Source organism: Poecilia formosa, unplaced genomic scaffold (genome assembly GCF_000485575.1).
Source record: "Poecilia formosa unplaced genomic scaffold, Poecilia_formosa-5.1.2 Scaffold88, whole genome shotgun sequence".
In the NCBI taxonomy this organism is placed as follows: domain Eukaryota; kingdom Metazoa; phylum Chordata; class Actinopteri; order Cyprinodontiformes; family Poeciliidae; genus Poecilia; species Poecilia formosa.
In genome coordinates, this window is record NW_006800027.1 from 994,651 (window position 1) to 1,131,907 (window position 137,257).

The 137,257-nt window shown below is 40.2% G+C and overlaps 16 protein-coding genes across 28 annotated transcripts in view; 6 read left to right on the plus strand and 10 right to left on the minus strand.

Moving 5' to 3' along the window:
• Window positions 1-916: 916 nt before the first annotated feature.
• LOC103141647 (hydroxyacylglutathione hydrolase, mitochondrial-like) lies at window positions 917-5,131 on the minus strand. Of its 2 annotated transcripts, none has more exons than XM_016673983.1 (9): window positions 5,052-5,131; window positions 4,366-4,550; window positions 3,147-3,211; window positions 2,895-3,012; window positions 2,683-2,791; window positions 2,497-2,600; window positions 1,984-2,085; window positions 1,787-1,866; window positions 917-1,663 (listed from the first exon to the last, which is right to left on the minus strand). In XM_016673983.1, the coding sequence occupies exons 2-9, from the start codon at window positions 4,468-4,470 to the stop codon at window positions 1,564-1,566; spliced, it is 783 nt and encodes a 260-aa protein (XP_016529469.1). In that variant the 5' UTR covers window positions 4,471-4,550; window positions 5,052-5,131; the 3' UTR covers window positions 917-1,563. The 2 variants fall into 2 exon arrangements, with proteins under 2 accessions (XP_016529469.1, XP_007557439.1); XM_007557377.2 differs by having other exon boundaries at window positions 4,950-5,106.
• An 849-nt stretch (window positions 5,132-5,980) lies between these two features.
• LOC103141648 (acylpyruvase FAHD1, mitochondrial-like) lies at window positions 5,981-10,274 on the plus strand. 3 transcript variants are annotated; one of them, XM_016673987.1, is made up of 3 exons: window positions 5,981-8,597; window positions 8,693-9,037; window positions 9,830-10,274. In XM_016673987.1, the coding sequence occupies exon 1, from the start codon at window positions 6,225-6,227 to the stop codon at window positions 6,885-6,887; it is 663 nt and encodes a 220-aa protein (XP_016529473.1). In that variant the 5' UTR covers window positions 5,981-6,224; the 3' UTR covers window positions 6,888-8,597; window positions 8,693-9,037; window positions 9,830-10,274. The 3 variants fall into 3 exon arrangements, with proteins under 3 accessions (XP_016529473.1, XP_016529472.1, XP_016529474.1); XM_016673986.1 differs by having other exon boundaries at window positions 5,981-9,037; XM_016673988.1 differs by having other exon boundaries at window positions 5,981-8,802.
• A 6,384-nt stretch (window positions 10,275-16,658) lies between these two features.
• LOC103141649 (heparan sulfate glucosamine 3-O-sulfotransferase 6) lies at window positions 16,659-30,691 on the minus strand. Its single transcript, XM_016673940.1, has 3 exons — window positions 30,566-30,691; window positions 29,782-30,484; window positions 16,659-17,896 (listed from the first exon to the last, which is right to left on the minus strand). Exons 2-3 carry the CDS (start codon window positions 30,303-30,305, stop codon window positions 17,278-17,280), a joined length of 1,143 nt encoding a protein of 380 aa, XP_016529426.1. The 5' UTR covers window positions 30,306-30,484; window positions 30,566-30,691; the 3' UTR covers window positions 16,659-17,277.
• Window positions 30,692-46,464: 15,773 nt separating this feature from the next.
• On the minus strand, window positions 46,465-49,106 carry LOC103141650 (methionine-R-sulfoxide reductase B1-A). Its single transcript, XM_007557381.2, has 4 exons — window positions 48,965-49,106; window positions 47,277-47,419; window positions 47,048-47,162; window positions 46,465-46,912 (listed from the first exon to the last, which is right to left on the minus strand). The coding sequence occupies exons 1-4, from the start codon at window positions 49,017-49,019 to the stop codon at window positions 46,893-46,895; spliced, it is 333 nt and encodes a 110-aa protein (XP_007557443.2). The 5' UTR covers window positions 49,020-49,106; the 3' UTR covers window positions 46,465-46,892.
• A 469-nt stretch (window positions 49,107-49,575) lies between these two features.
• LOC103141651 (testis-expressed sequence 2 protein-like) lies at window positions 49,576-60,484 on the plus strand. Its single transcript, XM_007557382.2, has 12 exons — window positions 49,576-50,301; window positions 53,509-54,780; window positions 55,493-55,693; window positions 56,050-56,329; window positions 56,439-56,623; window positions 57,120-57,320; window positions 57,881-57,980; window positions 58,932-59,064; window positions 59,179-59,316; window positions 59,420-59,629; window positions 59,747-59,867; window positions 59,962-60,484. The coding sequence occupies exons 2-12, from the start codon at window positions 53,581-53,583 to the stop codon at window positions 60,106-60,108; spliced, it is 2,916 nt and encodes a 971-aa protein (XP_007557444.1). The 5' UTR covers window positions 49,576-50,301; window positions 53,509-53,580; the 3' UTR covers window positions 60,109-60,484.
• A 115-nt stretch (window positions 60,485-60,599) lies between these two features.
• LOC103141652 (60S ribosomal protein L3) lies at window positions 60,600-64,834 on the minus strand. The gene is made up of 10 exons (XM_007557383.2): window positions 64,623-64,834; window positions 63,974-64,166; window positions 62,639-62,807; window positions 62,407-62,542; window positions 61,779-61,965; window positions 61,529-61,689; window positions 61,335-61,436; window positions 61,094-61,189; window positions 60,847-60,966; window positions 60,600-60,714 (listed from the first exon to the last, which is right to left on the minus strand). The coding sequence occupies exons 1-10, from the start codon at window positions 64,623-64,625 to the stop codon at window positions 60,655-60,657; spliced, it is 1,227 nt and encodes a 408-aa protein (XP_007557445.1). The 5' UTR covers window positions 64,626-64,834; the 3' UTR covers window positions 60,600-60,654.
• A 1,564-nt stretch (window positions 64,835-66,398) lies between these two features.
• Window positions 66,399-68,153, plus strand: ndufb10 (NADH:ubiquinone oxidoreductase subunit B10). The gene is made up of 4 exons (XM_007557384.2): window positions 66,399-66,634; window positions 66,740-66,878; window positions 67,581-67,720; window positions 68,011-68,153. Exons 1-4 carry the CDS (start codon window positions 66,487-66,489, stop codon window positions 68,097-68,099), a joined length of 516 nt encoding a protein of 171 aa, XP_007557446.1. The 5' UTR covers window positions 66,399-66,486; the 3' UTR covers window positions 68,100-68,153.
• A 1,015-nt stretch (window positions 68,154-69,168) lies between these two features.
• rps2 (ribosomal protein S2) lies at window positions 69,169-71,307 on the minus strand. The gene is made up of 7 exons (XM_007557385.2): window positions 71,248-71,307; window positions 70,829-70,966; window positions 70,660-70,749; window positions 70,133-70,240; window positions 69,721-70,054; window positions 69,403-69,494; window positions 69,169-69,298 (listed from the first exon to the last, which is right to left on the minus strand). The coding sequence occupies exons 2-7, from the start codon at window positions 70,961-70,963 to the stop codon at window positions 69,218-69,220; spliced, it is 840 nt and encodes a 279-aa protein (XP_007557447.1). The 5' UTR covers window positions 70,964-70,966; window positions 71,248-71,307; the 3' UTR covers window positions 69,169-69,217.
• Window positions 71,308-71,867: 560 nt separating this feature from the next.
• On the minus strand, window positions 71,868-74,094 carry rnf151 (ring finger protein 151). The gene is made up of 4 exons (XM_007557386.2): window positions 73,642-74,094; window positions 72,953-73,122; window positions 72,759-72,855; window positions 71,868-72,452 (listed from the first exon to the last, which is right to left on the minus strand). Exons 1-4 carry the CDS (start codon window positions 73,642-73,644, stop codon window positions 71,985-71,987), a joined length of 738 nt encoding a protein of 245 aa, XP_007557448.1. The 5' UTR covers window positions 73,645-74,094; the 3' UTR covers window positions 71,868-71,984.
• Window positions 74,095-74,555: 461 nt separating this feature from the next.
• tbl3 (transducin beta like 3) lies at window positions 74,556-84,956 on the plus strand. Its single transcript, XM_007557387.2, has 23 exons — window positions 74,556-74,775; window positions 74,886-74,937; window positions 75,033-75,128; window positions 75,457-75,504; window positions 75,589-75,730; window positions 75,834-75,918; window positions 76,602-76,772; window positions 76,869-76,944; window positions 77,022-77,118; window positions 77,194-77,411; window positions 78,138-78,279; window positions 78,744-78,802; window positions 78,917-79,023; window positions 79,156-79,285; window positions 80,506-80,745; window positions 80,845-80,915; window positions 81,359-81,515; window positions 81,645-81,703; window positions 82,253-82,356; window positions 82,814-82,885; window positions 83,073-83,231; window positions 83,734-83,827; window positions 84,130-84,956. The coding sequence occupies exons 1-23, from the start codon at window positions 74,744-74,746 to the stop codon at window positions 84,482-84,484; spliced, it is 2,766 nt and encodes a 921-aa protein (XP_007557449.1). The 5' UTR covers window positions 74,556-74,743; the 3' UTR covers window positions 84,485-84,956.
• drc3 (dynein regulatory complex subunit 3) lies at window positions 79,882-100,234 on the minus strand. Of its 3 annotated transcripts, XR_001662772.1 has the most exons (13): window positions 100,019-100,234; window positions 99,725-99,896; window positions 99,505-99,621; window positions 98,493-98,659; window positions 98,236-98,382; window positions 97,999-98,079; window positions 97,807-97,901; window positions 97,553-97,727; window positions 97,286-97,417; window positions 97,115-97,153; window positions 96,049-96,162; window positions 95,807-95,961; window positions 79,882-79,892 (listed from the first exon to the last, which is right to left on the minus strand). XR_001662772.1 is itself a non-coding variant. In XM_016673996.1 (12 exons), the coding sequence occupies exons 2-12, from the start codon at window positions 99,876-99,878 to the stop codon at window positions 95,866-95,868; spliced, it is 1,317 nt and encodes a 438-aa protein (XP_016529482.1). In that variant the 5' UTR covers window positions 99,879-99,896; window positions 100,019-100,234; the 3' UTR covers window positions 95,708-95,865. The 3 variants fall into 3 exon arrangements, 2 of the variants coding, with proteins under 2 accessions (XP_016529482.1, XP_016529483.1); XM_016673996.1 differs by lacking the exon at window positions 79,882-79,892 and having other exon boundaries at window positions 95,708-95,961; XM_016673997.1 differs by lacking the exons at window positions 79,882-79,892; window positions 97,999-98,079 and having other exon boundaries at window positions 95,708-95,961.
• On the minus strand, window positions 84,787-91,278 carry noxo1a (NADPH oxidase organizer 1a). 2 transcript variants are annotated; one of them, XM_007557389.2, is made up of 8 exons: window positions 89,264-91,278; window positions 89,100-89,180; window positions 88,947-89,019; window positions 88,682-88,865; window positions 87,731-87,921; window positions 87,542-87,655; window positions 87,339-87,456; window positions 84,787-86,823 (listed from the first exon to the last, which is right to left on the minus strand). In XM_007557389.2, the coding sequence occupies exons 1-8, from the start codon at window positions 89,327-89,329 to the stop codon at window positions 86,100-86,102; spliced, it is 1,551 nt and encodes a 516-aa protein (XP_007557451.1). In that variant the 5' UTR covers window positions 89,330-91,278; the 3' UTR covers window positions 84,787-86,099. The 2 variants fall into 2 exon arrangements, with proteins under 2 accessions (XP_007557451.1, XP_016529479.1); XM_016673993.1 differs by having other exon boundaries at window positions 87,542-87,921.
• gid4 (GID complex subunit 4 homolog) lies at window positions 91,383-95,078 on the minus strand. 3 transcript variants are annotated; one of them, XM_016673999.1, is made up of 6 exons: window positions 94,640-95,078; window positions 94,208-94,267; window positions 92,968-93,075; window positions 92,589-92,690; window positions 92,382-92,506; window positions 91,383-92,279 (listed from the first exon to the last, which is right to left on the minus strand). In XM_016673999.1, the coding sequence occupies exons 1-6, from the start codon at window positions 94,862-94,864 to the stop codon at window positions 92,216-92,218; spliced, it is 684 nt and encodes a 227-aa protein (XP_016529485.1). In that variant the 5' UTR covers window positions 94,865-95,078; the 3' UTR covers window positions 91,383-92,215. The 3 variants fall into 3 exon arrangements, with proteins under 3 accessions (XP_016529485.1, XP_007557452.1, XP_016529486.1); XM_007557390.2 differs by having other exon boundaries at window positions 92,382-92,512; window positions 94,640-95,070; XM_016674000.1 differs by lacking the exon at window positions 94,208-94,267 and having other exon boundaries at window positions 92,382-92,512; window positions 94,640-95,076.
• On the plus strand, window positions 99,836-118,452 carry tom1l2a (target of myb1 like 2 membrane trafficking protein a). Of its 5 annotated transcripts, none has more exons than XM_016673995.1 (16): window positions 99,836-99,913; window positions 106,699-106,783; window positions 107,909-107,987; window positions 108,704-108,853; window positions 109,730-109,864; window positions 109,939-110,082; window positions 110,215-110,331; window positions 111,372-111,505; window positions 111,637-111,679; window positions 112,223-112,394; window positions 112,631-112,742; window positions 113,149-113,224; window positions 113,953-114,027; window positions 116,235-116,294; window positions 116,705-116,741; window positions 116,991-118,452. In XM_016673995.1, exons 2-16 carry the CDS (start codon window positions 106,746-106,748, stop codon window positions 117,134-117,136), a joined length of 1,518 nt encoding a protein of 505 aa, XP_016529481.1. In that variant the 5' UTR covers window positions 99,836-99,913; window positions 106,699-106,745; the 3' UTR covers window positions 117,137-118,452. The 5 variants fall into 5 exon arrangements, with proteins under 5 accessions (XP_016529481.1, XP_007557453.1, XP_016529480.1 ...); XM_007557391.2 differs by lacking the exon at window positions 99,836-99,913 and adding an exon at window positions 100,585-100,702; XM_016673994.1 differs by lacking the exons at window positions 99,836-99,913; window positions 116,235-116,294 and adding an exon at window positions 100,585-100,702.
• A 4,076-nt stretch (window positions 118,453-122,528) lies between these two features.
• On the plus strand, window positions 122,529-135,737 carry srebf1 (sterol regulatory element binding transcription factor 1). The gene is made up of 19 exons (XM_007557394.2): window positions 122,529-122,631; window positions 124,461-125,036; window positions 126,934-127,109; window positions 127,204-127,344; window positions 127,426-127,644; window positions 127,796-127,910; window positions 128,054-128,211; window positions 128,343-128,559; window positions 128,651-128,835; window positions 128,914-129,175; window positions 129,325-129,491; window positions 129,597-129,765; window positions 129,872-129,980; window positions 130,182-130,291; window positions 131,651-131,783; window positions 131,894-132,059; window positions 132,717-132,932; window positions 133,861-133,972; window positions 135,040-135,737. Exons 1-19 carry the CDS (start codon window positions 122,529-122,531, stop codon window positions 135,258-135,260), a joined length of 3,555 nt encoding a protein of 1,184 aa, XP_007557456.1. The 3' UTR covers window positions 135,261-135,737.
• Window positions 135,738-137,086: 1,349 nt separating this feature from the next.
• rai1 (retinoic acid induced 1) overlaps window positions 137,087-137,257 on the minus strand; it is a 12,825-nt gene continuing 12,654 nt past the window's right edge. Inside the window, exon 4 of the mRNA XM_007557396.2 lies at window positions 137,087-137,257. This exon is cut by the window's right edge and continues 1,435 nt beyond it. The gene's annotated coding sequence lies outside the window, so the exon portion shown is untranslated.

The window sequence follows — 137,257 nt, forward strand, 5'->3', positions numbered from 1 at the left end:
ATTCACTGCATATCAGCTTGAATTATTGCCGAGTGTTTATTTTGGGCTTTAATAAGTAGTATAATTTCTATTCACATGATGTCAGTCAGAGCTTAAGGCTGTATGAGGCCCAAATCATCATAAGCCACCTCAGTTTAACAAAAATTGATGAAAAATAAATGCATTAAAAAGCATAACATCTCTGTTTTTACAAATGGGAAGATCAGCCGCACAACATATCTTAGTAGTTTAACTTAGAATTAGGTATGCATTGCTTGAATCATATTTAGTTTACAAGTTTATCAAGTTACGTGTAATAAAATAGAATCACACAGGTAAACACCTATTGGGATTTATTCAGTACTAGATCTTGATTTTAAATTTACAAAAAACAAACAAAATAAACATTTATGCTCTTGGAATCAGTTAGTATATTTCACCCTCCTTTTATGTTGTGGGTCAAATTCACCTGTTTTAAAGTTATTTTTTTTTTAGAACAGTTGAAGGTTTTTTTTTTGCATGAAACTTTTTCTATTTGTCTTAATAGACAAGGTCTACCTATAAATTGAAAATTGTTCATTACACATTTATGTTAATATGTTTGATTAACTTAATTACATAAAATTTATCGTAAACTTCTGAGAAATAAAACACACAAAATGAAACTTCTACAGGTCTGACGGATTCATAAGAAATCTGCTGAGTAAGCAGTATGTGACGTAACATCGGTATGCTGAATTGACGGGTAAGCCAGATTTTCAGAACACCTGCAATCAAGTTGAAGACTAAAAAGGGTGAAAAAAAAAAGTTCAATTCTATTTGTTTCCTTGCAACTATGAGACATTTCTCACCACACAGATACATGCACACAAGATACCAAAGAAGTACCTTGTCTCATAAAAAAAAGATTTCTGACGCATCAAAAAACATCCTTCCATTGACTTTCTTCCAACAGATGTGTTTTATTGCTTTTTCCAAAGAACATCATGCCGTGCTCTTTTTAGATTGTGCTTTACAAACATCCAGGATAGCTAATCGGTAATGCTGACAACACCAACCACTCATAATAAAACGAGAAATTAAGTATAAGTTCTGCTGCATTTTACGCAAATGAGACTTTAAGCAAATGTAGAACCAACACAAAGGCAATCAGAGTAAAACAATGTTGATCTTAAATGAGATTATTACTTAATATGATATCCACTTACAGAAACCATGTACACATATGGCTGATTGTTCCTTACATGAAATGGGCAAATTTAAACACTGAATGAAAACTGTTAGTACATCAATATATTAATATCTTTTTAAGCATTTACAAATTACAAAAAATTCATCTCTTAAAGCCATATATTCTTCAAACCAGTCCCATCACTATCAGCCAAACAAACCTCATAAAACAGGATGAGAACATCTAGTTATTTCATACATCTGAGTCTATAGCGGTATAACTGGGTACATTCAGCAAGGGGTAAATGTAAAGGATCTATTTTAAATGACGTTGAGGTTGAGTTGTAGTTATTCTTTAAAATAATGTAGAACTTGCAGTGCTTTAAGGGGGTAAAAACAGGAACACAGTGGACTTCACTCCTTCGGGACGCGGAAGTTGTCTTTTTCTTTCCGAAGGCTTCTCATGGTTTCAATGGGATCGGTCTGCTTCACGTGGTCTTGAACAGATTTCTCTCTAAAACAAAACATCAAAATGAATGAGAGTGAGTTTGGAAAAGAAAAACAAAAAACTCTTTATTTAGTTTTAAATAAACTCCAATCCTCTAATTAAACAAGTGCCCAGTCAGGCTGCACATACTTCACTCTCATAAAGGGATTAAATGTAAATTCATCTGCCAAAGTGGACGGGATCGTTGGCTCTCCATCGCTGCACTTCTCCTGCAAAAACAAAAACAAAAAAAACAAAAAAGCAAACACACAAGCTCTTAATCTTTACAAAGATTTGGATTTATTTTTTAGACATCTGATTGAAGCGATGGCACAAAAGTCCAGTACCTTTGCCCATGCAAGCTTCTTCTGAATGACTTCATTTTGCGGTTCAACATGGCGTGCAAATTTCAGATTGCTGACCGTGTACTCATGGCCACAATAAACACGCTGTAAAGAAAAACAGAAGTTAGGTTCCTCCTGTGATAACAACTAGAAACTATCAGGTTATGTTGTAAACACACACACAAAAAAACAACAGATTATGATCTTTTATTGCTTCAATTATTCTACTTTTGAAGATTCTATGGGGGGGGAAAAAAAATCAACAAATTTATGTTTTAAAATACAACAGTGTGCAATTATCATGTATATGCATGATAATTGCAAAAAAACAGATGGGATCTGTTTTTCAGATTCAGATTTGTTTTTGTAATTACAATTTCTAACATAAACTTTTAAAAATAGTGCATTATTTTTTTATTTTAGTTCCACAGTTATGAACAACTACTTTGCGTCAGGTTATCATATAAAATCCCAAGTAAATACACAAATATTTGATTCACATGGTGCTACATTTACCGTTTCGGGAGGAAGACGTCCCAGGATTTCTATCAAGGCTTTGTACATCTGCTCTGCCGTACCCTCGAAGAATTTACCACAGCCGGCCACAAACAACGTGTCACCTGCATGTAGAAAAAAGGAGAGAGATGCAACTTACATTGCATTTAAACAGAACACGTGAGAAGGGTCAGAGCATTTGCAAACCTGTGAAAACAGCAGGTGGCTCAGAGCTGCTTTCTTTAGTCACATAGTAACAGATGTGGCCGGTTGTGTGACAGGGTGTGAACAGGCATTTCACACTGAGTGATCCAAGCTTTTAAAAAAAATAAAAATAAATAAATAAAAAGGTGAGCTCTTTAGCCGGGCAGAGCTTACTGTAGTATTACAATAAGGAAAGAACAATGCTACACTCTTACCTTGAAGGTATTTGAGTGGGAAACTTTCTTCGTTATCGCATCAACTCTGTCATCTCCTCCGTAGACCTTCAGCCCTGGCATCAGCTTCACCATCTTCTCATTTCCACCTGCGTGATCCCTGCAAGAGCAGAAGAAGAGGCGCGCTGCAGGTATAAAACATGTATGGATGGATAAAGCCTGAACTGTGCGAGGCCGGTACATGTTTGCATCTGGGTTAAAGTTGTCAATGCTAAACGTTAATACAAAGCATACCAGTGGTGATGGGTGGTCAGAACGGTTGTGAGTTTAACGCCGTGCTTTCTGACTGCTTCCACAACCTGATGAAGGCAGAAAAAGAACTGATGTTATGTTATGTTAGAGAGTAAGGTTATGTTAGAGGTGCAAAAACGACTGGTGAGAGCTAAAATGGGATTCATTCGTGCTGTGAATCAAGCAAGGAGAGACTGATGGTGGAGGCTTTGCGTGTCAGGTCGAGTCACCTGCTGTGAAGAAGATTTTAAGTAAAAGGAGTTTGTGTCAATAGAGCCTTGAATGTCTTCAAAAATACTGAGAATACGAGGTCTTTACATTACACACTGCATAGACCGGGAATGACCATCTCCAGTCCTAAATATCCAGCATCCCCCTTGTTTAACACATCTAAATAAAAAAGAAAAAAAAACAACTGAAAAATAAGAGACTGAAAATATAAAATCCATACCATATGAATGGTCTATTAACACGCCTCTTCAAAATGTAATAACACACTGAGGTTAATTCAGTCCTTTAAGCAAAAACACATGAAAAAAAAAAAACAGAGTTGAACACTCTCGGCGAAGAAAAACAAAATCTTACTTATTTATCATCAACCAATTTCTACTGCCTCATCTGCTGTAGGGTGGAAGAGGGCTGGGTCTAGAGTCTGTCTGTGTTGTCATAGGGTGAGAGGTGGAGAACGTCACAGGACAAACAGAAAGGCACAAGGCAAACAGCCATGCACACTCGCTTCTTAAGTTAATCTAAAACTAGGTATTAAATCAACATATCTGCAGCTGGTGGTCAGGGTGATTAATGGTTCTCCAAGTTATCTGAAGTTAGTTCAAACTTTCTCTTTGGACTTTGGATGCTTTTCCATTCATTTTCTGTTCATTCTTTTGTCCCCAAAATAAAAGTGTTCCAAGGTCAAATTTAAAATGCGTTTTGAAGCAGATGTGTTCATATCAATGAGTCTGCAGTTGCCGTTTTTACTCCAATCACTTGACTGACTGAGTCATCCACTCAAAATCCCTTCAGTTTCGCAAGTTGCAGAAATTCCCATCTCATGTTTGATTCACCACGAGAGAAGAAGTTCTCGAGTTCCAACAGAAATCTACTAATACTATAAATAAAATGGATTTTCAAAGACAAGGTATGCAAAACCAACATAAAACCAGCTTATGCTGCTATACAAAAACTTTACCTACGCATTTAATTTGCCATCATAAGTACAGACCTTTATTGGCTCCACTGGATCAACAATGGCAGCTTCTTTTGACTCTTCATCGATCAGCAGATACATGTAGTTGTCACTGAGCGCTGGCAGAAGTTCGACCCTCATGTTGGCTTGTTGGACCAGGTGGGATTTCCTCACCGTGCTGTGAAGGAGAGCGGCTGTCTGGGCTTTCACTTCCACAGATGCTTCATGGAAGGACACAAACATGTGTTGATAGAAACACTCTGAGGTTCACTTTATACCTATTATTGTGACCGCAGTTTGCTCATTAAAACGTTTTATGCTATTAAGAGTAAAAGCATACGGACGGCGTGTTGACGACCCTAAAATTAAACGTTAGCTTTAACACAATCGGGTTTTGTTTTTGTTTTGTTTTTTCAGTTAATATTTGAACATCAGTTACAACTTTATTATATCCGATTTTATAAATAAGCATGGTAACAGCAACAATACAAAAACAGGCCAGCTGTATTCACTCGCCTCACTGGGGACACAAACGTAAACACAATACCAACATATAAGTACGTGACATCGAACTTAATCAGGCTAACATGTTAGCCAACTGTAAAACATTTCGGACATACCAAACTTTAACGCTGTAGCTGCTCCTATCAGAGTGCAGGCACTCCCCACAAGTGACTTGATTAACATTACAGTTACTGCAACCTTATCACGGCTGAACTAACCAGAAAAGTTTGGTTTTGGTTCAGTTCCGCCTCCGCCTTCTTATCAACGCCATCCTCCCTAGACATTACCAATCAAATCTTGAAGGCATTTTGTTTAAATAATGGTAATCAGTCAATACGTATGCATTTGATCAACACTTGCCATTTATTTTGTTTACGTGACAAACATTTATGTGACAAACATTTACGTGATAAACAGATCAAACGTGAAAATTAATGGTTTCGATCTCAAGTTTTATTTATTTATAGGTTTCCTCTGGCTTGCCGTAGGTTGATTATCAAGTTCTTTGGCATAGATACAGGCGCGTTAGACGCTGCATAATCTCCTGGCTGAGACGTCGCCGCCATATTGTGAGTGTCAGAGTTAACCCAATAAGTCCTAAACTTATGTTTTTATTATTATGTAATATTTGTGTCAGTGTACTTGTTTTTGTTATATTCAGTTTAATTTGTTCATTTTCATTTCATTGAATCTTTTTTATTTTATCTTACTGATTTATTTATTTATTTATTCTAATCACCTTAAAATTGTTTGTAAATGTACCATAACTCAAAATAACCCTGTATGGATAAAAGGGGGTAGAAAATGATGTAGATATAGATGAATAGACAGAAAAAACCGATTCACAAATATATAAATTGACTGATGCACAGAGAGAATAGATGTGAGGAGAAATGGATGGATAGTGTATTTTCATAAACAAATTATTTTGATTTCCAGATAGTGTGCATATATTATTGAATTTGGGCTGCATGGTTTAACAGCTAGCATCGCTGTCTTGAAACAAGAAGATTTTGGGTTCAAGTCCTGGCCTGTTCTCTATATTCTCTTTGGATAATATGATCCTCTCAGTCCATATATGCGTGTGTCTTGTGTTGACCTGCAATGTACTGGGGACCTTTCCAGTGTGTACCCAACCTTGTACAGACATAGATAACAGATGGGTGGATTATTGAATTTACTGAATGAACTGAAATTCTGTCTTTCAAAGGCAAACATGCCACTGGTAATATGGCGGACGTGCTGAAGCATCGTCTGCTCGGGTAAACGAGGCCAGAGCGGCATCTCATTCCTCTATGTCTATGGCTTTATTTAAGGTCGGTCAAAGTTTCCAGAGCTGACCTGCTCGTAGCGCCACAAACTACACTTACTAAGCTAAAGTTTTGCCCACGATGGCAGTGCGGAATATTTCTCGGTTCTGGGAATGGGGACGGAAGATAATTTGCGTGGGGAGAAACTACGCAGACCACGCAAAAGAGCTTAAAAACGCCATTCCTACAGAGCCTGTCCTGTTCCTGAAACCGCCATCTGCGTATGTGAGAGAGGGCTCCCCCATCCTGGTGCCTCTGTACAGCAGCAACCTGCACCACGAGGTGGAGTTAGGGGTGGTCATCGGCAAAGGGGGTACAGCCATTCCCCAGTCCGCCGCCATGGAGCACGTAGCGGGGTACGCGCTGTGCTTGGACATGACAGCCCGGGACATCCAGGACGAGTGTAAGTCCAAGGGTCTGCCCTGGACCCTGGCCAAGGCCTTCAACACCTCCTGCCCTGTCAGCGACTTCATCCCTAAAGATCGCATCCCCGACCCGGGGAACGTCAAGCTCTGGCTGAAGGTGAACGACCAGCTTCGGCAGAGCGGCTGCACCTCGCAGATGATCTTCTCGGTCCCCTATCTGATCAGCTACATCAGCGAATTCATCAGCCTGGAAGAGGGGGATCTCATCCTGACCGGGACCCCTAAAGGGGTCTCCGCCGTGCAGGAGCACGATGAGCTGCAGGCTGGCATCGAGGACGTAGTTACTATGAATTTCAAAGTGGAGAGACCGGACCACTAGGAGGAAGAAATGCACAAGCTGACTGAGAGAAACCAGCAGATGGCAGCACTGAGCAGCACTAACCCTACCTATGATTATTTTTCCCTAATCGGGATTTGATTGATTTAGAGGTGGCTGCGTGATCAGGGTAATCTAAGCCTGACTCTTATTATTTTCTATTATTTTGTATTGTTAACTGAACCCAAATCTGCGTCATGGATATAAAAATCTTTTAATGGAAGATGTATCAGCAGGGATTTAAAAATGTTGACAAACACTTTGATAAAGTGCTTTAAAGATTAAATATCTGAAATTTAACTATAAGTAAAATTCTTTTTTTTGTACACGTGATTCCTTTTCTGATTCTAAGATTGTTTTTTTTTTTTTTTAATTATATATAACATTAACATATTATATTAACATATATATTACATGTTATATTAACATATAACAATAATATATATTTCTCAAAAAGAGGCCTAGAGATGAAGAGGTTAAAAAATGTTGATTTTTGTGGCATGAAATTATTTTAGGTATTCCTTTAAGTCACTTCGATACATTTCCATTCCTCCAACTAATTTGATGCTACATTTCTAGAAAATATAAAATGTGCTCATTTTTAAAATTAATTAAGACTGACACTCTGTCCAGCTTTCTAATCCTACTATCAGACAAAGATTTTAAGAGAAGTGGCAAAATTCACCTTTAAAGCGACAAAATTGTGGCTAAAGATGTTAGTAAAGTATGGACAGTCTCCAGATTTCATTCTTACAGTACATGCGTAGTGAGAGCTGAGGCTCCGAGGTGCCAAACTGCTGCCAAAACCCATGAAGGATTACAGGATGGATAAAGGAGTGGGCCAAAATTCCTGATGTGTGCAAACCTGGTGACCAACTATAAAAACATCTTACTGCTACGCTTGCCAATTAAAAAAAAAATCCTCAAAGCCAAGTGCTAACCCATGTTTTGTTGGGAATCAATCACCCTCTTTCACTCAGTGGCATGCAAATCAATTTGAACTTCTATGAAATGTACTTTTTTCAGATCTTTGGTTAATCCTTGGTAAATGCTTGTTTTTGTTTCTTTGCAAGTGAGCCAACTAACAAAATCAAACCCTCACTGCATTTCCAGAAATTTCTGTTTGGCTTTCATCTTCATTTTTGTAAAATAGCTGTATCGGTAAAGGATTTTTGTTGTTGTTGTTGTTGTTGTTGTTTTAAGGACACCTGTTAGGAAATTACCCTCTTTGCTTGTGGTTAAGGTTGGAAAAGTTTTTACTGTATTCTGGATTTGCTGAGATCAGCTTTCCTGCAGCGGTTGGATTAAATCACACTCAACCCTCTGCTCAAAGTGAGAAAAACAATGCCAACACGTAACAAATTACCAGCAACGCCTCAGTGCTTAAATAGCAATATTGATGTGTGCCTCTAACATAACATAACCACATTGTTGAGAGGTGCCTTTTAGCAGCTTTCCCAGGTTCGGGCGCTGTTCTCCCACGGGCTTCTCTCTTTTCAACATCAAACAAAGTCTCCATCAACCTGTCCCAGGCTCCTTTGCTGTAACCCGAGTCAGAAAACATCATCATGCCTCACCTGTAGGGCATGTTGTCTGGAAGACCCACCTCGTCGGGGAACACATGTGTCCGTCATTCCAACATTTATCACAAAATTTAATAAGAGCTGGGAGCTGGGAAGCATATCCACAGACGAGTTTCCCCCCCGCCACAGAGTAAGAGTGGAGCTTTGTGTCACTTATGTTCACAGCAGATGTTGTCTTTTATGAGATATGAATCATACAACTCCTCTTCTTTTGTGTGACTGCAGGTATTACCTTCTCCCGGCTATTAACAAAGGCTTCAAAGCCAGAGCCCGGCTCTGATTTAACGCTCACCACATTAACCGGGGATGTTGTCATCAAGCCCCGGCCCAAAAAGGTATATTTGACTCTTCTGAGGGCAGCCTGGATTACACGGAGACCACAGGTTTCCGATCTCACACAAGCCAACGGTGACGTCAGCCTGGAGAAAGCAGAGCCAAACCGTGGCGCTGCCAGGGGAATGAAGACATTAGAGGACATTTTCACACACCTGTCAGCGTAGCTTTGGTACCGTGTCCCTGCATGAGTTATTGTTGAGGATCAAACAATCCCAAAACAGGGTTTTAATAGAGGTAAAAAAATAAATAAATGAATAAAAAGTATTATTTTAATACCTGAAAAAGTATACCTTACATAAAATTAATATTATTAAAATAAAGAAAAAATAAAATAAATATTCCTATGAAGAAACAAATTATAGATATACTACCATAACAATAAATAAATATTAATATAAATACAATCCATAAATATTATGAATATAAATAAACTTATGGCTTAAACTTATGTAAATATAAAACAGTAAATATATAAATATTCCTATAAGTAAATAAAAAATATTTGACGTAAAAAAAAATCTAAGCGAAAGTTAAAGAGGATTTAACTACACATGACTACTACATAGTTATCAACAATGTAACTCTTAAACCGTTTCCCTTCCCTACAATAGATCATAAATAGAGCAATATATCGGGACATGATCTGAAATGATCTGAAACGCGCATTTTATTTACAATGTAAGACGGGGCATCCCCAGAATCAGAACCAATCATTAAGAAGCAGATTTTAGGTTTTATGCTCCAATAATCTGGATCAAACTTCCAGAAAACAGCAAAGTGAGGCCAACAAACACTAAGGCCAAACACGCGTCTGTTTAGAGTCGCCTTCGATTAATAATAAATGGAACATGGATCAAATCTCCTCAAAAGTAAAATGTTCCATTATTCGTCTAATATAAGCTCAAAAACCCTGACAAAGACGCACGACTTAATGTTATTTTGACGAAATTCAATGTTACCTTATGTGAACTTAAACGATTAAAATAAATCCATTAATGACACTTGACACTGTCCGTTCTTTTGCAGAAGAAGGCCTCTCCCCCCACTGGAAGAAAGAATCAAAGTGCTTTGCTGTCTGGCAGTCTGCATCTTGTCTGTCTGCATTTTCGGAATGGCAATTTGTGATGCCTGGCTTTGCGTGCTGCTCCGAATGCCACCAGACGGGTCTGTGGCGTGGCTATTCTGAGGACACAACCACCAACACTCAGAAGTTTAGGAGGCTCTGAGTCAGAGAGGACATGAAACATCACAGGGAATCACGCTCACAGAGTTTAGCAAATTGGCTTAATTTGTTATTTTGCACACACGCAGAAGGGCTATCTTGCATGTCAGGACCGTAAATGTGTTATTGCAGCACGTTAACCACATGCCCACTGTTTTCTTCTAATGTATCCTGAAATTTTGACAGGCTGTAACTGATATTCATGCATAATTACCATGCTTTGCAGAAAATAAAAAAATATAAAAAATATCCACATCCATTGAAATTTTTCACGCTGCGTCATTCCACAAACATAGAAAAAAAAATCCTGGTTGGAAATTAGAACCACTGTTCACTATTCCAACTTCATGTCTGCTAACTTATGTCACTACCTCCTTCAAACATCTGAAGACTGACAGTTTTTGCCCGATGATCCAGTTTATGTTGTGCCTCGCAAAACTATTCATACCCCTTTGAACTTTTTCTTTCCTTTTCATGTTACAGCAGTAAACTTTAATGTGTTTTAGTGTCAGTAAAAGCACTGAAAACTGTGTTTTGCCTTCACATTCAGCCTCTGTGAGTCAGCACTTTGAGGAGCCACATTCTTGCAGCCACATGTCTTTCAGACGAGATTGACCCATCCTTCCCTTTTAAACAGCTCAGGTTCAGGGTGATTAGATGGAGAGCGTTAGTAAACATGAGTTTTCAGGTCTTACCGCTGATGCTTGGTTGGATTTATGTTCGAGCTCTGACTTGATCGCACACGATTTAAGCCATTGCATTTTAGCTCTCGTTGTTTTGGGGTTTGTTGTCCTGCTTTTGCTGTTGTTAAGAAGTTTTCCTCCAGTATTGTCCCACATTCAGCTCCATCTTTCCCTGAACTCTGACTTCCCACATAACAAAAAAAATCAGCTGTGGTTGCCAGAATTTTGCTGGTACCTATCTCCAGCAAATGTTCTGGATGAGAGGCTGGGTACAGCCTGGACAGGTTGCCAGGGCAACACAGAGACAGGATGAACAACCATATACACCAAAGGAGAATTTGGAGAGAGACCAATTCACCTGTGGGAGGAAGCTGGAGTACCTGGATAGAACCCATGCATGCACAGGGAGAACATGCAAACTCCCTACAGAAAGACCCTGGGCTGGGAATTGAACCCAGGACCTTCTTGCTGCAAGGCAACAGTGCTACCAACAGCGCCACTGTGCAGCCCTGTATTTGGTATAGTCCAGTAAATTCTGATAACCACAGTTGCCGGTATTTTACTGTAACTTGGAGAAGTTTTTTTTTCTTTAAAAAAACAAACAAAGTGTGTACTCTTTGATCCTAATGATGCTGCTGGTTCGGTACTGTTCACCAACAAACCCCAGGGGCAAAAAGCTGCATTTCTTCAGATCAAATTGCACAAATTAAGACTTCATTCATTAATTAGGTGACTTCTAAAGATGATCAATTTGATTATTTTGAGGTATTAGTGGAAAGGGTGCGGGGTTATATTAGTATGCCACACTTTTTAGTCTGTTGGTCAAAATCCAAAATAAAACACATTGATGAACATTTTTAAAAAGTGTAAGAAGCAGGAATAGTTTTGAAAGCTGGTGAAGTTATTTCACTAGTCATTAAATACCGTGGTTCTATAATTACACAAATGAGGACTTTGACAAATAAAATAATAAAATAAAAAAATGTATGCATTAAACACTGGTGCATAACTTTTTTGGTTTAGTTAACAGAGATGCAGGTGAGTTATTTTAGGGGAACATGTTATGGTTTTATTGGCTAAATATGAGGCACTTTATTTTGCTCAAATGTGGCCACAGCCAAATGAAAATGAAAGACCTTCCAAAAGCATTTCCACAGATTTTTATTTTTAGTGTGAAAGCTTTCCCTCTACTTGGCAGCAGCGTCTCCATTCATACCTCGTAAACTGACTGGAAGCATGTCTGTGAATTTTCATCCTCCATCTTTTCCTAATCAAGGCCCCAGAAGCAGACAAGAGTTGGCACTTTAAAAGCTAAAAAAAAAAAAAAAAGAAAAAAACTGCGGAGGTCTTTCCAGAAGCAAGTGTGTCCAGAAAAACAATTTTATGAAACGATGCAATAAAATTCTCTAAGCCCATACTTGAGTTCCTGTTTTCGCTGAACTGCTGTGACCAAAAAATCTTTCCAGCTCAAGTCGCTCGCTCGTCAAATAAAGTTGGAGTCCCAGGATTTAACAAGATAGCAGTGGTCCACGATCGTGAAGAAGAAACTAAATCCTAATAGGTCTTACTAAATAAAAGGAGATTATGATGTGCTTTTCTTTCTTGGAAACCTAATATTTTTTTCCTACTTTTAAACTTAATGTGTTTTATTTCTCTGGTTGGCTTTGTAATGCTTTTTCTATCCAATTTCCTGGGTCTATAGCTGGATGAGTAGTAGGGTTTAGAAACCATTCTGAGCTATGAAATCATAATGGATTTATGGGAATCACCTGTATTTTTAAAAAGATTTTTAAAAAAGGAGAGAGAGAGAGAGAGAGACGAACAGCAGTGTGATGGAGCTGCTTGTGAAGAAGCACAGAGTGACTTCATGTAAAAATAAAGGTAAGATTGCATGAAATTGATTTAAGCTTCAAGTAGTTAGGGTAAAACCTGAAGTCTAAATTGGATTATGTATTTGTACATGTGACTCAATAAACCATCTGAATGGGGTTGCCACCGCCCAAACACCCACTGACTACATGACAATGGGCAACACATCAGACTCATTCTTTTCTTACCCAACCACTCAAGCTGCCCACTGACATCATAGCGCTCTGAGCAGTGAGCCATATTGCCTCCATCACAGCAGGCCACTACTTGCCTGTCCTTGAACTCAGCTGAATTTCTCACATAATTAAAAGTGTTTAGTGAAAGCTGTAGATTATCCTAAGTGCCACGATGTTGTGCTGATTTAGGGAAAGCTTACTTCTGGGGATTACCCTTTAAGGACATTAATGTCTTTTCCAGATGGCAAAATGAGTGTATCTGTTCATGCCGGCTGCTGGGCTGGCACAGAACAGCTCTATCAGCACGCTGCGTAATTACTACAGAGTAGCAAAACACTTCAAGAGGGACGTTAGAGTTGGATATTTAAAGTTTTAGTGCGGGTCTTTTAAAAACTAAAGCCTGGAATAGCAACAAAACAGAAATCCTGACTGAAATTTACAGAGGCAGGAGGTGCTGAGCGTGTGACGTGTGTGCGTTTTTATGAAACTCATAAATAAAACACGTCGTTTCATTCGCAACCCAGACATTTCCACACAAAAAAAGAAGCTTAGTCTTTTTTTCTTTTTCTTTTGTTTTGTTCAATCAAAAGCGTGGGGTAGGTTTTGATTTTCCACTGGGCTCCTGTCCCTGGTTGTTTCACCAGTGAAGATGCTTGTTTCTTTTTTAACCTTACAAGCCACTACATCTTGATTGAAAAGAGCTCTGTTGTTAATTCTGAGCCCACAAAGAAAGAAGCAGGGGTTTCTGTGTGAGCTCACATCTTCTGTAATTAAAGGCCACAACACACGCAGGCCTTAAACTGTACATGTGGCCTCCATTGTGGGGGGAATGAAAAGGACCATGTGATTTCTCTTTAATGACGCCACGACAAACAGTTAAAGTTAAGAAATCAATCTGGAACGGAGCAAAATTACACCGTATATAAAACATTAAGTACCTGTTGAATATTTAGCATGCTGGTTTTGCTAAAAACGAATAAATCCAGAATGAGGGAGAGATGTATTCAAACCACAATACCCTTCTCATTATTCAACAGAACTTTAACTTTAAAAAAAACAAAAAACTTTAATTGCATTTTAAAAAGTCACACCATTATAATTGTTAACCAGTTTTTGGTATATTTTCACAGGTGTATTTTTTTTTAACAGTTCATGCTTTTTGTGAGGAGTGGCTGAAAGGCCTTTGCCATCACCTTTAATCTTTAACTCTCTTTACAAATTTTCTCTCAGATTCAAGTGAGGACCGTGGTTGACTCAATTTAGAACGTTTAATTCCTGTTGACAAACGCAACACGTTGTAGCAGATGTGGCTAAAGTTACTTTTTTGGAAAGTAAGTTTTAGCACAAAAAAAACTTTATGAACTTAAAAAAGTGCAGGTGAACTGTGATATGAGAAGAGTGAATACTGCAGAGCTCAAACACTAAAAATGTCAGGCACTCTGCTGCTACTAAAACCCTTTAAGTTGCACATCTTTGGGGGTTTAACAGTGATCATTTGATGCAGTGCTGCTAAAAACAATTGTCCTCTGCGTCCTGTAATTCTCTGACGGATAAAATCTTGACCCGTTACTGAGTGTTTTCCGGTTTTGAGGAGAATTCCGGCATGGTTTCTGGTAAAACAGTCTTGGTTCATTACATCCTGTTATTCCTTTCCTAATGAATGAAAACAGGATCGTTGGTTTCTCTATGGGGACACAGCTGCAGTGCCAGTGCCACATGACTTACCCAGTTCAAGGCTGGGAAAGACCTCCGTACCGAGTCAGACTCGCACACACTAATGAAAACCAGTTCATTTATTTTGATTGGAACGCAGCGAAATTCTGTGCTTCATTTGGACAAATCCCTCCTACTTTCTCCAGAGCATGGCACATTTTGGAGAAGTGCCTGTGCCAATCTTTATCCTTCAAGATATTTCCACAAAACTGGGCTTCCAAAACACAAAAAAACACAAAAACATTCATACCAATGTGCCACACTGTTTAGGACTTTCAGGACCAAATTCAAAACCACTTGCATCTCACCTCACAAGCAAAGAATGTGATTTTGTTTGTATTTGTTTTGTGAAGGACCAAAGCAAAACACACTTGTAAATCAACTCACCATCAACTCCAGCGCTTCAAAACTCGAGGCGAGTATAGACGATGGGCGGATAGATGTATACTTACTTGATCAGTTAATTAACAGCAAATCGATTCTACATGAAGCAAAACTAGCTCAGAATAATGTTGAAATCAGGAAGGAATTGTTTAAATGACTAAAATTTATATTAAGAAAAGTCCAAATCAAAAGATTAGCTTTAATTTTTTTTTTTTTTTTTGCTAAATGTTTAGATAAAAATGTTCTGTGATGTTTGTGTGTGTTTGCTTTCCAACTTGCTGCTCACTGTTCTCACTCAACAGCCTTCAAAGGCAACGTTTTATTTCTCTTCAGGGAGCAAAAAAAAAAAAGTTTTTATACTTTGTTTCACAATCCAGCTGAAGTTACCTTCAGTGTTGGCCTTTTCAGCCTTGTTAGCACCAAACCAGTGGTTTATTTAGCAAAACAGAAGAATGGCAATGAATGAGATTGATGATCAGATATAGTTGGTGGTAAAGCTCATCCGATTGTAGTACGATAAAGAAAAATAGCGAGACTGTAAGTAGCAGTAGTGATGTTGCCTCTCTGAGTCTGTCTTGCGTTTCCTGAACATTTCCCAGACAAACTGTAACTATAGTGCTGGGATTCTGTTATTATAAGTAGAGTTTTTACATTTTAGTTACTGAATTGCCCGTCAGTGTTGAGAAAAGCATTACATCTCTGCATGTTCCCTTTTACCTTATGAAGAATGGGTTTTTCCTCATTTTCACTGGGGAGGAAGCTATGATCGGTGGAAGATAAGGGTGAGAGCAGCTGGGAACAGCTCAGGCCTGTCCTACAGGGAGCAACACAGGTTATTCACAGCGACACCTACACTCAGATCCTCTGCGCACCCATAACCAGACTGCTGACCTCTACTGCACAGAAGGCTGTTAGCATCCTTCTCTGCAGATGACAAAGTTTCACAAGCAATGGTGCGTGTCTGAGATAACGTTTGAAGCAGTAATGAAAGAAATAGAGACTCCTGCAATTGTTCTGGATTTACAGCATTTGGTTACCATGGAGATGAGTGCTCAGGCAACTCCCCTTTGTTGATTGGGTATTTAAAAATATATATGATATGCTGCTCTACTTTCACATTCTTTTCAATCCACTAACATCTGAAAGAAACGAATTCATTATTGTATTTACTGTTTCTGTAAAGAATCTAGTTCAAGTTCACATCTTACGTGTGCCACTACAATTTTGGCAGATTGAGACGTTTGCAGTTGTTGACAGATGTTTGTTTGTTTTTCTTTTTTTTTGTAATAGTTAATGAAGCTAATAGCGGAAATTCAACCTGGAAGACTCCATCCCCTCCGTTCGTCCATCGGCGTCACGCTCATCTCAGACCTCAGTGATGGACCTCACCTGGCGTGTCCAATCATCAATCAAGCTCAGCATAAAAGGATCCACACCCAAGTCGTCGGCCGCTTCCCAGCTGCGTTCAACCCACCACCTCCCCTTCTCCACCCACATCCTTCGGCTCTCCAGGATGGCACCCTTTCCTGACCTCCACCACCAGTGTCGGGCCCCGGGGGAGAGCATCCCTAATCGGTTATCGGGATGTTCATCGAGTTCACATCAAATCTCTGCTCAGATCAGCTGCCGGGGCCCGAGCGCCAAAGAACTGTTATTCATTGCTGTCATTAAATCTTTTAATTGTTCCCTTTTCTTCGTCTGAGTCTTTCCAGATTGAAATGACTTTTATAACCATTTGTGATTAACAGATAAAGCTGGTTCTGTGAAACACATGGCATTTAGAAAAATTGGCAATAAACACCAAAAACAACATTTGTATGTGTAGATTTAATTGAATATTTACATTTGAGGTATAAATTGTATTTCAACTGCAATTGATACAAATTGTTTGCACTGCGTAGCAAATCATCCGATTTTTTGGGTTAAAACGAAAGCAGAACAAAAAAAAATGAAAGTGTCAAAGCGTTGCTGTAGTGTGACATTATTCCCAATGTCCTGTCAGTTAAGCCACTTTACGTCTTTCTTTGCCATGTAATAAACAGTACATGATAATAAATAAAAGGTTTATTTTCTTTTATAAAAACGTATTATTCATATCAACATAAACTATAAATATGATGTCGTCTTATAAACAAAGAACGAGATAAAAAAAAGAAAGAAAGAAAGTGAAACCTTCAAACCAAAAGGAAACATATGAGAGTGGTTTAAAGTCCTCAATCTGTATATGTGCATATTAGCAGCACTGGGTCCATCTCAGCTCCACCTCTACAGCTAAACTGTTGCAGTTTATGAGTGCTGCATGTCAGGTTGCATTTGCAGGCAAAAAGATCTTTGCCTTTCCTTTACCCCTCCCTGAGAATCTTAGATTTATAAAACTTTAAAGAAACATCAAGAGGCTATTCTTAAGGCAGACTTGATCGTCGTTCATCAGTCCCAACCAAAGTCTTGTCCAGTCATCTGATAGAAACGCTGATTGAACGGTCTGTAGAAGTCCCTGAGTCTTTGCAGAGCCTCGGACGGGATCTGGGGGTGAGGTCGGCCCTTCGACTTCCCGAGGCAGCGGGGCCTGCTGCTCCCCTCTGGCTTCTTCAAGCAGGGAAAACCTTTAGTCTGGTTGAAGTAGAAATGTTTGTCTGAAATGACTCTCTTCAGGCCCAGAAAGTCCTGAACGCGTCCCATTTCCCCGGAGGGGTCGGACACGAGTCGCTCACCGCTGACAAACAGAAAGTGAGACAGGGGGAAATACTGGAGCCAGTTCTCCAGATGTTTGGCGTAGAGGCCGATGCGCACAGCGCTCCAAGTGGAGTCCACCGGTCCCGTGGAGGAGTTCTTCAAGGCAAGGCTCTGGAAGGACGGCAGACCCGGGTTCTTGGTGAGCGTCTGGGTGTAGTCGGACACGGCGCGCGTCACCGGGTCCCTCACGACAACGATGAGCTTGGTGTGGCGGTTCATTGTGCAAACACGACTGGGAGCCTCCCTGGTTACAAAGTAGCTCGGTGTCTTCTCCATGGTGATCTGGCCGTCCAGAGTCCGGGGCATCAGGTTTCTAGATGGGGAGAAGAAATTTCCAGTCAGGTATTTTGATCCAAGCCATTCACTCATCAGAACGTTTCTTCAATGAGCCTTACATCCCTCACGCCAAACTTCTTATGCTTTTCTTATTTTGCTGTTTAGATTCCTATGCCATGTCAATAAATGTGGACTTTGACTAGACCATTCTAACACAAAATTATGGCGAAATGTTTCGTCATTAAACTCCCATACTCTTCTCAAATCTTTGACAACTTTTGACAGGTTTGCCACTATTTCCTCATATTTAGCTGCATCATTTTTCACATCAATTCTGACCACCTTTCACGTCTCTGCTAAAAAACAAAGCACGTCCACAGCATGATGCTGCCAACACCGTGTTTCATTGCTAAGACGGTGTGTTCTTGTTGTTAGTCTTGTGACAAATACAGCAATTTGGTCTCATTCAAAAGCACTCCACGCTTTTTCTGATTTATTTATAAAATATTTTTGAATTCTTTTCCTTCCACTTGAGTCTTATAAAACCCCTCATAAATACATTGATGTTTGTGGTTCTCATGTAAAAAAAATAAATAAAAAAGAGAAAAAAAAGTGAAAAGTTCAAAGGGTACGAATGTGTTTTTAACCTCTTATACCTGAAGGAGCGAAGCTACAGCCAAACCTGCCAGTTTAATCACACACTTATTTTAGTAACCCCAATCCTTCTTTCATTAAATCACCTCAATTCACGTATGATTAAAGGTTTGGATCCAAGACCGTGTTATTGTTTGCAGCCCCTTCGAAAACCTCACCCGAAGGTCTGCAGAGCAGGACCATCCGCTCACTTGGGGTCTGATGAGTCTAAAACCACAAAACCTCAAGAACCACTTAACAGCAATTTCCTACAGATTTCCACCCCCTCTTCTTCCTGCAAGAGCAAAGCGCCCACCCTGTTTCATCCTCGCCTCCCCTGCCTGTTCCTGCACGTATTTAAAGAGTCCAATATGTCTGCAGGAAGTGTGACCGGGCAGTCCAGCTGCTGAGCTCAGCTAGTGTGTTAAACATATGGCTGTGAGGGGGTGCAGGCAGGGGTGGGGGTGGGAGGACACTCTGCACAATAGACCAATACAAATACTGTGTGAGCTGGAATATCATGATATGTTCTGAGTTATGTAAAGTAATCTGCGTCCGTAGAACAATAAACCGATTTATCTATTTATTTTTGTTTCATGGGCAGCTCACAAACGGCATATGTGTGGTATCGTTTGAGCACATTGTTTCTTCTTCTGTGGTTTGATTTCTAGTCCATCTATCAAACAGACATTGTGGGCACCACTCAGGTCTCAGATGTGCTCGTGACTGACAGGAGAGCCGCGTGAGCCAGACTTGTGGCAGACTAAGATTTCAGAAGCGAGTCGGTTCGCCTGAGAAACCGGCGATGAGCAATGATTAAAACGGAGGAGGAACTGTCTATTGGCCATTTTGGCTACATACATCTTATTGTGTTACTGGAAGTGGAGAGCATTCATGTGGTTTCCAATAAAATAAACAAGTAACGGAGCATTTGGGCTTCATTTGTTTCACATTGGAAGCCTCAATTGAGTCCAAATGGCCATAATAAGAGGTCGTTCAGAAATGTAGATGCAGTTTTGAGGGGGATTTATTTCCCCTGCGAGACTTTTGACGATCAAAGACCGATTTGATGATTAGTGAAAAGCAAACAAAAGTCTGCATTGCGTTAATACTGCAGCTTCTCTTCATAAGTTTGCATTAGGAAGAGAACTAATTAAACAAATAATCTTTACTTTTTGAGCCCTTGAGAGAAATATCTGTTTCGTTTTAGCACTGGGTGATATCACTTGGACATGTTACTTATGGTTTTTTAAGTTGCTGATAGAAGCAGATGTCTAAAGCTTCAGTTGGGATCATTTAGTCAAAAGCAGCTTAGTCAGGATGAATAATGAGTAGATGAGTGTAACTTCATGAATGTGAAAAGCAAACATCTTGAAAGTCTCAGAAAAGAGGTGGATCAAGCAAATCCACAGACAAATATATGGATTGAGAGTTTCAACTATCGGAGGGAATTCGCTTGATTTTATCACTTTAAATGTGGCATCAAATGAGCTTATCGTTACTTAGAGTGGATTTAGTGAAGACGCTTAAGGACCAGTCCACTCTGACATGGATGCTTTTCTGAAACAGGCTTTTTCTGCCAGGTTGGTATCTCCCATCCACAGGAAAGAGATTTTATGAAGATGTGTTTTGTTGTATCCATATGTAAACAAAAAGCCCCTTAATACATTTTCAAGGTGGCAAAACATGAACGATATAACCGATTTATCAGCACCTAAGAATATCCCTGACATCACGAGACGCGGATCATGTACTGAACCGTTTGAGTACGGAAAGAGCCTGTTAAAACTGTAAACATATGATAAAATATTAACTTTTCTGGTACCTCCACATCATAGTAAAAGTTCCAAGAATGTGTTTGGCTTATTCATTTGAAAAAAAATGTAAAACAATAGTTATGAATCTAAGAGCTTTTAATAAGCGTCCTGTTTAAGTTTCCAATGAAACAACGATTAGACACCATCTACATATGAAGTGGGTTATTTCTGTCCTACCATCGTAAACATAAATATGTGGATTTTAATGAACCCCATCAGAACTGGAACGGGAACTGCATGAGTTGGTCGGATGAGACAAAGATTAAGATTTTCTGCAACCAAAACGGCAGGTTGGTTTGAGTGAAACAAATCAGCCTGCAGTGTTACGTAGAAAAGCTTTATGTATGGTGGAGGATGCGTTATGCTGTGGGCCAGTTTAGAGAAATTGTGCAAAGACGAATAGTCAAAGTTCTCTCTGCCTGCTTGCTGCGACCTTATAACATGTCAGAACAAGAAGACCTGAATAAAAGAGGTCACTAGCAGTAGTACCAGCAAGTTAGTTGAAAAACAATCATTTCTAGTAAATGTTGCATTTATTCCTCACTGATTAAATCTGCTGATACTTTTTGCACATCCTCAAAAGGGGGGTGCCCTCACCTTAATATTCACATTAGTGTACGAGGCGACTTTATCTTCTTTTGCGCAGATGTAAGCTTCAAGACATTTCAGGGGAATTTTACAGGGCACTAAATTTACTTATAGCTTGTAATAAACAGCAACTGATGTAGCTAAAAGAGGGAACACAAATAAAAATTTATGTGGGCTCCAGAGATGGATGAAGGTGAATAAATTCTTGCTAAACAAATAGAATAGAAATAGCCGTTATTGTTCCACAGAGGGCTGGATATCCTGTCTATCCCATCATATTCTGGAGGGAGGAGTTTTTAAAAAAAAAAAGTTTAAAGTCTTTCGTGTTTACTTCAAGGTGAGCCATCTCAGCCCATTACAATGCCCATAATAAAAGACCATTAATTGATCACTATCCAATTGCACGAGGCTATCCTCTGCCTCCTCACTCTGTTTATCTGGGTCTGATCAATACGTCTGTCTCCGTGTGACAGATTGTGCTCGATGCTTGCAATGCGTATGGTTTTCACTGTGCGCTCACACGTGGGCACAGAGGTAATGGTGTTTACTGGTAAGTGAGTTAGCGTCTGCCCTCTGATTCGTCATGCACGGGCTTTGGGTTTGTCCTTCACTCCTTCAGTTGAGTGACACTTTGGATAGCGACCATTAGTTTTCTTTCCATACTCATGCATAGTTAATGAGTTGTGGCTTTTACCCCTCTCCCTCCAAGCGCCTGTCACCCTATTGATCAATCAGTCTCATTAACTGAGAATCAATAAGTAGCAACTCCTGTCATAAATCTGTCTGCATTTGGCGATAAGGAGTACTGTAAATCTGTCAAGGATGATTAATTTAAAATCCTATTTACCAGGTGCAAATAAAAACTCTCGTTTAACCCGCAAAAAAAACTGGCAAGTCTTTGTTTTGTGAATAAACGTGAGACTCGGGAGAACAAATATGTTTTCTATTTAGCCCATCAAAAAAAAAAAAAAAAGCGTTGCTGACAAACTATACGAGTCTGGAACTCCCTGCTGTTAAAAGGATGTAACGCTTTTTTCCTCCCCGAAGTGCCACAGAGCTGATTACAAAGCTGATACGCTGGAAGCAGTCTGGATCACACAATTAGATAAAAAAAAACAAAGAAAAAAAAAAAACCTTTTCTGCGAGGATGTGGCCAACAGACTTCCTGCCCTTCAGATTATGGGCTCTCCCACCGAAGTGCTCCAGCTTACACCCCTGCAGCACCTTAGCGAAAGGCATGCTGCACATCAAGTGTGTGTGATCAGAGAGGAAACAAGACCATTAAAAATCTAAATCTACCATGTCTCTTTCTCAATCAAAAACAGGTTGGTAACTTTAGGGCTTATAATAATGTCACTTACTGGACCATTTACATAAAAACAGTTTTGGGGATTGTCCTAGAGAAGAGTTTTGTTACAATGGGCGTCTTTTCATCCCTGATATTGTTCATAGCAGGGACCCAATTAAAAAAGCTGGCAGAAAATCAAGGCAATAAAACCAAAAGAGCCCAAAAAAAAAAAAAAAAACAATGTGAGGGGGAAACATTTCTCAGCAGAGTTGTTGTTGTGCTCAAAGGGTGACAGAGGAAGCCTTAAGGCCATGGACTGCTGAACAGGATGAGTGGGAACTTCCATAACTGAATGAAATAGTGCTTGTCATCACTTCTGACGATGAAGGAGGAGAGAGGGGGGCATATAAATACTGGGAGTGAAGTGACAGTGTGGTTTCAAAATGAAAAGAAGTGTGACTTTTTTTGTTAAAAATGTGGTTGTTTGTTCCTCTTCTGGGACTTTTGGTGATTCTTCATCCATTCTGGTCACAGTTAGTCACCCATTAGCTTATGTCAGCATTTATTCCAGCATAATGTACTGATTAAAAAAAAACAGCCAGTCAGCTCCTGTTCAAATAATTAAAAACAAAGACTTTTGAAGTACAGAGTTAGCCCACTTCTTTCTTTTACAGTGGCTTGCAAAAGCATTCATAGTTCTGGAGTGTTTTCACAGTTCCAACCACAAACTTCTATGCATTTCATTGGGATTTTATTTGATAGTCAAACAAAAAGTAGCACATCATTGTGAAGTGGAAGGGAGACAAAACACGGTTTTCATTTATTTCCCCCCAAAAAAGAAGAAATTCAAAAGTCTGAAAAGTCTGACATGCATTTTGTATTCGACTCCCTTTAGTTATATTCCTCTAAGTAAAACTTCAATGGCCTGCAGTTAAGAGTCACCTAATTAATAAATAAACTTGATTCACAAAGAGAGTAGACAGGTCAGGGAGAAAGTGGTGGCAAAGTTTAAAGCACAAATAGGTTTCATGAAACAATATAAGATGGTTCTACAAAGTACTGACTAAGGATTGCTAAATACAAAAGCCTGCCACACATTTCAGATGTCACAGTGTAAAAAAAACATTTGAACATCATGTAGAATTTTCCTTCCCTTTCACAATTATAAAATCCACATAAAATACGTTGAAGTTTCTGGCTGTAAAGTGATAGAAACGTTCAAGGAGTATGAATATGTTTACTTTATGCTATAAGCTGAATATGAGTCTCGTTATGGCTCTAAGTGGACGATTACGTCCTGGGACGTTGACGGCGAGTAATAATATTGTCACTAACTCATACCGCAGGCATTAGAGGATGCTTACCCTCACAATTAATAATGCATTAATGGACTAAGTGAAAAGCTGACCTCCAGTTGAGAAAACCTAAGTGCTGAATTTTCACAGAAACTACTTGAAGTGGCCATCTAGAAAGGAAAGGAGTAATGTATGTTGGTACTTTAGGCTTGTTGATGCCTGGGGAAAGACAAGTAGTGTCCATTAAAGTTAGGAGTTTTTAGAAGTCTATGCCTTCCAGAGAAGTTCAATAATGCACATAGCTGTTGCACTCAGAATATGCATGCACCACAATTATGATGAATGATAATGACATCAGTGTAACTTTAAATACTTTTGTGAACGACTGCACTAAAGCTGAGATTTATTTGTTTGCATACAGGCTGATGGTGGGTGGGGAGAACAATGAATCATTTCAGCCTCAGGGCTGCTAAACAAGTTAATAAAACACAAATCTAAATCCATCTAAACAAGTTATTAGAGCACAGATTTAAAGTGGAGTAGTGTGAAAAGTCTAAGAAACAAATCCAGCTAACCCGCATGGTAACACTGACTTTCTAGAGCTTGTAATTTAGCAACGTAGTGAAGAGATGAGGCAGTGATTCACAAATCCACAAGTAAAAGTATTATTTTAAAGCAAAAAGGTTAATTTATTTAAGGCAGAGACAAGCTTTAGAGGTTTAGCAATTATCCAGGAAAATCTGCAAGCAGCGCAGAAAACCTGGCAAATACATCGATGGCCAATCTTTAAACTATAAATATGATAGTATAACTGGGTTTTGCTCTAGACAGAAATACAATTTAATCGATTGCCATTAAGTGTAGATATCCACGGTCCCCCTCAGGTTTAATCAGGATGTTTATTCTCTTGTATTCAATTAAGGGGCATAAAGTTTACCTTGAGCATCCTGCAGTGCTAAGACGTTTATATCCTCTCCAGGGGGAAAATGTAACTTTGGTGAATATTTTTCCTTAATGCGATCATCAAGTTTTGATTACATTTACGCTTTCGTTTCTAGTCAGGTGATTTTGTTTGTAACATAAGTTAGCAAATGCTAGCAAAAATATTCCAAACATAGTAAACTACTGCAGATAAAGGGGAAACTTTGCATTTAGGACGAGTGTATTTATGTAAAAAGTAACTATAATATGCTTATGCATTAAAGCCCTCAGCACTGGCTGGGTTGTCAGATGATTTTCCAATATAGTACACGCAGTCTGAATCAAGGACTATTTTAGCTTGACCGAACCGCTGCCCATCAACACTGAAGTTAACTCGAGTGGTGGTGACGATAAGGGCTGTCGGACGTAAAAATAGCAAAACTGACCAATGCGTCCTCGTTTACTAATGAGAAACCACAAATAAAGTGAGTCTGAGCAATTTCACTAAAATGTCTTGTTTGTGGATCAACAATTAAATGACTCGGTGTGTTAGTACTTAAAAAATAGACCTAGAAGAAGCTTTTTCAGCATGATAAAATGTTAATTTAGGGGTGCACAGATTTATCTGCGCCGATTTCCTTAATTTTGGGAGATCGCTGGTCAGCCAGTACTTACATTATTTCCCTAGCTTTGATTTTTAGATCTTTGATTTTTAAATCATTCACTCTCCTCTTCTGCTCTCCCATAAGAGAAGTTTGGCCGATAGACCAGACCACCAGGTTATTTTTGCAGTTAACAGTAGTCGCTCCTCTGTTGCCAATTCAGCAACTTTGCTATGTTTAGCAACATTTCTGGAAAAAACAAACAAAAAAAAAAAAAAAATTCAGCAGGTCAGGCTTTTTAAAGATCGGCAATTGATGATCCGCCAGAAAACTGCAATCAGTGCACCCCTAGTTAATATAGGTTTCCCATTTCAGGAGAAGACATAAATAGGGTAAGGGCATAAAAGAGTGAAAAAACTGGTTTGACATTGAAACTTGATGTCCAAGTTTACTCTGATACAGGTCTGGTGAAAAAAGTTAGAAGACGATGAAAGTCTTATCTGTACGATTTCTAACCAAGCTACTCTTGACTGTGTCATTGTTTTTAGCTTTTCTCTTGGCCCATGCTAACCTTCGCTGGAAATTGCAGTGCAACCGAGTATGACTACCAAGCATCTGAGGCATCCGCTGGAACAGAACCATCATTTCTTTGACTATTTTTCTCACAGACCTAAAACGACCTAAGTGAAACTATTCCAAAATTTTTACAAGCACCCCAAAATGAACCACAATGTGCCTTAAATTATAATAATTCACCCCATCTGGGGTTTGAGTGTGGGCTTTTCCCCAAACCTTAGAACACCACCTAAACCCAACTACGGCCAAAACCCACCATCATTAAAACACATTACAGCTATACACTGTGGAAGCCACTTCCTGGTCTGCTACGCCAATCAGGGGCACCGAGCCTCCGTCACTAATGGCCTTAGGGCTTAATGTTGAAGGAGTCATTGGTAAAATTGCCCTCACTTGGGAAAATGTTGCCCCATGACCATAAAAGTCCACCTCCAAAACCTCAGCTGTCAAAAATCAAGATTGGCGCGATGATTAGTTGAACTTGGCCTCCTGGATAGAAGAAGGCATGTGAGAGAGACAGACATACAATTTTTGGTTTGGTGTTTTTCAAAGCATGAAAGAAACAACTGATCTTTTTTGTTATAACATGTTCATAATCATATCTTGTGTTGGGTTTTTTTCTATTGGGTTTACCAATTTTTATTTTTAAATAAAATATTTTGATCAAGAAATTTGAAACATAGTTGGAAAAAGAATACAGTATTAGAGTTGGCTTGTACAGCATTTCTGTCAGCCTTCGCATGTCCTGATTTAAATGATTTATCCTACCTTTCAGCAGCAGTCTGAATGGTTACAGTCTTAGATGCTACGCCTGTGGATCATCCATACAGTTGGTCCCATTTTACTGATTTTACTTTGGGGAAAAAACAAGTTTTCCAAATAGCTAAACATTTCCCCTCAAAAATTGAAAGCTGCTTTTAAAAAATGAACTTGGCTTCTTGGTAGATTTTTACCTAACATAAATAAAAAAAACAGCAGCATTGCTATAATAAGAAACACAATTAAAGTATTTCATACGCCAAGACAAAAAAAATAGAACAACAGCCATTGTCTCACGAAAAGCTGTGGGTTTTTGCTGACAAATCCCATATGTGAGCTACACGACATCACAAACTCTTCAAACCTTCGCCTCATTTTAAATGCAATGTTTGTGGGTTTTCTTGTTCCAGTAATGAGTTAAGTGCCCACATGCAAACAAGAGGATGGGATGGAAATACAGACATGTAACACCAAAAAAGATAAAAGCAAGAGCAAGCATTTATGAATGGGTCTGAGACAGTTATTGAATCTATGGTGTGTCTTCACCAGTGCAGCTCACTTTGATACTTTCAACAACTGACATCAAACTTTCACATTGTGACAGCTTACAAATTCCACCCATCTGTTAAACTCATATGTCATTTTAATTATTATTCTTTTTCCATCCAGGACACGTGGTAGCAGACTCTTTGTGCTATCATAAATAAAGTCTATTTGTTTTTATAGATGTTTAAAGGATGGTTCGGTTATAAAACAAATCTTTAGCCTCTCCCAAACCGTCGTATGGGTCATTCAATCCTCAGTGGAAATCTTCAAGAGGCTTTAAAAGATGTGACACTTTAGTTGCAAGTCAGAAAAACAGGATTTTCCAGTTGCTGTATAACGAGGCCAGTTACTGTTAGTAATACAAGCCGATAGCAACGTGTGACTCCAAGTCACAAAATATTTGGAGGTAAAAGCACCCTTCTGATATCATTGGTGGAAAACACTGAAAACTTTTATTGTTATATGCTTTAAACATTGTATCACCCTGTCGCGTAAAATCTCAATTGAAGAAACTGAAGTTTGCGGTTGATACATGACAAAATGTACAAGATTTAAATGGAAGAAAACTTTTTCAAATCACTGTCTGAACGTGCAAAGACCAAACTTGCATAAAAGCAACAAAAAAAGATTTTAAAAATATATGTGTATCCATAATCAAAAATAAAGACCAAAACTGTAATTTATATCTGGGTTCAATTAAGGCTCTGAAGAGGGTTTTAGCTATTTTTAATTTTAGCTATTAATTTATTTTTTATTTTATTTTTCTGAAAGTCTTTGTGAAAAATTTGCTTGTTCAGATAGAAAAGTCATGTTATACTAGCGTGCAAAATTGCACTAATAAACCAAGTTTTCAGTTTTTCCTCCTACTCTACCTCTAATCAAGATCTTACATATGAGTTAAACACACAAAAACACATAATGTAAGCACCAGATCTGCCACAGGTATTCACACATAGGAACTTTGTCAGAGAGGAACACAGTGAAGCGAGGTGGGGTTAGGATGAAGCGCATCGGACAGGGGTGTGTGTGTCGGGGGGGGGCAGAGGGGGTAAAATATGTGAAAAGAATGTGTGAAAGCTGGGATGCAAATGTGGTAATTAGAAACAGGAGGAACCCTGTGTGTAAAAGTGTTGGATACAGGGGGAGGAAATGGCAAAAAATTCATACGGTGCATAGAGAGACAGACAAGGAACAGAAATCTTTCAACATGTTAAAATTATCAGCGGCGAAACTGTTTCCATGTGGCCAAATATGCTCCGTTAAGGCGGAGCGAGGAGTTTATGAAGAATGGCAAGACAGGGTGGAATTACATCTGAGAAACCTCTGAAATCTGTGTCTGATAATGCTCCTCACCCTGTCATAACCTTCGCCTCTCCTCGTGGCACCTTTCGAGCTCAGAGGTCTCACAATGCCATTGTCCTGTCAGCCTGATGAGAGCTCAGCTGGGACCAGGTTCAGAAGCTTGCAGAACATCTGGATATGATCAGGATCAGCTTCGTCCTGAGCTAAAACCCTCTTCAGAGCCTTAATTGAACCCAGATATAAGTTACAGTTTTGGTCAAACAGGTCAATCCATGATCAGCTGCTGCCGCTACAGCAGAAGCTAATTAGACCCCCCCCTCCACGCACCCCCCCAAAATCATGCACTGTAATCAAATCGTCACATCTGCATAAGCTGAAGATAACATCCAACTTAGAGCTTTTGTTGACATTGCAGGGTGATCATAGTTGGTTTCCTATGCGGCGCACAACCAGAGCAAACACAGGATGACAGGTGGAAGTGTGGGTTGTAAATGGTTTATAAATGGGCGTCAAGATGAACAGCTCCTCTGGGGCCCCGGGGACCCTTTGATCTACAGTGCAGCTCACACACGGATCGTACCGTGTGAAGCTGATCCGAGTACATCAGTCTGTCTGTGTTCTGGCTCGTTTATTCACAGTACACATCAGCACATATGCGTGGGGCGCTCAACTTTTAACAGGATGGTGTTCCCTATGTATGGTTTGACGTTTGGTGTTTATTTTCAAACAGGAGGCAGGCAGGTGACAATCAAAGGTTTACATAAAAACAAGTAAAACCAAGAACTAAAATACAGCAGCGAATCCTAATTAAATCAAAAGAAGGAGACCACGAGGAAACAGGCTGGTGGCATAAAAGCAAATATTTAATATTGATTGCCGAGCAAGAAGCAGGAGGCTGATTAGAAATTGTGGTCAGCTGTGAGGGAAAAAGGCAAGTGACAGAAGTTGATGAGAGGAAATAGGAGAAATGTCTGATAGAAAGTACAGGCAATATGGGAAACAAGGAAACCAGAGATTTAACAAACAAACGGGAGAAACTGTCCGTGAATGTTTGTTCGTGGGAAATCAGCCAAAACTGGACTGTATCTTTGAATATCTGGTTCTCAAAAAAAATATTTGAACTAATTTTCAGTTTCTTAGAATCATCTGGTTTGTTGATTGATTGCATAGATTTGGATATTTAATGCTTTATTTTTGTTTCATTAATATTTTCAACCCACTTTGTGTATTGCAATCATAGGTTGGCAGTGTGGCATGTTTTCCTTGTGTTTTTTGAGTAACATAATTTGTAAGACAGTTTATATGAGCAGATGAGACTTCTTCCATTGGAACAAGGTTAATTTCTATCTACTGAGCCTTCTTTATAATTTGGTGAACAAGTAAATACACAGCACACAGGGTACATCCTGTTAGCTATCGTGTACAAAAACTTAATGAGAAAAGCTACGTCTATTGTCCTTCACTTTTTTGTATGTATCTGGTGTGTTGTTTTTAAAACTCTTGGTTTAATTTAAGAGTTTAAAGCAACTTTAACAGTTGTGTTTCCATGAAATTTAGATGTGAACCAACAACCTGTTCATCTGTAAGCAGCCTACCTGTACCACTCCAGCCCTCTGTCGTAGAACCTGTCGAAGAAATGTGGCTCTGCGCCAAACGCCCTCACGTCCGGATGGATGCGCAAAAACTCCAGCAGGGCGCGGGTTCCTCCTTTCTTCACCCCGATGATAATGGCATTTGGGAGCTTTTTAGTCCCGTAGGTGTTGGAAACGGGGATGCTGTTTGTCTCCTTCACGCTGCCCGGCTCGTACTGCTGCTGCTGCCGCTCGGCGTCCACCTGCAGCGCGTCCTGAGAGGCTGTCCGCTTGTGGAGCTGCCGCTGCGCGCCGGGGTGGTGAGGCGGAGGCGGCCGGAGGTCCACCAGCACCTGGCTGCGGTCGTCCAGGTTGTCATAGCCCCCGTCTGCGGCTTGTTGGCTGTATAAAGTCCTCGGAGCCGAATCGCAAAGTCCAGCGAGACAGTAGAAGAAATAAGTGAATATTAGGACCATGGTGAGGAACACGGAGACCTTGGAGAGCACCTTTCCAAAGTTAAGCCTGACTCTGCAGCCGCCACATCCCATGAGTTGATCTCCTGCTGGACGCGAAAGGACCGAAACCTTGACAACATGCTTCTTCCTCCTACATGGATCGGATCTGTATGAAGCAGAACCTGTTGCGCAAATAAGTAGAACTTCCCTCAGCTCGGCAGTCCATTTGGCAGCGATTATTTGTCAGAAGTGAAGTTCACAATGTTTGTCAACTGAAAATGAAACGTACACACAAAACCACTTTTAATTGGAAATCACTTTGTTTTCACGCGAGCTCGTTTTTATGCCCAGACCTGGTAGCGCGCTGGTGCGCTCTGAGGTCTTCGCTCCTCGGCGCTCTTCATTTGCCCCTCGGTTGACACGCCTCGCAAGTCTCCACCCTTCACTCCAGTGGCGGATGGCAGGCCCTTACAGTTCACTGTGTGAACAAGTTTCATATTACAATCTGCCAATGCATCATAACAAGCCCGAAACAGAGTAAAAACACTTAAACCTGAAGCACTCACAGTTCCCAACAGAAGTGTTCACACACCGCTTCAACTTTTCCACATTTTTGTAATGCTACAAATGCCCGCTGCATGAACTAGCACTAAAAAGAAAAATTACACTTCTTTTTCCTTTTTTTTTGAGATTTCTCAAAGAACCTGAAAAGTGCGGCGTGCATTTCTATTCAGCAGAATAGAAATACAGACTGGAATTCTGATACTATAAGTGGGTGAATCCATCCAAAAATATATATATGATATCAATACCAAATTGGTATCAATATGGAGTCTTTTTAAGTCTTTCAAATCAGTTTTCCCATCAGTTCTGAGCATCTTCCCAGTAGGTTATGAAGAATAACATCATGATGCTTAACACCTGTCCTTGCATGTTGGCTGTGTCTCTTACATAGCTTGGGACAAACTTTAAACAGAATTATTATGGGATTCTCTCAACAATTGCTTTCTCGTTTCATTGAACTTTGTGGTTGCAATGTGAGAAAATATGGAAATTTTCCAGACGCAGGAATATTTTTTCAACCCACTTTAGGTTTAGCTTTATGATTACCTACACAGAGGAAAATCCTCATTGCGCTTCGATCGACATGACCCCTTTGAGAGTTCTTGCCTCCGTTTGTGCTCTGGTTGCACCTTGAGACACAACATTAAACCAAAACACAGACGTCTGAAACACACATTTAAAACAGGAGTGCCAAGGAAAGCAGAGGAATAGCCCACTACCTCATACAGTATGACAGCTTGAGAGTGTCACCTTCAGGCTACGTGCAGGAGGGGGGTCAGCGCTGGGATGTTTCTCTGACTTTGTAAAGCAGGTGTAAGGTTTCTTCTGACAGTGAGACGAAGTTCAGACTTTGAACTGACTTTGTGGAATCGGTTTTGAAGGATAAGAGGATAAAAAAAGGAGGGTGGAGTGGCAAAGGGTGGATAATCTGTCTAAGGAAGAGGTGAACAACTCAGCCCTAAAGCGACAAATACTCAGAGAGAAATCATGAATACACTTGGCAGTCTCACTGTAAAGTTGGACTGTTATGTGTTTTAATCCATATTCAAAAGCATTAGCTCATGGTCTTTAAAAAAAAACTGTTTTATGACTTAAGAAGAAGAAAAAACAACAGAAAATGTACTTTGTATGTTTTATAGTGACTAAAGTTAGGGCTGCAGCTCAGACATAATAAAATGAAGCAGTTAAGACAAAGAAAAGAACATGTTATAGAAAAATAAATCTAGAGATTAGCAAGGATTTCTGTTGCATACTGATCTTTATTTATTAAACTTCCAACAAAGCGATGGAGAATGTTGACGAGATACTTCCACAGCTGTTTTCATCCATATATGTTAATTTTCCAGGCATTTCTATTCAGTTCATATGTTTACCAGTTTATTTTAAAGATATTTAACCTTTTCTTTGTTATTCCATTCTGTTTTTTTTTTAGACATGTAATAGTTATTAATGGTGCAGAAGACAGAATTCAGTGGATCAAACTCACAGCTTAGTACTTGAAAAACGACGTCGTCGACCAAGCTCAAACTTTCGAGCTGCTTGGAAATTTGCAGGAGATTCTCTTTAGGGATTATCTCAAAGTGACTGGAAATATGTTATAATCCATCCTCAACAACTATGTTAAAAGTCTGTCTTATAAGAATTAGTAAGGTGAATTTTTTATAATCAAACGCATGAAAACTTCACACTGAAAAAAAACGTTTCAAGTTTTTGAAAATGGTAGAAACCTCATAGATACTAAAGAAATTTTCACAAGCAGACTGTGACATTGTCATGTGGTGGTGAGTTTGTAATGGTGAGAACGAACGCTGAGACCCTGATGATGATGATTTAATAAAGAGAATACTCAAAACAGTCCGGTTCAGGCAGCACGGCCGAAGACTTAGCAACAGCTAAATACAGGCAGCAACTGAAAATACAAGACTGGAAACGAGAGAAGAGTCGACACAGGACTTAACAGTTCTACTGTGAGCGACACGGAACACACAAACATACAAGGATCTGACAAAGAACAGAGACAACAGGTGGACTTAAATACACAGGGAGTAATCAGGGGGACTAGACACACCTGGGAAGCAATTAGGGAGCAGACAGGACAACACAGAGACTCACAATATCACAATAAACACAGAAAAAACCCAAAAACAAACACAGAAAACTCAAATCCTAACAGACATTGGATCAATAAAATTAGACTTATTAAAATGAAATCAGATTAATAAAACTATCTCGGAGACTATCTGATATCTCATGAACCGCCCTTATTTCGAGTGAAAGTACTGTTTTCATTTCAGGCTCTGCACAAACCAAACAAACACGGCATGAGAATGTTAATTAGAGAGCTTTAGAGATCCAGGTAGGTGTATTATGTTACCAGTGGACAGAGCCAGTCTTGCTTCCCCCCCCTCCCCTCCAGTCGTCAGGTGGAGCAGCTCGCTTTTACCATATTGAGAACGGAATCCAGTTCTTTACAAAAATAAAAAAATAAAAAAAATCTTGGCAAAATTTATCTCTTAGAAATGTCAAACTTTTCACTTCAACAACGGAAAAAGTTTTCAAGTTAAACATTAAAGAAGCCGGTGATTGTTGATTCCAACTCAAACATGGAGCTGTGTAAAAACAAAGCAAATATGCAATAATGACATGTTTTGTAATTGCTCTCGCCCAGTCAGCGGAAGCGAGGTCGCAGTCTCGGCCTTGCTTTCATTAGACGTATTAATTTCTATACCCTTTGTGATAATTGCTCCGTCTTGAGCTGCACTGACAGGTTTGGACCTTGGAGTGTAAACAGAGAGATTAAAGAAGCACACAGGCAGGGCTGTGGAAAACAGATATGCAAGCTCTGAGCTGCGCCTGGGTGCACGCAGCAAAACCAAAAGCTGGATCCCGTGTCGGTGAGCTCACACTCATGTGCATGCGTTTATGCGTGCGTGCGTGCGTGCGTGCAATCCAGGCGATATTTCCAGCCGTCCCGCCCGCAGGTTTGTTCTGGTGCTGCATCCCTGTTGCGTGTGCCAGGAGATACAGATTTCCATGGCCAGAGGCCTGCCGATGGCACGTACATGTGTCAGCCATTACAGGCAAATTAGAAATCCTCTGCAGCCACGGGTGAATGTTCCACTCCAATTTTGTAATTTCCAGGATAAAGGAGAAGCTGTCACCTATTTGCAAATCCCTGCAGAACCCTTGGAGCCACTGCAGTCAGTGTTAGAATCGCTACTCGGGAGAAAGTTGTTTAGCAGATCCATGGCTGCCTTTTCCGTCTACGCTATTTACGACGCATTAAACATCTGGGATTCAAAATGAAGACGATTCCCACTGGTTTGCATCAAATATGACCACTAGATACATTATTGTGCTTATTAAAGACTTTATATGCTGCTTTAACTTTTTGCAACGTTACAAACACAAACTCCAATTTGTTTTATTGGAATTTCAAGTGGTAGATAGAAAGTGAAACACATTTGTGTTTACAAAAATATATCTGAAAAGCCTGCCTGACTCAATAGGCTTGAATGGTTTGTAGACCATTCAAGCTAAAATGAAAATTAAGCAGATATATATTTTTAAAGAACCAATGTTACAGCTAAACAAGTTAGTTCCTGTCCTGTTTCTGTGCTTTTAGTGCAATATCTACATTACATATCCACAGCAGAATAACACTTAAGTTGTGAGACATAGTATTATTTTTGTTTGTTTGTTTTGTTTTGTTTTTTTTACCATTTGATTTTAAATCTAATCTTACACTTTTATCATATTAAAAAAAGGACAAAAATATGTTGGTAATTTGTCATATTCAAGGTGAGGTAGCCCTTTTATTTTTGCAGAAATATTTCATAACTTACATATAAGATGGCAGTTTTCTAACCAGGTTCTAGGATAGCTATTCATAATCAAGGACTTATGCTATTATAGCTCTAGACAACTTCTGATTTAGGAGACCAAATACTCTAATATTTGCATAACAGGTGTTTACTGGAAACAATTAATTTGAATCTATTTAGGAATATCTGAGTAAAAGATAAAAAGGGGCTGAATACAAATCCAAACTTTTCACATTTCTTTCTGATATACAGTTATAAAATGTAAAAAAAAAAAAAAAAAAAAAAAAAAAGTCTTCCATTTTACAACTGTTCACTACTACACAGGTGCAGCACGACAAAAGGAGAAAAATGTTCAAAGGGAATAAATATACACTTTAAGGCATTGTAGCTTTTTGTGGATTCCCTCGCCTTTAGCAGGTTATCTAAAGGATGTTAAACACACACACACACACACACACACAAAAAAAATAAATTTCAATCCTCATATTGTTGTGTCTCAGCTTTGACTCTTTGAAGAGAGAACAGATGCCACGTTCTCTCTCAGACATGAAAGATGCTTTAACAGCCAGGCCCTCAGGTAGGGAGGATCTCGGAGTACAAAGCCTCACAACAAAGCAGCTGCAAAGCCCCACCTCCCCAACTTTACCCAACAAACTCGATGATAAAGTCAGATAGAAGAAGGGAGGGAAAAAAAACATCACTCTGATCTCTCCCGGCCACGCACACCAAGCCTCTTCCTGTTCCCTCTCCACACCCTCTGTCGCTCGCGTCCCTGCTGCCTTCACACAGGTGCGTTGAAGGCTTCATCTCCGTGTTGACTTCCAGACTCTCGCTCTTTCGACTCGTGCCCTGCAGCTTCGTGGAGACATCACTGGATGGATCAGTGGAGCTGAGATCAGAGAGGAGACATGTTTGGCGTCTGCGCGGCCTGGAAAGCAGACCCACGTCATGGCTCAGAGTGCAGCCTGGAAGTAATTTATATCTGTGGGAGAGCTTACTGACTGTTAATTCAATTTGTTTGATTACATATTTTTTTTGTATTTGAAAAAAAAAAATTATGTTAGATAAACAAACATACACACACACACACACAAAGAAATATCAACCTTCTCCAGCGGCAAACACCCAGCTGTTGGAAACAGTTTTCGATATGACTTTCATCTTGACAATAAAAACTTAAATACCTTTCCAGAGAGAGCATGTCTACACAGGAGCTTCGGACGGTTTCAAAAGTGTTATTTACTGTTTTGTCTGCGCTTTATCATGGCAGGAGAATCGGGCAAGACGGAATCCAAAGGGAATTAAAGTGAATGACAATCATGTCATCGCATAAGCCGCAGACCGTTCGGGAAATGCCTTCTTTTCTAATCCTCAGCTCTGCGGTGAAAAGTGTGGGATCTGGCGGTTGGCTCCAAAGTGGCTTTGGGTGTGTTAGGAAGGGTGGAGGAGAAGAGGGCAGGGGTTGAGATGGTGGTGGAGGAGGGCGGGGAGGTGGAGCGGAGGCGTGTATATGTGTTTGTGCCTGCATGGTGAGTGAGAGACACAGAGCAGCAAAGTTGAAGAGGAGATGTTCAAGAGGAGGCTCTTGTCATTCGCTAAGTATACAATTTCATGCCCCCGAGCTCAGCTTGGGAGTTTTAATCATGTAGGCCTGACAAAAGGTGCAAAGACGGAGCAGGCGTTACAGACTGAAGCATGCGAATGACTGACATCCAATGTCTCTGGGCCTCACCACGAGAGTTATACACTTTGAACTTTTTCCACTTCACGTCCGCAGACTGCAACGTCTTTTATCGGGAGTTTATGAGACAGACCCACACCGATTAATGCATAACTGTGACATATAAAGAAAATCTCCATAAGTGTGGCATGTATCGACAGTCGGTCCCTTTTTATATCTGACACACCTTGTCAGAATCAGGTGAGGTGGCTCCTTATTTCCATGTGTAAAATAGCTGAAAAGTAATCTAACGGTGTTACGTTGCATGCGAGTAATTAAATGTGCATAATTGGATGCAGTCGCTCTGAAGATCTCAGAGGCTCGTTAGAGAACATTAGCGAACAAGCAGCAGCATGAAGACCAAAGAATAGAGCAGAGCAGACAGGGCAGGGAGAAAAACTGAAGAGACGTTTATGGTAGGTTCATGTCATCAAAGGTCCAAAGCTTTAAACATCTCGCAGAACATTATTCAGTTCATTCTTTAAACTATAGTTTTCCATCGGGACTGAAAGATTCGATCTTGCAGAGAGGGTGTAAATCAGACAAGCAGTTGGTATCTCTGGAGGAGCTGCACAGATCCTCAGCTCAGGTGGGAGAAAATGTTGTCAGGACAGCTACCCACCCACAATTCTGACCTTTCTAGAAGAGTGGTGAGAAGATAGCCATGGTTGAATAAAATACATAAGAAGCCCAATTTTCAGTTTATTTAGAATCAATTCTGTCTGTTAAGACAAAAAAAAATGTTTTTACCCACATTCAATAAGAAAACTAACATGACATGTCCTCCTGAAACCACCATAAAACATGATAGAGGCAGTTTCATATCACATGGATGCTTAGCACTGGCAAGGAAACTGGCCAGCATTCATGGCCAATCCTGGAGGTAAACATGTTAATGCAGAGGTTCACCTTCCAAAAATGAAACAACCCGGAACCTTCAGTCAGAGCTACAATGAGATTGTTTTGGTCAAAGCAAATCCATTTGTAAAAAGTGGTCTAGTCAAAGACCAGACCTACTAAACCCAATCGTGAATCTGTGATAAGACTTGAATGCTGACGTTCACATATGCTTTCATTAAATCTGACTGAGACTGAGCTTCTCCACTGGTAAAACAAACAAACAAAAAAAAAAACGGTCAGTCTCTGGACTTTTAAATCTAGTGAAAATATAAGCCAAAAAGACTTGCAGCTGTATTCGCAGCACAAAAGGTTCTGTGAAGTTTCTACTCAGGGCCACATTCAAATTTCCATCATTATTTAAAAAAAATATATATGATTCATCCCTGGAATTTAGCAACTTTTTCCATGCATGGATGAGACAATTAGCCAGAGTCTAGACTGGAATATTAAATTGATGAAACCAATCATCAAGGCCACGTTGAAAGAAAACAACAAAGTTGGGTTCTTTGAAATGAAAATAAGAAGCAATTAGGAGCAATTTAAAACTTCTGCCCAGTTCTGCACATATATGCATGTGTTACGGAGGCCTATTGTTCCGTTCTATAACTATCTGTGGTACCCGGACCTCTATATGGTTTCTCAGAGAAATGCCTGTGGGTTGCTCCGTGTGGCTTCCCTTCATTGAAACTCCTCGTCGCCTTAAATGTTGATTGCCATGACGTCAGCCGAAAACCTCAGTCCTGCCCTTTATGTGTCGCCGTCACCATCTATTTCCGCCCAGTGAGCGAAAAACAACTTTCTTTCCATTGCAGTGAATCCCTAACGTGAGCCCTCAGATTGAACACTGAGCTTCTGTTACTGGGACCAGAGTCTCCACCCAAATGGGGACGTGTGACAGCTTTCACACCCGCCAAACGTGTAAAACGGCTAAAATGAGCGGCGTTCCGTGTGTGCACGGTTGGCAGAGTGCCGCGTAATTTCGCCGGATCCAAACGTGTTCATTGATGTCAACAAGTCCAGCCTGGTTTCTGTAAATAAAAACACAAACAGCCTTCAGATGGGTGTTAACGGAGCGTAATTACTGGTGCAAAACCACAGCAGTTTGTCTGTCCGCTTCCTGGAGTTTCCCATGTTTTTCGAATTCCAATCTGTCACAGTAACTGTGAGGGGAAAAAAATATAAAGGATCTGTCATCCTTAAAAAGAAGAGAGGAGGAGAGAAAAAATTCTTCGGTTCCTGGGCTCACAGTTGAGTCAGTTCAGCTAAAATAGGATCACCTGTCCTCTTAGATCCTGCAGGCCAGAGGGAGGGATGTGTGTGCGTGCGTGCGTGCGTGCATGCGTGTGTGCGTGTGTGTGTGTTGTGTGTGTGTGTGTGCAGCAGAAACAGGAGATAGGCCTCTACCCTGTGGGACCTTTTACAGGAATGTGAATTTGTGCGAGACACAAACGAGCAAACCAGCAGCTCGGGTGCCGAAGGTTGTTTTGGCCAAGAGGGACAAGAGTGTACCGAAATATGTGGCCCTAGGAGAGGGGAAAAAAACAGACCTGCTGGGAGATAAATGAGGGGTTAAAGTGGGATATTTCTTCTCAGGGATTGACACGTTGATTAGTTTGTGTACGATGAATCAAAGGTGACAGATGATTTAATTGCTTTGACACTCACAAGTCACCGTGAGTGTAACAGCATCTTGCTCTTTCCAAAAGTGTCAACACAGTAAGAAGTGTCAGTATCAGGAAACAGTTTTTTTGTTTGTTTGTTTGTTTTTGCTAAAATAAAAAAAAAAAGTTCTTCCTAACAACTGGAGTGTAGACAGCAGGCACGTTTTATGCTTTATTAGTTGTTGTAAAAAAAAAAAAAGCAGTGACCTTTATGTTTATTTTTTATTGTTTTTATTGAAATGCACCCATCTGACAATACGAAGAAGGCTAGAAGATCACGAAGAACATGTCATGTTCTGATCTGAAGAAATCTGAGAACAAATAAGAAACAGAGTTGATATGCATCAAAAGAAAATAAAAAACATCTGCAGCACCGCATGGCTCACTACCCTCAGTTAAGGTCAGTGTTCCAGATTCAACAAACAAAAACAAAAGTGTGGGAGAGTGACAAAAACAAAAAGTCTGATAAAGAATCTCTTGCCGCTCCCAAAGAGTCCTATAAAACATGCTTCATGGACCCGCAAAACAAAGCGGAATTTTCTGGAAGACGCGTGTCGTTTTCCATCTGACGTAAACTAACAAAGCATTTCAGAATAAAAAAGACCACACCAGGTGTCAAACACGGTGGTGGTCGTGTGATGGTCTGGGATTTAAATCTGAATGAAGTCCTGTGAAATGACGCCTTATAGGTCTATTTATCCTCCAGTGTGGCTAAAAGTAAATCAATTCTGCAAAGAAGAGTGGGCCAAAACTTCCTCCACAGCAATGTAAGGGATACATCCCTACCTGAACTGTATTACATTTGACTGAATCGTCGGGCCTTTTTGCCAGCCAGGCTCCAGATGTAATTTCACAAGTCAGCGCAGGTTCAGCGTGTCTTCAGTTGTGGTAATATGAAGTCACATATCCGTCCTTGGTCTTCAAAGCGTGACCACAAAGCTCATTTTCTCGTTGGCCTGATAATCACAAGAGGTTTGTCAGGGAGCTCCATTCCTGTGGGAACATATCCGGAGTCGTCTTCTTTTTCAACCTCCACGCCAGTGGAAGCGCAGCGCTCAAAAGCTCATAACTCGTCCTCCCCTTCCTGAAGCCCTCATCTGGTCTCACTTTAGGCTTTTGAGGTCTGTGAATTTTAGGGACACGACAGTACTGCTGGTCCACATGAGAGCAGCGAAGTTTTTTTCTGAAGGCGAGCCCAAAACAGATTAGAAGTTAATAAGGATTCACTTCCTGCCGTAATTGTTGCAGATAGGCACTGCAAACCACTAACTTCAATGTGTTTTAATGTTGGCAGTGTTCTCAGCTTGACAAGCAAATAAAGACAGACTTCAGAGTTACTGTGCAATAAGTGACAGGGGAAATTATGGGGTATTTGATTTTTTGGAATGGAAGGATGTATAAAAAAAAGGAAACTGTGATGATTGTTATTTTTGATATGGAGGGAGATGAATGATTTAATGCTGTCGAGTTTCTTTAGACGGCAAATGTTGCACAACGTGAGCGCTGAGGGCCATAAAACTGAAATAAAGGTATGTGGAAATCCCCTGATTTAACAAGGATCCGCGTGCAATATATCACACAAACGAAGCAGCTGACAACTCGGCTTCTGAATTTACCATTTGATAAAATGCTCCCTTAAAGCACAACCTCACTTTCTGCCCTCACGCAGGTTGAGTTGGAAATACTTTCTCCGAAAACTTTGACATCACGTCGAGTGAAAGGCAGAGTCGGAACGCCTCCTTAGCTCTCCTTAAACACTGGGAGTGATGTAGATTATAAGGCAGCGATTGGCTTGTAATCACCGAGCAGCTTAAAGAGCTCAAGCACCTCTAGACAATTTTCTGCACAGGAGTTAGCAATCAGTATAAACCGAAAGAGCAATTTCTACTATCAAGACCACCCATCGGGGGCGGAGGGGGAGGTCTCCGTGTGGATTTGGAGGGGTCACAAGGTCTGATCAGCTCCGTGTGTGTGTGTGTGTGTGTGTGAGTTGCAAGTTTGGATAAGCACTAAGAGGAAAACAAAAGACCAAACAGGGAAGGAACTTTCGCAAACGTCTTTAAAAGGCAATGCTTTCCAAAAGTATTCACACCCATCAATATCATACCAATGCCTCTTCAAAAATAACCCAAATTCAGTTTGACTACTATAAGAGTCTCTACAAACAGAAGTTTTCAAGCCTTTTAACAGATTTATTTCTAGGCTTTGACTGGAACATTTTTACAAATGAATAGTCTTTGTGCCAACTCGTTCTTTAACTTTAGGATGTGTTCGTTTTCAGGTAGAAAGGGAACTTCTAGTCACAAGTTTTCGGCAGCTTTCAGCAGGTTTTCATGCAGTTTCATCTTATTTTCAGCTTCATCTATCAGGAATATTTAGTTTATATACTGCACTCAACCCAGAACAAGAACTAGAACAAACTTAGAATCCTGAGAAACTCCAATTAGTTTATCTAGAGAAACTACTCGTTACCTTATATCAACATTTAGCATTAAATTTTAAGTACTGGAGCAAGACCTAGAGAAACTACAAATCTAGAACAAACTTAGAAAGTACCATCTAGTTTTATCAGAACAAGAATCCAGAGAAACCCTTACTGGTTTCTAAGTTACAAATTACTTCTTTTTAAACATGGAGAACTAATTTCTAGTTTTACACTTTTTTGTTTTCTATTTTTTTCTTTTGTTCTTTGCTCTGGTTTTGTTGTTTTTGCTGTATTTCCTTCTAAATCATGTAAAGCACTTTGAAGTGCCTTGTTGCTGAAAATGTGCTGTATAAATACAATTACCTTGCCTCACCATCAAATTAACCGAGTTGCCGCTGCTGAAGAAAACCATTCCCACAGCATAACACCATCACCACTGTGTTTCTGCATGAGGATGGGAAGAATTTACGTTTATTTTTGAAAAGTGTGAAAAAGTTTAAGGAACGTATATACTTTTTTCTACACCATTGTTCATTTAGCCTGGATTAGATTGAGGGCAACTGCTGTTAAGTTCTGGTGAATTTAGGGGGCTAGTGTGAGAGGCAATCTTTGTCTACCAAAAAGAGATGCAGATGTGTTGTGCATTCATGGGCATGTGCTGACACAAAGCCAGCCTTTTCCACAGAATGTCTTTGGTGTGACTTAAATCCCTCATCGGACAAATCTGCACTCTGTTTGATAGCCATGGTCTCTGACTCGAACTCAAAGCTGGAAAATTATTTCACGGAGGTTCACCTTTGAGGTCTTTCACAGCCCCAGATGGCCTGGTATTAAACATTCGAGACGATCGCTCAACTTCTTTTAACCCATCCCTCACCCTCTGCAGTGTCCAAGCAAAACAAGGACCCCCCTCTCTCTCTCTCTCTCTCTCTGTCAGATGATGATAGAGAACAATAACAGCACCACACACCTCAAGTACTCCTTTGAAGCTCTGAGACAAAACTGTGCCGCCGTCTGCAGGGGCCTATCTGCCTGAAACCGATCAGAGTGCAGATAGTAAATGATGTTTGCAAACAGCTGTATGTCCAAAGGCTGTCTGTGTTATTGAAGCTGCCAGCACTCAGAAGCACGAAGATGACTGCGTGATAAAGCTGACAATACGGAGGGAGAGCTCATTGAATTTTACATTTTGTTTATTTTCTCGCCGGCAACCCCTCGCGCTTTCAGAGTGGGCTTTTTTTCTTTCTTTTTTTTTTTTGGAGAAGGCTTTAGTTTGCGTTCTGCGCTGTCAAGTGATACTTCGCAATACAATTATGAATCTGAAGTTTATTGTTTTTGAGGGTTTTTTTCTTTCTCGTTTCTGTTCAGGGTCAGGGTGCAAAATAAGGCGATTTGCCAGAAAGTGACAACAAAAAACAAATAAATCTGAGATTTATAGGGAATAACTTTTATAGGGAAAATATATATATATATATATATATATATATATATGTGTGTGTGTGTGTGTGTGTGTGTGTGTGTGTGTGCATGTGCCCCAAATTAATTTACATTTTAAGTGACTGGATTTAAGTCCTCTTCAGCAGAGTGTGGTTGTTTTGTAAAACCTTGTTTCCATTTAGAGTTGAGATAGAAATCTTCGCCACTTCGTGACTTCATAATAACTTCAGTTTTATAGTGTAGTGAAAGTATTAAACAGCAACATTATGTTGCCGTTTATTGTTCTAGTTTTCCTCATGATCTATGATCTCTTAAAGTGGAACCTCAGGCTTTTTGCTGTTGATCCCAATGATTTGCTGCAATCTGATCTACAACTTTACTAAGGAGGGTACAAAAGATATGTCAATATGACGACACGTGTCTAGAATAACTTTAAGAAGAGCAAGAATACGGATGTATTTGGCTAACAAATTAACTGAGTGAGGATTAAATGTGTACGTAACGAGTGCAAAGATAAATTGACCTGGGTTTAAAATGTCAAACAAACAGGTTTTAAAAATAAGTTTACAGTTTACAATATAAGGAACTTATGGAAAATGTGTTTATTGGTTATAGAATCTCTGACATGATTAATTTTTTTTTTTTTTTTACTTTCTCTTCATTGAGTTGTTTGATTCTTCTCTTTTTTTTTCTAGTTAGCTTAACTATGTGTGTCGCCATTTTAAAAATGTTAATTTAACACGTAGCGTTGGGATATTTTCTGAGATATTTCTTTGCTTTCATTTTCCACAACAGGTTCACGTAACGTAGCTTTTGTTTTCTGACGACTTCGCTCACACCACATAAACTGAGTAAACTGCACGTTTCAGACTTTTTTTCTGTCTTGACAGAAACAAAACAATGAGCTTTGTGCTCCCAGAAGGTTTCTCTGAAGTCATTCCAGCATCATTTATAAAGCCCTATTTACTCCTCAAGTCCTCAGACAGACGTTTGGTCAGCACATGTACAGTGACGCTGAAACATGTGGAGAGCAGCCCCCTCTGTGTGTGTATGAAGACATCCCATACAGCCTACATATTGGTCTCTGATGAAAGGAGCTTTCTGTATTTTTGCTACAATGTAGCATTAAGGAGCTTTATTCTTCTAACAAAGTAATCACAGCCTTGGTGGAGAGCAGCTCAGCGCTGCAGACAGATGTTTTCTGGACCAACCTGGTTACGATGAGACGGCATGTGGCCCCTCGACGACACGCCATTTTCCGCGGCTGCAAAACAGAAGCAGGTGCAGTTCCTGTAAACATCTAAAATTAAGCAACAGGCTCATATATGCTCCAATTAAAACAAGATGTCCCGCCCATGAGTCAGTGTGCTCGGTCAGGCCTCGAGGCTGTCGGCCAGGGGGAGCGAGGGGAGACTTTGGAGGAGCAGCGGTTTTGATGTAATTAAAGATCCTATTTGGTTAAAAGCAGGATGAGCCCCCAGAGGTCAGGGGGAAGAGCGATGCTATCAGACGATTACCACTTCCTCCTTCCTGTTTGCTTCCTCTCGGCCATACAGCTGTGCTCCGATGCCATGCAGAGAGGCCTGCTCTCAGAGATAGCAGAGGCTAATTTGCGAGCCCACGTCCTCTTCCTCCCTCTTCGTCCTTAAATCTCATGTGGTTTGTCTTGTTCTTCCTTTAGTCTCCCTTTGTGAGGATGTCACTCTTTCCTTTTTCAATCTTTCCCACTCCCAAAGATGCCAACGAAGTAGTGTGTGTGTGTGCGTGTGTGTGCGTGTGTGTGTGTTCCAGCTGGCCATATTTATAGACGACACAACAAAGATGCCCAATCAGTCACATGGAAGTTATTGGTTGATGAATTGAGAGGGGGATGGAGAGCTGGAGATGATGAGGTCAGAAGCAGCATCAGAACAGAAGCTGATAGTTTTGTGGGTTTTGGTTAGGAGAAGGACGCACTTAAAATTAAAAAATAAATAAATAAATAAACGTCATGCTTTTTCCACAAGTGCTGCCTTCAAAGTCAGCTGAGGAGTTTTGATTGCACACCTTACAAGACAAAATCATCCAACATCAAACGGGAGAACCCACCTAAGCGTTGCTCTCCACCAATGTTTGCACTTCCTGTCCTAATCCTGTGGCTGACACCGACGCTTTCATCTCCCGCTCTGATCTTCAGGCCTTTAAAACAAGCAGCTCCACACCTGCTTCTCCCAGACACCTAAAAACTGCATGAAAGCCGCCGAGCGTGCCCCCACATCCCCGCTTTGTTTGAAATTCCTCCACTGCATCAATGAAAGAGCCTCTCTATACGAGGAAAGGATTCCTTCATGTCTGTGACATGAACTCAGAAGAGTTTAACTTGAGGGTGCTTTCCAGAGGTTTTACATCTATAGCTTATCTTAATACAGGATAATGCAGAGAAGTCGCACTGTGCAGTGGAGCTCTACTGCAGAGCAACCATGTGCTTGTAGTTTTTTGGTTTCAAAAGATAAATCAAAGCTTCCGAAAAGGAAAATAAAAACGTAGTGGAAAGCTGCGCTGTATTGAATTCCCGACTTGGGAATATTTACTCAGGTTTCCTTGCTGCCCTTTTAACTGTGAAATTACAAATGGATAAAGGTCAGAAAGTGACGCGGGATTGTACAATTACTCATAGAAAAAGTCTGGTTTGAAAAAAAACTATGGCAAAAAGAGGGAGACAGCATCCAAAAAATCAAGACGTTCCGATGAATTTGATTCTCTGTTTTCAGAAAAACTTACATTGGAATAAGTGAATGATTGGCCAAACTTCTAATATTACACTTTAATACTTGTGATTTAACTTAAAATGTTTTTGAAAAAAAAAAAAAAAAAACAACTAAAGAAGCATTAATGGAAACCTTTTTTTTGTGGCTTTCTAGGTTCTTCAATAAAGCTCCTCAGTCTGCGTCTTGTTGCTTGCAGTGCAAAGGAGATCCATGAGGGTTTGTTGTTCTGAAGCACGTCATCCACCCTGGGACGCAGGAACAAGTTTTACTTCTACACCACACTTTTCTGTTCCCCACTTCATATAGTGGAAAGAGAACATGTTAGAGATTTTGTCAGTATCTTGTCTGAATATATAACACCCACACACACACACACACACACACACCTAAAGACAAATACATGAGGACATTCATACAATTGTACTAATTTGGTTCTCAGTCATTTTCTTTCTATTATGCTTTAAAAGAAAAAGATTTTCTTTTCAATGCGTTTTAAATGTTCAGCCATTTTGCTCATTTTCAGAGGAAAGTTTTAAAAGTTTAAGAGCCCCACAGAGAAAAAAAAACAAAAAAAGTGCAACGTTTTCCTCCAGAACAAAGTCTGGCATGAGACTAAGAGGCAACGTTACATTAACATCCAAATGAAAAGCCGTCTTTGCCTAAAAAAGAAAGAACCAGAACATCTTGGAAGTCTCAGGGATTGCAACAAGCAGCTCTGACACTCACCTGGCTGGAAGTTATTTCTACAAACTTCACCCACAGAAAAAGAGAAATATGACATTTCCCCCATTCAGATGTCAATTACCTAAATCTTACATTAGTTATGCTTCAGTTTGGAAATGAACATTTTGGGAAACTGACCAGTGTCAACAGCTCTGGCTGTCTTGTCTAACGCCTCCACCTAGTGGCAACATTTTGCATTTAAAGCAATGGCAGCTTTTCTCCAGGCTGGTATTAGACTAAACACAAATAAATTTGATTGAATACATTTATTTGACTCTTATTTTAAACACTGTGCACAATTTGCATAAAATGCTCTTCTCATTTGATAAAACTAATAAATATTACATAAAAGTCACATGTTTCTCAACAGTAGATTCATCTCTAAAAATAAACTTGTCCCATTTCTTTCAGATCGACTGATAAAAAGCACAGAGTTGATATAAACAGTCTGTTTGCATAACGATGTGATTGGTGTGATCAATCTTGTAGCTCAATCGGTGATAATTGCATAATCAAAGGGTTTCCACCATCTCTCTCTGTCCTTGCTCTTCAGTGAGGTCATAGTTCATCAGAGTCCTGGGGTTCCCTGATAGGACTTTGTCCCAGAACACTTCATTCATTCACCTGCAGCAGCACAGAGAGGCTTCTGGTCCTTCAGACTCCTGAATCGCAGCTCACCTTACTGTCCATCGACCTTATCTGAGGGTGGGGACAAAAACGAGACATTCAACAACTTCTTCAAATTAGAAAGATGTTTGGCAATGCATTGCTACACAAAGGCTGCTTGGTTTTGTTATAATATGTTGCTAATGGAACGAAGACTAAAGATTTTACCTTTAGGGACGAACTTCAGTGAGTTGCTGAAGATTCAGAAGCGGGAAACGCCCTTGGCTGGACCGTCATTCACAAATTCATGTCCCAGTCCGTTTCCGCACTTCCCACACTTCACCTGGGAAAACGTTACACTAATTATCAAAACAACGTGTAAGTATTGTCTTTTTTTTATAAGGAGAAATCGTTGTTTTTGCAGTATTCTGCTAATAATCTGAAAGCTTGAAGGCACCTTATAAGCCCCAGGCCTCTCCTTAAATTTGGATACACTGTTTTCATGAATGGTCTCCGTGAAGGCCGGCCAAGGGGACGAGTGCTCGAACTTGGAGCGACTGGAGAACAGCTCATGGTCACATTTAGAGCAAACGTAAATCCCTGAGAGAAAAAGGAGAAGGGATCTTAGAAAAGTTGTGGTTTCAATCCATTACAAATGTATTCACACGCCAAGAACTTTTTTTTTTAAACTCAAGTTTCTTGTCATTTTTGGTACTCTGTGTGACAGACGAACACAAAATAATGCAAATCTGACAAGAACGAAGCTGTTGAAAAAAGAAAGTTACGAGAAGTTTGTTGTTTGAAATAGAACCTGTGAAACCTGAGTGCAGTATTCAAGCTATAAAAAGTAATTTTGGCTGCATGATGCTGTGGGGAGCAAAATACAAGGCATTATTTAAAAAAAAAGTGTATTAGAGTAAAAAAAAATTAATTGCTTTGATCAAGTAATTTCAACTTTTATTTATTCACAAATAACACACACTTAGTACAAAGCATGCTTTAAAGGCTTATTTTACTTTTCCACCATGGAACAGGAATGCTGGATGAAATACTTAGAAATGAAAATAAGAAATGCTTTTAAAAGAGTCTTGTTCAATTATTTTATCATATACAGTGTTGCAATTATTTCTGAATCAATATACTAATGCAATGTTAAGTGTGAGCAACTGTTTTTGTAATAAATGGGTTGTTTTACAATGTAGATCCCTGGAAGAGTAGCCATCATCACGGTAATGGCTAATGGGGATCCAAATAAACAAACAAAAAGAAATGCGTATTTAGAAAAATGGCCAACTCAAGGCCTGATCTAAATCCAACTGAGAACCATTAGCAGATTTGATGTGGTTGTGACTGTATTATTTAGAATAGCATAAAGCTTCTAGTATCTCACACCTGAGCATGTGAGTTCTGTTCATATGTAGTTTTTTTCTAAGTATTTAGAGCTTTAATGCTTAGATATTTCCTTATCTTGCTTGCACTCAAACGAGATACATACATATCTGCTAAAAAAAATAGCTAAGGCCGGTTTGGTCACATATAGTCATGAAAATAGATGGGTGTAGTTTTGCAAGTAGATAAAGACAGAGCCCTGTCTGTCTGCTGGGACAGTGATTGATTTCCTGACATATTCTAAAATGAAATGGGGATCAGAATGGTAATAAATGAGGAAAAAAAGAGGTTACAACAGAAAGTCTTCAGAAAATAATGCACAAGCGGATTAGATTATACATGAGATTTAAACTTTATTATGACTATATATTTTTTATTGTTATTTTCTCCTTTTTAACCAGGTAAAACCTCATTAAGATCCATTCAACGAGAAAATTATGTAACCCGTAGTAATAATTATCTTGTTTTGTAAGATTTGTGTAAGAGTTGCGTCATAGTGCAACCAAAAGACGGATTAGAAAACTAGAAAATTAGAAAAATTACAAAATTAGAAAACAGAAGATGCTTTTCTGCAAGCATAATACCAACTCATCCACTATGTTTCGGTCCAAGGCGCATTTAAATTTCATTTACTGGACACACTTTAAAAGTTACATAGCGCGTGACGCAAGCAATAACACAACGGGCAGACAAACAGCTTACGTTGGCCAGAAAGCGTAAAAACGTCATAAGAAGTAAGTGTAGAGAAGAAGATACCTGGTTTAAAGTGGTCTTTAAAGACCTCTCCGCCGAAAAACGAGCAAAACGACATCGCTGTCGGTGAACTTAATCCCTTGCTCTGCCGCACTGAGACAAAACGCAACGAGATTGCGCAACTTCCGGTAACTTCCGGCTCGGTTCGAATTTCAAACTAAAACGTTGCCAAAAAGTTTTGGCCACACGCGGATTTTATTAGGTAGCTTTCCGAATGTTTATTGTCGACACAGAAAACAATTATCATGATTGACTTTTCTTGGACATCATCACTGCAAGAAAACATGCAAAAATAAATTACTGCGCAGTGTGTGAATAGTTTTTGTCATTCCAGTTTTTTTGTATTAAAAAAAGCTGTGCACATAAAGCATAGACAAAACTGATACTTGTTTAATTACAATTTTCAATCTGAAACAAGCTTCTCAGTTGAATAAAAATAACTACACATAAATTTGCCTGTGGTGTGAATATTTGTATGGATTCAAAGATCAGAGACGTTGACTACAATATTACTAAGTGCTTTAAAGTGGCCACCTGGAATACAATAAACATGTTTTGTTCGTTAATTTATACATAATCGGCATTAAGTGTCAATAGAAAAGCGTTACCTCCTCCCACCGCCACGAGGCTGAAGTGCACTTGGAACAAATCCTAAAATAATAATCATTAACACCATTTTTATGCAGTCTTGTTTAAATATTAGGCTTGAGGTCCTTGGTGCAGCCTGGTGGTCATTTAAAGGCACAGGAAAATGTCTGACTGCAGTGGTCTGTGTTAGCAGCGATTTTGTGCTGCCTGGCCAGAATTTTCCAGGTCGTGCACTTACATAAATCTGCGTACAGGACTGCGGTGTTGGAGTTAAACTCACTCCGTGTTTTGACGCTGCTGAGGCAGCAGGGTGGAGGAGGGGGAGGAGGAGGAGGAGGAGGGAAAAAGAGGAGGAGGAGGAGTTGCCACCGCCGCGGCTAGCATCTAATCTGGATTAAAGAGTCCTCTCTGCGGTCAGGATTCCCTGTAATGGTTTTATGATGAACCGAACTGGCCTGACGCTTCATGGAGTCAGCAGCGACGCTTAAACAGCGGCGGGTTGAATGATTGAATGATTTTAATTAAGTTTGAGTGAATTTTCGAGACGAGGAGGACCTCCATAGGGCAGTAAAGTTGCTGGTGCACAGATGGATGGATACCGACGCGTAGCAGCGGTGCAACACACACTGCGCTCTGCAGCAGCAGGCGGGCTGAACACTGCAGACCCACGCTTCATGCACGCTTCTGCATTTAACTATGAGAGCATCGTTACCGAATAAACAACGCCATCTTCTTAAGCATGTCACAATCAGGTGAGTAGGTCCTACTGCTGTTATTGACGAGTGCAAATAATCTGACATTTGCATTGCAGATGGCGGTTTTTCCAAAAGTAGTAGAATTGTGGAGTCAGAAAACATCTCCAATAGCTGATCATTTATTTGTCTTCAAATAAGACTTTTTCTTGATGAAAGTCATACAGTACGAATCGATTCTCAGTTATTAAAGTTTTTTTTTTATTTTTTATAATTACCAAAATGCCTGTGGGAGACATTAGAGGTAGATTCCACTCTGATAGCATTGGGATAAATGTTCTGCCTATTTTTAGTCTGCAATCATTGTGTCATCCCAGAGGCATATCCTCCCATTTCTCATTTCTGCTATGCAAAAACTAATCTTTCATTTTATTTTATTTATTGCATTTTATCCCATTGCAACTCCTAATCCAGGATAGACAGAGTGACACGCTCCTAAATTCACAATGCTGACTTTAGGGTCAGGTCAGTGTGGGATTTTCAGATGGTTTCATTGAGATTTTACCTTATTCGTCTCTGCTTGTATTTACAAATAAGAAGTGAATTAGGCAGATTGGGGGGCGGAGGGGGGTGTAAAAAATGTGGCTTGTGTTGTGCCACCGATAGCCGTTAATCAGTTTTGTTTATGACTCAGTATTACGTTAAAATTGATTATCAGATACCAATCATTCATACCTTCAGCAACTAGTTTTCATTCTGCATCCTGGATTTCTGCTGCCCATACACCTGATGTGTGTGTGTGTGTGGTGTGTGTGGGGGTGTGTGTGTGTGTGTGTGTGTGTGTGCGTGCGTGCGTGCGTGCGTGCGTGCATGCGTGCATGCGTGTGTGTGTAGGTAAACATCTGATTTCTGATAAACATCTGTTTCTCTGATAAAGAAAAGACAGTTAGACTTTATGAAAGACTTTCAAAATTCAGAGATTACACAGTAATTGTCCATTTGGAAGAACCATCTGCGTTCAAGCTTTATTTCTTGGCTAATGTCTTGAGTTGTTGTTTTGGTATTTTTCACATAATGTCCATTACTCATGATAATTATGGTGTGTTTTTAGAGTGCACATGTTCTTCCTGCAGAAAAACATCCACAAAACATGATTCTGCTCCTCCTGTACATCACAGTTGGTATGGTGTCCTCAGACCTTGAAACTTTCTATTTTTCCCCATAGTCATTGTGACCAAACGCTTGAATTGTGGTTTCATCAGACAAGATGAAATATCTCCTTTGTCCCATGAGCGCATTTCCTTTCAATCCATGCCAGTGGTGTGTTTAATCTTTTATACCATTACTTTTGTATAACTTGGCACTTGTAGATATCTGGAAATTGAACTTAAAAAAGATCCAGAATTGTAGAAGTCTTACAATTCACCCATAGTTGTGTCTCCAGTTAACTCAAACATTGGGAATTAACCTGAAGCTCACAAGGCCATGATATTGTCATGTGGCCTTTCCCAAATTATTTAAAGTCATAATAATTTTACTGTTTGTAAGCCTGTTAATGCAAAGAACTTGTTTTTATTCTAGCATTTAGCAATCAGAAATAATTTAACTAATCCTAACTAAATCTATCTAAAACAGTAAATGCTTAGTCAGATTTAATTTGGCACAATGTCATGGGTCTCTTCCACAGTTAGCTGAATAGTCTGGGAACTGCTCTCTAAAACAAATAAAATGATGTCAATCATAAAAAATTGCTTTACTATTGATGTTCAGGTAGGAGTATTTTATTTTCTCCTCTTATTTGAACTGAGAATATTTCAGAGTCCTCCCTGGGAAGCTGCCAGGCCTCTGCTGACTCCACTCAGCAGCAAAGATATTTAAGGTTTTGCTCCTTATGTCAGCAGGAACGTTTCCCAAATTGACTCCTGAGTCAAAATTGATTAACCTGACGCAGGGTCGTCTGCAGCAGCAGCAGCTTAACCATATGCAGAGCGGCACTTCTGGTTAATTAGATTGAAAACGAAAAAGTCCAGGGGGTTTGTGTTCAAATTGATGTCCTGATGATGTTCATGAAGTGGAGGCCTATTGTAGAACCGTACAGTAAGCTGCACAAGTTGCTAATGAATTCCTACTATGATGTATAGGAGCAATATTTTTTTTTCTTTTTTTGCAAAACAATTTAATGTGGTGGATTATCTAAAATCTTTACACTTAGATTTAAAAAAATTGCACAAATGTAATATTTGAATGCACATGAGAAAATAATATTTGCACCATGAGAATCTGTTGATAGAACAAATGAATGATAAAACTCACTTTAATAACATAATTTTTGGTCAGTCTTTTATTAAAAGCTCTTAAGTGCAAAAATATTGACGTTCACAGTTAATCCACTCTTAGGCTGGATCTTATGACATTGTGTACTCTGTCCAGTCTCCCTGACATAATGCATGGCTGTGGTTGTTCACTGTAAACAAACTTTTAAAAGGCTTGCTATAGATCAGCATGCTCTCAAGGGCTTGGTCTAATTGCTGTGCTTTCAAAGCTTTAATGGGCCACAGTTGCTAAAAGCCAGACTTTTTTGTTCTTTGTGTTTGCAACAAAGTAAAGTTTTGGCTCAGCTTTGACATAAGTGGTAATTTTTAATTGGCTCTGTAAATACAAGTCCATCTCACCAAATTAAAATATGATCAAAAGGTTTCTTTTTTTCTATTATTTAAATTAGAAAAAAAATGAACAAGAAGACATTTCAAAAATGTCTTCTTGTTCATTTTAAAAAACATTCTTATGATGATGATCTGAGACATAGTGTGAGAGTGGAGCCCCCTACTGACCATGAGGCTATGAGCAATAGTATGGCTTGCTTATGTCTTGGTTTGGGGCTTATCAATCTATATATATCTTGTTTTACCTGAACGTGACTTTTTGAGTTTAAAGAAACGATGCATGGTGAGGTTCCAAAATGACCAACAGACTAATGTTATTACAAAAAACAAAAAAGTTCTGAGATAAACACTTTGGGAGAACTCAAGGGCTCACAAGGGCCTCTGCTGATCTGGAGGCATTTAAAAAGTGGCTTATTCCACTTTGGCCATCTCTGGTTCCCTGAATGCCTGCAGAGGGATAGCTTAAAATGAAGGAAAGCTACAGAGAGGATTGGAAACAAGGGCAGTGCAACTAAAAGGGAAATTAAAGTGTAAAGTGGATGTCTTGCTGCTGATACATTAGCCACAGTTTAACATCTTGTCCCTGTTTCACTCCATTTCCAAGGTACGCCTGGATAAACTGCAGCTAGACCTACAGTTTCACGTTCATGACATTAACTCCTGGTTTCTATTCATCATGGAGGAGAGCAAGCTTATCTTCAGCTTGGACCACCTTGATGAAGGTCCTTCTGTTGTCTTTTCCAAAGACAAACCGCAAACCCTGGACTGCCAGCATGACCTCAGTCTAAGGATGAATCTAGACCTGAACCAAAGCCACCGCCTCCAGCCTCTCTACCTGCCGCACTCACCTTCATCTCCAGGCTCTTTAACAGATTTAACATCATCCTCAGCAGACCTCCTCATCTCGACTGGCTTGGTCAAATCCTCCTCCACAGACCTGAAGCCAAAGGAGAGCAGCACCCTGAGAGGTAAGCCCCTCCTCAGCCTAGTCAAGTCCCTCAGTACAGAAATCTCCCGCCGGGGTGAGCCTGATAACAATCTATCAAAGTCGGACTCCAAGCTACATCTGCATCCCTGGAAGCAAGTCACTCATCCAAAGATGCCAGAATGCGGGCCTGCATCAGGGGTGTTGAGCGAAAATGAGGACTGGGCATCCTCCCTGTCTGCCGGCATCATGTCTCCCACTGAACCCCGGGGCAGTTCCCTGATTGCTGAACTGGAGGACACCAGGAGGAGGTTTTCAGAGGCTATGCAGGATCCATTAAGCATGCTGAGTAAGATCATGGGGGATGAGAGCTCTGGAAGCCCCAAGCAGGGCAGAGCATCTGGTACAGGAGACTCGTCAGCCTCCCAGGGAAGCTGTGAAAGAGACGGGAGCAGTGAAGATTTGGACCTCAGGTGCAGAAAGAGAGCGGACAGTGAGCACAGAGCTGTGTGTGACGCTCCACTCAAAAGACTCCAGAAAGATCAACCGATGCAATCTTCAGTCTTCCCGAAACAAAACACGCAAAGCCGAGATAAGGATCTCGAAATCTGCACCTATGGGGATGTAATGGAGCTTCAGATGAGATCTGCAGGGAAGTATCCCGAAACAAACCTCCAGTCTCAAGTCTCTTTTTCAGGAACATCGTTGCCTTTTTACTGGCTCATCCCCGTAGGTCTGCTGGCTTACGGACTCTTTGTTCTCCCTCTGCCACCGTACTTCGCCGGTCTGTCCATGGGGATTGCATGTGGCTTTATATTGGGCTTAGTGGTGGTCTTCGTGTTTGCCCCCCGACATGTCCGCGGCAGAAACAAACAGGGGTCTCAAGGCAATTCCACTCCCAGGAACATAGATCTGCTGGATGGAAAGTCCATGGACACAGAAATCATTGAGGTAATTCCTGAGAAACTACTTCTTTTTTGGAATTAGTAATGTTGTTTTGTGTTTATAAATACAAGTTAGACTCTTTAAGACCCAAACTTTTAATCTTGGTCAGTTAAGAGAAGAGGGCCGAGGATTTAGGGAAGTTTTGTAAAGAGGAGTGGTCAGAGATTCCTCTCCAGTGGTGCTGGAGGTTTAAGGTGCATTACTCCCACTTTTTTCTTTTTAGAATTAAATCCCTAAGAAAGTTTAGAAATTATTCCTTTGCTTGATCACCTTAGGAGCTTTCTCTTTGTCATATTACTTATTTGGCTACGTAAAAACAAGCCCGCAGATGTATTATGATTTTGGCATGAGGGAAGGTCTGCGCAGCATCAGATATTTGAGATGCTGTAAAGCATAAGCAGCCCATCATAGATTATTTTTTAGGCTATTTCTGTCTAACAAACTGCCTGCAGGCTCTGCAAGTTCAGCATCTCAGAGAAGGTCATAATGAACACAGAGTTATTGAGATAAACAAAGAGACATTTCAGATACATCCACTGTGGAGTGAGATGGATGCATTCTGCCGGGTCTCATGTTTCCCCTCCTGCTGAGCTGTACTGTTACATTTTGCTCTGTCGCTGAGACTTTATCGCCAACTCACAGGTTATTTATTGCTTCCATTGCAATTTGTGATTTTAGATTTGGAGGTGTATCTTTTTTTTTTTTTTTCTACTTTCAGGGCTGGATGAATGAGGCACACAGCTATGATCCCGACACCTTCCACCCCTCCATAATGCACTCAGTTTATGTGACGCTGGATGGCAGCAGGCTTCACTTGGCAAACCCCCGTGCCAACATCCCCCGGTGGGCAGCTTTTGATGAGCCACTCCACGAAGCCGTGTTTCTGCACAACCGTACTTACCAGTTGGCTAACAGCAAGGTGAATGTTTGATCAAACAAATCTAACCTGTTTAGAACAGAGCACAGACCTTGACGGGGGGGGGGAAGAAGGAGAAAGCAGAGGTGACCTCTGAACTGAACTTTTCACACTGACCTGTCTGCACCCACTTTGTCACCTAACACTGAGGTGACAGACCTACAGGACCAAGTGATGATGCACTGAACAAACTTGACCTCTCTGCACTTAGCAAGCTTGCAAAGCCTTTCAGCTTAATGACAGGAGAAACATTTTGCATGCCGTCCCTTTGACATGCACATTTAAGGCTTATAAGAATGAAGATAAAATGGAAATGACTGCTATTTGTCAGTGGCTGATGCAAATGTTGTTCCTCCCAGGTGTCTCTGGTGCCTCCTGGTTTAGCTCGCAAGAGGGTTTGGAACAAGAAGTACCCCATCTCCATCACTCTGGCTGAGGGGGAGCTGGAGGTAGAGAGTCTATTGGAAGGGCAGGAGGAGGGTGAAACAGCAGAGAAACCCAGCATCCCTAGCCAACGGTCTCCTGCCACTCTGTACCTGTTTGGCCGCACAGGAAGAGAGAAAGAGGAATGGTTTCAGCACCTTCTGTCTGCTTCGAAGGCTGCGCCCCAAAGTGAATCGAACCCAGAGGAGAACACAGGTAATAAGAATGTATTTACCTGGTGAGCAACTTATCTTATTTTGATAAGGCGTTCATGCAGAAAATTGGGGTTTTATCAACCAGCTGTCATCTTCTATCTGTCACACAGAAGCACAGACTGGCGGCGGAGAGGCTGTTAAGGAAGCCCCAGAGGAGTTTGCCGACTTGTCGATGAAAACAAGAACGCTGCTGGAGTACAGCACCTACATGATGCAGCTGATTGGCTCAGACAGAAATAGTCCCGCTCTCAGCCCCAGCTGCAGTGACAAAGGAAGCCCCTCAGCTAGCAAAAAGGTCCACAAGCTACATCTGTACTTAGCTTTAGCTCCAGTATGACTCATGTAGTCCCTTGCATAAAATCCTGAGAATTTTCAAAGTTGCTGACTGTCTTTGGGGATTTATGGGAATCAGTGGGTTTTTATTGGGATAAAAAGAAATAAATCTGGAATTTGAACTGTCAAAGTTTGCCCTTTTAAATATGGTTTGAGAAAATAATAGATATTTTAGCATTAATTTGACAAGCAGATTTCTTGCAAATACAGTTTAGTATAACACAGTTTAGTATAACAATGTTATTTTTCAATGAAATGCACATAGCACACTATTATCTGCCACTTTAACCAGCTTCCTTGTTCATGCTGAAGTTGTGACATGGTAAAATGTGAAAAGTTAAAGTCCTGGGAATTCTGTTGCAAGGCACTGTAATTGGAATTACTGACTAAACAAAGTACCAGATCCAAGCTGCTTATTTTGTCACCCGATAGAATAACTTTCTTTATATTCTCCACAGATTTCCACTGAAGATTGTGTTTCTGGGAGTGAAGCTGGAGGGGACATCGGGGCAGTCACTGAGTCGGGTGGATGCTCCACAGACAGCCAGCCTGCGTGGATAAATTCTCTGGTGGGGAGGATTTTCTGGGACTTTCTCAGAGAAAAATACTGGGCCGATCAAGTGGCTCACAAAATCCAGAAGAAACTCAGTAAGATCAAGGTGAAGCTGACTGATTTGGTGTTCCTGACAGATGTTTTATTTATTTTTTATTTTTTTTTATTTTTAGAAAATATTTGATCCATCAGGGAGTGTTCAAGGACTTGCATGTAACCGACTACATTAAAGCAAAAATGAGACACTCGTTTATTTTTATCACATCGGCAGGGGGCACGTTAACGGTTTAACAATGATAAATTGCATGTCTTTAAGTATTGCTTTGCACAAGATCATAAGACTTTACAACAGTCACACATACTCTTCAGCTCTTTGTTTACATGAGAGCGAGAGCGTTTGCTGACAATGCACTCTCCCAGGTTTCCAAGGCAGGTGGGATACTACAGAAGAGAAATGATGACGCTGCATCACTCATTACTCATTTCCTCTTCTTTTTGCCTCACACCGTCCCTTATAGTCTCCTGCATGCACACACATTCATCCACACTACAGCTAACCCTTCCTGCTTATTGGTTTGAAAGGTAGATCTCTGCCTCTGTGAGGTTTTTCTCTTTGATGTCAATACTCCGTACTTACAGATGAAATTCTCCTCCTGTTTTATACAGTTGCCTTACTTCATGAATGAGTTGACCCTAGCTGATCTGGACATGGGAAGCTGCCTTCCTCAGGTCTTAACTACATCAACACCTGCACTGGATCGCAGAGGTACAGCACGCTTTATGACAGTCTTATTAGTGCCTCTGAACAAAGCCAAAACACTTTGCTAATGAAGACTGAAAGTACTAAACAGACAAGAAAAAATAAACATGGAATTTGTCAGACTGATTAATCCAAACTCGGAAAACTTTGCAAACAACAGTGTGGTGGACTGGTATTGCAGAAAGAGATGAGCTTAAGCAAGGCTGAGGATAGAGTCAGACGATACAGATAAGTAAATTAGAAAGAAAGAACAGCCACAACATAGTGATCTAGAAACCAAAGAAAGGCAAACTAAGGACATCTCCAATGTTAATTTGACATCATACATAATCCTGTCCTCTTTCAACAGTCCCAATGTATGTATGTAAGTTGAAATTGGCCCTAGGAGTTGGTGCATCAGTGCATCATTGTTCATCCCATGTGCCTTTTTGCTTCCTGTGATGGACTAGCGACCTGACCTGACCGTGGTGTACCCCGACTCTCGCTGAAAGAATAATTCAAAATATCTTCTTAGTACCACTAATGGCACCTGTACCCCAGTTTGGGAAATATGGTAATAGATTTTTCCTAAATTTAAAATGATCAAGCTGAACATGAAAATTCCAATTACTCTTAAAAGTAAACCTAACCTAAGTATCCCATTATATTTTTTTATTTCTATCTAGCAAGCAAAACAAGTGTACTCAGATGGTTCAGGTCATAATCTTGTTTGTTGTGTAACAAATAGGATCGCACCCTCTCATTGTCTCACTTAGTGAAGTGATTAGCAATCCTCTTAATCTAGCATTTCCATCCATGACATGTCAAAGCTGGGCCCTACTGATCTCGCATCACTCCGGCCAGATTAGCTTTTGGCTCATGCTCCAAGACAACCTCATGGCTTAGATCAGAGTCCATTAAGAACACTGTTTGTCCGTATCCCCGCTACTTATCTTCCTCCTCCCATTTGACCTCCAGGTTTGTGGCTGGACCTGGAGTTAGTGTACACAGGCTGCCTTCAGATGACCCTGGAGACTAAGATGAACCTGTGTAAGCTGGGCAAAGAGGGAGAGGCCGAAGCTCACAACATTCCTGAGAACCTGCAAATGGGGTGAGGCCCCCTAGGGAACTTTACATGAATATGCTGGGGTTTAATGAAGAAAAAAGTTCAGAGCTCGAGGTTCACAGCAACGTATGCAACTGTGTTTTTTTTTTTTTTTTTTAGCTCCAAGCCCAGGCTGTGTATACTAGCAGATAGCGACGAAGAGTCCTCCAGTGCTGGGTCTTCTGACGAAGAGGAAATACCCCCATTTGATCCACAGAGTTCACAGGGTGATAAGAACACTCCTGCAGGAGCTGATGGGTGAATTTTTGCCACGAACATAATTAAATCACAGAAGCACGACATATCAGCTGTGCAAAGCTACTGATTTACTCGCCAACTTTGCAGTTTTTCGTCTTTGCAGGCACGCAGGTGGTAGTACAGGCAGGAAAATCCTGAGATTCGTGGATAAAATAGCAAAATCCAAATACTTCCAAAAAGCCACCGAAAATGAGTACATCAAGAAGAAAATAGCCGAGGTCTCCAACATGCCCCTGATGCTCAGTGTCGAGGTCCAGGAGCTTTCTGGAACACTCACCATCAACATACCTCCTCCTCCGACTGATAGGATCTGGTACTTACCTTTACCGTCCGGATCGTAATTTCTTTTTAAGATTTTCATATTTACAAGAAACTGCATGTATGTTTTCATCTTCCGTCGTGTTCCTCACTAACTCTTGTTTGGTTTCAGGTATAGTTTCCGAGGCCCTCCCAGGTTAGACCTCCATGTGCGGCCCATGCTTGGAGAGAGGGAGGTCACCTTCACTCACGTGACAGAGTGGATCGAGAAAAAACTCCAGTGCGAGTTCCAGGTCGGTCCGTCAATTCACCGTCTGTGTCGCCTTCATGTGATTTAAAAATCCCTGTATTGATTGGTAAATGTGTTTACTCTCTGTATCTGAACAGAAAATATTCGTCATGCCCAACATGGATGATTTATATCTGCCCCTGATGACATCTGGCCTGGAAAACCCACCTGCATCCAGCCATTCCTCTGTGATTTCAACTTCCCACCAGTCTTCCATGGAGTCTCAGGAATACATGTCAGAATAGCGCCACCCTGTGGCTGCAGAGCATATGTGATGTTGAAGAAAACTAGATGTTGTGCATCTGTTGTGATGACGCTTTGAGAGTGCAGCAGGTTGATGGTCATCCTAAATGACCTTGTAATTAGTGAAGGAAAAATGCTTCCTGCTGAACTCAAACTGTGACCTTGGGACCACCAGAACTGTGGGGACCAGGATAAGCGCCCCCTTCAGGGAGTTTACTCAATTGCATTTATTAACTAACAAATTTCTTCTTTTTTTTAAGTAGTGCAAAACTGATCAGCTGAAACTGCACAACACAAAAAGACTTTCATCATTCCATCCATCCATCATGCATGATATTATTTTATGTTCTTTTCAAATTAAAAATGATTTAAAATTTCTAAATTTGTCATTTTTTCAAGTTTTATGTACAGACCTTGTTCATAATAGAAAAACATGCATCTATTCCTGGTAAGATTCTGAGAAAGACAAACTCAAAAAAACAAAAACACATTGTGAATTAGTAAAACATATTTATTGTTCTGCAAGTAGATTATCAGAAGCCATTCTTTCAGGCCTCCTCTGACAGAGGTTGCGGCATTGTCTTTAGAGGATCTTTTTTCAGTGGCCCCTATGAACAGAGGAGAGGTTAAATTAAAAAAAAAAAAAAAAAAAAACTTCTGATCCTTAAATTGCAAATTCATGATGTGATAAACTTGCTTCTTGCTTTGTACTTATTGAAATTAAGCTTTAACACACTCACCATGAAAGCTCTCTTCTCTTGGGCCGTTTGGAAGCGCCCATGTCCAAATTTGGAAGTGGTGTCGATGAATTTGAGCTCAATGGACTCCTTGGCCCTGCGTGACGTGAGCGTGAGCAAGGACTGCAGGAAGACACGCATACTTAGTTGAATTTCAACTTTAACTTCAGTGTTTAAGTATCTCAAATAAGAAAGGTCTAACATCACACCTGAACGATACGTTTTTCTGTAAAACGTATCGTCTCCCTACCTTTCTGAGTGTGAGGACACGTTTTTTAGCACCAACAACGCAGCCTTTCACCATGACAAAATCATTATTTACTTCACCATAGCGAGGAAAACCCCCCTATGGAGAGAAAATACAGAAAACTGAGCTGACTCCTGAATTGATTTTAAAGATTTTTGCTCATCTTTACAAGGGTGCCAATAAATTTGGAGAGTGCTGTGAATATGAGTGTTATCACAAGCAGTGACATGAGTTCAGATGGTACCATTGGAGTGATGGTTTTCTGGCTGAGGTCGTAGCCGGTGGAGGCATTGTTTCGCACCACCTTTCCGTCCTGGATGTGAACGCCTCTGCCGATACGAAATATCTGAGGACACATTAGGAAGCCTCAGAGGTGAAGGCAGTTATCATCATATTGAACTAGTCATTTATTTATAGTTTTGAGAAAATCAGGTTAACCTTCTTGTTGATCTCAGTGCGGTGCTGATAGCCTTTCTGACCGGCCCGAGCTATAGTGAAGGCCACACGTGCAGGATGCCAGGCACCGATGCAGGCCACCTTTCTCAGCCCCTTGTGGGTCTTTCTGGGAAGCTTCTTCGTGTGCCAGCGACTTGTAACTCCTTAATGTAGGAAGCACAGATCCAATCTGTCTTGTCATGCGTATTATGGACGGTCCTGTTACTGCAACAAGCTACAGCACAGATCCTACCTTTGAAGCCATGACCTTTGGTGACTCCAATGACATCAATCATCTCATCCTGGTAAAACACTGCGGATATGGGCACGGCTTTCTCCAAGTGCTCCTTGGCCCAGTCCACTTTATCTGCGACTCTGCCTCCATTCAGCTGCACCTCCATGATGTGAGCCTTCTTCTGCCTTATGGGCAGCAGTCGCATCTAGAAACAAGACAAAAGAACAAGTAAATCAAACCCTGAAGTCTCGGGCAATTGTGTTGCCGTTAAGTGGGGGATGAAAGACGTCTGGCTTTCAACCAGCTACAATTAGAATTATTAGAAGTCATATTTAAAAATGACTTCTAATAATAAAAATGACTCATGTTGTTATCGGCTCTGTGCAGAAAAAAACAAGGATCCATAAAGCCATTTTAAGATCTGACAACTTTTGCAAGCTTTAAATAATCTGCTTTAGCTGCCAGTATTGACCCTGAAAAAATATTTTTAAACTGATATTTGAAACTGGACTCCTCAGTTCTCCTCCTCAGACTCAGTGTCGTGGCCTGAGCCAACGTGCTAGGGATTTTTACAAGCTGTTCTGTCCGTTGCCTGCTTCTTGTGAAGTGTTGTCGCTACACAGTGGCACAGGTGAATTAAGCCCACCTGAGAGTGAACAATAACCCTGATGACTGAACAGTACTTCTTCATCAGATTCAAATCCTTCTCCAGCTGTTTCTTTCCGGTCTCATCCTGCCACTTCTTGCTGTACTTGGTGAAAGCCTTCTTCTTGCTCTTCGCCCTGAAACACAGACGGCCTCAGTGGAAATGGACGGCTTTTTAGCTGGTCTCTCAATTAAATATTGGCGCTGAAAGATGAACCGCTCATTGTACGCACCAGTTTTTATAAAATCTGCGTCTGCACTCGTCACTGAGGTGCTCGGCAAAGATGGTTTTCAGAGTACGCAAGCCCCGGACCGTATGAATATAACCCACAATCCCCACAACAATGACTGGAGGGGTCTCAATAATGGTAACGGCCTCAACTTCTTCTCGCTTTGATATCTCTGTAATGCAGACAAAAGTGGAAAATGGTTTTATTGTACATACACACAATTTCAGTCGAATGTTGAAATCAGCAGCATAAATCCTATAAATCTTACATTGATTTCTACATGTTAATTTAATTGATTAATTGAGACAGTACAGTATAGTATTCTTAGGTTAAAAACCCAACTTTGATTCCCCCAAATGTATTCTCCATTAATATCTCCATCTTTATCTCGTCTGACTTTAAAACATTTTCCTTAAAGGAATTTTACTTGCCCAAGTGGACAGCTGAAAAATTTGGGCAATCCAGAATGTGTTGATTCAGTGAGGACAGTAACAAGGGTCTTCCAGTGCTGCCACTTTTATTACAACCTTGAGGAGTGAATTTATTGTTTATTTTTTGAAGTTAACTTTTTTTTTTAAAGCTCAGAACCCAATAATTTTAATGGAGATTTTACTTAAATGCAAACTCTGAGCCAGTAAACCAACAAATTTAAATAAACTACAAACTCTGCCAAGATGAGTGGTCAAATTTACAACTAGATTTATGCCAGAAACATGATCAAAATGCAACTTCTCGGGGGACAAACGACTACAAATATTAATCCTGATGTATTTAGAGTTAAAACCAAAGCCATATCCCTGGGAGATTAAAATTTTAAATTATTTTTACTCAACCAAGAAGTTTCTGGAAGTAAATGTGGCAGAAATCTCTCAGATGATATTCAGCTTTCTGCATATTTCCACTGGTATTCTGACAATTTATGTGAGGAAATATTTGAGGTTGGAAGAAATGGAACAGAAGACTGAAATTAATTAGAAAGCCACAGAAAAAAAACTGTTATATTTACTAGAAATAGAAAAGAGATTAACCCTCCCGACCCCACTAAGGGACAAGGGTGTAAATAAAATGGATGGATGGATGGATGGATGGATGGATGGATGGATGGATGGATGGATGGATGGATGGATGGATGGATGGATGGATGGATGGATGNGGATGGATGGATGGATGGATGGATGGATGGATGGATGGATGGATGGATGGATGGATGGATGGATGGATGGATGGAGAAAAGAGATGGTAATTATTAGCATTCAAATAACAGAGAATAGCACTTAGTAACAAAATTTTTGTGACTAGAAGCTGAACAACTTCACTGTTTTTCTAATATGCGCTTACTTAGGCCAGGGCGGTGCACCTCCCTCAGAGTGTGGGTCATGCCAGCTTTATATCCCAGGAAGGCAGTGAGGTGGATGGGGTGGCTGGGATCGTCTTTGGGCCACGTGCGGACCCTGCCCCTGTGCTTCTTGCTGCGCCTGCGGGGCAGGAACCCCATGTGGCCGTGGCGTGGGGCGTGGAACTTGCGATGAGACTGAAAAACACCATAAGCAGCGCTGAAGAGAGGCAGGTGACCGCCTGAACATTCAATTAACATGGGTGAGATTTGCACTGAAACATTAAAACAACCTTTTCCAGTCCTAGTTTTGAACTAATCCACAAACATTCTTCACATTCTGATATTTTTAAATGAAAGTAGAGCTACCTGGGTACTACAGGTCATTTTGTAAGGACTTATTTTAGCTGTAGAAGTCCCACGTGAATTATGTGTCCCAATAAGAACTAGAAATTCACTCTTTACATAACCAGCTACTAACCTAACATAGTGTCCTCAGTGATAACGATTACAATATTTAAATAGTCTATTACTTTTAAATCCACCAGCCAAAAAACACACATGCTTCCATATTAAGGACATAATGGGATACAGCCATGAAAAACTGACGAAAATATAACCCAAATTAACCCAAAACAGTGACCCAATACTGACCATGACTTTGCAGCCGTCCAGGCAAAGGAGAGCAGGAAAAGGGAACTAGTACTGCTGCAAGTGTCACACATAAGATGATACACAGACTAAGCACTCTAATTTGGTGTTTGGCCCCGTCCAAGAGACATATTCTCTTTCAAACAAGGCGATCTTTGCCAAGCCCTGACAGGAGAAGACAGCGACAGGGAAAAGGGTAAAGCGAAAGGTCTGAGGTGGGCTGGGAGGCCCAGCAGACGGCAACTGTACAACCAATAAAGGAGAGAGGGAGGACAACTGGGGCTTCACTGTCATGAAACCAAGGTTTAATTGGACTTTATTTATCCAAGCCAGCAAATTAAAGATTTTACCTTACTCTGATGAGTCTTTACTTTCTGCTCTAATATGAGATGGACTTTGTTTGTTGCTACAACTACCTGCTGTCAGAGTGTAGACAATTCCTTGGGTACACTTGTGTACTTACTCATGTGATCATGGTACCAGCTAAAGATAGACACACTAGAAGATGCAACATGATGCAATAATATCTGAGTCATCTGAGAGAAGACTTGAATCTGATCTGGTCAAATAGTTTAATTGCTTCCCTGTAAACACAGCTCGCTCCTAAAGTTTACTTTGAAACCGAACCTATGGCAGTCATCAGTCCTCAGGGTCTGAATTGTTGCTCAGATAGGTTTTTGTATTTTAATCAGTCCGTCTAGGAGATTTTAATTAGGAGTTCATGGGTTTTTCTTTTTTCCGGGGTATGAATTCAAACATGAAGAATGTAGTTTTTTTTAAGATCTGGTTACTGAACTTGAATATGAATCATGGTTATCTAGCCACCAGTGAGTAGGCTGGAAAGGGAGGTAAAAAGAAAACAGAATGTTGTCAGGAGAAAGCTACAAAATGAGGTCTTTCAGAGACATTTTGACTCACCAAGTCTCGAAAATAATCCATATGCTAGATGGTTCTTTGGCAAGAATGCCAGAAATAAAAAGTTTCTTCTGTCCTACCATTACAAATGTGAAACAATCGTTTGGTAAACAAAGGTGATATTCATAAGAATCAAAGAATATGCAGAAAAGTACCTCAAGTACAGTGAAGGATCTATGATGCTGTGGACTTGATCCAAAAAATCCTAGGATCCTTGTTAAAGATCATTTAAGCACGACTCTTTCAAAATCTGCACTTTTTGAATATTACTATGTTGTCATACCTTACATTTAGCTTTCTATCAAAGGTCAACAGTAGAGCAACAAATAAATAATTTGTCAAAGGAATATGAATGTGTGTGATGGTTGAAATAAAGCTGAATAAATACAATAATTAATTCTGCATAGCACTTTAACTGTAAAACTTTTTTTCTGTTATAGTCTGAGACCTGTTGAGAGAGACTAATTACTTAAGCTAACAAATAAAACAAATTTTGTAAAACTGAAGAATGAGAAACTTAAATCAACACTAAAACAATTATATATACACATTTAACGTTTTAATCAGTGATTATTTGCCTATGTTTTAATCAAATAATTAAAATATGTGTGTTGAATTGTGGAACTTTTGAGCTCTTTCTAGCTCTCTTGCACCTCCTAGTGGATTTAAAAAGCACAACAGTTCAACCTTTATTTTTCGACCTTCGTGTTTTAAATATAATGTTCGAGAAAATTTTCGTTTTATTTATTTTTTTTACATTATTTCTCATCAAAATCCTTTTCCCGTCATAATCACAAAAAACCCGCAGCTGCTAAATTATTTTTTTATTTATATTTTATTGACCTCTAATTCGCCATTGTGGTGTGTCTACTACGCATGCGCCACCTCGAAAGGAACTCTGCCGAGGTCGAACTGTAGGATCTGTATAATTTTGAGCAAAACAAGATACAAAATGCCCAACGACCATGATAAAGCAGTATACCCCGAACCTCCGCGACAAACTCCGGCCGTGGATAAGCAGACGGCGCTGCCAAACCCAGCTCTAATTCTGACTAAACTGTTCTATTACACCGTGGACCTTCCTGTCACCACATTTAGAGGTAAGAGAAGCTAACGGGGCTAACAACAGGACACAGTGCAAGCTAACACGGCCTTCATTTGGTTTTCCTTCCCTCAGCATGCCGCTTGTTTCTCTCTATTTCCAGATACTATCGACAGCATTCGGTCTAAAAATAAGCTGGTCTACTACCACCAGAAGTTTCGCCGTGTTCCCTACCTGACGGAATGCCAGGAGGGAGACTTCACCTGCTACTATGAGGCTGACATGCAGTGGAGGAGAGACTAGTGAGTTGGAACTAATTATATAGAAATAATAAGTGTTTTCAAAAATAAGTCTAAAAGACTTGCATCCCCAAGGTTTCTATGCATTTTCATTCATGCAGTATAAAAATCCCACAACAGAATGACAGTAATGGTATAAATAATCCTATTTTCATTCGGTGAGCTTTGTCATTATTTTTCTCATTAGGCAACAAATCACATTTCTTTTTTTAATTTCACAAATGAGCACTTTTCTTTTCAAGAAAATGCATTCACTCCATTTTTTTGGGGGGGAAGTTTAATATTTTTCTTTGCTCTAAAACCCAAATATATCAAGTCATGTTCTTTGAGCTGGAAAACAAATTTGATATTGTAGATATAAATGAATAAACTACTTTTCTATTGACGAATCATTAAGGCTTTTTGGCTCTAATCTACCTATATAGCTTTACAGTAAGTCCACAGACTGTACTGAGTGGAAGCTAAGATACTACAGGAATGCCATGAAGAGTTTAAATGTAACATTTAATTACATTTTATGGACAGACCAGTGATGCCTCTCACTTACTCTGTTGTTTTCAAGTGCGTCTTGCCATTACCTTGCATACTTCCAAAGTGTTGGGATTTTGTCCAATGTTGAACAGGATCAAGGAAAGGTGTCACTTCTGTTCCTCTGTGGAAAGTGAACTCAGTTACCACTTTGGATTATCGTTTTTCTCGCCACAGTAAGGTGGATCAGGAGATCGTGAAGGTGGTCCAGGAACGAATGAAGGCCTGTCAGCAGAGAGAAGGGCACAGCTACCAGCAGAACTGCACCAAAGAAATCCAGCAGTTCAACGAGGTGACCAAGAACTTCCAGTCACGCTGTAAGTATCTCACCGCTGAAACCTGGACACACTTAGTGCGACATTAAAGCTAAGCCACAGTATTACTGTGCATTACATTTTTACATTGTTATGCATAGCGATGTGTGTTTAATTTTTTTCAAACAGAGCAAAAACTGGAAGAACCTGGACTCTAAAATGACAATTTCTTGCTTGTTTTGAAATTAAAATAAAAACATTGAGTTCAAGAAAATCATGAGACAATGTTTAGATTTGACCTTTTCTCCCAGGGAATCCTTGCACGTTTTAATTGTGGCCTAATTCTTCCTCAGATGGAGACCTTGGTGCCTACGCTAATGCGAAAAAGTGTCTAATGAAGCAAAAAGAACGAATGATGGCAGCTCAGGCCCAAAGTGCTTAAAAACTGTCCTGTTCAGTGTATGAATTGTAAAATAAAGTTTATGTGAGTAAAATGTGTTTGTGTGCCTTTTTTTTTTATCCCTGCCTCCCACCCATATTTGTTTTTCCAACATTAAAGTCAACTGGCTGCTAACTTGACCAGTAAAAAAATCTGAGCGGTTCAGCTGATTTCCTGAACTATTCATTTCTGCTTGGGTTTGTTTTCTCGTGGATGTGTTTTTGTCATTTACTAAAGTATTGTCCTTAAGTTCATTCACGTACAAAATATCCATCTTCATTGCTGAGATTCAAATATATATATTTTTTAAAAATCTGAAAAATACTGTATTTTTATTTGAGTTACACTATTATTTTACACCAAAAATAATCTAAAAATGGTTCATCTGCAATCCAGTTGATCTACCAGTAACTCAAAACAAGTGGATCAATCAGCTGAACAACTTGGGTTGGAATCTGGCAAATGAGGTTTCCCCCAGGAACAGTACAGTACTAAATCTAGAAACCTGGACTTAAACCCATTTATAAATATATACTTATTGCATGGGTTCTTAAAATGAAGATGTGCCAGTTTTTTAGGTCACTTAATGAAATACCCACATTTAAGTGTTTTAAAAAAACTGTCCTTAAAGTGAACTAATGATGCATTAAGATTATAGCCTAAAGTGATCTTTAATCACTTGGTAGAAAGTCTTTTGGGTCCTTATACATGTTTAGCGTGGGTATTTCTCACCTTTCAGGGCTCAACATTTTCTAGATACTAGGTATGTTTAAGTCACAGGTTTGCCCAAAAACTACATGCATGTTCAAAAATACATAAGCATTAGCTTCTCAAAAATTGCCACTTTTCAGTAAGAGCTCCTGAGCAACACCTGGCCATGAAATGCATCAATAAATCCCAACTTATTAAAACAGGTTAAACACAGAATTTGTAACACTATGTTGCCGCCTCCAAGCAGATTCTTTAATCTTAAGATGAAATAAGTAAAAAGTACAAAGACAGCAGCAGCACTACTCTTATTTTTCAGATTGCAAAAGAAACTTGCGCATGAAACAAAACTCATAACAAAACATCAAGTGGTATCTCAGAACGTTTATTCAACGATCTTCTGTACAAAACATTTAGGAGGTAGGAGCTGGCACAGTCTGGCCCCGCTGCACAGACACCCTGGTGTGAGTCTTAGCCAGATGGTCGGTGAACTCCTGAAAAACAAACAAAACAAAAAAAAAAAGATTTTTCCAAAACTGTACCATATACTACTTTTAAAAAAATGAAATAAAATGTAAAAAATATCCATTGCACTGACCTGGTATGGAGACTTTGTGAAAACTGTTTCCTTCCACAGATCAGGGGTCAGATAGCTGTAGGTCTTTGAGATGGCATCAAAGGTGGCCTTAGCTGTAAAAGATGAAGGTAATTAGTGGATGACGCACAAAACAAACACATAAAGCTGTTCAACACAGTAGCTTGGGAACAGAGAAGATGTATAGTATTCGTTCTTTTCCCTCCTGACTATAACGACAGCAACACCATTGCAGAGGTGAAGCTGAGCAGAGCAAAGAAGAAAAACTCAAAGACTCATTTGTTCTGCATTAAACTCCGAAAACCTAAAGAGGAAGCTTACCAAAGTTGCCGAGCGTGGCAGTGCAGCCCCTGGCAGAGGTGTAGCAGTCATCAATACCAGCCATCATGAGCAGCTTCTTGGGCACAGGCGCCGACACAATTCCAGTACCGCGGGGAGCCGGGATGAGACGCACCAGAACCGAGCCACAGCGGCCCGTCACCTTGCAGGGTACGGTGTGGGGTTTGCCGATCTTGTTACCCCAGTAACCTCTCCTGACTGGAACGATTGACAGCTTGGCCAGGATGATGGCTCCACGGATAGCAGTGGCTACCTCCTTGGAGCACTTCACTCCCAGACCAACATGGCCGTTGTAGTCGCCAATGGCAACAAAGGCCTGTAAATGAGGACGGACAAAATTAGAGGGCAACTATTCAACAAAACGAGTAGCAAGACACTCAGATCTGACGTTTACCTTGAACCTTGTGCGCTGACCAGCCCTGGTCTGCTTTTGGACAGGCATGATCTTCAGGACCTCGTCTTTCAGACCAGAACCCAGGAAGAAGTCAATGATCTCAGACTCCTACAAACAGGAACAACATCTCATCATAGCGTAAAAATAATAATATTTTTAAAAAGCTGATATTTTTAGCTTTCCCAAATGTGTTTTAGTACAAATAAGTTACTACCAAAAAGAGGAAGCTGGAGGAAAAGACAATGACAGGGAATAATAGATCTGAGATGCATTGGACAAACTGATAGATGTAAAGATGTAGATGGGAAACGTAGGTGGAAAGATGCAACTGATTTTGTCATGACACAAAAGCAACTGGTTGAACAAATGCAAAGTTGTAGAAAAGATGGAGAGGTAGACAGAAGGATGAGTTTAAAGTGAAAGGGCTTGATAACTTTCTGAAATTGCATTCCAGATGTGCCATATGACCAAAAAAAAAAAAAGTAATATTTACTGCATATTTTATATAAAATGGCTGATGCTTTTACCTTGATGGGCAGAGAGTAGAGATAGATCTCCTCCAGAGTCTTGATCTTCATGTCCTTAACAAGGCGGCCCAGCTTGGTGACGGGAACCCACTAAAGGGAAAGAGCATCACTGTTAATAAGTAACACTTCAAATCAACTGAGTTTAGCTTGATCAAAATAAAAATCCTACCTCCTTGTCTTCGGACTTGCCACCCCGAGCACCGCGGCCCCGTCCACGGCCCCTGCCGCGTCCACGGCCACGACCCCGGCCACCTGCGCCAAAGCCTCCGCGAAAACCTCCTCTACCACCGGCGTCGTCCGCCATTTGCTGTAAATGTTCAAATCAAAGCCAAACGTTGGATTATCTGCTATACCTGGATAAAATACAAGTTTAATCATCACTACAAGACACGAGCATCGCCGCCATATTTAGCGATTTTCTTTCATTTAAAAGAGTATATTTGGTTCCCATTTGCCTTTAAATATCCACAGATAAATAAGAATGGACGTCTATATGTTTGACTGGATGTTAAAATAATGTGTTTCAGTGGACGATGCACTAGATAATTAAAGATTTCAACACAAGAGCTGAAAAGTACATCCACTTACGTGATCAGTATTACAGGAAGAAGAACCATGAGAAGTTCCGCCGGGTTTTGTCTGGATCGTGTCATCGCGATGTTTCCGAGAGGAGAGAATCTGCTCTCTGCTGCCTCTATTGGTAGCTTTTGCAAATGTTATTTCTACCCCACTTAACATTGCATATGTTTAAAAATAAGATATTTTACAAAGATACTATAATATTTCAAATGTAATAAAAAATACTGTAATACATTAAGTGTTGTAGATATGTAATTTTTCCCTTTCCAATGCTCTGCTATGGTTTAAACAATTAAAAGAAAGAAAGAATAACACACACTATTGGGTCTATTATCCACCTTTGTTTTAGGAAACTTGAAATGGAAAATGTTTTAGGTATGTATTATGATTTTTAGTATTATTGTTATCACTATTCACAACGCTACTGATGCTATTATAATTTCTTACTATGCATAATTATTTTTTATGCTATTAATTCATTAGTCTTGCTGAAATTATTCTTCTTGTATTGCTTGGCTCATAAATACTGAAAATACTCATAATTCTAAATCTAAAGTATCTGTTATAATTATCAATCGACCACAAATGAATTCATTCTCTATTCCTAATGCAATAAAATGCACAGACAATTTAATACTGAATAATTTATTAAAGAAATAATTAGGGCTACAGAACAAACAGGCCAAAGAATCACTCATTTTAAGCACATCACCTGAAGAAAACAAACACAAGAGCAATTTTCTCCCTTAACAGTTGCTGTTGGTTGAAGTCCCACTGGAACTGCCGCTGCTCTCTCCAAGGTCCACTTCCTCTTCCACCTCATGTAGGTCATCCATTACCTCCAGGCTCTCACATATTAACCCTATTTGCCTCTTCATGTGGGCCATGGTGCTTTGCATCCTTTTCATCTTCCTATGCAGGGCCGTGGCGATGGCCCGGTGGTTCCTCTGCCTGGCCTCGTACTCCTGCCTCAGCTGTTTGTAGCAGTTGTGCTGAGTCTGGGTGCTGTGAGTGAGTATTGTCCCACAGCCCATGTGGCAGGGCTGCCGCCAGTGCTCACAGTGGCGCGCGTGGGTGTCCATGTCCCTGCGCAGGAGCTGCGCCCTGCAGCCCTGGTACGGGCAGGGGATGAGCTCGTACTGGCAGGTCATGCTGTGACAGTACTGCTCTGAGAGGGAAAAGGTCTCTGCACAGCCACGGATCTCGTTTTTACACTGCGACAGAGATACACACACACAGATCTTTTTTTTTTTTAACAATTACATAATTTAAATTAAGCACACAATATTTGGCAGAGTAACTTAGGAAACAAAGGAATTAACTCATATTGAATTAATGTCAACAAATGTGAAATAAGCATTACATTCCCAACATCAAGTTTGTTTGAGTAGTCAGTCATATAGGGTATAGGGCAAACAAACCCTACAAAATAATCTTAAGCTAATAAGATATTGAAGTGAAATGTCTAATAAAGGATATGACAGTCCACAAACACTCTTAAACTGGTTTGAATTTCCTACCTTTACTTTCAAGCGTCCAATTGATTTGCTCAGCTTGAACATGACAAAGATCAGGCTTGGGTTTACCGGCTTCCTGCAGCAGGGGCAGGTCTCCTGTCTGCACAAGATAAATATCAGCTTGTCGTCGCTTCTCCACTTGAGCAATAAATGAAAGTTCATATTTCAAAACTGATTAGATGTAAAGTGTCGTAGACCTTTTCAGCCACTGTAAGATGCATTTCTTGCAGAAGATATGGTGGCATGCGCTTCTTACTGGACATCTGAGGACGCCCTGACAAATGGTGCAGATCAAATCGTAGTCTGGAGGGTCTACAAACAGCTCCACGTCGTAGCCCCCACTCTGTGCTGAAACGTCTGGGTCGGCCTAGTGCAGTGTCAAATCTTTATTATAGCATAGATTTTGCTGAACAACATTCGGTTATGGAGTAAAAGCAACACAGGAAAACTGAAACAACTGAGAACAATTAGAAATGAAGCAACGTGTTCTCTCTAACATCATGTCCCCACAGCTCCCTACAACAGCTCTTTGGTATAAAGGAAGGGACAACAAAACAGAATTGTTCTGGAAAGTCATATGACCAATCACATGATTACAAAAAAATAAACACTATACAGAGCAATTTTCTTCCCTTTTCGTCATTAATTAATTCCTATTATTTTAACATCATGTTTAGCTTAATTTTTTAATTAATTCAAATATGAACTGTAATAATAAAGAAGCATTTGCTTTTTTAGTTGGAGCAAAATACAAATCTCTCCTTTCTCAGAGATTTTACCATTGCCTATGTTTCTAATTTTTTAAATATAATTTGTTTATGGTATCCATAATAAATAAATATATAAATAAAATACAACTAAAGCAAATAAACCGGTGTTTACTTACCATGATAACTCCTCGTCCCTTATGGTGTTTCCATTCTCGGCGCTGCTTTACTCCATATTATCGATCTCTCACATGTCACACACAGACACACACCCTTGTTATCAATACAACACACACATGAACATTCCTGACAGAACATGAAGAAGAGAGTGCGCCCGGAAAAATGGAGACTTTAGTTTTTACTGTAGGCAGCGTCCTTTCCCTGCTGTTCTAGCATCAAACTCAACTTCCCGTATCTAACGGGGACTTTTAAAACCTGCACCTGCCTATTGTTGTGACTGAGCCCATATAAAATATTTTAAATCTGTCTACAGTAATCTTAGTAACTCTGTTTACTCAGTATAAAAAAAAACATTTCAGAGGTAGGACTGGGATCATGTTTTTTTTCTAGCAAAGGTAACAAACAGGTTGGCACGACAATGAAGCCGCCATATTGGAGAGGGACACCTGAGATCACATATTAAGTCTTTCAACACCCCATCTTCAGTAAACCTCTGGATGGGAGAGGGGTTCATCGTGCATGTTATTCAACTTGCTGAAGTGGCATATTTTTAAACAAAAAGTTTTTCTTCTAATTATTATTATTTTTTATTTCATCAATGCATATATTTATTGATAATAATGTATTCTCATTTACAAATCAATGCCACTGGTAGCTTATCTGACATGGAACATCATCAATGTTTCTCTTGTGCAAATAACATATTTAAATAGTTTATCAAGATTTTATAACTATATCATTGCGGGGTCAACACTGCAACCACTTATTTTCCGTGGTTTCCTGCTTAACTTTCAAGTGTATACGTTATTTTATTTTCTACAACAGAAACATCAGGCATTTCCATGTAAACCTCCTCCACAAACGTGGCGGACGAGTTAGCGTACGTACCTTCTAACAGGACTGTACGTAGTGTTTTACGTGCTGAACTTTTGACCAATCACAGCTCCGCTCACTCAGATGGCGTACAACGCGTGCGACACGGGCAACAACATGCGGGACGGATTGTGGTGGCTATAGTCAACGTGTGAAATGAGAAACCGGTGATTTATATCGTGTTTGTTTATTAAAAATATTCTGCTTTTGGAAGTTCCGGTTATCATTATGGCGAACACAAACCTGCAGTTCAAAACGAAGTAAGTTTATCTTATGTCGCTCTTACCTGAAGACAGCTAGCCCGACCGAAAGTGTATGATAGAAAGCTGTAACCTCTCATTGATGGATTTCCGTCTTAATGTCATTTCAGTTACGCTGTTTCCAGCAAAATTGAGCCGTTTTACAAAGGAGGGAAAGTACAGGTGAGCTCTGAGAAGTTTGTCTAAGCTGAGCTGTGTGTGGTTGGAGGGTGAGTTGTGCTCTAAATGTGAAATTGTCTATGTGTATTTTTTCCCAGATCAGCAAAGATGAGAAGTACATTTTCTGCACATGTGGATCCCGTGTCAATGTTTTGGAGATCAGCACTGGCAAGATCGTCCACTGTGTGGAACATGTAAGTTCATGTCGACTTTGAAGCATAAATATAACAATAAAGTAGTTTGACTTGGTCACATTCAAGCTCAAATTGAAATAAAAAAAATCTCAGCTGAAATTTTTTTTATCAGCTAAATATTGAATCTGTTATGAACTATTTTTGGCAACTTAATTTTTCCCAGACATTTTCCCTTGTGCTTCTTTGTCACAAACACAACGTCTTGTATGTAATCGTTTGCTTTTTGTTCATGTAAATAAACTAGGTGTAGATGCACGCAGTGATAAAAATCATTTTGTGTGTTTTTTTTTTTTCTTCTTTCCTAACTTTGTCCAAATATGCCCCGCAGGATGATCAAGAGGATATCACATCATTTGCAGTGAGCTGTGATGATGAGGTCGGTAGGGAATACTTCCCCTAAGCATCATGGCGTATCAACAGATCAGGTTTTAAAACAAAAACACGTTTCTTTTGTGTCCAGCTACTGGTGACAGCCAGCAGAGCTTTGCTGCTGAAGCAGTGGGACTGGAGGCAGGGTACCTGCACTCGCTCCTGGAAGGCTATTCATACCATCCCTGTGGCCAGCATGACCTTTGACCCCAGCTCCACCCTACTTGCCACAGGTCAGCAATGCCATGATTTGAACACAAATCACCTGATCTCTGCTACATCATCATCATCAAAAAAAAAACAAAAAAACAAAACATATTTGTGTTTGTCCTGCAGGTGGTTGTGATGCTACCATAAAAGTTTGGGATGTGGTTAAGCAGTACTGCACTCACAATCTCAAAGGATCATCTGGTGTAGTACAGTAAGTGTCTGTTACTACGAACGAGGTCCAAGAATGAGGATAAAACAGACAATTTCATGTGTCATCATACCCTTACATCACTTCTGCAAAAGTGTTGCTATTGCCTTGATCTTTTTGTCACAAAACAGCCCCGAACGTCAGTTCATTAAGACTTTATACGGTAAGATGAACACAAAATGGTGCAAAATTGTGAAACGTTAAAAAAAAAAATCATCATCATTTTCTAATAAAGCGGCAAGTCCTTTAAAGTCTTTCTACTGGCTTGACTCATTTAGAGACTGAAAGTTGACCCATTCCTCTTTATAAAGCAGCTCAGATCGGATGGAGTGCCTCTGTGAACATACATCTTCAAGTCTTGCTGGAGATTTTCAACTGGGATTTAGGTTTTGGCCATTCTAACACATATTTGTAACTAAACCTTTGCACCTCTTGTTGGATATCTGAGGTAGTCATCCTGCAGTTCATCTCTGCTTAATAATTTTCTTGCTCGTTCTGTTAGTTTAGGTGGATCTGCATGTCTTGGGTATTATGTGATTGTAATATGACAAAATATGAAAAAAAAATCTGAGGGGTATGAATAGTTTTGCAACACCCTGTGAAGCTTAAACATCATCCAGTCACACAGAATCATGACTTTAATTAGAAAAACAAAACGTTGCGCTTTCGTCTGTGTGTTTGTGCAGCTTGGTCCAGTTCCACCCCGACATCAGCCGACTGCAGCTGTTCTCCTCGTCTGTGGACTGCGGCGTTCGGCTGTGGGACCTGCGCTCCAGCCAGTGTGTGTGCGTCCTGGAGAGCCACTACAGCGCCGTCACCTCTCTGAGCTTCAGCAGAGACGGTCACACCATGGTCAGGTAGGGAGGAATCGGCCAGCGCCTACGCAGTTTGTTTTTAATTACCCGACTGCTTTTCGGATGCAGCTCTGATTCGTCTTGATGTTTTCCTTGTAGTTCTGGGAGGGACAAAATCTGCACTGTCTGGGACCTCAAATCTCGCCAGGCTAAAAGAACCGTTCCTGTTTACGAGGTAAGATGTGAGAAGGCATTCCCATTTTTTTTTTCTGTTTCAGTAAAAATAAACTTAGTGTTTGTTTTTCCCTCCAGGCTGTTGAGGGAGTCGTGCTGCTGCCTGAGAAGACGGACTTATCTCAGATTGGAGTCAAAAGCAAAAGCTTGCATTTCGTCACTGCTGGAAGCAAAGGTTTGATCCACAGCTGTCTTTAAATAAATTTTTTATATCTCTATGCCTCACCTTTACTCTCAACTTTCCCTGCAGGTGTGCTGAGAGTGTGGGAGGCAAGCACTGCTCGCTGTGTTTATACCCAGAGCCTTCCCTCGACCCTCACGCCGTCCTCTGAGGAAGACAAAGAGGACGACAACCCTCGCAGTCTGACGTATCTTTTCCACCTGCCTGCCTCCTCCAGACTGGCCACGGTCACTGCAGAGCACAACATACTCTTCTACCAGCTGCCCAGTCTCACCACACAGCAGCAAGTCAGTACTGGGACTTACTTATTATTGACTGATTACATGCATGACTCATGTTGCATGTGCTGTCTTGTTTAGGAAGCCTGATCTATTATTCTACTATTGCTAAAAAAAACAAAACAATACAATAATAAAAGGAAGGTTATTTATAACAGAAATAATCTAGCTTGTTTAAAACACAATACTGGCACACATTTAATTAAGAATTTTATTAGAGTTGTTCATTGCTGTGGTTATGCTACAATTCTAGTAACCTTTGACTTTATACCTTGAACAACATCTGTTTGGTTGAAACTTGGACACAGATGGGTATTGCAGCAGAAAAGTGACACCATTTTGGAATCGGCAACGCAGGCGGATGATAAACCTTAGAAATATTTACATAACGTTCTTAAAAGTGAAAACATTCACTTTAAATCTGTTCCACCGTTTCTCTGCAGAAGATGGCTCAAATCTTTAGTCCAGATGCTGGTTGATGATTAAAAGAAGCATAAAGTTTATTTGCAACCATCTGGAAAATTAACCCAAATATTGAAGTGGGTGTATATATGAATTTCCTTGTACATACTTGTGTTAATTCAAACTTGTGCACCAGATTCTGGTTTATAAAATTTATCGAAGTTGTATGTCGGATTATTTTATGATTTTTGCTGTATAAAGAAGCTAATAGCTGCTAGATGTTGCAGACATTGGCTATGTTGGAGTTCATGGAAACGTGTCCCTTTCTCGTAGCTCGTGGGTTACAACGACGAGGTGCTGGACGTGAAGTTCCTGGGTAAAGACGACACTCACATCGTGGTGGCCACTAACAGCAGTCAGCTGAAGGTCTTCCAGCTGCTCACCAACAGCTGCCAGATTCTCTACGGACACACAGGTGAGCGACCAGCAGAGGGCAGCATCTGTCCTTTAGCTGGATGAGAATCACATCCACCTGATTCACTGAGTTCTGTCACGATCTTTTGCTTTCTGGCTGTTTACCTCCAAAAACAAGCCAGTAAGTGCAGAAGCACTTACTGGCTTAAACCCTGTTAATGTTCATATGAGCATTAACAGGGTTTTCTAACTTCCCTAATGAGATTATTTGTAAGTTTGTTTGGAGTCAACTTTTCTTATTTTTACGAGCATGCAGCTAACAAATAAAAAAAAACGCCAAACATTTGTCAGAATTTTAAATAATTTACTCTTTCTGCACAAAAGAAAAGCAATAAAATCTGTGTGTGTGTAGCGCCAGAATCTAAACAAATCAGGTCTGTAATAGTCAGGCTTATGACTTGCTGAGCAGGTTAGATGAAGATGTTTATCACTCACTGCTCGGTTTTATTTGCTTGTCTTCCTCAGATACTGTCCTCACTCTGGATGTGTTCAAAAAAGGCTCTCTGTTTGCAAGCTGCGCAAAGGTAAACACAAACCCTGACTTTGGTTAGTCATGTAGCCCATGCGCCTACAGATTTTTGGGAAGCCATATACATTTGCATGCTGTTTTGTGTGTGTGCGTGTGCGTGTGTGCGTAGGACCGGTCAGTGCGTGTCTGGCAGCTGGACAGTGACAGCGGTCAGGTCCGATGTGTCGCTCAGGGATCCAGCCACACTAATGCTGTCGGCTCCATCGGCTGCTCCAGGTAAAGCTGCTCTCTGCTGAGGTTTCTCGTCTCCCTTTACACACACACACACACACACACACACACACACATTGTGACAGCTGCTGATTAATCCAGCTGTTTGAGTGAATTTCCATTTTTGTTGGTGTCCAGGTTGAAATCGTCCTTCGTTGTGACCGGCAGCCAGGACTGCACCGTGAAGGTGTGGGATCTGCCAGCCGAGTTTTCCGGAGAAGAAATCCATCAGCTGAGCCCCCGCAGCACAGAGAAGGCACACGACAAGGTACAAGACAAAAAAAAAACAACAAAAAAAAAAATTAAATCATGGTATTTTTATGGTCTGTTTATTGTATGGTGTTGTATATTTTTGGATATATTTTATGTCTTGTCTGAATTTATCCAGATGCAGAAAGAAAACAGAGAAATACTACTTTACCTTATGATTGATAAAAAAGTAAATAAAAGTAAAACTCAGTAAATCTCGTGAAATCTGAAAATCCAGAAACCAGTCTGGAAAATTAGAAAATCTTGAAATGGAAATTTGTCGGAATCCAAAATGTGAGATTCTGATACTCCATCTTTTTTTTTTTTTTGCACATCTTTACCGAGGGTGCCAATATTATAATAATAGTGCAGTTTTTGTGTTTGTTTTTTTTTTTTAAGAGTGATTGTTAATGTTTCACCATATCAGAAAGTTTTATATATTCATTAATTCTTTGGCCCTTTTATTCTCATCTTTAAAAAATAACGTCTTTGTCTGCGTCTTTGTATCTATGTTTATACGGGACATAGAGAGTCTTGTGTCATTGATTTAATGCATATTCCATCCAACATTTGACCTTAATTACATGTTAAATATTGAGGTTAAGGAAGAAGAAGCTGAGCAGCACCTTCTCTAGATCCACAAACAAGTAAATGTTTGATATGTGTTTTTTTTTATTATTATTATTAACATCAGAAGGTGGATACAGATTTTATTTGTAGAACCAGATCTCGCTCTGTACCCAAAGCAGGCTACAATCCCAAGTCCAGATGTCTGTCGTCATGGAAACTGGTTCATGCTCAGAAGGATCATTTTTGGAGTTTTGCTCACTCCTGGGTTTGTCTCCCATCAGTCTGATACCGTAAAGAAAAAATTCCACATCTCACGGTTTTTCCCGCTACACACACACACACACACACACACACACACACACACACACACACTTTCTGGCATGAGACGAACAAAAGAACAATCAGAGTATTATCTGTGCCAGGTTACCTAACTCTCCTTTTCCTGAGTTGCATTCCTTTTAGCACATTGTGAAAATGTCAAGCCCTATTACCTTGGAAGCGACTCTTGTTTGCACAAATGATAAGAATCTATTTCAGTCAGGAGGAGAAACTTTGAAGCACATCCCCATTTTTTTCACATTTTAATCTTCGGGGCGCTGAACTTTTTTTTTTTTTTTTTGATTCCGTTCCAGCTGATTCCTGTTGTTTTCTTCTTCATTGTTTCTGCAGGACGTAAACAGTGTTTCAGTGTCTCCCAACGACAAACTGCTGGCCTCCGGCTCGCAGGACCGCACAGCCAAACTCTGGTCTCTGTCGGGGGATGGAAACCTGGGACTCCTGGGTGTGTTTCGGGGCCACCGGCGGGGCATTTGGAGTGTGTGTTTCTCTCCCGTGGACCAGATCCTGGCTTCTTCCTCTGCAGACGGCACCACCAAGCTGTGGGGCCTGCAGGACTTCAGCTGCCTCAAGGTGGGACAACGTCAGGGCATCTCACATGTCTGTCATGAAGCATGTTTCGTTTTAAAGCACGATAACTGAGAACTGCTCTTCAAATTACTTCCTGTTAAGACATTTGAGGGCCATGACGCGTCGGTCCTGAAAGTGATCTTTGTGAGCCGTGGCACCCAGCTGCTGACCAGGTATCGACTTCCCTCTGTTCACAATTATTATTGAGTCCTTTTACGAGATCGGCGTCTGACTGCATTGTGGTATCCGTAAAGAATGATTGTGTAAAAAAATAAATAAATAAAGGCCAGCAACACAGAATTTTGCAGAAATATTTAATACTTCTTGAACTTTTTCACATTTCTCTCCAACTTTATTGGGATTTTATGTGACGGATCAGAACAAAATGTAGTGTATAATATCTAACGGAAGAAATCTGGTTTTTAAACATCTGAAAAGTGTGGCTTGCATTTGTATTCAGCCCCAATAACATGACAAAAAGCAGAATTGATATTTAAGTATGCATACTAAGCAGTGAGATTTTCGCTAAAGCTTTTTTTAAAGATACTTTTTTATCTTGTCTTCAACACACACAGCTGCATAAAAACCTTTCTTGATTGAATTTTTCTCCCCTCAGCGGCTCAGACGGTTTAGTGAAGCTGTGGACCATAAAGACCAATGAGTGCGTGAAGACATTGGACGCCCACCAGGACAAAGTGTGGGGTCTCCACGGCAGCCGTAAGGACGACAAGATGGTCACCGGCTCAGCAGACTCAAACATCACAGTGTGGCTGGTGAGTTCAGAGGTCACTGATGGTCAAAAAAGCAGGTCAGAGTGGATTAGGTTCACTAATATACCATATAGTTCTTACTCTCTATAAAACTACTGATTTTCATGCTGGTGTCATTATTTGCATCATTAGGATGTGACTAAAGTGGAGCTGGCAGAGGAACAAGCCAAACAAGAGGAGCAGATACTGAAGTAAGACTTGGACAACAACTTGTTTTTATTTTGTGTCACAGATCAAGCTGCTTTAATTTGGTTTTCGTCCGCCTCTTCTTACTTTAACCAAAACTGCAGACATTCACATTTCCATCGATGTGAAGGACTGCACGATAGCAGGAAAGCTTTATTTGTGATACTATTGTCGTATACTGTAATAGTTTAAATTATGATTAACCCAAAGTTTCCTAAATCTATCAAAAAAATGTTATTGAAAAACAGAATTTGAACGAATGACATTTGTAAATAATCTTATAAAATATCGCGTCCAAATCGTCCTTTGCCTTTACTCTAATACACATATTAATATTGTGATGGAGATTGTGGTATGGTATATTTTACAACGTGAATCTAAATTAAAATATCATCAAAGGACCGATTTATTTCAGAAACTCAGTTCAAAAGGGAAAATCTGGCACATTGATTGATTTCAACTATTTATTTCTGCTCACGTTGATAATTATGGCTTAAGTTAAAGTTTACAAAAACCCAAAATTCAGGCTTTTATTCGCCCCATTGTGTTTAAAGGCAGCAGGAGTTGTCCAACCTGTTGCACGAGAAGAAATACCTGAAGGCCCTGGGTCTCGCCATCTCGCTGGACCAGCCTCACACGGTGCTCACTGTCATCAAAGGTAATCAGGTTGACCTTAACTTGTCTTTTCAACCTTCATTCTGTTTTCCTCCTACGCTAAGTAAACACATAAACAGTCTTTGTTGTATTTGCACTGCGCTGCGTTTATTTTCCGTCTGTCATGAATGGCTTCCCGCTGACTCACTCGTTCATTGAAGCATAAAGGGGATAAACTCTTTCCTAACAATGGCTGTTATTTTGCAAAAGTACCCGAGAATTTGAACAGGAAGTGAAGAAACGTGTTTATGACTTATTGTTCAGTTTTCTGAATGTTGACAGGAGGCAAACCTGCTGCAGAAATCTCCACAGACTATCCTTCTATGAACGGCTTTAAAAAAAAAAAAAATCATGTGTATATTCATCTGATAAAATAAGAAGCCAGTGCGTTTTCTGTGTGCAAAATATTCAGTTTGTTTTAAACCCGGCTGCTAATTGAAGTCTTGCTGTGTTGCTTTTAGCTATTCGTCAGGCGGAGGACGGCAGCGATCTGTTGGAGTCGACGCTGCTGCGGCTGCGAGCAGATCAAAAAGGTAACGAACAAACAAACAAATCTGTGTTGGATTGTTGGAAGGTTCGGAAACAAGACCATAAGTGCAGCTTGATTTATTTGGAATCAATTAATGTCTTAAATATGCTCATTTTCTAATAATAAACAGACACCTAAAACGTTTTTTTTTTTTCCCACCATCTAATGTTTCTGGTTGCTGTCCCACTCAGAGTCGCTCCTGCGCTACTGTGTCGTGTGGAACACCAACGCCAGGAACTGTCTGGACGCCCAGGCGGTCCTCCAGGTGCTGCTGACCCACCTGCCGCCCGAGGAGCTGCTGCAGTTCCAGGGGGCCCGGACGCACCTGGAGGGCCTCATCCCGTACACAGGTCAGCAGGCGGCAAAATGGATACAAAATGGATACAAAGTGTTACATCTAGAGTGAAACACTGGCACTGCAAGCAGCCTGGTATTTAGTGTGTTTAAATATGTAGAGACAGAAAGCAGTTAAAAATGCACAGATTGGGTTTTTCTTAGAGGTGAAAATTGTCTGAGTTCTTAATTTTGATCTGTTTAATGAACATAAAAACATAAAGTTTAGGTATGCAGCATTCTAGCTCCCAATAGCCCAACAGAGACAATCAAGGAAAGATCTGGAAATTTAAATTTAATGGCAGGTGTGCAGACAGAGGGCAGCATGAACTTTATTAGTGGAAAGCTTGACCCTAGTTATTCATTCTCCTTCCTGTTGAAATCATAATAATAAAACAGCCTTTAGCGTAGTTGAAAGTATTTTGTTGTATTTTAATCAGGTACTAGGCATATTGACACCTTAATTTGGTGTATTTTATCTACTAAACAGGTTGTTTATTCATCTTCTTCTTCCCACAGAGAGACACATGGAGAGGATCGGCCGCCTGCAGCAGGCGTCCATGTTTCTCAACTACATGTGGCAGAAAATGCGAGTAGCTGGAGCCTCATCTGGGTGAGCTGTTTCACTCCTCTGTTTGAAATCCTTCTGTACTGACTGCTGGCTTATGTAGAGCTTTCCAATAGCTTTACTTTCTGATGTGTACGTGCAGCTTGCCTCCTACATGAATTACGACACAGACTCTGTGCCAGTGTTTCCTCTTCACGGGGACCAAGGATTCCTAGCTGAGCTGCATTTTTGCAAAGCCATAAATACCTAGCCGAAGGTTTCCCAATCTGGAAATGCTGCAAGTGATTACCTCAAACGTTCTGCAAACTAGATCTTTAATCTAATCAATTTTATTCCATCTCGTCTAGTATGGAGCAGGACGAAGACATGGACACCACTCCTCTCGCGCAGCCCTCGTTTTTCCTCGATAAAGAAAACGCAAGAGGCGGCACCGATGAGAGGGAAGACCGAGGCGACGACGGGGATAGACAGCAAGAAGAGGAGTCTGGTTCTGAGGTGAAAGATGAAGAGGAGGCCGAAGAAATCAGCGCCTCGAAGAAAGCCTCCGCTAACGACGCACGGGAGAAAAAGGGGGAAACCAACGGGCGCCGCCAGTCAGAGAGCGAGGAGAGCTCAGAGGAGGAAGAGGAGGACGATCATGTAGTGCAAGTGATGCGAAATCTCCCCATTTCATCCGCTCCCCGACTCCAAGCTTTAAGCTAACAGGATCAATGAGTTCGCCTCTAGAAGGAAACCTCCCGAGGTTTAACTCTGCAGATCATTAGCTGACTGACTGACTGCGGCTGTCAGGGAAACAAAGGGGGAATTGATGCGAAGCAGATAACAGGTTTCACTGCAACTATTTCTGTGCTGCCTAAGCCCCTAATCAGTTCCTCTATGCAGGTTTTAGACGGGAAACAAAAGGACCAAATCATCCTGATTTCATTTCACGTAACATCAAGGAGGCCTTGGAGAGGAAGAACTGGTTGCATAAGCGTCTAGGCCGTGTGCCAGGGCGATTTTTTTTAAAGCCTATTGTAATTAGAAGGTATGCAACAGTGCATAGCGCCTGTTTACAGGATTGTAAACATGCAGTTTCCTCATGTAACAGTCAAAGGAACAGTCAAACATATTTCTAATGTAGTGGCTCATATGTTTATAAATAAATCTCTCTTTTATGGGCCTATTTTGTAAAGGTTTTGAACTGATAATTGACTTTTTAGCCATTATTTGTCTGATTGTTAAGCAGGAGACTTGTTTTTTTTTTTTTTTGCAAAATCTAACATCAGTCAGGCTTCAATTAAAAAAAACAACAACCAAAAAGCAGTTTTCTGCCTTGAAGTAAAATTATGAGAATTTAGAGAATAAATTGAGATCAACCAATGAAGAAACCACAAAAACAAATCCTGCAGAGAACCAACTTGTTTTTTTAGCTAGATAAAAACTAAAGAGTTGTTGTCTAACAGGATGTTGTTGCTGTTTGTTTTTTGAAGCCTCCAGCATTTCAAAGGATGTCAGTTTTACCCGTCAGAAATGTCTGAAGGAAGCTTTGGGGAAGAAGCAGAAATTCCTATTTAAGTCTCAATTCATCTCTGGGAAACAAAGTCCAGACTCCTCAAGCTCGATCTGTGTAACCAAAGTACTTTGCATACGTTTTCATACCCCTCTGACGTTTGTCACATTTTGTAACATTAGTGTTGCGTATTTCAGAGCGGCATCGGGTTCTGGGATTACTGTCCTTGGCAACTGAGGCGGAGGTTCGCCCTATATCCAGAACACAACTAAAAACATACAGTCGAAGGGTTAATATGGTCCAGTCAAAGTCCAGACCTTAATTAAAAAAAATTGAAAACTGATGTTTACAGAACCTCATTAAGATAATCCAGCCTACTTCACAAAGAACAATGGACAAAAATGAGTCTGCATGTTCAAATCTGGTAGAGAAATAAAGTATAAAAGGAGACTCTTCTCACTGTGATGTTTTCACATGTGAAGACTCCATGTTTTGTACATTTCCTTTCAGGTATGACACAAAAGCATTCAGTATTAAACCCACAAGATCATTTTATTCATTTTCATCTCTACAGTTAACTGAATGTAATGCGTACAGATATCAGATGGGGGGATTATCCGGTATGAGAGTTGATACAAAACTTAAAGCACCTAATCATTCAGACGAAATACATCCAGTTGTTGGTTACTTGTTTATTTTATATATATTAATCAAAGTATTGATTGATACATAAGTGGAAGGATATATCTGTTTGGTTTTTTTGTTTTATGTTCCAAGGCAGTCAAGAAACCAGTGTGCAGCGTTAATGCAAAAGAGCTTTAACTTTCATCGACCCGTCACCTCAGTCGAAGTCGGTGACAGGTTGCTTTTAGTCGCATTCTTACGGGTGACTGTGGAACAGCGGGTGAGAATCTCCTGGGCCCGAGGTCTCGGGGGAACCTTGGGGGGCTGGGGCCCCTTGTAGAGGTTGGGGTCGGAGACGCTGGGCAGCAGAGTTCCCTCTGGGTGGCTCTTTGGGCTGAGGCAGTTGGACGCCGTGGGCTGTGGCGTGCGGCAGAATCGCAGCTGTTGGTCGTTGGCGCCGTAGCTCAGGTTGAGGGATGAGCCGGCGGACAAGGAGAGGGCGTCGTCGTCGCTGAAGCTGTCGCTTTCAAAGCTGTCCACCGACTCTGCTCTGAGGATCCGTCCGCTCTCCTCCTGCTCTTCGTCACTCTGCACCAGGATGACCGGAAGAGGGGATTGCACTGCAGATGTTGGGGAGGTGGGGTGGCTGTTTGCTGGAGCAGGGAGGCTCACTGCAGGCTGAGCGTAAGGCTCCTCGGACAACTGGTTCAGAGACTGAGACCTGTGGAAGCTTTCTGTTGGGATGATGGGCCTGGAGTTAGGATCCTGGGGCAGGTCGCCATAGGAACGCCTGTTGTGTAAGATGGAGGAGGCGGGCAGGAGAGAAGAGGAGTTTTGGACATTATACTGAGACGTCATCTGAACCCGAGGGTATATGTAGGGCTGCAGGTTCAGAGACGGGACGTAGCCCACTTTTCCTTTGTGTCTGTCAAAAGTCAGAGAAGATAAAAGAGGACATACAGATGTTAACTATAACAGAACTGAGCCAACACCAGTCAGAAAAACAAAACATACTACAAGCATGTTTATACAAAACGTTTAAAGCTAGCGTGCATTTACATGAAACCCCCATTTGTCTGATGCCCCTGAATAAAAACTAGTGCACCCAAATTGCCTTCAGAGGTCAATATTTTGTGGGACCACCTTTCCGGCCAATTTTTTTTAAAGTGATACGCAGCGTTTTGCTTATAGGCCCAAAACTAAAACTGTTTGAGATGTCCGAAGCTTTGGATATTGTTTCATAACCTAAACATTCTTTAAACCTGATACAAGTTTATCCCTGACCTGTGAGGTGTGTTTGTTGATCTTCCCAATGCTTTATGTACACTGATGTACTCTGACAAACTTCAAATGCTCCCATAGAGCAATCACAAACATTATAGATTCCATATAACAGTAATTAAGGACATCTCCTTCCCTTGTAGAAGGATTCAATGTTACCTTATGAGCCACCAGCCATTATCCGGGTTCTGCAGGACCTCCACCACTTCACCGATGTTCACGCTTGCTTCATCCTCTATTTTGGAAGTGTAGCTCCTGACAACTGTGTAAAGCATCCCTGTGGGAGGCATAAAGAGCTTTAGGAATAATCACCTCCAACTCATCAACTAATGTTGTCAGGATGTTGGTTTCTGTGCGTGTACCTCTCGATGGTGTACCGAGCACTTCCTCTTCGTCCTCCTCACCGTCTACGTTCTCCAGGTAGGGTGCAGGAAACCAGGCCATCCTCTTCTCCTCGTTCTCTACGAGCCACCACCCTGCACACACATTCACGGGATCCCCCGATTGGATTGGGAATGTTCTAAGCATTGCTCGAGTTGTGCTTTGCTCACCTCCTTTGTCTTTGATGAGAACGTCAAGCGTCTCATTCACAGCTACTTTGAAAGGTTTGTTTTTGGTGTCTTTGGTCTCGTATGGGGCTATACATCTGTAGGTCTCTGTGACGAACGGCTGGGTCACATTGCCGCTGCTGTCCTGTCTCCCGTGGCTCCGGATCTCGTCCTCGGAGGGCATGATGATGATGCTAAGGTGAATACACAAAGCTATTTTTGTATTTTTCTTCTGCAGACGTTGAGTTTGTTGCGCAATCAGAAAGCAAAGCTTTTAAGTTGCCTTTTCATCCGGAAATGGGAATTACGCAACGCGTACTTGTGAACTTCTCTAATCAGATCTAATTACAGTAACTCTCCTTGTCATGTGCTGTAGTGCACACAAAAACACTGAAGGTGAAATTTTTCGACCGTGTTATCTTCCCTTCAAATCAAATCAAGATGTCCCGTCTGTACTTATCAGATCCAGCCACAAGTGCTTTTCCTGAACCTTTGAAATGTCATTGTTTTTATGATGGCACCAAAATGATCTTTTTTGTCTAAATGCCTATGAGTAAATATGAAAGATCTCTGGTAGGAGTGATCTCATTTTGATAACTGGGGGAAGTTCAAAAATCTTCAAAACAATGAAAATTTAGTTGCAATTTTAACAACAACAAAAAATACAGGCTTTTGTTTCTTCTTTAAATGTGTGACAGTGACCTCACAATGCGAAAAGTTCACACGACTTGATTTAATATGAGACGGATTTATAGACATTGATATGGTGTCTCATAGCAAGAACTAAGACAGGATGCACAAACCATGTGAAAATGACACATTTCTGTTGTAATTAAGCCCTGATAACTCATTAATAGAAGTAGCAATATTTTCCTTTACTTGATTTTTTTAAAAGGTTTTCCTACTCTTCTCGTCTCATTGCATGCATCCAACTGCAGCAGAAGAAACTCCTACCTGTTTTTGGTGAACTCTGGTTTTAGCTCGTTCTCATTTGGTTGCAAGAACTTTGCCAGGTCAGCAGACTGTGAGACGTGTTGATCACAGCTCAGGAGTTCATTACAGTATTTCTGCAAATACTTGAGGCGCACCAGTGATTTATTAGGCCCCTTGCCTTGGCTCTTCTGCTTCACTTTGTTGCCTGAACAACAAAAATATATACTTATTTAATTCCAACTGTATCCAGCTAGACATTTATTGTTTATAGTTTAATCTCACCCACTTTGAAATTTAGGGAGGATTCTGTCAGATTTTTTCATTTTACTTCCAGAGGAAAACTTCTTCTTTAGCTGTTTCTATAAGAGAGAGAGAGAGAAGTGAAATAAGTCATATAGCACAAACTCAGGGACTAAATAGTGCAGTTTTTAATACTTACATGCATTTCTCTGAAATCTTCAAAGCTTCTGTAAACTACAATTTCATTCTGATCCGACCAAAGCACAGATGTTATGTACATCTGAAAGAAGATACGCCATATTCTTAAAGCAGAAAATTCCTCAACATTTATTTCCTACAGACAAAGACACCATCGCTCCTTACTTTGCTCTTCTCCTTGTGAAGGACTCCGGTTAGACGGATGCCGACTGGAAAACGCTCAGACCCCATGACAACTGGACGGCTGGACAGGAGATCGTGTGCAATAGCTGCCTCTCAAGTCTCATTCAGGAATGTGCAGGAGGCCGTCGTGCAGGTGAATTTATATTTCCTCCGCCACACACAGGCGTGGTTGGACCGCTCACGCAGTCTCAATCAGTGATCGTCTGCATAAAGGGAATTCCTGCAGTGTTCCAGAGCCAGCATGGCTGACAATGAGAAATGTAAGGAAACAGTCAGGTTGGCTTAGTGGGTTTGGAGGCATCACGGTATGAGAAAATATTTGGCTTTTGTTTACAGTTTTGCTCAGAACGCAGTTTATTTGTCTTAGAACTGAGTTGGATGAAACCAAAAGTAGAAATGATAAAAGAGTGAAGCCTCAGCCATTATAAACACAGAAACACTGTAATTATTCTCCACACCCACATGTGCCCTTACAGGAAGAGAATGGCTGAAATCATTTCCTATGAGATAAACTCTCTAAAAATAGATTTTACTTTATGCCAGTTAGGATGATGAAGAGAGTTTTATTTTCCTGTTTGGCAGCTACATAAACTACACAAAATAGTTGTGCACAGTTCTTATGCAAAATAACCAGTTGTGTCCCACATGTCTCTCTTGTGTCCTTTTAAATAAATGCATTTTAGAATGAATCACTGAGAAAATGAAGCATGTATATAAAAGCCTGGATAAAAATATATTCCTCAGTACATTTAGACAGTAAAATAAATCTCACTTTACTTTTATTGGCACTCGAAACAAACCCTAAAATAAAGTAGCATATCGAATGCAGTGATGTGATCATCACATTTTAATATCAAAGGATAATTTGGTAAATACAAAATAGACTTTTCAAATTATTTAATTTACTAAGGATAAATAGCCATCCAGTCTAAGTTTTATTATGTACAAATTACTTTCCATATTATTTGATTAAATTAAGCCCCTGCTTCTGCTGTCCTCCAAAAAAGTAGAGCTGCCTCATGTTGGGAATTCAACCTGAAAATTTAGGAATAAAATATTTCATATAGCTAGAATATTACAAACCAATGAATAAGTCAAACGAATTCAGAGTATTATGATACCACAACATTCTGGTTCTAGAGCAGGAGCTTCACACCAACTACGAAGGTATTCCTAGCGTGAAACTATTTGCGCCAAGTTCACACCCAACACTTTCCGATTCGTGAATAACAAACTTTGGTTGTTTCTTGATTGACTTTGTGGCTGCTGCCATCTAGCGGCAGAATTTCAGCACCTGAGAGTAAAACTGAATTTTATGAAAACATCCAGAATATATAATAGTTACATTATATAAAAAGCAGGTTTTATGTAAAGGTTCATGGATTTTAAGGAGATGGCATGATTATAAGAACCATTTAGATGATGCCATCAGTGAAAAGGAGTATTGCTGTTACTCTTTACATATTGCAATTATTTTTTAGGATTCATCCATTGGCATTAGAAAATATTCAGAAGATAATAACCCGGGGCTCCCTACAAGAAATAATGGGTCTATTTTTATCTTAGGAAACAGAAGGGCCAACATCTGTAGAAAATAATTTATTCAACTTCAATGTTCACATAGCTCAACATTTTCGTCAAATTAGAAACACTCTTTGAGATACTCTCCTAAACATTTTGCTTGATTACATTGCACAAGTTTTTTTTTTTTTTTTACATGGTTAATAATAAATAAAATTAATTTAAAAAGAAAAAAAGTAACATTTTCTGATTGCGTTTATGCATTTCATTGCACTGCTTTGAAAGAAACTTTAACTTGCTTTAACCCAGCTGTAAAATTGTAAGCTACCAAGGCCAAACGCAATTTGGCCTTTACATCATCCCGGTTCAGGAAAACTTACAGGATCCCAACAAGACGATGAAGAGATATTTTCCAAACATTTGCACTAAATTATCCAGGAAAACTGTATCTTTAAAGAGAAAAGCTTTACAAGTGTAAGGCATTGCACTGCTTTGAAAGAAAATTCTAAGGCAACAGAATTTTGAAAAAATAAGATATTAGATTTTTGTTCCTACTTGTCACTTCCTTACTACCTTCACCGTTTTTTTTTTAAATAAACTCTAAAACTCTCAGAAGTCACCAAACGTTTTCTTGTCCTTACCTCCAAAACCTAGAAAACCCTGGGATTTCAGAAATATTTTATTTACTTGACAAATCATTAACACCTTGTAGTGTAAAATAAAGCAGCAGTCTGAATTATAATAAATTAAAACATTTAAGAGGCAAGGGAAAAACCTTTCCACTCAAGTTCTTTGGCTTGCATAGAAAACCGTGGGAGGAAACCACGATTATCTCCGACCCGTTCTGATCCAGCTGGTACCCATTCAGCTGTTTCACTTCAACTCAACATTCTCTTATCAAAATCATTCGTCATCTTGCATAAAATAAACCCTCTCTGTTATAACCACCAAATAAATCACTATGGGTAATTAAACATATTTTCTATTAAATATAAGATTTTCATTGCTGAACAAAATTAGCCTTTTCCTTTGCAAACCTCCACTAAAAGTGCAACGTGTCTCCATAATCAAGAATCTATTGTGATCTATCGTGATGTTCAATAACACAGAGCGCAAAAAAAAACACTTGATGGCAAAGAATAATAACAATAGTAAAAAAGCCAAACAAGAAACAAATTGACTTTTTTTTTTTTCTCGTCAGCCGTTCAGTCTGGACTGTTCGTGCCTCATCGATCTTTTGTCCAGCTCTTCTTCAATCCGTGCTTTCCTATTTGCAAATCAGGAAATGAGCACCTGGCTACTTGTTAGCTTCCTCCCAGAGAGGAAAACTGGTTATCCATCGGTGTCGTGGCGTCATGTTCCAGTTAGCTCCAGGGCGGCACTAGCCGCCTCTTGACGAAGAGTTTCGTCATATCACCGAAATTCATAAATAGGCATACTATGCTCCTGAACATGATTCAGACTTAGTGATTGGTACCTGTAGAAATGAAATATAAAAACTCACATTTATAACTTTATCCCAAAAAAAAGAAAAAAGAAAATAATACTTTTTTTTTTGAGGGAATTTCACTTTCATTACCACTCTGAGCTCCTGTGGTAATAGTAGCCCTCAATGGTGGCTGTGGACTTCTGGAAGCAGATGTAGTAGAAGCCAGCGAAGGAGGCGCCGCTGATGTCTTTGATCGTGTGGTCTGGAACAAGAAACTGCTCCTGGAAGACCAACAGCAGCTGAAGCCGAAGCATAGTTCGAACAATTTAGAGAAACGGTGACATAAAATCTGCTCACCTTCCACCTCATAAAGATGTAATCACTGTTTTCCAACGCCTTGTAGTCGAAGTTGTCCGAGTTAAAGGTTTTGCCATGCTTGTAAAAAGCCTGAAACTTCCCCTTTTAAGAGAACAGGAAATATGGGGATCAATAACAGGTTCAAATGCATTTTTTAAACCTATACTCTTTAAAAATGTATCATCTGAAACGTAAACGAGACTCCAAAATTCAGGTAAAACACGCCAAATACGAGTACAATAAAAGGCACAAAACAATTCTAATTATCTTTAGGTGAAGTACAATTTTGGTTCAAAAGAATGAAACTGTGGACCAACATTTCATTAGTAAGACCATGAGAGGTGATGCTGAAAACAAAAATAAACCTGGACAGACATACCCAGTGCTTTCTGTCCACATCCTCGTCTGCATCCCACTTCCGAGTTAAAAATGGTCGCCTGCGGCTGATTATTTCACCAACAAAGAATGTTGTGAGAGTGGGGAACTCCTACAAAATATAAGAGACAAGAAAAAATAAAGGTTCATATTGCTAATAAACTGCAGGGTTCAAACACATATTTTTCAGGTTAATAATCCAGACCCTTCTAAAATCATATTTGCATCTTTTTTATTCAAACTTAAAGTATAAATAACAACAACAATGATAACAACAATAATAATAATAATAATAATAATAATAAACCCCAATAAATTTAAGATAGATAGTTGAACAGAGGTCAAGCTTTACATATCTAGTCTAAAAAATCACAGACCGAAAGGAACGGATTAATGACTGTGCAGTAGAATAAGAAATAATATCAGTGAATATCTTTACAAGGTCTTTTGCTTTCGTTCTAAAGTTTATGTGCACATTTTGCACTGAAATATATTCATCTCTGGGACAATGTTTATTACCAACATGCCATCATGAAGACGATACGCTCAACCTTCCAGCCTTCAAGTGAATGAAAAATGAAAGGAGAAATATTTGTTTCCATATAACAAACATTCAAATTTTACCATTATTCATTAACATAACTGCTCGTCTTCCACACACCAACCTTACTTTCTGACCTGTGAACCTTTTATTTAAGTTTATTTGATAGACACACATCGACATAGACTAACTGAACAGAAAAAACATACCCATGTTTGCGTCATAGTGCTTATAGCAACAGCTAATTCGCAGCACTTGTCCCTAAATGGGCTGTTAAACAGTACAACTTAAAACTAGTAAAAACTGAAGTAGTAATCATTTAGCAGAACATAGTGTTGACAACATATACACAGTCATGCATATAAAACTGTGAGACATGAAACATTAAGTATGGACACAGTTCTGTTTTTGACATAACCAGAGGTTGTTGTTTTTTTAACATACTAAAACTGGTTATGGACTTTAGATTGAGAGGAAGTGAGTTCCAAATTGCAGATCCTCTCACAGACAGAGAGCACTTTGAGCAAAGGTGGATCTACATGTTGCATAACTTAACACGTATCGGGCAGAAAATATCTCACTTTGACCAAACTCACCTTCTCTAGATTCAGCCTGTCTGCAGCAAGCATGAACCAGTCGGTGTTCAGCCTTTGGACGCATAAAGGTCAGTCTTACTACACCTGACCTAGTTTGCATAGCTTACCTCAGTCAGGCCTTTGATCTTCAGGTATCCACACAAATATGAGTCGTCCATCGTCACATGCTGTCCAACGCAAACAGATTATGGTACATGATGTCTCAAGGGGTTGACATAAAAAGTGCGAATGCATGATGTAAACATGACAGCATGAGGTACTGAAACAAAGACTTACCCTTTTAAACACAGAATCTAGTACACATTAAGTTATATATTTGAAAATATGCTCTCTTTCCTATTCAATAAGCACCTGCAGGTAGAATATTACAAACATTTTTGGATAGTCTGGTGCACAGAACGTAAACTTTTTAGACAGGAGTCAAACATTTATTTTTAGTCAACATTCAAAATACAAGAATTAAAGAAATGAAAAACATTAATCAAGATAAATTTAGGATAAAAAAATAAATACATATATAAATATATTTATCAAAATACCTGCAGAACAACTTCGACATCATACGAGTTCCCTTTGCTCCTCTGATAACCCCGATACTGAGCGCCGCTGTAGAGCAGAGAGGTGGCCACCCCGGGCTGCTGGGTGTTGATAGGCGCAGGGGGAACAAGACAGGCCGAGGATGGACAGGCCGCGCCGGCTAGACAGTGGCACTCTGCTCGGACAGGCATGACGAGCGCTAAGGAAACACCGTCAGCAACCGTCATGAACGTCAACAAGGAGCACGCCACAACCGGAGACAAAAAACGGGACCGACAGAAGTTTTATCACCGTAAAAATAACAGTGAGGTTGCTCAAAAGTATCAGCTTTCATTAGACTGCCGGACAGAATAAATGTTGCGAGTCCTCCTATAATCGCTCAGCTTTCTTGTATTTTATTGGCTAAAAACCAAACGTCTGGTTGCAGGACGACTCTTATTGGATGATGTGCTAATACGCATTCTGGGAATTGTATTTTAGACGCCTTTTGATTCACAGTAGTTACAAAAAATTAATCTATAAACATTTTAAATCTCCTTACAGAGAAGAAGAGAGCATGTCAGAATAAAGAGGATATAAATGAATACATAGATGAAAATCGCTTTGAACTATTAGGTTGTGTTGTGACTTCTTTTAAATATTTTTTTTTGCTAAATATAAAAAAAAGTCAAATTTTTTTTAAAGGACTAAAATAGGTTTTATTGAAAATTTGAGATTAGTAGTTTTTTGTTGTTTTGAAGAGCAATAATTTATCTACAGTAAATCTTGAATTTTTTTTCTTTTTATGGAACAACTGCACATTTCAATGTAGCTCAAGTGAAATGTTAAAAAAATTTTCTGTGACACACCAACAGTTTTTCAAAATAGAAAAAGTTCGGTCAGATTTGATCAGATACAATTTTAAAGTCTAGCAGCAGGTTCTCAGTTGAATTTAGCTCTGGGCTTTGACTGAGCCCTCCTAACATAAATATGCTTTGATACGAACAATTCAAAATCATGATGTGATTCATTTTCTAATGTTCTCTGACTAACCTTCACAGAACTGGACTGCTACTGCAATTAAATTACACTCAGGTGGAAAGGTATAATTTTATTTAGTTGGATCAGAGTAGGCGCAGGGGGAACTTTGCGCCTACACGTAATACATGGAAAAGTAAATAGATGTATACATATTATTTGCTAAACATTGTAATAGTGTCGACGCTGTCAGTGAAATACAGCAAAAATTTCAATCCATCTCCTCCACGGGTTTCAACAAAAACTCATAATATCGGTAGATGTCTGAGATGCGCACACGGTTCCTCCTTTCCTCTTCTTCCTGAATCTGCAATAGTGCATAAAGATGGTGATTGCGGATGAGTTGTCATTTCAGTTTAACATACACTTGTGTGTTTACTACAAAGTTATTTACTTCTTTGATGAGAGCTTCTTTCGAGTCATTAACTTGTGTATCCATTTGATTTTCTGTGTCACTGATGGTCTCCGAGGCCTCATCTTGACCGGGTGAATCATTGCCTGTAGACAACTACATGTACCGACATATTCAATTTCTTTTTACATTTCAATAATAAGCACGTTTTGGACCACAATCATGGACATCTCTGGTAAACAAGTGAAAAAAACCTCAAAATGAATTTTCAACCATAACAGTTGTACAAAAACAAAGTCTCCGGAGGTACAATTGGTCCCTTTAAAATAAATCTAACTGAGGCAAATGATTCTAATTATACTTTACTTTTCAGGTTGATATGAGGTTTCACAAACTGCTAAGTAGTACTTAGTGACTATCTCTGTGTAGACACAGGACGCAGCTCCATTTTCTTAGCTGCGGGAAAGTGGGCAGTACACTTTGTGTGCTTTTAGTCAGATGAAAGGAGGATCAATATTTTCTGCAAAAAGCAATTTTAGGCTGAGCTGAATGTAAATCAAGGAATAAATATTTGCAATAAGAATCCCACTGTTAAGTAAGATCAAAGATCTATCATGCTGTGGGTCTGTTTCTCTTCCAAAGGCCAACCTAGTTAGAATGCAGAGCATCATGAACTCTTGAAATACCTAAAAAAAAAAAAAATAAAAAAAGTAAAAATCTGGTGCCCTTTCAAAAGAGGTTGCACATGCTGCTCCTCAGACTCTTCTAGAACCAGCACTGACTCTTGTTGGTAGTCTGGCCATAGAAAAATTCCAGACAACCTAAAATTGGTAATATTGGTTCTTTTATCAGGATAATGCTAAAATATGAGGCCAGATCTAAATTACGTGGCCAAATAAACATAGAAATGGTTCTATGTTTCCTCCATGCCCCTCTCACTCTCCTGGTCTAAAAACCTGTAATCACTGTCCTCAATGTGAGTAGAATAATTGCTGCACTTTTGATTTGGTTAAACATCAATATTTTCTAAACGTAGCATAATTCACCTCTTGAGTAACAAAGAAGAAAAGTGTGTATTCACTGCAGATTATCACAAAAAGTTACCCACCATGTCTGAGATGAAGCTGTCTAGCAGCATGACGTTGTCCTAAAATAAAGAGAAACAACAGCACAGATGCAAGGGAAGGATTTCATTTTTAAAAAAAAACAAACAAAAAAAACATGTATTAGATTATCAAGTGATAGAAAAAAATTCAGAAATAATCTCATGAAGACTTACATCCAGATTTTTGACAAACTCAAACTCCAGAGCCAAGAGCTTTTTAAAAAACTTGGCGGTTTCATGTCTTAAGTCCAGGATTTTGAGACGGCACAGATCGGGGTCTTCTATTGCCCTTATATCTTTTAACCTCTAGAACATTTCAAACTTGTTAGACGACAATAATAATAATAAAATAAAAGTCAATATATACAAATATATACAAAGATTTGCTGTAAATTTGTTCAACTTTATTAAGTTAGAGATATCTTTGCCTGCTCTACTTGCCGTTTCGTATTGCTCATGGAAGTCTGCAAGAATCTGTGACGCCCTCTGCTGGTAGTGAGCATCAGTTTCAATCTGGCCAGCGAAGAAAGAGTTCAGCTCTGTCTCCAGTTGTTTGTACTCGTCTGAGTCTGTAGGAAATATTTGTGAGCACAGCTCCGCAAGTTTGCTCTGAGACGTAAATGCAACGTTAAGAAATCTGAGGCATTTTGTTAGTTTCGATGAAACAACACATCAGCAAAGAAAACAGAGGATATATCTGTGCGGGAGGAGCTCCTGGGAGGACGTCTGGGCTCGCTGCCTCTACTTTGTTTGCTGACGTAACTGGCACAGCACTGTCCACAACCGCATCCTGTTATAGGAAAGAGCTTAAATCAGACAACGTAATACAAGAAATAAAATGTACAGGTTTGCAAAGGCTGCCTTTGAAAATATGATCATTCTCATACTTTGTCTATTTTTTCCTGAGCTTGCTGTGACTCAAGCAACTTCTTAAGCTCAAACTTGTACTTGATGGCAGCCTCCTCTCGCTGTAATTGCACAAGACAGAAATGTCTCACTTACAGTGGGAAGCATCAATATGGGACCATGCACCTGGATAAACTGATGCTTTTATTAGAAACGCTATGCAAAACTGATGTAGAAAAGAGACAAATCCAAAAAGATGCGCATGAATATAGACTTACCATCTGTGGGGTAATTAAAATGTTGTCTAAGAGGATCACATTTGGAATAAAGGCAGCAACATAAAGCGACTGATCGTCCTTCTCAGTGAAGGGATTTCCACCGATGGAGAGTTTGAACAGCTTTTTAAATCTCATGAGGTAGTGCACCTTTAATTAAATAAGATGAAGATGAATAAACAAGATGTACACAAAGTTGTGCAGTGCAAGCATTTCGCAATCTTACACAGTATTCGTTTGGATAAAGAAAATAATCTTACACATTCCTTGTCTTCGATTTGGTTTTTTGAAATGAAGAAGTGAGTAAGGTTCTCAAGTGTATCCATGTTCTTTATGACAGAGATGTTGTTGAAGGCCAAATTCAGCAACTCAAGCTTCCGCAGGGAGTCCAAGCCCCCAATGTTCTCGATCTTGTTAAATGACAGATCTGCAAACACATTTGGAAGAAACATCAACAACGTGTGAGCGCGCAGAGCCTTGTGAAAGCCATCATAAACCTTAACAAGTTAAACTCGCAACTTTGAATATATTTTATTTGGGTTTTTCTTTTTCACTGCTTATCACAGACTAACACAAAGCAGTGCATGGTTGTGAAATGAAAGGAAAAAGAATATACGAGTAAACATAATAGTCAGTCAACCAATATGTAAATCAATTTCAATAGCTGAGGACCCGATCAGTGAAGTTCTCAGATGTTTGTTTATGAAGATTAACGAATAAACAGCAACATGGAGACCAAGGAACACACAAGAGGTCAGGTATACCTGCAAAATCCTGGAGAAAAAAATATAGATAATATATAAAAGACTTGGTAATGAACTATAAAGCTATCCAGCAGGAGAACAGCATCCCTAAACATACAAAGTTAAAAAGGAATGGTTACAAAAGCCCATAGTTAAAATATAAATTCAGTTTCTAGTTATGTGAAACTGTTAGAGAAGTGCCCAAAACACTAGCAGCCGTACTGAGCAAAATAATGTACTGTAAAGTACTGACTTAAACGACATAAAATAAATTTGGATTTTTATTTGGGGAAAAACATTTATAGCTTCGCAACCTTCACATTTTTATCATGTTTCTTAATTGTGTTGATATATAAAACCCCCATAAAATACAATTAATGTATACGACTGCAACATGACCAAATGTAAAAAAAAAAAAGTTTAACAGGTATGAATACTTTTAAAAGGCCTAAATTTTTGTTTTGTTGTTGTTGTTTATCCAACACACCATTATAACAGACTAAACATAAATGAAAAAATTGTCTCTTACTAAGCCAGGTCAGATTAGTCAGACGGTCCAGGCCCCAGATCTTCTGTATGACATTGTTATTAAGATCCAACCGTGTCAGAGATGTAAAATCATGTATGAAATCCATTTTAACCATGTCTGGAAACAACAACAATCTGAATCAGTTCACAAAAAAAAAAAAAAATTAGACCGAAAACGTTTGAAAAGGTAGTTTTTCGTGTGTTTGTTTTATCCTTTATACTTTTGAATTCCAGGTGTAAACGGATGTGTTCTCTGTGATCGAGACAGCCAAGATTGTAATTGTGCAGAGCGTATTTTTCTTTTGAAGTGTGTTGCCCGAGTAACATCTCCTGCAAGGAATACTCATCATCCGTCCAGCTAGCTTCAGAATCCATGTTTTAGCAGTTTTCACTCTGTTGAAGGCAACAAGGTAAGTCAGAGATTGTTCTAAACTAAAACTTTGGACCAGTTGAAAAATCTTACGTTTACTATAACCCTAATTTTAACTACCCAAATGTGTAACGTTCCTACTTACCAATGAAAGCGAAAAATAAACGAACTCTTCGTATCAACGTACAGTCTACAAAAACAGCCAAAACATTTGTGTCCCGTTGTTTCGTTTGTTTATACCCTGTTACTTAGCAACAGTTTAACGCCAAAAGTAAATTCATCGAACAAATAATTATTTTAATGTGATGAAATAAATAAAAAAAAAGCAAAATAAAACTCAACAGTAAAGTTGACTGTGAAACGTTACCTTTATGTTAAATCTCTAAAAAAAAAAAAAAAAAAGGGCTGGCGTGTAACGGTCTTTCCTCAAACAACAGGTTGATTTTCAGATGCGTTCAAATGCATTCACGAGCCGTTAAAATGCAAACTTATTTTATTTTAATATATTAAAATATAATGAAAACTCTTAAATATCTCTTATGCTGAAGCTTATCTTGCGTATTGTTTGATTCGTTAGATACTTTTGAGAAATTCGGGACTACGTAGATTTCCCCCTCCCACCCCCAATATATTTACAATGGACACCATTTCAGCCAATCAAATTCAGGGCTTATGTCAGTTCATCCAATAGGATTCAGGAGTGGGCGGGGCTTACCCGTGCAGCAGCCTCTGGGCCTCAGCCTCCGTCATTTCCAAAGCGGATCGTTTGTTGTCAAAATGGAGTTTCTACTTGGAAATCCTTACAGCACGCCTGTGGGCCAGTGTATAGGTAGGTGAAGCTGCGAAGGTGTTTATTAGAGATGTGTTGTCTTGTTGATACACCGAGATATTTAGAAATCACTCTTACGTTGGGAGAATAGAGCGAGCTTTGCTGGCATCTTCCTAGCCAACGTCATCCCCTCGGAATGAGCTCTCTGCTAACGTTAGCCAGAAAATCTGAGTAACTTCTCTTTACTCTCTTTTCTCGTTCTGGTAAATCCCCCTTTATCTGTGAGAGCAGAGACTTGCAGGTTCTAAGGAAGATAAATCACTGAGATTTCGTGACAAGTGATGATATTTGACTGTTTAGATGGCTTGCCGAGATTGACCACAGTGTTTGGTCACTGTCGCTTTTAACGCAAAACATCCAGACCGTCTAATAATGTGTTACTTATTGCAGAGCTGAAGCAGAGAAGGAAGCAGTTTGGTGTACCACACCCCATGTTTGTGCAGTTTTAAATCACACAGGTTCTAGGCCAGTTAATTGTTTTGATTGATCATAGAATAAAACATGTAGGAAGATGAAACGGGTGCAAATAATTATATTCGCTTATTTATTTCAGTAATGTGATTACAATGGTGGAACTAATGTGAGTTATTTTTCTACACGCAGATTATATTTCAAGTATTTATTTCTGGCAGGAGTGATGAATGTAGCTTATAACAAATCAAAACCCTACATTAAGTTTCTTTAAAAATAACAATAGTACACCAAACAAATATTAAACGATTTGTCCAGTTCTTAAAGCACAAATCAGACTCCTGTCACCTGCAGAAATACTCAGATGACCTGGAAACGTCAGGTGTGTCATAGATGGACGAAAAGCTGAGTAAACAAAACAAAGGAGATAATTGTAGATTTCAAAAGAAACTTGCATAAGACAAATGCTATTTCCATCACGGGAGAAGAAGTGGAAGTGGTTGAGGAATATAAATGCGCAACAGTAAAGCCATCTATAAAAAGGGACAGAGCCGACTGTAATCTTGAGGAAGCTTAGGTCCGTCAGTGTTTGCATTGAGATGCTCCATATCTTCTATCGGTCTGTTTGTGGAGAGTGTATTCTCTTCTGCCATCATCATCATCATCATCAAAGTCAGGGACTTGCAGGTCTGAACAACCTGATGAAGAACCACTGGAGATTAGAAAGATTCTTCCTAAAATTAATAAAATTACAGACAACAACCCTGAGCATCCTCTTCACAGAGGTGTCTTCAGTTGGAGGCTTCGTCACAACTGCTGTAATACAGACTGCTACAGGAGATCCTTCCTGCCCACAGCCATCAGTATCTACAATAACTCTTTAAAGAGCCTGGGATAGTATAAGTTACGACAACGTTTAATTTTCCTTTTGTATCAGTAATGTATTCTTCAATTAGAATTTTTAAATCTAATCAAATGTACTCCGCTGCATATGCACACAGCACTTGATCAGCGCTCCTCTTGCATTGATTTTGACCATAAATATAATACATCGCATTTGGATCTTGTGTCATCGACTTGCACACACACACACAAAAAAAACCACAAAATCGTTTTATACATAAAATTTTGAGACGTATGCCATATTTAGCGCTTTTCGTCAATACTTTGCTGCATCACAAAATATTTTTGCTAGAAAGGTCACTCAGATTTCATGACGAGGACCCATGATCATTAAATCTGAACTATTTCCACAGTAGTGTCGAGAAAGCTCAGGTTGTTTAAGCTTTGGCTGGTCTGCATTGTTGGATTGTATGTTTTGCGACCTCCTGTTGGCAGCACTCCATAGATTCTCTAGGCCAGATTTATGGCCATTCCAGCATAACAACAGTTGTTAAAGCAGGGATTTTTTAATTTAATCAAATCTGCTACATTTTTGGAAGTGTAAACAGGGAGCAAGTGCTGCTGGAAAATGAAGTCAGCATCACATTAGTACTTGTTGGCAGAGGGAAACATAAATGACTACAATTTTGCCAACTTTGTACTTCATAAAACACATTAGACCAACACCAACAGATGACATCGTCTCCCTAAATGATCGAAAATTCATACTCGACTTCAATCATCTGACTTGCAGTCCAGATCTTTTTCTTCTCTCTGCTTCACGGTTTTTTCCAAGGCTGTGATTATCCGTGTCACTTGTGCAACATTTTTCCAACACACTTTTTCCTTCCACGAAGCTTCTCGTTATTGTTCTTCAATACTTGTAGAGGGTGTCGATGCCAGTCTTCTGGATAAATGGGAAGTTGTCAGTCACTCCCATCGTTATGATGTAATTAATTAATTAATTAATTTCATCATTTTAAATGTTTTTTTCATTGGACCTAAACTCTTATTTCTTGAGAGGCTGAAAACTTGGAAAACTGATGTAAGTAAATCTAGAAAACAAGTTTCCTCTTTTTGAATTATGTTGCTTAACCTTTTAATGACTTAATTTATTGAAATGCATCTATGTACTCATATCTGTAATCTTCTGAATGCAGTGTTTCAATGTTTTGATTTTATATTGGAGCCAAATATCTACATGCATTCATTTGAGCTGTTTTACAGTTATATTTTTGTTAGTAGTGCCAACTTTGCATTGACTAACTTCGTGACGTTTTAAAAAAAATATGGAATTTGATATTATCGTTTTCCAAGTCTTGACAAATATGGAAAATAGAAGAATATTCCTTATTCCATTGTTTAAAAGTTGCAGTTCAGAATATCATCTGTTTTATTTTTTATTTAGATTGTGTACTTTAATTTCAGATTGCCATATGTAAGTTTAGGTTTTTGTCAAAATCACTATTTTAGTTGCCAGAAGAAGGACAAAGCATTGCCACTCCTATATATATATATATATATATATATATATATATATATATATTAATAAATATGTTGTGGAACTATGTTACATGTCCAACATTCTAATTTCTAAAACAGTCAGACAAATCTGGAGATTTATAGAACTGAGAAATTTGAGAACATTTTTTTTTTTTTTTAAACTAGCTTTGGGTTATTGGTTATTTGTGGTGCTATTATCAGCAAAAAGAATTAACCTTAGAAAACATCTTAAAAAGTTTCATAATAACTTTTTTTTTTTACTCATTGTTTGGTAATTTAATGAACTTAAATAAAAAAGGACGATCATTATTTTGTGTTTTACAGTGCCGTCGTCCCTCTGCTTCGTGCAGTTGTTCACATGGTGTTGCACATCTTGAGTTTCACCATTTCACAGAGCTGTCTGCATCCCCAGACAGACGGCAGATGGGTTGCTGCACCCTGTGCGGCTCTGCAGGGGACAGACAACCGATCATTTTACTTGGCCCAAAGATGGTACAAGAGGACAGATGCATGTCGGGTCTTTTTTTTTTTTTTTTTTAATTATTCTTATTTTTTAATGTTTTGTGGGATTTGCTGAACAACTGGTATTGCTGGCTAGGACAGCAAAGATGAAACATTTGAACAAAACGTGGACAGGGCAAGCAGTTGTAAGGAGAGATGGGCCGGAGAGGAACTTTGCAGCTTTGTTGGCGAGTACGTGGTACAGCTCGTCACCGTCGAGAGACACGTGATCAGCTGGCTTCAGTTTTGCTATCAGTTACTAAGACCTGTGGGGGCTGGGAGGGTTTTGACACTAAACCAATGTGCTTTATTTCATTTACCAAAGCTGCCCTTGTTTAACACCATTGCGACTCTTCTCTCTTGTTTGTTCTTCCTCTTCGTTCCGTCTCGGCCACTCGTGCTCTGTCCCGCCCCGACTCCTCAATCCGTTAGAGGAGCTTAAAGGAAGAGTGTTGTGGTTAATTCCTCCAAACTCTACTTCTAGACGCTCTTAAGATGCAGAAGTTGGACGCAGCGTTCTAAGAGCTTTGGTTAATTTTTTCTACATGACTCCATCTTTTTTTGCAGATGCGATCGCTGACTCAACTTCACATGCGTGTTGCTGTCGGCCAATAAAAAAATTAAAAAAAAGGAGAGAGAGAGAGAGAGGCTGGGAGACGACACCGAATGCAAGCCAGCTTTAAAAAAAACGAAACAAAGACAAAGCTAATTTCTAACTGGAATAAATCATAGCCTAACTAATTACAATAAATAGTGACTAGTAATATGTCAGGCAGCTTGCTAAGATTCTGAACAGAAAAAACACCACCACCCTGAGTTTCAGCTCATCACACTCATCATCCCCTACCTCTATCCAAAAGGTTTTTAAAAGAGAAGAGTGAGTGTGTGTGTGTGTGTGTGTGTGTGTGTGTGTGTGTTGACTTTTCACTTCAAAGGCAGGCGCTTTAAAGTATTTAAAGCCGGTGTGCGGTGTGTGAAAGTTAAACAGGACAAAAGGAGGACATTTCCAGCAGTAAGGACGGATAACAGATGATGTTTACACATGGCCTCTAAAAGAGGCAATATAACTAATGTGATTTTTTTATTATTTGTTTTTTATTTCGATGCCTCGTTCATTGTAATGTCTGTGTTTTGCCGATCTGTAACGGAGCTGGCAAACAAACAGACTCCATCAGCTTGTTTTCATTATTTTCTGCTAAATGTAATTCTATCACTCTATGTAGCTGTTTTTAAATGACAGTGTTTTCTTCAAATGTAGTTGTTGGTTCATGAGTTGTGCACAAAATTAACACAAGACTTTGGTCAGGAACTAACGTTCTTCCTGACCGGAAAGAATACCGTTTTGTTGTGAACATTTGCGTAACATTTCAACCCAGGCATTAGCAACCGCTCTGCTTGACCGCATTGATGAGGGCTTTGTGCTTCAATGTTCAACAATTTAAATGCATAAAAAAAATAACACTAGACTTTTGCAGCAACTTCTCATCTTATGTGGTCTGAACTACTTCCTGTAGCTTGATTTGCTATTAACTGCTCACTGGATTGGTTACAAAGTGTGACTTTTAGAGATGCATCAGTCAGGATTTTACTGATCAGTACCTTTGAGATGTTACCGGTTTTATTTAGATATGAGAATTATTCCCTTTTTTTCCCCCTCATCAGCCCGGATCAGTAACCACCAGGCGAAATGCTGAAAAATCCAAAATCCTTATGATTACATATGATTCAGTAGGATGAGCTGTTGTGGATGTGTCACTGAGAAAGGCACTTAACCCCAAGTTGTCTACTTATCTCTATATCTGTGTATTAATGTGTGTGTTTGTGGATGCAGCTAGGTGAAAAGCGCTTTGAGGGATTAGTGTATTTGTAGATAGTAATTACTTCCAGTCAGTGGATTTAAACCATCACTGTTCCTGTTAAGAATGCATTGATCCATGATTTCAGTAAGCACCTGATCAAATTTAGGGACATTAGCAGAAATGACGCAGAAGTGAACATATTTTTGTAATTCCTTAATAAGGTGTTGGATTTAACGGTGCAACATCTACCTCAGAACATTGGAGCAGATTTTTTTCCCCCTGAACTATTCGAGTCCTCAAGAGGAGAAATGTTACTGAATCGATAGGCACGACCTCAGAGATTCTGGAAATCAATGCCGGACAAGAAAAGTCTAATCCGTACATTTTTAGAATTCATATTTGCTTTTAAGGTATCATGTTTCTACTGAAATTATGGATTAATTAAAAAAAAATTCAATCAAAGACACTTTGAAAGGAAACATGTTCTGCTGATTCCCTTGTAGTTGCTTTGAGTTAAACAGAGAAGCAAAAGATCCTCCTGACTGTCAGCACGTTCGCTCCCAAACTCCCCTGTTTCCCCCCCACCTCCCAAGTACATCCTGCTGTGTTGTGTGAACAGACTTGCAAAAAGTGCTTTAATGCATTTAGTAAATAAAAACAATCTGTAGCTTCTTATTTATTTGACCTGATGATTGTTGGTCAAAGCACATTTGGCTAATTGGTTGGCTGGTGTCGCTGATCTTTAGGTTGTAAACTTAGGGGAGCCATAACACTTATTATATTGGTTAATATAATACTATATTATATTATAAAATTAACATTTTTCTATATGCTTTCATTTTTCATATATGCAGAAAGTCACTAGAAGTCTGGTTGACGTCTCTTGTGTTCTTCCTCCAGAGAGAGCCACAGACGGAGGCCTACAGAGTGAGGACTGGACTCTGAACATGGAGATCTGTGACATCATAAACGAGACAGACGAGGGGTGAGCGACTTTTGTTCGTTAACGGTGTTGTTATTGGTCTTGGGTTCTTATTGCTCTGTGGTCCAAAAACACTTAGACTCCCACGGCAGCTTGCGACAAAGCTTTCACCGTCTTATCGCAAGACGGACGGACGGGCGGGCGGGCGGAGCGAGTGACTGAAGCGAATAATGCACTGCCTACTGTTGTTTTGCCAGAAGTCGGCACACCAGACAAAAACTCCTTTTGTTTGTTGTTTTTCCTGTGTCACTGACTGAATGAATGAAAGATTTCAGATCCTCAGCCGGGCCCGGTTTGCAGTGAAGCATGAGGCTGGCAGATTTAGCAGATCGGTTCCAGTGCAGGCTCTCTCTCTCTCTCTCCTTCTCATTTTGCCACTCTCACTGCCAGCTTTCAACAAAAGCAGATCTGGAGAGAAAAAAAAAAGAACATTTTGTCTTCAAGATGTTCGGCAAAACTGTTAAACTCCAAAAAAAAAAAAAACAAACAAACAAAAAAAAGCTGAAGTTCGGGAGATTCTGAATATGTTTTGAGTAACCTTTGTTAGCTGTCATCCTAACACATGCTGTGTGTGCCTTTTGCACACAAAGCTTTTTTTAAAAGTGTGACAGCAGATGGCGTGCACTTGAACAAGATAAAACAAAACAGAGGCAACGCCCAAAAAACAAAAGAATCTGAAATATGTCCTCCGATTGCGCTCGTGTGCTTCGTGCACAAAAAAAGACGAAAATTCTGACTGTATTTTTTTTTGTCTACATCCATCTCTATCAGTTTCAGCAGCCTTGCTAAGTACCTGTTATGCGCTTATGAATGAGCTCATAAGAGCTTATTATGCCCCATCTTCATTGAAGGGATGGGCAGTATTAGGCAGGAAGCCAGCCTGAGCTCTTTATGCATGGGTAGCTTTGATCTTGCCTTTTGGGAGAGGCTTTCTGTCGTCATTCAGAAGGGGGGAAGACAGGCAGATGGTGTGACAGTTCTTCTCAGTCTCACTCAAATAGTTTCACTCGCAGACAGACCGGCATCTGTTATCGCGACCCCGAAAATCCTCCATTCCAGCGAAGTCCGAGGTGTTCTGCTCGCTCGCAGCGGGGGCACTCATCGACTCAACGCTGTTCTCCCTTCCAGGCCGAAAGACGCCATGCGGGCCCTGAAGAAGAGACTGAGCGGCAACAAGAACTACAGAGAGGTCATGCTGGCGCTGACGGTAGGTTGTTCGTACGTTCAGCTGGACGTGGCGATTCCGCATTGAGCTTTGAGCAGAGGAAGCTCGGATGTGTTGCAGAAAAACTTGAATGTGCACAAACACATTTGAATGAAAAAAAAAAAAAACATGAGAAAATGAGTTGGTCAGTTAGTTTTCCTGTTCAGTTAATGGACTGCAGAAATGAGTCTTCCTTCACTTCCTGTGGTATGCAGGAAGTTCAGCAATAAGTGAACTTTCCAAACTTTTTGCCTGGAAAAGTTTTCAATTTAGTATTTTCAACATCTAAGTGTGAAAAAAGATTGCATTCACAATCTCAAATGTTGTCCTTCCTTATGTCTTTTCATTATTTCTTCCCTGTGTTTTCACTTCCATTCTTAAAGGATTATTTTTGGCTCCAGTGACTTTTATTTGATAGTGTATTGACAGGTCTGCTTTTTGCTTTTTTGTGTTCCTTTCTTTCTTGTATCCTTCCTTATGTTGATCCTCCTTTTTGTTTTTCCTCCACTGTTTCCTTTTTTCCCTTCTGTGCCTCATATAAAAGCCTCTAGAATACTTTGGATGTCTGTAAAAAAACACAGACCGTTACCATTTATGCCAAACGGCAGAACACCGAGCTTCTGCCAAACCAAACTTTGTTGCCTGTGCAAATTCCTCAACTTCCTCCTCCGTTGCTCTGCCTGTAACGTCTCTCTGCGTGACCGATTTTCTTTCTGCAGGTGTTGGAGACGTGTGTAAAGAACTGCGGTCACAGGTTTCACATCCACGTGGCCCACAGAGATTTCATTGACGGCGTCCTGGTCAAAATCATCTCCCCCAAAGCCAATCCTCCCACAATAGTGCAAGACAAAGTTCTTTCTCTCATACAAGTAATGGAGCTTTCTCTAATTTTTTTTCCCTGTGTGTTGTAACTATTTCTATAATGTTATAAGTGCATTGTTACTTTTTTCCTGCTTACAGCTGCCCTAATCAGCGGTGCTGTGGTACATAACAAACATTGCTTTGCTAAAAGTTTCATAGAACCTTTTTACATTTTGTTTTGCTCAACCTTTGCAAGGCAGCTCAAGCTCACTCGGATTTTAAGAAAAGCGTCTATGAACAATGGTTTTCAAGCCTTGCCAGATTGTTAATTGGATTTAGGTTTGGAGTTTAACTGGGCCAGTGTACCTCTGGCTATGTGTTTAGGGTTGTCGTCCTGCTGAAAGTCGAACCTGCAGCTTCGGCCTCACATCTTTTGCATCCTCTAGCGAGTTGTTTTTCCAGAACTACTCCGCATTTTGTTATGTCTTTTGAAGAAAACTGGCACATTTTTAAAAATGGGTATATTTTATTTTTTGTAAAAAAAAAAAAAAGAAGAAAACTCTGCATCTTTCTCTTTCACTTTTCAATTATGTGCTCCTTTGTGTTGATCTGTCGCTTCAAATTCGAAGCTCATTGAATTGCGTGGTTGCACCACAACAAAGTGTTGAAAAGTTCAAAGGTAGTTTCGCAAACTACCGCAGGTCAGGTGAGTCCCTTATGCTCCACTTGTAAGATGTTTCCAGTGTTGCTTTTTTTTACTACATGAGGTCACGTCAGCCAACAGATGGCGACCGTTTACTTATTTATCAGTGTTTGCAGAAGGAATGTTTACACAGTTAAATATTTATCGAGGAAGATGCTTTATTCACTCACCTTCATTTTCAGTGGAAAGAAAAAAAGAAGCTAAACATTTGCCTCATTCGTTTATTTATTTTTCCTAACAGTCCTGGGCCGATGCCTTCAGGAGCAGTCCTGACCTGACTGGCGTGGTTCACATTTATGAGGAGCTGAAGAGGAAAGGCGTTGAGTTTCCAATGGCCGACCTGGATGCTTTGTCTCCCATCCACACGCCGCAGAGGGCAGGAATACAAACTCCTTATGCATGTTCGTCAGCAGAGGTGCTTTTGCTCAGGTTTTCCCTCTCGAATCGCAGGGCACGCCTGAAGTGGACCCAGCGATGATGAAGTACCTCGCTCCTAACGCCTCGGCTGCTGTTAGCCCTAAACCCATTCAGCCCACTCCCACCGCCACGCAGGCCTCCAACATCCCCAGCCCTGTCACTGCCACCCCTGAACAGGTGATGACCCGCAGCTCCACAGCTGCGCTTTCAGCCGCGGAGTTTGTAATTGTGCAATGAACAAAATGCGATTTGAAGACGTCGTCAGCAGGAACGGACTGGAAGCCCTTCATGGAGTTGCTGTGCTTTCAGATCGCCCGGCTGCGGAGCGAGCTGGACATCGTGAGAGGAAACATCAAAGTCATGTCAGAGATGCTTACGGAGCTGGTCCCCGGCCAGGAAGACGCTTCTGACCTAGAGCTGCTCCAGGTAACATTTGAACTGTGATGCTTCAAACTCTACTAATGTTCATATGTGAACAGTTTTATAATCTCAAAAACACATGGAGAATGAATTCTTTACCCTTGCCATTGAGTTACCAATTGGTAAGCTTCACTGGTTTGCGATCTTTGCTAAAACAAGATACATGTTAGCGTAGCATGTGGTGCATTTAGTTCAGTTCAGGCCCCTCAGATCAATCAGGGCTTTTCACCAGATCGGGTCAGGCTGCTTTCAAGGAAAAACTCTCTCCTCCTTTGAAGCCAAGGTTTTTCTCCCAGGCCACATGGAAATAGACTCGATTATCTAGTCAGGAACTGACCTTAGTGTAACTATGACAACAAGTTAACAAGGAGAAACGCATTAAATGTCAGCAAGTTTGGGCTCCTGTGACAGAATCTGATAGCTTGAGCAGCTGCTAAGTGTTAGCAGTTACTTTAACTTAGTCGGAATTGGAAGGTGTGTGTTACTACAACCTTTCTTTACTTAAAAGTATTTCAAAATTAAACGTTTTCCTGTTGTCGCATCCAAAATGAGTTGTTATTAGCACTAAGCGTCCACCAGGGGGTGCAGTGTGCCAAGTTTTCACACCGTCAGCGGTTTAAAGAGGTGCGAGACTGAGGAATAGAGGTGAAATTCTCCAAACTGGCAATCGGCCAGCGTTACAGGGACCCGTGCAGAGTTTAATCTCCTCCGGCCAAATCCACTCAGGTATTCGTGTCAGCCCCACTGATCTGGCTTGCTGCTCGCAAGCTGCTGCCAGTTATGATCGTCATGTTAATATCTTTTGTGCTACGGAATCACATTGGATGAAGTTGAGCAAATATTCTCATCTCGGTTACGGATATTTGTTTGTAAAACCTCGGCGCAGTTCTGTTTTCACCATAACATGTTTTCTGTTTCTGGGTTGGCGGGGTTTTCTTTGTTGTTTTTTTTTTTTCCACGCCGCGCTGTGGGGTCCTCACAGCTCTTTTGTTTTCTGTGTCCCTTCCCCGCGCGCGTCAATCTGTCGGCGTGTCCCTCCCGCCCAGGAGCTGAACAGAACGTGCCGCGCCATGCAGCAGAGAGTGGTCGAGCTGATAAGTCGCGTGTCCAACGAGGAAGTGACCGAGGAGCTGCTGCACGTCAACGACGACCTCAACAACATATTCCTTCGATACGAGAGGTGCCTCCTAATGCATGAATGTCACAGAACATGCTCTGATCGTTGAGCTCGTTCTTCTGAAGCATTTGTTGTTGATAAACGCCTCTGTCATATGGCGTTTGAATATGAAAGTGATTTTCCGTCGCTCACAGGTATGAGAGATACAGATCGGGCAGAGCTGCACAAAACAACGGGGTAAGTGTCGTCGAGAGAGACTGTGCTTGTGGGGGAAAAGAAGCAGCACGTTTTTGACATTTAATTGAGACTTTTTTTCAAGCTTAATTTGTTTGTGTAATCGGAAGCAAATAGTCACTGATGTACCTCAAAAGATTTAGTTAAAGGCAGTTTTAGGAGACGTGGCTAAAACAAATTGAGATAATTGTGAGTCATTTCATAAACCAGGGTCACTTTGATTTACAGTAACGTCACACTTGTGTTGGTCCATCGCACTAAATCCTGCTGAATGAGAAACGTTCAAGTTGAAAGTGTACTTCTGGGAGGCGATGTACCTCTGTTCTTTTGCAAAGCCGATTCAAAAATATTGGCTGGAATGGTCAAACCCGGGTGTTAGTCTAATAGGAGACACTTCATATCAATCAATCTGTGAAAGAAAACTTCAGTATAAACCACAATTTTAGTTAATCTGCAAAACCGTTATCGGCTATTCCGTCATCTCAAACCTTGCGTATTCACGCTTATTTAAGTTTAAAGTTTCTGTTTTCCTGTCTGTCCTCTCAGATGTTAGCGGAGCCGACAGAAGACAACCTCATAGACCTGGGCCCGGGCTCCCCGGCCGTGGTTACACCCAGAGTTATGTCCAGCCCTTCGTCCAGCTCCGCCCACAGAGCCACGGCCTCCCCGGCCCACAACCCTTCCACAGCCTACATATCTACTGCACTCGCTAGTCTTGGTAGGCCCAAAGCTATGATTAGTTTTCTAAAAGATCCAAAGAACAGGAAAAAGTTCTCCTGCTGGGAGGACTTAGAATGAGCATTAGTTCATATAATATAGTCAGTATAGCTAGAATCTTCTTCTTTCCATGTTTAGTTCCTGATTTAGATTTTTTTTTTTAAGTGTGTTTTTATTTGGGACCTAATTATTTTTGTCAAAATCATCCAATCCTCCCCTCCTCGTCGCTTGTTCCAGATGTGGGTTCTGACAGTGTTAGCAGTACCCTCACGTCTCTGTCGGGCCACAAGGACGACTTTGACATGTTTGCCCAAACCAGGAGCAGCTCACTGGCGGAGCAGCGCAAAAAGTAAGTTTTAATATCGGTAAAGTCTTTATTTTGTGTTAAATTAGCAAATTCCTCCTTCCGTATGTTTTCTTGTGGACATTTCCATAGACGTCGGGTTGATACCAAGTGGCAATTATGCAGCTGTGGGTTGATCCCTCACTGTTCTCATTATCGTCGTTCTCAAACCATGATCTTTTACATTCTGCCTCAAGCTTCTATGTTTGTTTGCTACACTTTCCCTCCCACTGTATTTTGGGGTTTCTTTAATTTATGATGTTTACCTTACACAATAACGGCACTAACACCAATTCCACAGAGGTTAGAGGTCCGATTCCCTGCTTCAGAATTAATCTAATCTGTGTTTTGTTCACTTTTCTGCTTCTGAATTGCCAGTGTTAACTTTAGTTTTCATTGGTTTGGTGCACAGTGTAAAATATGAAGACCCCCATGCTCTGGGAGGCTTGGCCTCTGCTTTGGACGTGAGGCAACAAAACACAAGTGGGGTGAGTACATCAAAGCGTCCACTTTGTGTCAGATTTACCATGTAAATCGTGGAGGGGGTGGAGGGGTATTTATATTAGGGTTAAGTCAAGATGTTTTTGCAAATCTGTCTGATTTTTGGGTCCCTACAGTTTATACTGTATTTTTTACAGTGTGTATTTTTTTCTATAATTATTTAACTGAAGCTGTTGGCTATATTTACAACACTAATTCCAGATGAAAGCAAGTGGACAAGTTTGGATTAAACCAGTGACATGTTTTAAGTTACAGTCATGTTCACTCTGGATCTTTTTATCATTTAAAAGGATGGATTAAAAATGGATGATAGCAGTTGGTTCTCCCAGACTCTTCAACCCAGGAGTCTGAAACTACTTCCAAGATTTTCTGTCCTTTGTTCCTCAGCAAACGTTGGAGTTTTACGTGGAAGTTATCTCGTCGTGTGTTCCCAAATTCCGAGCAATTTTCATCAAGTAGTTTTTCCTTTTAAGATATTTCACTTTTTTTTATAGAATTCTAATTCTTTCCTCCCCCCACTTTGTTTTTCTCATTTCCATCTTTACGGAATGATACATTTCTTTTTTTTTGTTCTTATTTTTTCGTTATTCCCTGTGAATGAAAGTCATCTCTTGCACTTTTGACTTCTCCTCTGTCTTCTTCCTCTGGACTGTGTGCTTTGCTGTGGCGGGGCCTTTCTTCTCTTGTGTAAGGTCTTATTCTGTTGTTGATTCAGCTGAGGGCAAAAGGGGATGATAACCCAACAGATCAGGAGCTGCCCATAGACAGCTGGCTTATTACCCAAGGAATGGTGAGGACTCTTATCCACAGTGTGTCCTCCTAGCCCTCCCGTCCTGTTTACCAGCATCTACGCTAGCTTCATCCATCATCTTCATCAGCTGCTGTTTTGCCTCGCCTCACCACTGTGGTCTGAAATCCTTAACCAATCCCAATAACGGCGTTTAATCTCCTTGAGCGTTCACTTCCATCTTAAATGCAGATGTGTTCTAGTGGTGGGGGGAAAATTGTGATGAAATGTCAAACAACAATGTCAAACTTTATAACATGTATTTTAAGTGGATTTAGTTGGGAGAAAAATATTTAAGTTTTATGCATGTAAAGTTTTCATATGGTGTTTCTCTTTTAAAATATGGAAACATTATTCAAGATAACTAATTTTGCCCACCTCTATTATACTGTCTGTTTTTGTTTTTGACAGAGCACTAAACATTGTGTTCATTATCGGTGTTGAATTCTAACAATGCACCCAGTGGTTCTTATCAAGCTTTTATGTGCTCCATCGTCACTTAGCAGTCATGAACTAAAACAAAATGAGTGGACATACACTCATTTTACCTTACACGATGACCCCAATGCAGCAAAATCGCACCGATTCAAATTTTGAATATGAATAATGTTGGGTCTAATGATGCTTGTTAATTTGAGCGCGATGCACTTGTACAGCGTTTTATCTAGTCCATTGAACTCCAGGACGCTTTACGCTACAGTCAGTTTTGGGAATTCAGCTTTGTCTCAGTATTTAACTCTAAAAAAAAAAAAAAGTATTTTTAATATGTAATATGCAGACAAATAAGTTGCTGGGAGGCAGCGGTCACTACAGGCGCGCTCCTAAATGAAATCCAGCTTTGGTCCCCATTCATCCTTGGGCCGGCCCTGACATTGGGGTGTATCTGTGCTAAAAGTGCAAGGACAAAGCAGACAGAGTTCTGTTGAATGGTCTATGTCAGGCTACACCGACCTGCCTCAAGGTCGTGCAGAAAATCAAACAGAGGTTTTTAGTCTTCATGCTCTCTCCAATATTTTGGAAAATAATTGAAAAGAAAGTTAATGCTACGGCGCTGATTGCTGTGTTGTGGGGAGTTTTATAAGATCTTGCACATTTCGCTTGTAAATAATCTCAATAAAACAACTAACATAGATACTTATAGCCTTATGAGTTTAATTCTTTTATTTTAATCTCACTTTATATACAAAATGTTGCATTTACTGACTTGTGTTGGGGACAGATGTGTTATTTTTCACTTCTCTGCAATTTTTCCTCTTTTCTCATAGATGCATGACTTTTTTTGTCTTTTGAAGGGCTTTTTTTTTTTTTTAGCCTCAAGCTGTGTTTTAATATGCTCCTCCTTTGCATAAACTATGCTCTCACAAAAAGAAAGAACTCCCCCGGCATTTTGTACTGTAAAACAGGGCCTCGGAATAAGGCTTTTGTTGACCTGTGATGATTTAATGAGATTGAGAACTTTGATTTTAATAATATTTCATAAGATCGGAATAATTTTAAAGGGGTTTATGAGGCTAATTTTGCTCTAATAAATACAAAGTAGTTTTAAATGTTCTGCTTTTACTCTGGTGAAAGGTTTTCCAACTTTTGTAGCACAGCTACAAGCTCCTCGTTCAGACACAAATGAGCCAAAATGCCATCCCCTCTGACATGGCTTCCATCGTCATCGCCGCTGCACGCCGCGCTCCGTGCCGTGAGCGTGCATGCTCCGTACGACCGTCCCGTCTCCCCGCTGTCCCCGTGCTCCCAGCTTTCCGCATCCAATCAATCTCTGAATCCCCCGCTCAAGCGATTTGCTGATTAGCTAATGATGTGGAATAAGGACTGCGGCTGTGCGACATCAGTCATGGGCTGTTCAGCTATGCAAGCGCAGTGAAATCAATGAGAGCCGTATGCAAACTGGGAGATCCCGTTCTCACATGTAGGCTGGCTAATTAGCTGCTCATTATATTCAGAGAAGCTTTTTCTTGTTCCCCCCCCCCCTTTTTTTTTTTTTTTTTTTTTTTTTTTTTTTTTTTTTTTTGTTTATTTTTTTTNTTTTTTTACTTTTTTATTTTTGTTTATTTTTTTTATCCTTTCAGTCTGTGAGGTTTTGGTGATTCTTGTTGTCTGTGTGTGTTGTATCTCTGTTTTATGTTTTTTGGGGTTTGCTTGTCTCTTATTTTTGTGGCTTTGGTGCGACCCTGTGGTTCGTCCATGGCTTTGTTCTTTAGATCCCCGTATCGCAGTCCTCTGTCATGGATGATATAGAGGAGTGGCTCTGTGCTGACGTGGTGAGACTTTTTTTTTTTTATGCATTGACTTTCTTTTTTTTTTCACCCCTCCTCTTTTCTTTTCCTCATCTCTCTTTTTCCTTAGTAGCATATTTTAGCCATCCATTTTATGTTACTAATCATACTTTCCTTTAACTTCATGTTATTTATTTCATCTTTTTTTTTCATTTTGAGCTTGTTTGTTCCACAAATGTTGGACTTAACACTACGTTTGGGTCTGTCCTACTAAAGTTAACTGGTTGAATGTTGTTGAGGACATAGAGGGGCTCAGGGAGGTTTCTTGGTGTGATGAGTTTGCATGAATATGAGCCACCTGGTGTGAACTCTACAATTTGACTCGTGGGACCTCCTGGTGTCTCACAAAGGTTTGTGTCTTTATAACTGCATTTTTTTTTTCTTCTTTTGAATAGAAAGGAGATGCTGCTGAGGAGGGAGTGACCAGTGAAGGTACTTGAATGAATACATAGCCATGCCACACTTTTCAGATTTTCAGAAAACCACGCAACAACATAACATCCCAGTAAAACACCATATGTTTATGGTTGTGTTGTGACAGAATGTGGAAAAGATCAGGAAGGTTAAAGCAAAACTTTGTATTTCCCAATCGCTCAAACATTGTGCGGATTTAGTAGGAACTGTTCTTCCACTGATATCTGTGTCAGAGATGAATAGTTTTATTTATTTTTTTCGTTACAGAGTTTGATAAGTTCCTGGAGGAGCGAGCTAAGGCAGCGGACACTCTGCCGTCTCCCCCCGGAGCTAACCCTCCTCACCCCGCTCGTCCCCCCACCGGCTCCCACAAGAAGTCTGAGCGGACGGAGGACGCCCTCTTTGCCTTGTAGACTGTTTGCAGCGAACATTAGCTTCTCCAGCGGGGGAATCGGAAGGTCATCGCAAACAATTCCCCTCCAAAAGCAGCTCTTCTAGTTCCGTTTTATTGCCGACTGAATGGAAGTGGTGTGCCGAGTGAGCTCTACTTCCTTGCTCCTCCTACGCTTAAACCCTTTGAGGTCAATGGCGTTTACTGCACACTCTGCCGTCTTGAGTTTTACTATGAGTGGATGTACAGGTCTGGGATGTAAAACTTGCAGGCCCGCGGCTCATTTGCAGCAGTCCCACCAAATGAAGACAACCTAACTCGTCTCACGTGGCATAAGAATGTAGTATATTACTGCTAAGACGAACAGAAACTGCAGGCATACAGTTAGAATATTATTTTACTACATTCAGCTAATTGCATTTGTTTTTCTAATGGTTTAAGCTATACAATGTACTACAGTGGTGGTTGTGGTTCATCGATTATGTCTTTAAATCAGCAAATGTTCCATTTAAGGATCCTTAATAGATAGAAATGCTGTGTCACCCTGCTTGCCAATAACACTGCAAAACAAGAGGCTGATTTATTATTAAGAAGAAATATTCTGGAAAAACACAATAAACCACGCATTTCACGGCATACCTCTAACCAAAAGGGAAATGTAATAGTAACGACAACAAAAGGAAACTCATTAACGCATTTCAAAGCACTGAAGGGAAGAGAGTTGCCCATTGGCTATTTTGTAGATTCAAAAAAAATATATACAAACATGAAGTGGGAACAGCAACCAGCTACAAGCACCTTTTAGCCATTCCAAAGAATGTTAAGGCTTTAATGACCAACTAAGATTTTAATTTATACACAGAGAATGTATAAAACGTTGGGGATAAACTGTGGAGGTCAGTGCATGTTTTGGTGATTGATCGAAAAACATGTTTTTTTTTTGTTTTGTTTGTTTTTTTAATACTTCAAGTGATAAAAACCATAAAATCACAAGCAAAGTGATATTAAAATAGGCCAGATGTTTTTATACTCTGTACAGCTCAACGTCTCTGTTCTACAAAAGCTCATAAATGGGAAGGGTGAATTTTTTTTGACATCTTTCCCACAATCTGAATATTGGGTTAATATGTATCTTACTTATTAACTCTTCAAAAATTTTAGAAAAAATAAACTTTTACATAAGAAAAACGCTCCTCCGAATGTGCGTATGTGATGATTGAAGAATTACATGCCTCTCTGGATATGTACAAGAAGAGTCAAATTTCCTTTCCTTTTTTTGACAGAATTAAAATCCAGTATGAAATATTAAATTCAAGTATACATATACAACATGAACCATATGAACATACGTTGTCTCGTTTTCTTATATTACGACACCGTCCAAGCTTCAACTTGCGCAAGCAAAATATATGCTTTAAATCGTAACATCACTGCAAATATATATCGTTGGGGTAAGGTTTTTAAATAATGGGCTCACATGATTGTTTTCTGATGGGGAAGGGGGAAAAGGTGGGACTGTACCTTTTCAGGTGTTCAAGCAAAACATCCCTCATCGTCAGTTTATGCAAGATTAGTTGCCTGTATCAAGACATGGAGAAAGTGATTAATGTCATTTTATACTAAAAAAAGTAAATCAATATAAATAAAAATTTTTCCCCATATATTGGCTACAAACACATAAAAGTTTAGCATAGTTTGTGTTTACAGTCACAAATACAGTCACAAACTGTATTTTTAGTTTGTGTTTTAATTGAACATTTTCTATTTTAAAAACAAGCAAAATAACCATTTTTTTCTCTCTAATATTTCTAATAAGATCTAATTACCAAAACATGCGTGGACAGTAAAGAGAATACACTTTTTATAAATGAATTATGATATCTGCACTTTGATGCAAAAACAATTTTTTTTTTTTTTTGTCTTTTGTGTTTGTAAAGTTAATATTTTTTTAGGGATGGGAAAGAATCTTAAAAATGTCTTCACTTTGCACACTGCTTTTGTTTCTTCGTCTCTCCAGTTTTTGTTTGGGTTCCTACCAGGCTATCAAGTTTAAGTCTTGATAAAGCAGCAATATTAGGCATTCGCATAGGAAAACCTCCATTATTTTTATGATCAGTATGAACAGTGCTGGCTTTAAAATTGCCTACATGACAGCGTATTGAAACTAGAATGATGCAAGCTTTAAAAATGTGCATTCTCACCGATGGGTCCCCGTACATTTAATGCTATAAAATCTATAAACGTCAAAATACTCTCCTGATTTAATATTTAACATTTATTTTATATTTTATTATTATAGTTCATGTATCGTTCACAACATTATTAGGTGCGGTGGGAGGCAGATGTTTATTCTAGCATGACATTTCTGCCTATGTTACAGATGTTTCCAACCACAGTTCTGCTTTGGTTTAGATGGAAATTATCAAGCCAATAAGAAAATCCCCCCCCCTTATTTTAATTTTATTTAATTATAACGGTACCAGTTTTACCCAATATAAACCAATATAAACGCCTAATAAATAACTAGAATCAATAGTTTTCATTCGGAACCTCTGATTATAGGGAAACAACTATGATTTGTTATTTTCACAAAGTTACTAAAGTCTCAATTAATATTTTATTTTCTCCATTGTAATATTCAAATGTAACTTGGTTCAAATGTAGTATTGATCTTTACTTGGTATTAATGCTGTATCGTTACCACTGTTTTAATATGGTTGCCAGGTAACTGAGATATTAATTGTAGTCCTTTTGTTTTTTGTTTTTTTTTTAACTCTTACTGTGCAGGTTGTTCAATGACAGATACCAAGAAAGTCGTCAGAGGTGATTTCAAATGAAACTTCTGCTATTTTCAGTATTTTTGTTTTACAAGTCTTTGGATCAGTAACAGTGTTTTCGTTACTTTTTTTTTCGAAGATTGCAAAAATGTTTTTCACAAATGTCTTAGCTGTCTATATTTGGATACAGTATGTCATTAACTGGATTAATGCACAATGTGTGTACTCGAAGTTTGGACATCTCAGGTGTTCGACGTCTGTTTGGCTGTACCTTACTGTCTGCTGCCATTACTTACAATCAGATTTGTATTTGACTCTTTGCACGTGTGTGACTGCCCAATAAAAGCACTAGCAATGTGTGACCTCTACCTCATTAGTCTGTTTTTATTATTGGTTATGGATACATTCTCCATTTAGTCATGTAGGCAGTAACAAATTTTGTTCCCATGATGCTGTGCAAAAAACTGAATCTAACTTCATCTCTTTTGACTTGGTCTTAAAATCACTGGTTTTAAGAAGAGAAATTTTAAAAGACTCCCAGAAAACCTTAAGGAATACTGTTTAAGAAAATTTTCAGACATTTCAGATACATCTTGTTCCCCAGAGGTACTATAAAAGATGTGCAGTACATTACTGGTTTATTTTGTTTACTAAATGATCTAGTTGATGTACATGTGTGGTGTGAAGTTGGATCCCAAAGAGAAATTAAAGGTAGCTTATATTCATTAAAATTCTTCAGAGTTATTGTAAATAGTGATGGCTGTTGGCAGGAAAGATCTCTTGTAGCGGTCTGTATTGCGTCGTATTTGAAGAAGCTTCTGACTGAAGACACTGTTGTTTTCCCAATGCTTTTTTGACAGATTTAAGTTTCAGGGTTATTTTTTTCTGATTCTGACATTGAGATTGTCAAGATAAAACGTAAAAGGAGTATCAGTTAAAAAAAACAAACAAAAAAAAAAAAAACATCTGTTAACCAAAAATGTCTTAATGGAACATTTTTTATTAAACCTTATAAACCAAAGGTTTATAAGGTTTAAACCTTATAAACCTTTATAAGGTTTATAAGGGTTATTATTTTTATTATTATTGCTGAGTAACTTTTTACCTGTTTCCACTGATTTTTAAAAAAACTTCTTTGGCAATGAGCTCTTTCTGAGTCTTGCCATCATCCTAATCTTCAGCTCCATTCACAGATTCTCTGACTCAAGTTGGAACTAGCTGGGCCACTCCAAAATTTCTCATATTACTTCCAACCAGGAGAAACATTAAGGTAAAAGATACATTTTAGAATAAACCCCAAATCTGTAATTTGTGTAAATAATTAGTTTTGTGTGTAAAATTAGCATGCAATGCCCAACAACCCTCCCCAAAAATACAAGGTTATTACACTACATTGTCAATGTAGTGCTCCCTTAGGTCATTGACCCATTTCCATAGAATTTTAAAGATACTTATTTGTTTATAGAAGATATAAACAAATAAGTTTATATTTGTTTATATAAACAAATATAAGATATATATATATTTTTATATATTCTAAAAAGATTTTAATTGCAATCTTTTTATAATATATGTGCTTTTTGTTTTTTTAAGCATAACCTGTTTAATTTTTTGTTAAAAATCAAAAGTACTAAGACTTTAGTTTTTTGTTTTGCTGAACTATATCGTTTGAATCTATTTTTATTAAAGTTATTTTTATGTTGGGATTTAAATTGTTTGTTTGTAAGTTTCAATAAATAAGTTACATCTACAATTTTAGTTTTTTGTTTTCACAAAAGTACCTTCGTTTTATTTTACTGTTGGTACTTCCACTCCTGCACGACAGCAGCACATGATGTAATCGCTCAGATTCAGAGCTGTGACGTCGAATCACCCCACTCCGATTCTCAGCTTCTCATTGGACAATTTCGCTGGTTCTACAGGAGGAGGTGCTGATTCCGGTCAGACAAACTTAACTACCGGCAGCTCCCTCCCACACGGGATTTTGATTGGTTGTTTCGCGGCAGGCCCATAATAAACAAATGCACGCTGCTGCCTTTAATATTAAGAATTTGTTATCGTAATTTAAGATGGAGTAAACATTACTGAATTGAATATTAGAATTCATATCAGTACGTAGCACAGTTATGGTTTTGTTGGCGTTTTCAGTTATTCCTTGTCATTGGATTAATAATTAATGAGCTATATTAATGTGTCGTATTTATCACAAATTAATAATCATAACGTCTCTTGAACTGTCTTATAAAATTATTGAAATGCACTCCACATTGTTTCATCGGTTTGCTCAGCAATCAAAACAATCATGAGAATCGTGGGAATCTGCTAGAAGCTCGCTGATTGGCTGGCTCACCTGTCAGTCTTCAGGGTTGTGTGGGTTCCTCTGTTAGTGCTGAATGAGCCTCAGTGTTTGACTCGGTTTGACAAGTTTCCCAGCGACGATCATGGCTGGTTGGTGTGTATAGTTTAGTTGACATATCGGCAAACAGCGCATCCTGGATAAGTTTTAGGTCGACTTGGGATCCGACAGTTTATCAAATGTAGGGACGTAAATGATAAAAAAAAACTCTCCAGCTTTCTGAGATTTGAGATAGCACGTCGAACCTACTCTGTGGTCCATAGAATCAGACGAGAGTGAAGATGAACCGCCTGTCATTTGACGATCCTTCGTTGGATCTGGATCCAACACTGTCTCTTAACGACCCAAGTGAAATTGACACGGCCCTCTTAAGCGACATCGATGGTAAGGAGTTGTACATTTATTTACATGGATACCTGTTAAGTCAGTCATGTTTAAAGAGCTGCAAGAGTAAGCACTGCATGGACTTTTCTCTGCTTTTTCTTTAGTAATGTGTGTTGTGCATTTTGTAACAAACGGCAGAAACAAAGTTAATGGCTCAAACTAGTGTCTTAATAAGACACATAGCTAGAATTAGCTATTTAGCTTTTGAGTTTTCTAAAATGGTTCCCTTTGGTTTTATACGTCAAATTAATAGATTTGTATTGTAAGTGGTTTTCACTATAACTTAAATGTGCACAAATTGGTTATTCTATTGCTAATTTTAGCAAGTGAGGCTAATGTGCTGCTAACGGTTGTGAGTGAGCCCCGCCCCCAGCGTGCCTCGCCGACAGAGGTTACTGTCGTTCATTCCTCCTTCCTGGGTTCAGCTCCCTTAGTTGACCGAATTAACAAGTTTTTACGGTTTGCCCTAATATAATACGACAATTCTGCATTATTACGCCTAGCTGTGTCTTTTAGCTTAAATCCTTGTTAATTATAATACGTTCCACAGTTTGTATTAAGGAGGGGGGAAACTGCTTTTTATCAATAATGCAAGATTTTCTGTCTCCTAAAGATTCTCCACCGTTCTTCAACGTGTGTTTTATGAGCACAGCCAACGTGTAGCACGATAAACGGGTGTGGGTAAACAGTATTCGGTCGTGCTCTCCTAAATTTGACCGACTGTAACCCACTGGTGACGCTGCACGATGGTAACCTCCAGTGGAAACCAAGCATCTCTCTCTCTCTCTCTCTGCTCGCTGTCTTGGTCTGATCGGCATAGCAAGTCTGAGAGCCGCGCTCTGATTGGTCAAGAGCGATCACCTCATACACAACAGTGGTTTTTATACATTCAGGCTTCAGCGTTGCACAGCAGACACAACATACATCCGGCAGCGCGTTTCATGGATGCGATCATTCTATGCTTTATCCAGTTAAATGTAGAAGTGGGAAATTATTTTCAGTATTTGCAAAGAACACTTTATCTTTGTCAAGAGAGAGTTCTCAAACTGGTTATACCTTGGAAATCCAATTATCACTAGAAGTTTTGGTATTGACTGTTTTATAAATGAAATGGCAGTGCTTTGGTTAAAAAAAAAGCTTAATAAATGCAAACAGCTGGATATATTATGTATTATTAATGCACATTCTTATTTCTGGAATACAAAAATGACTCAAAAGAAAGTTGCAAGTCATCCAGGTTCTCAACCAGCCCCAGACTGATATACTACCACCACTCTGTACGTACCAGTAGATATTCAAATTGCATACCATCATTTAGCAAAGAAAAAGAAACAAGGCAGGATTTTCTCAAAATTTACACCAGTGTAAAAAAAAATCTATTAAAGAAAAACACAAATGGATAAAACACGACACAGACAAAGGTGAAGCGCATATTCTTCACCTTCACTTTGGCGTTTAAACAGCTTGAGGCAGAAAGCTGTGCGTCTGTCTGGAAGGTTCTGCTTTTGATGTGGTACTGTTTGCCTGGTAGCAACAGTTCCAGGAAGTTCGTGTGGAGTGTGTGAGGGGTCTCTGGTAATGTTCAGGTCCTGGTTCCTATGGCTACACTGGACCTGATCCAGGACAGAGAGCAGACACACTCCAGATGCCTTTTAAACCTCTGATCTTAGCTGTCACTTTGCCTTTTCACCTTTTTAATCACACTTGTATTTCAATTTTTAACAGATCCTTTTTTATCTCTTAGTGGAGTAACTATAAGGTTTATTTCTGGTTTATGGGTAACATTCCTAATTATTTCTGTTTTTTGTTTTTTTTCTGCGCTTCTGCAGACATGCTTCAGCTCATCAACAATCAGGACATGGAGTTTGGAGGACTCTTTGACTCCACTCCCTTCGCAGGGAGCCCTTCCACCCAAGAGATGAATGCCTTGTCCCAGACCATCACCTCTGTTTCTCCTCCTGCCACCGCTCCCACCGCTCCCACACCTTCATCCACCACCACTTCCTCCATCCTGAGCAGCAACCCCCACTTAGACGCCCTGTTGGGCCCGCCCATCAGCCGCAGCTCCTCGGCCCCGGACAAGGCTTTCCAGCCCGCCACCTTCCAGCAGTCTCCCCTGGCTCAGGTAGCCAGCACCGCACAGAGGCAGCAGCAGCAGCAGCCGTCGTCGAGCCAGCAGGCTCAGAGCCTCAGACAGCCCCTGGTGGAGCAGCCCCAGCCGAGCGTCAGCCCGCCTGCCGCCGCGCAGGCAGCAGCGTCGTCCCCTCACGGCTCGCCAGGTCCAAATCCGGCGTTCAGCTCCCCGACACAGACACTCTTCACATCCCCTGCGCCTCAGACTGCGCCTCAGCCCCAGGCACAACCGCAGGCCCAGAGCAAGTTTCAGAGCCAAAGTAGCTTCACGGGTAAGTCCTCTGCAGGGTGGCGAACGTGTCGGAAGAGAAAGACGTGTAAGCTCGAAAAGCTGGAAAATCAGAAATTCGCTGTGAGGGAAAAGTTGTTCTGATATTTTTCAGTGCAGTTCCACAATTGTTTTCTCTGTGTGTCACAGACTAATATCCATCACGAATTGACGTTCACAATGTTTTGATCTTTAATGCGAGTTAAAGAAAGAAAAAAAAAGTCCCTATGTCACCGGTGTCTCAGTATGGGCTTATTTGAACGAATGCTGTACGAATTGCTGTGTTAATGGCTCAGACTGACTAGTGTTGTAAAGCTGCTTAATTACATAATAAGCTCTTCGAGTGCTGTCAATTTATCCTCTGCTCATGTCCGCTTAATAGTTTGTGTTCATTTTAATAATGTTGACATTCGTCGTGTGTCTTCTGCTACAATCATTAATTAGATGTTGAGGTGTGACAACAAAGAAGCCTTTGGATATTGCAGCTAATTTCTGTCTAATAGCCCTGGCTAAATAAATGTCGCAAACTATTATCAAAGTTCTGCGTTTGCACAATACCCTCTGCAGATATAGGGTTCAGCAGAGTGCAGTAGCTACTGTGTAGTGTCTTATACGTGCATACGCAATAATTAGTTTAGATTACGTGTAGAAGCAACTCTCCGATTTGCTGAGTTAAGGAGATATTCTGAGGTGTTCACTGGGGTTAGGATGATGTAGTTCTTTTTGGTTTTTTTATAGTTCTTTTTTTTTTATTATTATTGGATTCAATCCTTTTTTTTTTTTTTTTTTATTACCGCATGGCTAAAGTCTCTGACCCAGGTGCGGTTTGGCACATGTAACCACTATCTCAGTTTCACGTGATAAGAGGAGGTATGGAACGACTCACTGAAATTTCTAAATAGGTAAAAGGTTATCTTCAGTCTACACACTTATTAACAAATCGTTTTATGGAATTACAGGCTTAGTTAGAATATTGGGCCCAAAACGGTTTTGCTTCTTGTGTCGCCGCATGAAGTCCTTCATCTGTTCCAATAACCCGATGGCAAGAAATTTGCATTCCTGGCTTATGTCTGAATTACTTTGATGTTTCACAACGTCTAGAGTTTGGGATTTATGTTGAATCACTTTCTGCGTCCATTTGACTTCTGTTCGCCTTCCAGAGGAAGTGATGATCTAATTGCTAAATAATCAATACCTATTCTGAACAAACTGTTTGAATGTTTCTCACCTGATATTCAGCTGATGTTTTTCCAACTGCTTTCCACCCCAAATAACGACAGAAAAGTTTTACAGCTGCAGGCAAACCTCTGCTTTCTGCTTGCATATCGGTATTTTTAGACCACCTTCGTCCAGGACTGCTTCAGTTTTTCATGCTTGCTTGCATAATTCTGAAATGACACATTTTTAGAAAACTACAACTTTTTTTTATTTAGACAAGCTTTTTCTTAAATGCACCTCTTATTGTTTTTGTCAGCCGTTTCAGCTTGTTTTTCTCGAACGTTTTACAGCACTTTGTGATTTTTTTGCCAGTGAAAGGTGCTATATAAATAAAGTTTACTCACTTGCCACCTTTCTTTTAGTGAAATAAAAGATGGGCTTTTTAGAGAAGTGATAAGATAACAAAAGATTACGATAAATACTTTGTAGTCGGTATAAAGACATAAAAGTTTTAGCATTTGAACTGCTTCCATCCACTGATTCTTTTTCACAAAACAGTTGCCGCCTTTAGACTTTGTTTGATTGCCTGTGTTGATGTGCCACATGTGCAGCACTTCAGCCGCAATAGAAAAATACAGCAAATACCCATATTAATTCATCTGAAAGAAAAAAGAAATATATTAAAGTGATGTTTTATCGAGTTTAACCTGCTTGGTTTAACGGCGCTGTCACTCTTTTTGCAGCCGTCAGCCCCAGCAGCATGAGCCCTCCTGCCACCAGCTTATCGTCCTCACCTCCCAGCGTCCAGTCAGTGACCATTCAGACCCAGCTTCAAGGCCTGACCACTGCCTCCCCTCTCCTGGCCACCTCAGCTAGCCCTCCAGCACAGACCATCACAACCCAAGTACAACAAGTACCTGTAAGTGTGTGAAGCCGCTCCTTGATTGCTCCTGGGCTGGATAAAGGATGCCTTCCTTGATTATGGGTCTTTGGTCTGTGTGTGTTTGCATCAGGTGCTGCTGCAGCCCCAGTTCATAAAGGCTGAGTCCGTGCTGCTCACCACTTTAAAGCCTGACCCGTGTATGGTCACAACCATGGCCTCTCCTACGTCCCTAGCCACCACCACCAGCCCGGTTCAGAGCACTGCCCTGCAGGTAGCAGAAGAGGGCAGATGTCAGTGTAAATTGTGAATTTTACATTCGAGAAAACTTTCCTGAGTTCCATCCGTCTTGTAGGCTTTTATGGGTGGGGGTACCATCCTGACCACCGTGCCTGTGATGGTGGACGCGGAAAAGCTTCCCATCAACCGCATCGCCATCGCCGGCAAGCCGTCAGGCCAGCCGCACAAGGGGGAGAAGCGCACGGCTCACAACGCCATCGAGAAGCGCTATCGCTCCTCCATCAACGATAAAATAGTGGAGCTGAAAGACATTGTCGCTGGCACTGAAGCCAAGGTTGGAAACTCTTTATTCTATGCTCTGCTATGCTATGCTGCAATGCTATTTCGTGTTCTTGGTTCTGGTCGTAATGTAATGGCTGCCCGGTGTAGATGCTGTGTTTGATCTTTATTACATCCACTCCGTGTTTTTCCTTCCTCTCCTTTAGCTCAACAAGTCGGCTGTCCTCAGGAAAGCCATCGACTACATCCGCTACCTGCAGCAGACGAACCAGAAGCTCAAACAGGAGAACATGGCTCTGAAAGTAGCAGCTCAGAAGAACAGTGAGCATTTGAACCCTCATCTTGTCTGTGTTCTTCGGCGCGCCATTAAGCCAGGCTAAAGCCCTCCGAGCTGTTGGTCGACACTCTGACTGTTCTTTCTCTTTTTGTGTGTGTGTGTGACTTCTTTCTTCTGCCTTCCAAAGAGTCTCTCAAAGACCTGGTTGCCATGGAGGTGGACACTCAGGCAGAAGTGAAGAACGAGCTGCCCACTCCGCCAGCCTCCGACGTCGGCTCCCCGACCTCGTTCTCGCACTGCAGCAGCGACTCAGAGCCCGACAGTCCCATGGGAGAGGACACAAAGGTGTGTGGCAAACATTTAATTTGCCAGGCAGCGGTTTTGAAAGTTGCGAGACAGTTTTTTTTTTGTTTTTTTTTTTTATTTTAGGTTAAATTTACACTAATTGTCCTTTTCTGGATCTCCCTTTGCTGCAGTCCCATTTAGGCTTGCTGGACCAGTCTGCAGCAGGTGGCGTAGTCGGAGGCATGCTGGACCGCTCCCGCATGGCGTTGTGCGCCTTTACCTTCCTCTTCCTCTCCCTCAACCCACTGGCTGCTTTGCTCTGCTCATCCGGCAGCAGCTCTGCAGGAAACGCTGCCGACATTACCCCCCATCACGCCGGGAGAAGCGTCTTGGGTGTAGATATTCCAGGTAAACCTGCTGGTTCATCGTAGCGGTTGTCTACCGGAGTTTTTTTTTTTTTTTTTTTGCTCGTTACTGAGTGTATCCGTGCTGTCCGTAGCTAAGTCTTGGGGCTGGATGGATTGGATGCTCCCCACCATATTGGTGTGGCTGCTGAACGGTATTCTGGTGTCGGGAGTTCTGATCCGATTGTTGGTCTACGGCGAGCCCGTGACCCGTCCGCACTCGGGATCGTCTGTGCTGTTCTGGAGACACCGCAAACAGGCCGGCCTGGACCTGGCCAGAGTAAGATGGTCTGGTTATTAATCAGCCTTTTGAATGATGATTCATCCATGTCTTACATTCTGTCTTCTTTCCCTTCAGGGGGATTTTGCTCAGGCCAGTCATAACCTCCGAACCTGTCTGAAGGCACTGGGTCGCCCCCTGCCCACCTCCCAGTTGGACCTGACCTGCGCGGTGCTCTGGTCTCTGCTGAGGTTCTGCCTGCAGCGCCTCTGGGTCGGCCGCTGGCTCGCCGCAAGGGCTGGAGGTCTGCGCAGCGATCGCCCCCTGCAGGAGGACGCGTGTAAAAGCAGCCGTGATGCCGCCTTGGTTTATCACCGCCTGCACCAGCTTCACATGACAGGTAGATTTAACAGCACAGCTTAGCTTATGTTAATCTGATTTGACTTCTTAAAATGAAATCTTTGGTCTATCCTAATATCATATATAATGATAGGAAAAATTGTGGATGTTATGAACCTTTTCTTTTTTTGTGTGTGTGTGTTTGTGCAGGGAAGCTGAACGGCAGCCACCTGTCGGCAGTCCACATGGCTTTAAGTGCGGTGAACCTGGCAGAATGTGCTGGCTCATGCCTGCCTGTAGCCAGCCTGGCTGAGGTCTACGTCTCTGCAGCGCTACGAGTCAAAGCCAGCCTGCCAAGGATCCTCCATTTTACCTCTGTGAGTCGTCATTCACACGCTTATATTAATCAGTCAGAAGCCTTCGGTGACTGAAGTCGAGCGAGCCTCGCTGAACAAAGCTCCGTCTTCTCTCCCGACCGACAGCGTGTGTTCCTGAGCAGCGCCCGCCAGGCGTGCCTGTCGTCCAGCGGCTGCGTGCCTCCGGCCATGCAGTGGCTCTGTCACCCGCTCGGACACCGCTTCTTCGTGGACGGGGACTGGGCCATTCGCAGCACGCCTAAAGAAAGCATCTACAGCCAGGCCGGAAACACTGGTAGGCCACCAGTTACCTAACGTGGCCTAATTTAGTCCATTGAATTGTTTTTTACTTCCCCTGAAAGCTATTCTGAAATAATTTAAATGGCTTGGCGTTCCTACAGTGGACCCTCTGGCCCAGTTGACTCAGGCTTTCAGAGAGCACCTTCTCGAAAAGGCTCTTTACTGCGTCGCCCAGCCGCACGGAGAGAAGAGTCCCAACCAGGCTGACGGGTGAGAAAACACCGGGGGCTTTTAAACATGTCTCTGTTTCTTTTCTTTTCTTTTCTTGTCTTTTTTTTTGTTTTGTTTTTTGACCAGTATTCATTATTTATTTTCTAAAAGACACGAAAAGTTCCCCCGATTGTGAAAAAGTTCCTAATAAATGAGAATGTTGGAGCACTTGTTGACCTTTTGACTGGTCTCTGCTACCAGGGAGTACGCCGACGCCTTGGAGTACCTCCAGCTGTTGATTAGTGCGTCCGACGCCGCCGGTGCAACGTCCCAGTCCTTTGCAATCGGCTCCAACATGGCCACTGTGACCGGTAGGTTCAAAATAATTAGAATATTAAAAGTTTGATCAGAAGTTTTTTGAAAACAATGGTAATTATGACAACTTTTTGCTTTTTCTTTCTGTAAATGATGATGATTGTCATAGTTAAATATTAATTTAGAATATTCACACTTAAAAAAAAAAGGAATAAAAAATGCTGGCTAATTTTTACAACATTGATAGTATTAATAAGAATTAAAACAGCATCTTTGTAAATAATAATAATAACAATAATAATAATCTTATCAAATTAAATATTTAAAATACATAAATAAAACATGCCTTTGTAAATAATAATGCTGTAATCATATAATGTTGTACAATAAAAATATAATCGAGTAATTAAACCTGCCTTTATGTTGAACAGAAAATGCATGAAATATAGTAATAGTTATGACAATCGTTATTATTTTATTCTATAGAAGTATCATACTTCCTAATAACTGCACAGTATTTAATCATGTTACAGTTTTGTACAGTAGATTATGCTGTTGTTATTATTAAGCTAGTTTTTTTTAATGTATTGTTTTTAACACTTTAAGAACTTTTATTGAGAACTTTTATATCCAGTTTCCCCCTTTACGGGAAAATAAAGGCTGATTCTGTTCCATTCTGCAATAATTCAAGCAATTGATAAGTCAGAATTACAAATTATAACATTCCTGGAAAATCACGACAGAAAAAATGGCTTTTAATTTAACCTCTTAATGCATTGCTTCATTTTGCCTTTACATGTCCCAGCCGTGTCATTACCTGGGTGTTTTTTACTAAATCAAATCACCAACAAAGTCCATTTATACTCTTTGGAAATCACGTAGTCTGATTTCCAGTCGACTTTCAGCCCCGCAGCACATCTTTTTGTCTCCACTAATCTAAGCTTAAAAAAAAGAGAAAGAAATTAAAAAAAAAAAAAAAAGGGAACCCGGTAAAATGGAGGCACACCGAATTGCTTCATTTATCTTCAGCACTGTCAAATCTGTGATCACCTTGAAAGGAGGAAGGGAAGCGAGGCTGTGCCGGGGTTTTTAATCGGAAACTTTTTCTTGGCAGAGCTTCGGGATGCTCTCGGTGTTTTAAAATGTGCTTGTGGAGGTTTGCATGGGTGTGCAGCAGAATATATTACCCTCCTTAAAACTTAAGATCTCGCTGTGGGTGCAAGGTGGGACTCTACCAGAGAGAATGATTCAGGGCTCAGGATATAGACAGCAGCTGTCTTTGTGTATTGTGATGCATGTTAAATGTGGGGTGGAAAAAAAGCCAGTGGGGGATTCGAATATTTGCATAATTGCCTGTCTACGGGAGGGTGTCTCATTTTTTTTTTTACTTTTTTTTTTTCTTCTCCAATCACCAGGCTGCGACCCCCACTCTAAATGGTGGTCCTCGGTTGCCATAGTGATCATCAATTGGCTTCAAGGAGATGATGCTGCAGCAGAGAGGCTCTATCCGACCGTGGAGCACCTGCCTCGCAGCCTGCAGAACGCAGAGTAAGTTCCCTTACCCCCCCCCACACACACACACACACACACACACACAGTCACACACTTGCACTGCTTTAACCTGTGTCCTTTGTCTGATTTGCCGCTGGTTCTGGCAGGAGTCTTCTGCCCAAAGCGTGCCTCAACACATTCAGGGCAGTCAGAGCTCTGCTGTCCAAGCCAGAAAACTGCCAGCTGAGTCTGAGCCACACTGACAAGGCCAGCGCCCTGCTCCGAGACAGCCTCAACCTGGGACCGCACTGCCACAGCTCCAGCTTGGACAAGGTACGCACATGCTGGAGTCGAGCTGATTTACCTTTTAAAAGCTTACAGTGGAATACAAAAAAAGAACAAAAAACTGAAGGGAAAAAAAAATCACGTTTAGGATATTATTTGCACACAAAAGCCGCAGGATTTTTCCCTGGCCTCAGATCTCCAGATTCCCCCCCTGCAGTAGTTCCTCGGTTCCTCTGTGGGGCGCTGCGGCTGCCCTCCCTGTGGTTTCTACCAGATGGTGATTCTGGTGGATTGGCAGCTCAAAATGAGTGTGCTGTGTTTTTGTGTGTGTGCGTGTGCATGTGTGTGTGTGTGTGTGTGTGTGTGTGTGTGTGTGTATGTATGTCTATGGCCAGAGCTGCGGTGCATTGTAGTTGCATTGCATGTGTGTCTCCTAAGAGTGCAATGTACCTGCAGTGCAACACAGAGCTGGACCAAGAGCAGCAGAACACACAAACACACAATCACACACACACACTCACAGGATGGAGGAGAAGGGAGGGTTTGTTTCTGCTTTATAAAATCTCTGTAGGTTTTCTTTTCAGTCTACACGTGGAAGGTAAAAACAACCATTAAAAATATGAAATATTTCACGTAACACATTTTCGTGACGCCAACTCGCATCCTATTTGCGTACTTCAACCAATGCGGTCAATATTTCTACAGGTCGTCGAGTTAATGGTGTGCGACCTCCTGCTGGTTTTGAGGACCAACATCTGGCGCTTGCAGCAGCAGGGGACGAGTCCCACAGGGTCCGGCTTGGCCGGCTCCAGCGGTCCTGCCGGCCTTCATCAGGCGTCGCCACCAGAACTTCAGGGCTTCCAGCAGGACCTCTGCTCCCTGCGCAAGCTGGCACACAGCTTCAGACCCGCAATGCGAAGAGTACGTGCAATTTTTACCCGTGTGTTTTCAGGTGGTTGACAAACTGCTTTAACGGATCGGTTGCTATTCGACCGATAAGACAGGTTGATTTTGGGTTTGGTGAACCATTTCAGGGTTGGTTTGGATCAAAACTCTGCTGAAAGCGACCCATGTTTTTCTTTACTGGTCGAACAGATTATACTAAATGTTCTACAAATTTTAAGATTTCATCATTTTGACACGGTCATTCCTTTGGAAGAGAAACAGGCCCACAGCATCACAGATCCTCCACCGTGCTCATCAGTGAGCATAAGGTGCTTCCTTACATATTTATCCTTTGTTCCACATTAATCCCACCTGATCTTAGTGCCATCTGACCAAAGCTAAAGTCCCACTACAGTTCAGCAAACTCCCACTCTAGTCACTCTGTTTAACTTTAAAACCTTTTTTTTTTTTTTTTTTAATTTTGCAGGAATTTTGTTCACCTTTCTGCATAAACGTACTCAACTTGAAGGTTGGATTTTTCAGATTTCATACCCAATAAAAGGCTTTTATAACAACACATAGATACGCTTTGTGTCGTTATAGAATCCATCATAATAAATCCCTAGAAATGGTGAGCACATTTCTGCTTCCTTTAAACACAAACTCATCCATTTTTAAACCGCCATGTTTAAATCGGCAACACAACCCAAAGCAGCTCTGACTGAAGCTGATTGTTCACAGGGAGTCTGTGGAGCAATTCTCAGTCAAAAAATAAAATTCTTCTCACTTCCACTCCTAACACACACACACACACACATACACATAGCCTTAGGCAAGTGTGTGGCAGCATTGTTCACAGAGAGTCTCTCTGAGGTAGAGCTGAGCGTTAGGTGTGAGTCATCGTCTCTCGCTCTTGTTCCTCCTGTTTGGCTCTGATCTCTCTCTGCCCTCTGCTTCTCTCCAGTTGTTCCTTCACGAAGCTACTGCCAGGCTGATGGCGGGGGCCAGTCCCACCAGAACCCATCAGCTGCTGGACCGCTCACTGCGGCGCCGAGCAACACCCGGAGCCAAGACAGGTGCGTTCGTGTTGGTGGAGAGGCTTCACGGGGTTTCTAGGCGTCATCTGACCCGTGCAAGTAATCGGGACGCGTCTGGCGAGACGAATGTTTTACGGTCAGAGAATCTGCAGTGTGAGGGTTGGCTCGGTTTATTGTTTTGATAGAAGTCTAAAAGAAAAAGATTTTTTTTTGAGAGACCTAAAAGGGTCTGAAGGCAAACATATGTCAGGCTCGGGGTGCTTGAAATCCGTGAAAATGCTTGAATTTCATTTTGGTGTTTTTCAAGGTTTGGAAAGTCTTTGAAGTGCTTGACATTTAAACCTGACAGTTTTGCAATAAAGTTCAATCTAATAGTCGATTAAAAGCCCACATGTGGGAACTGTTGTCTGCAGCTGAAACCAGACATGTTCAGACACATAATAAAAGACACAGATGCATTTCTTCTCACGGTCTGTTGAATCAGACGAAACATTTCATGCTTTAGGCCAGTTAGAATTGCCAAAGTTATTTCTATTTACTAAATGCCAGAAAACATAAGAACACTTTTTTGTGAATTTCTTTGTTTCTTTATTGACCTGTGTTCCTATGAAGCATTTAATTTGAGCAGGAAGGTCATTTACCTTAACAATACTTTTGTTTGGATTGTTCCAATGTAATCAGTATTTATTATTTCCAATAACTCAACAAGTTATTGATTGTCTTATTTTATAGTTCGGAAAAATTATTCAAATTGGGGGATTTTTTTGTTGTTGTTGCTAAATTAGAATTTTCTTTATAATTTATTGATTACTTAAAACAATTTTTGTAGTTAATTTGTATTGTTTTTATCTCCAAAGTGTAGTGCAAGAAAAGTTAGAAAATTTCCCTCTAAAGTGCTTGAAAAGTCCTTGAATTTTACTGCGAGCTAAGTGAACGTATCCACTTGACATTTATATTTACTACTGTTTGTGTGACATAAAATCACAATAAGAAAGTCAATGTCGTGGTGGTTGTTGGTGGGGGGGGGAATAAATAAAAGCACACATAATCCAGATAGTTGACCTGAGCTCCGTAGCTCACCAGACGTTTGGTTTCTCTGTGTGCAGAGGAGTGCGAGGCGCGGCCCGGCCAGCGGGAGCAGGCCGAGGCCGTGATGCTGGCCTGCCGCTACCTTCCTCCCTCGTTCCTGTCGGCGCCGGGCCAGCGGGTGGGCATGCTGGCCGACGCGGCCCGCACCCTGGAGAAGCTCGGCGACAAGCGGACGCTCCACGACTGCCAGCAGATGATCATAAAGCTGGGCAGCGGCACCACCGTCACCAGCAGCTAGAGCGAGGGAGAGGTTGGGGTGAGGGAGGCTTGCACGGACGCCGTGTGTACCGAAACGCCTCCTGCGTACAAACGCGCGCAGGAACAGGTGGAGGAAAAGACCTGCTGCCGTGGAAACCTTCCAGTGTCTTTTGAAATTCACTGGTTGCTCCTCCTCTGCCTACCCGGCCTCACATCTTAAGGCACTTTTAGAGTTCACGCACTCTGTTTCTTTTTAAATTATGAAGTAATGTGAAAAAAAAAGAAAACAAGAAAGAAAAAAAAAAACACAGCATCTTTTTTCCTATCAGGCTGGACTCCCTTGTGAGAATTGATTGCAGTGTCCTACTCTGACCACAGTGAGGAGCCACCACTGGAGATGTTTGCCGTGTAGCTCCTCCCTCTCTCCTCCCTCATCTGGCAGATCTGCACCTTTTTCCCCCCCAAATCGGACGGCCCAGCTTGTGGGGGGTTTTGATGTCTCTTTGATTATGGGGAGGTAAAAAAAAAAAATTAAATAAAAAGTAACCAAACTCAATGGTTTGATCGTGGACATGCGCGCTGAAAAGCCCCTTCACATACTGTAAAGGTTTGAGGTCATCATCTGGCTCGACCCCTCTCAATCTCCTGTCTGCACTAGGCCTGTGAGGCTGCTCTTAATGGAAAACAACAATAACAATAAGGCTTTATGAAATTATTTTCATAGGTATTGTGTATTTGTTTTTTTGCTGTGTACATATTTTACACCATATTTATAATCTGGAGGAACTTTGATTAGGCGTTTCTTTTTTGTTTGTTTTGTTTTCATACGCAGAGTGATAATTGCTTATTTCCTCCCCCTGAATCCATCTTGACTATTCTTAGACCAGGTTTAGTCGAGTCAGGACTGTACCGCATAGATCTGAGCTGGTTGACTCTTTAGGTCTTGGACATTTGTAAACATATGAAAGCAAAAACAGTTTTTTTTATGACATGGCTTTGACATTTCTGAAGATCATTTGTTGCCCTAAAAAAAAAGAAATATTAAACCCCTCCTCCCCATTTGTAACACTATCATACAAGAAAAATATCTTTTTCTCATATTTTAGGTGGACTAGATCATTTTCTGATGATTTTTATTTTTAAAAACTGTAAAAAAGTTTCAACAAAATGTTTGCCATTTAACAGTATCAGTATGTTTTTATTTTATTTTATAGTTGGTCATGTGAAATCCGAAAACTGAGGAGAAAGCTTGTGTAGCAACCTTGTTGGAAGGTATCGTCTTGTAACTGACATTTCTTTTCTTTCCTCCTTCCTCTCTTATATTATTTCTCCATATTTACATGTAAATATTAAATCATTTTTTTAAAGAAAACTTACGGCTTTCACATCTTTATTGGTGAATCGTCTTAATTTGAGAATGTAACTAATAGTTTAAGCTTCAATAACTGTTCTGACTGTGGATATGGGTTAAACTGAAGTGACATGCTCGCTTGTGTTTCCTCTTTTGAAGAGTGACCTGTGTTCCTATGTACTTACATAATTTGTAGATTTTGACATTCTAGGTCCTTCTGAGCAGTTTTAGAGTTGTATTGCACACTTTTCAGATTTTTTTGTTGTGTTTAATGCACACAACAAAGTGCCACACACTCCCAGAACGTCTCAGCAAATACTTATTTTTATATGGGAAAAATGTGCTAAAAAAAAAAAAAATCCAAAAGTTTTATGATTTCAAACCTTTGACGTATTGAAAAAGAAAACATGCTTTTTTTTTTTTTTTCCATAAATTAGCTGTACGCCGTTAGTCCAGGTTTCTCTTCTTCAGTGTGTCAAAGTGTGCGTGTCGAGGGAAGACAAAAACACCAGGCGTTGGTCGTAGCAGCATTGAAAGGTGCTGGTATATTTAACATTGGCGTTACAAAAAACATTTCAAACAAAGTGATGCTGTAGTGTCATCGAGTCCAAAACAAACAGACATGAAAATCAATAAAACGGCATGCTCCCACTTAAGACAAGTGACATTCCAAAAAAGGGGGGGGG

Coding starts and splice junctions, on each gene's coding strand:
- rps2 (XM_007557385.2), bottom strand. CDS start 70,963: ATGGCGGACGACGCCGGTGGTAGAGGAGGTTTTCGCGGAGGCTTTGGC. Junction 70,750..70,828: donor GCAAGTCCGAAGACAAGGAG/GTAGGATTTTTA, acceptor CTTTCCCTTTAG/TGGGTTCCCGTCACCAAGCT. Junction 70,241..70,659: donor TCTACTCTCTGCCCATCAAG/GTAAAAGCATCA, acceptor TCCTGTTTGTAG/GAGTCTGAGATCATTGACTT.
- rnf151 (XM_007557386.2), bottom strand. Junction 72,856..72,952: donor ATCTTACAGTGGCTGAAAAG/GTCTACGACACT, acceptor TATCTTGTGCAG/ACAGGAGACCTGCCCCTGCT. Junction 72,453..72,758: donor TTGGACGCTTGAAAGTAAAG/GTAGGAAATTCA, acceptor TCTCTGTCGCAG/TGTAAAAACGAGATCCGTGG.
- tbl3 (XM_007557387.2), top strand. CDS start 74,744: ATGGCGAACACAAACCTGCAGTTCAAAACGAA. Junction 75,129..75,456: donor TCGTCCACTGTGTGGAACAT/GTAAGTTCATGT, acceptor TATGCCCCGCAG/GATGATCAAGAGGATATCAC. Junction 81,704..82,252: donor CAAGAGGAGCAGATACTGAA/GTAAGACTTGGA, acceptor TTGTGTTTAAAG/GCAGCAGGAGTTGTCCAACC.
- gid4 (XM_007557390.2), bottom strand. CDS start 94,864: ATGACGGTTGCTGACGGTGTTTCCTTAGCGCTCGTCATGCCTGTCCGA. Junction 94,268..94,639: donor ATGTCGAAGTTGTTCTGCAG/GTATTTTGATAA, acceptor TGCGTTGGACAG/CATGTGACGATGGACGACTC. Junction 92,691..92,967: donor ATGTGGACAGAAAGCACTGG/GTATGTCTGTCC, acceptor TTCTCTTAAAAG/GGGAAGTTTCAGGCTTTTTA.
- srebf1 (XM_007557394.2), top strand. CDS start 122,529: ATGAACCGCCTGTCATTTGACGATCCTTCGTTGGATCTGGATCCAACA. Junction 127,345..127,425: donor TTCAGAGCACTGCCCTGCAG/GTAGCAGAAGAG, acceptor TCCGTCTTGTAG/GCTTTTATGGGTGGGGGTAC. Junction 129,176..129,324: donor GCACCAGCTTCACATGACAG/GTAGATTTAACA, acceptor GTGTTTGTGCAG/GGAAGCTGAACGGCAGCCAC.
- ndufb10 (XM_007557384.2), top strand. CDS start 66,487: ATGCCCAACGACCATGATAAAGCAGTATACCCCGAACCTCCGCGACAA. Junction 66,879..67,580: donor ATGCAGTGGAGGAGAGACTA/GTGAGTTGGAAC, acceptor TTCTCGCCACAG/TAAGGTGGATCAGGAGATCG. Junction 67,721..68,010: donor CAAGAACTTCCAGTCACGCT/GTAAGTATCTCA, acceptor ATTCTTCCTCAG/ATGGAGACCTTGGTGCCTAC.
- LOC103141652 (XM_007557383.2), bottom strand. Junction 61,690..61,778: donor CAAAGGTCATGGCTTCAAAG/GTAGGATCTGTG, acceptor TCCTACATTAAG/GAGTTACAAGTCGCTGGCAC. Junction 61,437..61,528: donor GCACTGAGATCAACAAGAAG/GTTAACCTGATT, acceptor ATGTGTCCTCAG/ATATTTCGTATCGGCAGAGG.
- drc3 (XM_016673996.1), bottom strand. CDS start 99,878: ATGGATTCTGAAGCTAGCTGGACGGATGATGAGTATTCCTTGCAGGAG. Junction 98,660..99,504: donor GACTAATCTGACCTGGCTTA/GTAAGAGACAAT, acceptor ATGTGTTTGCAG/ATCTGTCATTTAACAAGATC. Junction 97,418..97,552: donor TCCATGAGCAATACGAAACG/GCAAGTAGAGCA, acceptor GAAATGTTCTAG/AGGTTAAAAGATATAAGGGC.
- LOC103141648 (XM_016673986.1), top strand. CDS start 6,225: ATGGCAGTGCGGAATATTTCTCGGTTCTGGGAATGGGGACGGAAGATA.
- noxo1a (XM_016673993.1), bottom strand. CDS start 89,329: ATGGGGTCTGAGCGTTTTCCAGTCGGCATCCGTCTAACCGGAGTCCTT. Junction 87,922..88,681: donor CCAGAGTTCACCAAAAACAG/GTAGGAGTTTCT, acceptor TATTCACCTTAG/CATCATCATCATGCCCTCCG. Junction 87,457..87,541: donor GCTCGGTACACCATCGAGAG/GTACACGCACAG, acceptor TGCCTCCCACAG/GGATGCTTTACACAGTTGTC.
- LOC103141649 (XM_016673940.1), bottom strand. CDS start 30,305: ATGGGATGTGGCGGCTGCAGAGTCAGGCTTAACTTTGGAAAGGTGCTC. Junction 17,897..29,781: donor AGAGGGCTGGAGTGGTACAG/GTAGGCTGCTTA, acceptor CTCCCCATCTAG/AAACCTGATGCCCCGGACTC.
- tom1l2a (XM_007557391.2), top strand. CDS start 100,651: ATGGAGTTTCTACTTGGAAATCCTTACAGCACGCCTGTGGGCCAGTGT. Junction 111,506..111,636: donor ATATTCCTTCGATACGAGAG/GTGCCTCCTAAT, acceptor CGTCGCTCACAG/GTATGAGAGATACAGATCGG. Junction 114,028..116,234: donor GGCTTATTACCCAAGGAATG/GTGAGGACTCTT, acceptor TTTGTTCTTTAG/ATCCCCGTATCGCAGTCCTC.
- LOC103141651 (XM_007557382.2), top strand. CDS start 53,581: ATGGAGGAGAGCAAGCTTATCTTCAGCTTGGACCACCTTGATGAAGGT. Junction 56,624..57,119: donor GCCCCTCAGCTAGCAAAAAG/GTCCACAAGCTA, acceptor TATTCTCCACAG/ATTTCCACTGAAGATTGTGT. Junction 59,065..59,178: donor CCTGAGAACCTGCAAATGGG/GTGAGGCCCCCT, acceptor TTTTTTTTTTAG/CTCCAAGCCCAGGCTGTGTA.
- LOC103141647 (XM_007557377.2), bottom strand. CDS start 5,016: ATGTTAATCAAGTCACTTGTGGGGAGTGCCTGCACTCTGATAGGAGCA. Junction 3,212..4,365: donor ATCCAGTGGAGCCAATAAAG/GTCTGTACTTAT, acceptor TGCCTTCATCAG/GTTGTGGAAGCAGTCAGAAA. Junction 1,664..1,786: donor AATCCCTTTATGAGAGTGAA/GTATGTGCAGCC, acceptor GTTTTGTTTTAG/AGAGAAATCTGTTCAAGACC.